The following is a 142,797-nucleotide window of genomic DNA, read 5'->3' on the forward strand; positions in this document are numbered from 1 at the left end:
TTTCCCTAGTGTATACAGAAACAGCACTCTGAGGGAGAGGAGCTGCTGGCGTTTGGTAGAAACATCTGCTATGCTGAAGAGAAACATTTCGTTGTAAGCGGGTAGATTCAGCCTTGCCTCATTTTCTCAGCTGGCTATAAAGGAGGGCACTCTGTTGGCACACTTACTTGAGGCCCTGCTTCCCAGGCTGAAAACTCTGCTTTTTCTCCTTAGGTGGCACATTGGCTCAGAACTGCCCTACCCCTAGGATTCAGGGATGTGCAGCCCGATTAGTTAAGGTCAGCACCTCTGGCTCTTTCATGGGGGAAACCAACAGTGAAAAGAGCCTTTCTAACCTGGGAACCATGGTGTCTTTCCCTAGTCTACACAGAAACAGCACTTTGAGGGAAAGGGGCTGCTGGCGTTTGGTAGCAAAATCTCCTATTCTGAAGTGAAACATTTCGTTGTAAGCGGGTAGATCAGCCTGGCCACATTTTCTCAGCTGGCTCTAAAGGAGGGCACACTGTTGGCAGACTTACTTGAGGCCCTGCTTCCAAGGCTGAAAATTTTGCTTTCATTCCTCAGGTGGCACATTGGCTCAGAACTCCCCTACCCCAAGGATTCAGGGATGTGCAGGCCGATTTTTTGAGATCAGCCTTTCTGACTCTTTCATGGAGGAAACAAACTGGGTAAAGACCCGTTCTACGCTGGGGACCATAGTGTCTTTCCCTAGTGTATACAGAAACAGCACTCTGAGGGAGAGGAGCTGCTGGTGTTTGGTAGAAACATCTGCTATTCTGAAGAGAAACATTTCGTTGTAAGCGGGTAGATTCAGCCTTGCCTCATTTTCTCAGCTGGCTATAAAGGAGGGCACTCTGTTGGCACACTTACTTGAGGCCCTGCTTCCCAGGCTGAAAACTCTGCTTTTTCTCCTTAGGTGGCACATTGGCTCAGAACTGCCCTACCCCTAGGATTCAGGGATGTGCAGCCCGATTAGTTAAGGTCAGCACCTCTGGCTCTTTCATGGGGGAAACCAACAGTGAAAAGAGCCGTTCTAAGCTGGGAACCATGGTGTCTTTCCCTAGTCTACACAGAAACAGCACGTTGAGGGAAAGGGGCTGCTGGCGTTTCGTAGCAAAATCTCCTATTCTGAAGTGAAACATTTCGTTGTAAGCGGGTAGATCAGCCTGGCCACATTTTCTCAGCTGGCTCTAAAGGAGGGCACACTGTTGGCAGACTTACTTGAGGCCCTGCTTCCCAGGCTGAAAATTTTGCTTTCATTCCTTAGGTGGCACATTGGCTCAGAACTCCCCTACCCCAAGGATTCAGGGATGTGCAGGCCGATTTTTTGAGATCAGCCTTTCTGACTCTTTCATGGAGGAAACCAACTGGGTAAAGACCCGTTCTAAGCTGGGGACCATAGTGTCTTTCCCTAGTGTATACAGAAACAGCACTCTGAGGGAGAGGAGCTGCTGGCGTTTGGTAGAAACATCTGCTATTCTGAAGAGAAACAGTTCGTTGTAAGCGGGTAGATTCAGCATTGCCTGCTTTTCTCAGCTGGCTATAAAGGAGGGCACTCTGTTGGCACACTTACTTGAGGCCCTGCTTCCCAGGCTGAAAACTCTGCTTTTTCTCCTTAGGTGGCACATTGGCTCAGAACTGCCCTACCCCTAGGATTCAGGGATGTGCAGCCCGATTAGTTGAGATCAGCACTTCTGGCTCTTTCATGGGGGAAACCAACAGTGAAAAGAGCCGTTCTAAGCTGGGAACCATGGTGTCTCTCCCTAGTCTACACAGAAACAGCACTTTGAGGGAAAGGGGCTGCTGGCGTTTGGTAGCAAAATCTCCTATTCTGAAGTGAAACATTTCGTTGTACGCGGGTAGATCAGCCTGGCCACATTTTCTCAGCTGGCTCTAAAGGAGGGCACACTGTTGGCAGACTCATTGAGGCCCTGCTTCCCAGGCTGAAAATTTTGCTTTCATTCCTTAGGTGGCACATTGGCTCAGAACTCCCCTACCCCAAGGATTCAGGGATGTGCAGGCCGATTTTTTGAGATCAGCCTTTCTGACTCTTTCATGGAGGAAACCACCTGGGAAAAGACCCGTTCTAAGCTGGGGACCATAGTGTCTTTCCCTAGTGTACACAGAAACAGCACTCTGAGGGAGAGGAGCTGCTGGCGTTTGGTAGAAACATCTGCTATTGTGAAGAGAAACATTTCGTTGTAAGCGGGTAGATTCAGCCTTCCCTCAGTTTCTCAGCTGGCTCTAAAGGAGGGCACTCTGTTGGCACACTTACTTGAGGCCCTGCTTCCCAGGCTGAAAACTCTGCTTTCTTTCCTTAGGTGGCTCATTGGATCAGAACTGCCCTACCCCTAGGATTCAGGGATGTGCAGCCCGATTAGTTGAGATCAGCACTTCTGGCTCTTTCATGGGGGAAACCAACAGTGAAAAGAGCCGTTCTAAGCTGGGAACCATGGTGTCTCTCCCTAGTCTACACAGAAACAGCACTTTGAGGGAAAGGGGCTGCTGGCGTTTGGTAGCAAAATCTCCTATTCTGAAGTGAAACATTTCGTTGTAAGCGGGTAGATCAGCCTGGCCACATTTTCTCAGCTGGCTCTAAAGGAGGGCACACTGTTGGCAGACTTACTTGAGGCCCTGCTTCCAAGGCTGAAAATTTTGCTTTCATTCCTCAGGTGGCACATTGGCTCAGAACTCCCCTACCCCAAGGATTCAGGGATGTGCAGGCCGATTTTTTGAGATCAGCCTTTCTGACTCTTTCATGGAGGAAACAAACTGGGTAAAGACCCGTTCTACGCTGGGGACCATAGTGTCTTTCCCTAGTGTATACAGAAACAGCACTCTGAGGGAGAGGAGCTGCTGGTGTTTGGTAGAAACATCTGCTATTCTGAAGAGAAACATTTCGTTGTAAGCGGGTAGATTCAGCCTTGCCTCAGTTTCTCAGCTGGCTATAAAGGAGGGCACTCTGTTGGCACACTTACTTGAGGCCCTGCTTCCCAGGCTGAAAACTCTGCTTTTTCTCCTTAGGTGGCACATTGGCTCAGAACTGCCCTACCCCTAGGATTCAGGGATGTGCAGCCCGATTAGTTAAGGTCAGCACCTCTGGCTCTTTCATGGGGGAAACCAACAGTGAAAAGAGCCGTTCTAAGCTGGGAACCATGGTGTCTTTCCCTAGTCTACACAGAAACAGCACGTTGAGGGAAAGGGGTTGCTGGCGTTTGGTAGCAAAATCTCCTATTCTGAAGTGAAACATTTCGTTGTAAGCGGGTAGATTCAGCCTGGCCACATTTTCTCAGCTGGCTCTAAAGGAGGGCACACTGTTGGCAGACTTACTTGAGGCCCTGCTTCCCAGGCTGAAAATTTTGCTTTCATTCCTTAGGTGGCACATTGGCTCAGAACTCCCCTACCCCAAGGATTCAGGGATGTGCAGGCCGATTTTTTGAGATCAGCCTTTCTGACTCTTTCATGGAGGAAACCAACTGGGAAAAGACCCGTTCTAAGCTGGGGACCATAGTGTCTTTCCCTAGTGTATACAGAAACAGCACTCTGAGGGAGAGGAGCTGCTGGCGTTTGGTAGAAACATCTGCTATTCTGAAGAGAAACAGTTCGTTGTAAGCGGGTAGATTCAGCATTGCCTGCTTTTCTCAGCTGGCTATAAAGGAGGGCACTCTGTTGGCACACTTACTTGAGGCCCTGCTTCCCAGGCTGAAAACTCTGCTTTTTCTCCTTAGGTGGCACATTGGCTCAGAACTGCCCTACCCCTAGGATTCAGGGATGTGCAGCCCGATTAGTTAAGGTCAGCACCTCTGGCTCTTTCATGGGGGAAACCAACAGTGAAAAGAGCCGTTCTAAGCTGGGAACCATGGTGTCTTTCCCTAGTCTACACAGAAACAGCACGTTGAGGGAAAGGGGCTGCTGGCGTTTGGTAGCAAAATCTCCTATTCTGAAGTGAAACATTTCATTGTAAGCGGGTAGATCAGCCTGGCCACATTTTCTCAGCTGCTTCTAAAGGAGGGCACACTGTTGGCAGACTTACTTGAGGCCCTGCTTCCCAGGCTGAAAACTCTGCTTTCTCTCCTTAGGTGGCACATTGGCTCAGAACTGCCCTACCCCTAGGATGCAGGGATGTGCAGGCCGATTTTTTGAGATCAGCCTTTCTGACTCTTTCATGGAGGAAACCAACTGGGAAAAGACCCGTTCTAAGCTGGGGACCATAGTGTATTTCCCTAGTGTACACAGAAACAGCACTCTGAGGGAGAGGAGCTGCTGGCGTTTGGTAGAAACATCTGCTATTGTGAAGAGAAACATTTCGTTGTAAGCGGGTAGATTCAGCCTTCCCTCAGTTTCTCAGCTGGCTATAAAGGAGGGCACTCTGTTGGCACACTTACTTGAGGCCCTGCTTCCCAGGCTGAAAACTCTGCTTTCTTTCCTTAGGTGGCACATTGGCTCAGAACTGCCCTACCCCTAGGATTCAGGGATGTGCAGCCCGATTAGTTGAGATCAGCACTTCTGGCTCTTTCATGGGGGAAACCAACAGTGAAAAGAGCCGTTCTAAGCTGGGAACCATGGTGTCTCTCCCTAGTCTACACAGAAACAGCACTTTGAGGGAAAGGGGCTGCTGGCGTTTGGTAGCAAAATCTCCTATTCTGAAGTGAAACATTTCGTTGTAAGCGGGTAGATCAGCCTGGCCACATTTTCTCAGCTGGCTCTAAAGGAGGGCACACTGTTGGCAGACTTACTTGAGGCCCTGCTTCCAAGGCTGAAAATTTTGCTTTCATTCCTCAGGTGGCACATTGGCTCAGAACTCCCCTACCCCAAGGATTCAGGGATGTGCAGGCCGATTTTTTGAGATCAGCCTTTCTGACTCTTTCATGGAGGAAACCAACTGGGTAAAGACCCGTTCTAAGCTGGGGACCATAGTGTCTTTCCCTAGTGTATACAGAAACAGCACTCTGAGGGAGAGGAGCTGCTGGCGTTTGGTAGAAACATCTGCTATGCTGAAGAGAAACATTTCGTTGTAAGCGGGTAGATTCAGCCTTGCCTGCTTTTCTCAGCTGGCTATAAAGGAGGGCACTCTGTTGGCACACTTACTTGAGGCCCTGCTTCCCAGGCTGAAAACTCTGCTTTTTCTCCTTAGGTGGCACATTGGCTCAGAACTGCCCTACCCCTAGGATTCAGGGATGTGCAGCCCGATTAGTTAAGGTCAGCACCTCTGGCTCTTTCATGGGGGAAACCAACAGTGAAAAGAGCCGTTCTAAGCTGGGAACCATGGTGTCTTTCCCTAGTCTACACAGAAACAGCACGTTGAGGGAAAGGGGCTGCTGGCGTTTGGTAGCAAAATCTCCTATTCTGAAGTGAAACATTTCGTTGTAAGCGGGTAGATCAGCCTGGCCACATTTTCTCAGCTGCTTCTAAAGGAGGGCACACTGTTGGCAGACTTACTTGAGGCCCTGCTTCCCAGGCTGAAAACTCTGCTTTCTCTCCTTAGGTGGCACATTGGCTCAGAACTGCCCTACCCCTAGGATTCAGGGATGTGCAGGCCGATTTTTTGAGATCAGCCTTTCTGACTCTTTCATGGAGGAAACCAACTGGGTAAAGACCCGTTCTAAGCTGGGGACCATAGTGTATTTCCCTAGTGTACACAGAAACAGCACTCTGAGGGAGAGGAGCTGCTGGCGTTTGGTAGAAACATCTGCTATTGTGAAGAGAAACATTTCGTTGTAAGCGGGTAGATTCAGCCTTCCCTCAGTTTCTCAGCTGGCTATAAAGGAGGGCACTCTGTTGGCACACTTACTTGAGGCCCTGCTTCCCAGGCTGAAAACTCTGCTTTCTTTCCTTAGGTGGCACATTGGCTCAGAACTGCCCTACCCCTAGGATTCAGGGATGTGCAGCCCGATTAGTTGAGATCAGCACTTCTGGCTCTTTCATGGGGGAAACCAACAGTGAAAAGAGCCGTTCTAAGCTGGGAACCATGGTGTCTCTCCCTAGTCTACACAGAAACAGCACTTTGAGGGAAAGGGGCTGCTGGCGTTTGGTAGCAAAATCTCCTATTCTGAAGTGAAACATTTCGTTGTAAGCGGGTAGATCAGCCTGGCCACATTTTCTCAGCTGGCTCTAAAGGAGGGCACACTGTTGGCAGACTTACTTGAGGCCCTGCTTCCAAGGCTGAAAATTTTGCTTTCATTCCTTAGGTGGCACATTGGCTCAGAACTCCCCTACCCCAAGGATTCAGGGATGTGCAGGCCGATTTTTTGAGATCAGCCTTTCTGACTCTTTCATGGAGGAAACCAACTGGGTAAAGACCCGTTCTAAGCTGGGGACCATAGTGTCTTTCCCTAGTGTATACAGAAACAGCACTCTGAGGGAGAGGAGCTGCTGGCGTTTGGTAGAAACATCTGCTATGCTGAAGAGAAACATTTCGTTGTAAGCGGGTAGATTCAGCCTTGCCTCATTTTCTCAGCTGGCTATAAAGGAGGGCACTCTGTTGGCACACTTACTTGAGGCCCTGCTTCCCAGGCTGAAAACTCTGCTTTTTCTCCTTAGGTGGCACATTGGCTCAGAACTGCCCTACCCCTAGGATTCAGGGATGTGCAGCCCGATTAGTTAAGGTCAGCACCTCTGGCTCTTTCATGGGGGAAACCAACAGTGAAAAGAGCCTTTCTAACCTGGGAACCATGGTGTCTTTCCCTAGTCTACACAGAAACAGCACTTTGAGGGAAAGGGGCTGCTGGCGTTTGGTAGCAAAATCTCCTATTCTGAAGTGAAACATTTCGTTGTAAGCGGGTAGATCAGCCTGGCCACATTTTCTCAGCTGGCTCTAAAGGAGGGCACACTGTTGGCAGACTTACTTGAGGCCCTGCTTCCAAGGCTGAAAATTTTGCTTTCATTCCTCAGGTGGCACATTGGCTCAGAACTCCCCTACCCCAAGGATTCAGGGATGTGCAGGCCGATTTTTTGAGATCAGCCTTTCTGACTCTTTCATGGAGGAAACAAACTGGGTAAAGACCCGTTCTACGCTGGGGACCATAGTGTCTTTCCCTAGTGTATACAGAAACAGCACTCTGAGGGAGAGGAGCTGCTGGTGTTTGGTAGAAACATCTGCTATTCTGAAGAGAAACATTTCGTTGTAAGCGGGTAGATTCAGCCTTGCCTCATTTTCTCAGCTGGCTATAAAGGAGGGCACTCTGTTGGCACACTTACTTGAGGCCCTGCTTCCCAGGCTGAAAACTCTGCTTTTTCTCCTTAGGTGGCACATTGGCTCAGAACTGCCCTACCCCTAGGATTCAGGGATGTGCAGCCCGATTAGTTAAGGTCAGCACCTCTGGCTCTTTCATGGGGGAAACCAACAGTGAAAAGAGCCGTTCTAAGCTGGGAACCATGGTGTCTTTCCCTAGTCTACACAGAAACAGCACGTTGAGGGAAAGGGGCTGCTGGCGTTTCGTAGCAAAATCTCCTATTCTGAAGTGAAACATTTCGTTGTAAGCGGGTAGATCAGCCTGGCCACATTTTCTCAGCTGGCTCTAAAGGAGGGCACACTGTTGGCAGACTTACTTGAGGCCCTGCTTCCCAGGCTGAAAATTTTGCTTTCATTCCTTAGGTGGCACATTGGCTCAGAACTCCCCTACCCCAAGGATTCAGGGATGTGCAGGCCGATTTTTTGAGATCAGCCTTTCTGACTCTTTCATGGAGGAAACCAACTGGGTAAAGACCCGTTCTAAGCTGGGGACCATAGTGTCTTTCCCTAGTGTATACAGAAACAGCACTCTGAGGGAGAGGAGCTGCTGGCGTTTGGTAGAAACATCTGCTATTCTGAAGAGAAACAGTTCGTTGTAAGCGGGTAGATTCAGCATTGCCTGCTTTTCTCAGCTGGCTATAAAGGAGGGCACTCTGTTGGCACACTTACTTGAGGCCCTGCTTCCCAGGCTGAAAACTCTGCTTTTTCTCCTTAGGTGGCACATTGGCTCAGAACTGCCCTACCCCTAGGATTCAGGGATGTGCAGCCCGATTAGTTGAGATCAGCACTTCTGGCTCTTTCATGGGGGAAACCAACAGTGAAAAGAGCCGTTCTAAGCTGGGAACCATGGTGTCTCTCCCTAGTCTACACAGAAACAGCACTTTGAGGGAAAGGGGCTGCTGGCGTTTGGTAGCAAAATCTCCTATTCTGAAGTGAAACATTTCGTTGTACGCGGGTAGATCAGCCTGGCCACATTTTCTCAGCTGGCTCTAAAGGAGGGCACACTGTTGGCAGACTCATTGAGGCCCTGCTTCCCAGGCTGAAAATTTTGCTTTCATTCCTTAGGTGGCACATTGGCTCAGAACTCCCCTACCCCAAGGATTCAGGGATGTGCAGGCCGATTTTTTGAGATCAGCCTTTCTGACTCTTTCATGGAGGAAACCACCTGGGAAAAGACCCGTTCTAAGCTGGGGACCATAGTGTCTTTCCCTAGTGTACACAGAAACAGCACTCTGAGGGAGAGGAGCTGCTGGCGTTTGGTAGAAACATCTGCTATTCTGAAGAGAAACATTTCGTTGTAAGCGGGTAGATTCAGCCTTGCCTCAGTTTCTCAGCTGGCTCTAAAGGAGGGCACTCTGTTGGCACACTTACTTGAGGCCCTGCTTCCCAGGCTGAAAACTCTGCTTTCTCTCCTTAGGTGGCACATTGGCTCAGAACTGCCCTACCCGTAGGATTCAGGGATGTGCAGGCCGATTTTTTGATATCAGCCTTTCTGACTCTTTCATGGAGGAAACCAACTGGGTAAAGACCCGTTCTAAGCTGGGGACCATAGTGTATTTCCCTAGTGTACACAGAAACAGCACTCTGAGGGAGAGGAGCTGCTGGCGTTTGGTAGAAACATCTGCTATTGTGAAGAGAAACATTTCGTTGTAAGCGGGTAGATTCAGCCTTGCCTCAGTTTCTCAGCTGGCTATAAAGGAGGGCACTCTGTTGGCACACTTACTTGAGGCCCTGCTTCCCAGGCTGAAAACTCTGCTTTTTCTCCATAGGTGGCACATTGGCTCAGAACTGCCCTACCCCTAGGATTCAGGGATGTGCAGCCCGATTAGTTAAGGTCAGCACCTCTGGCTCTTTCATGGGGGAAACCAACAGTGAAAAGAGCCGTTCTAAGCTGGGAACCATGGTGTCTTTCCCTAGTCTACACAGAAACAGCACGTTGAGGGAAAGGGGCTGCTGGCGTTTGGTAGCAAAATCTCCTATTCTGAAGTGAAACATTTCGTTGTAAGCGGGTAGATCAGCCTGGCCACATTTTCTCAGCTGGCTCTAAAGGAGGGCACACTGTTGGCAGACTTACTTGAGGCCCTGCTTCCCAGGCTGAAAATTTTGCTTTCATTCCTTAGGTGGCACATTGGCTCAGAACTGCCCTACCCCAAGGATTCAGGGATGTGCAGGCCGATTTTTTGAGATCAGCCTTTCTGACTCTTTCATGGAGGAAACCAACTGGGTAAAGACCCGTTCTAAGCTGGGGACCATAGTGTATTTCCCTAGTGTACACAGAAACAGCACTCTGAGGGAGAGGAGCTGCTGGCGTTTGGTAGAAACATCTGCTATTGTGAAGAGAAACATTTCGTTGTAAGCGGGTAGATTCAGCCTTCCCTCAGTTTCTCAGCTGGCTCTAAAGGAGGGCACTCTGTTGGCACACTTACTTGAGGCCCTGCTTCCCAGGCTGAAAACTCTGCTTTCTTTCCTTAGGTGGCACATTGGCTCAGAACTGCCCTACCCCTAGGATTCAGGGATGTGCAGCCCGATTAGTTGAGATCAGCACTTCTGGCTCTCTCATGGGGGAAACCAACAGTGAAATGAGCCGTTCTAAGCTGGGAACCATGGTGTCTTTCCCTAGTCTACACAGAAACAGCACTTTGAGGGAAAGGGGCTGGTGGCGTTTGGTAGCAAAATCTCCTATTCTGAAGTGAAACATTTCGTTGTACGCGGGTAGATCAGCCTGGCCACATTTTCTCAGCTGGCTCTAAAGGAGGGCACACTGTTGGCAGACACATTGAGGCCCTGCTTCCCAGGCTGAAAATTTTGCTTTCATTCCTTAGGTGGCACAATGGCTCAGAACTCCCCTACCCCAAGGATTCAGGGATGTGCAGGCCGATTTTTTGAGATCAGCCTTTCTGACTCTTTCATTGAGGAAACCAACTGGGTAAAGACCCGTTCTAAGCTGGGGACCATAGTGTCTTTCCCTAGTGTATACAGAAACAGCACTCTGAGGGAGAGGAGCTGCTGGCGTTTGGTAGAAACATCTGCTATTCTGAAGAGAAACATTTCGTTGTAAGCGGGTAGATCAGCCTGGCCACATTTTCTCAGCTGGCTCTAAAGGAGGGCACACTGTTGGCAGACTTACTTGAGGCCCTGCTTCCAAGGCTGAAAATTTTGCTTTCATTCCTCAGGTGGCACATTGGCTCAGAACTCCCCTACCCCAAGGATTCAGGGATGTGCAGGCCGATTTTTTGAGATCAGCCTTTCTGACTCTTTCATGGAGGAAACCAACTGGGTAAAGACCCGTTCTAAGCTGGGGACCATAGTGTCTTTCCCTAGTGTATACAGAAACAGCACTCTGAGGGAGAGGAGCTGCTGGCGTTTGGTAGAAACATCTGCTATGCTGAAGAGAAACATTTCGTTGTAAGCGGGTAGATTCAGCCTTGCCTCATTTTCTCAGCTGGCTATAAAGGAGGGCACTCTGTTGGCACACTTACTTGAGGCCCTGCTTCCCAGGCTGAAAACTCTGCTTTTTCTCCTTAGGTGGCACATTGGCTCAGAACTGCCCTACCCCTAGGATTCAGGGATGTGCAGCCCGATTAGTTAAGGTCAGCACCTCTGGCTCTTTCATGGGGGAAACCAACAGTGAAAAGAGCCTTTCTAACCTGGGAACCATGGTGTCTTTCCCTAGTCTACACAGAAACAGCACTTTGAGGGAAAGGGGCTGCTGGCGTTTGGTAGCAAAATCTCCTATTCTGAAGTGAAACATTTCGTTGTAAGCGGGTAGATCAGCCTGGCCACATTTTCTCAGCTGGCTCTAAAGGAGGGCACACTGTTGGCAGACTTACTTGAGGCCCTGCTTCCAAGGCTGAAAATTTTGCTTTCATTCCTCAGGTGGCACATTGGCTCAGAACTCCCCTACCCCAAGGATTCAGGGATGTGCAGGCCGATTTTTTGAGATCAGCCTTTCTGACTCTTTCATGGAGGAAACAAACTGGGTAAAGACCCGTTCTACGCTGGGGACCATAGTGTCTTTCCCTAGTGTATACAGAAACAGCACTCTGAGGGAGAGGAGCTGCTGGTGTTTGGTAGAAACATCTGCTATTCTGAAGAGAAACATTTCGTTGTAAGCGGGTAGATTCAGCCTTGCCTCATTTTCTCAGCTGGCTATAAAGGAGGGCACTCTGTTGGCACACTTACTTGAGGCCCTGCTTCCCAGGCTGAAAACTCTGCTTTTTCTCCTTAGGTGGCACATTGGCTCAGAACTGCCCTACCCCTAGGATTCAGGGATGTGCAGCCCGATTAGTTAAGGTCAGCACCTCTGGCTCTTTCATGGGGGAAACCAACAGTGAAAAGAGCCGTTCTAAGCTGGGAACCATGGTGTCTTTCCCTAGTCTACACAGAAACAGCACGTTGAGGGAAAGGGGCTGCTGGCGTTTCGTAGCAAAATCTCCTATTCTGAAGTGAAACATTTCGTTGTAAGCGGGTAGATCAGCCTGGCCACATTTTCTCAGCTGGCTCTAAAGGAGGGCACACTGTTGGCAGACTTACTTGAGGCCCTGATTCCCAGGCTGAAAATTTTGCTTTCATTCCTTAGGTGGCACATTGGCTCAGAACTCCCCTACCCCAAGGATTCAGGGATGTGCAGGCCGATTTTTTGAGATCAGCCTTTCTGACTCTTTCATGGAGGAAACCAACTGGGTAAAGACCCGTTCTAAGCTGGGGACCATAGTGTCTTTCCCTAGTGTATACAGAAACAGCACTCTGAGGGAGAGGAGCTGCTGGCGTTTGGTAGAAACATCTGCTATTCTGAAGAGAAACAGTTCGTTGTAAGCGGGTAGATTCAGCATTGCCTGCTTTTCTCAGCTGGCTATAAAGGAGGGCACTCTGTTGGCACACTTACTTGAGGCCCTGCTTCCCAGGCTGAAAACTCTGCTTTTTCTCCTTAGGTGGCACATTGGCTCAGAACTGCCCTACCCCTAGGATTCAGGGATGTGCAGCCCGATTAGTTGAGATCAGCACTTCTGGCTCTTTCATGGGGGAAACCAACAGTGAAAAGAGCCGTTCTAAGCTGGGAACCATGGTGTCTCTCCCTAGTCTACACAGAAACAGCACTTTGAGGGAAAGGGGCTGCTGGCGTTTGGTAGCAAAATCTCCTATTCTGAAGTGAAACATTTCGTTGTACGCGGGTAGATCAGCCTGGCCACATTTTCTCAGCTGGCTCTAAAGGAGGGCACACTGTTGGCAGACTCATTGAGGCCCTGCTTCCCAGGCTGAAAATTTTGCTTTCATTCCTTAGGTGGCACATTGGCTCAGAACTCCCCTACCCCAAGGATTCAGGGATGTGCAGGCCGATTTTTTGAGATCAGCCTTTCTGACTCTTTCATGGAGGAAACCACCTGGGAAAAGACCCGTTCTAAGCTGGGGACCATAGTGTCTTTCCCTAGTGTACACAGAAACAGCACTCTGAGGGAGAGGAGCTGCTGGCGTTTGGTAGAAACATCTGCTATTCTGAAGAGAAACATTTCGTTGTAAGCGGGTAGATTCAGCCTTGCCTCAGTTTCTCAGCTGGCTCTAAAGGAGGGCACTCTGTTGGCACACTTACTTGAGGCCCTGCTTCCCAGGCTGAAAACTCTGCTTTCTCTCCTTAGGTGGCACATTGGCTCAGAACTGCCCTACCCGTAGGATTCAGGGATGTGCAGGCCGATTTTTTGATATCAGCCTTTCTGACTCTTTCATGGAGGAAACCAACTGGGTAAAGACCCGTTCTAAGCTGGGGACCATAGTGTATTTCCCTAGTGTACACAGAAACAGCACTCTGAGGGAGAGGAGCTGCTGGCGTTTGGTAGAAACATCTGCTATTGTGAAGAGAAACATTTCGTTGTAAGCGGGTAGATTCAGCCTTCCCTCAGTTTCTCAGCTGGCTATAAAGGAGGGCACTCTGTTGGCACACTTACTTGAGGCCCTGCTTCCCAGGCTGAAAACTCTGCTTTCTTTCCTTAGGTGGCACATTGGCTCAGAACTGCCCTACCCCTAGGATTCAGGGATGTGCAGCCCGATTAGTTGAGATCAGCACTTCTGGCTCTTTCATGGGGGAAACCAACAGTGAAAAGAGCCGTTCTAAGCTGGGAACCATGGTGTCTCTCCCTAGTCTACACAGAAACAGCACTTTGAGGGAAAGGGGCTGCTGGCGTTTGGTAGCAAAATCTCCTATTCTGAAGTGAAACATTTCGTTGTAAGCGGGTAGATCAGCCTGGCCACATTTTCTCAGCTGGCTCTAAAGGAGGGCACACTGTTGGCAGACTTACTTGAGGCCCTGCTTCCAAGGCTGAAAATTTTGCTTTCATTCCTCAGGTGGCACATTGGCTCAGAACTCCCCTACCCCAAGGATTCAGGGATGTGCAGGCCGATTTTTTGAGATCAGCCTTTCTGACTCTTTCATGGAGGAAACCAACTGGGTAAAGACCCGTTCTAAGCTGGGGACCATAGTGTCTTTCCCTAGTGTATACAGAAACAGCACTCTGAGGGAGAGGAGCTGCTGGCGTTTGGTAGAAACATCTGCTATGCTGAAGAGAAACATTTCGTTGTAAGCGGGTAGATTCAGCCTTGCCTCATTTTCTCAGCTGGCTATAAAGGAGGGCACTCTGTTGGCACACTTACTTGAGGCCCTGCTTCCCAGGCTGAAAACTCTGCTTTTTCTCCTTAGGTGGCACATTGGCTCAGAACTGCCCTACCCCTAGGATTCAGGGATGTGCAGCCCGATTAGTTAAGGTCAGCACCTCTGGCTCTTTCATGGGGGAAACCAACAGTGAAAAGAGCCTTTCTAACCTGGGAACCATGGTGTCTTTCCCTAGTCTACACAGAAACAGCACTTTGAGGGAAAGGGGCTGCTGGCGTTTGGTAGCAAAATCTCCTATTCTGAAGTGAAACATTTCGTTGTAAGCGGGTAGATCAGCCTGGCCACATTTTCTCAGCTGGCTCTAAAGGAGGGCACACTGTTGGCAGACTTACTTGAGGCCCTGCTTCCAAGGCTGAAAATTTTGCTTTCATTCCTCAGGTGGCACATTGGCTCAGAACTCCCCTACCCCAAGGATTCAGGGATGTGCAGGCCGATTTTTTGAGATCAGCCTTTCTGACTCTTTCATGGAGGAAACAAACTGGGTAAAGACCCGTTCTACGCTGGGGACCATAGTGTCTTTCCCTAGTGTATACAGAAACAGCACTCTGAGGGAGAGGAGCTGCTGGTGTTTGGTAGAAACATCTGCTATTCTGAAGAGAAACATTTCGTTGTAAGCGGGTAGATTCAGCCTTGCCTCAGTTTCTCAGCTGGCTATAAAGGAGGGCACTCTGTTGGCACACTTACTTGAGGCCCTGCTTCCCAGGCTGAAAACTCTGCTTTTTCTCCTTAGGTGGCACATTGGCTCAGAACTGCCCTACCCCTAGGATTCAGGGATGTGCAGGCCAATTTTTTGATATCAGCCTTTCTGACTCTTTCATGGAGGAAACCACCTGGGAAAAGACCCGTTCTAAGCTGGGGACCATAGTGTCTTTCCCTAGTGTACACAGAAACAGCACTCTGAGGGAGAGGAGCTGCTGGCGTTTGGTAGAAACATCTGCTATTCTGAAGTGAAACATTTCGTTGTAAGCGGGTAGATTCAGCCTTGCCTCAGTTTCTCAGCTGGCTCTAAAGGAGCGCATTCTGTTGGCACACTTACTTGAGGCCCTGCTTCCCAGGCTGAAAACTCTGCCTTCTCTCCTTAGGTGGCACATTGGCTCAGAACTGCCCTACCCCTAGGATTCAGGGATGTGCAGGCCAATTTTTTGATATCAGCCTTTCTGACTCTTTCATGGAGGAAACCAACTGGGTAAAGACCCGTTCTAAGCTGGGGACCATAGTGTATTTCCCTAGTGTACACAGAAACAGCACTCTGAGGGAGAGGAGCTGCTGGCGTTTGGTAGAAACATCTGCTATTGTGAAGAGAAACATTTCGTTGTAAGCGGGTAGATTCAGCCTTCCCTCAGTTTCTCAGCTGGCTCTAAAGGAGGGCACTCTGTTGGCACACTTACTTGAGGCCCTGCTTCCCAGGCTGAAAACTCTGCTTTCTTTCCTTAGGTGGCTAATTGGATCAGAACTGCCCTACCCCTAGGATTCAGGGATGTGCAGCCCGATTAGTTGAGATCAGCACTTCTGGCTCTTTCATGGGGGAAACCAACAGTGAAAAGAGCCGTTCTAAGCTGGGAACCATGGTGTCTCTCCCTAGTCTACACAGAAACAGCACTTTGAGGGAAAGGGGCTGCTGGCGTTTGGTAGCAAAATCTCCTATTCTGAAGTGAAACATTTCGTTGTAAGCGGGTAGATCAGCCTGGCCACATTTTCTCAGCTGGCTCTAAAGGAGGGCACACTGTTGGCAGACTTACTTGAGGCCCTGCTTCCAAGGCTGAAAATTTTGCTTTCATTCCTCAGGTGGCACATTGGCTCAGAACTCCCCTACCCCAAGGATTCAGGGATGTGCAGGCCGATTTTTTGAGATCAGCCTTTCTGACTCTTTCATGGAGGAAACAAACTGGGTAAAGACCCGTTCTACGCTGGGGACCATAGTGTCTTTCCCTAGTGTATACAGAAACAGCACTCTGAGGGAGAGGAGCTGCTGGTGTTTGGTAGAAACATCTGCTATTCTGAAGAGAAACATTTCGTTGTAAGCGGGTAGATTCAGCCTTGCCTCAGTTTCTCAGCTGGCTATAAAGAAGGGCACTCTGTTGGCACACTTACTTGAGGCCCTGCTTCCCAGGCTGAAAACTCTGCTTTTTCTCCTTAGGTGGCACATTGGCTCAGAACTGCCCTACCCCTAGGATTCAGGGATGTGCAGCCCGATTAGTTAAGGTCAGCACCTCTGGCTCTTTCATGGGGGAAACCAACAGTGAAAAGAGCCGTTCTAAGCTGGGAACCATGGTGTCTTTCCCTAGTCTACACAGAAACAGCACGTTGAGGGAAAGGGGTTGCTGGCGTTTGGTAGCAAAATCTCCTATTCTGAAGTGAAACATTTCGTTGTAAGCGGGTAGATTCAGCCTGGCCACATTTTCTCAGCTGGCTCTAAAGGAGGGCACACTGTTGGCAGACTTACTTGAGGCCCTGCTTCCCAGGCTGAAAATTTTGCTTTCATTCCTTAGGTGGCACATTGGCTCAGAACTCCCCTACCCCAAGGATTCAGGGATGTGCAGGCCGATTTTTTGAGATCAGCCTTTCTGACTCTTTCATGGAGGAAACCAACTGGGAAAAGACCCGTTCTAAGCTGGGGACCATAGTGTCTTTCCCTAGTGTATACAGAAACAGCACTCTGAGGGAGAGGAGCTGCTGGCGTTTGGTAGAAACATCTGCTATTCTGAAGAGAAACAGTTCGTTGTAAGCGGGTAGATTCAGCATTGCCTGCTTTTCTCAGCTGGCTATAAAGGAGGGCACTCTGTTGGCACACTTACTTGAGGCCCTGCTTCCCAGGCTGAAAACTCTGCTTTTTCTCCTTAGGTGGCACATTGGCTCAGAACTGCCCTACCCCTAGGATTCAGGGATGTGCAGCCCGATTAGTTAAGGTCAGCACCTCTGGCTCTTTCATGGGGGAAACCAACAGTGAAAAGAGCCGTTCTAAGCTGGGAACCATGGTGTCTTTCCCTAGTCTACACAGAAACAGCACGTTGAGGGAAAGGGGCTGCTGGCGTTTGGTAGCAAAATCTCCTATTCTGAAGTGAAACATTTCGTTGTAAGCGGGTAGATCAGCCTGGCCACATTTTCTCAGCTGCTTCTAAAGGAGGGCACACTGTTGGCAGACTTACTTGAGGCCCTGCTTCCCAGGCTGAAAACTCTGCTTTCTCTCCTTAGGTGGCACATTGGCTCAGAACTGCCCTACCCCTAGGATGCAGGGATGTGCAGGCCGATTTTTTGAGATCAGCCTTTCTGACTCTTTCATGGAGGAAACCAACTGGGAAAAGACCCGTTCTAAGCTGGGGACCATAGTGTATTTCCCTAGTGTACACAGAAACAGCACTCTGAGGGAGAGGAGCTGCTGGCGTTTGGTAGAAACATCTGCTATTGTGAAGAGAAACATTTCGTTGTAAGCGGGTAGATTCAGCCTTCCCTCAGTTTCTCAGCTGGCTATAAAGGAGGGCACTCTGTTGGCACACTTACTTGAGGCCCTGCTTCCCAGGCTGAAAACTCTGCTTTCTTTCCTTAGGTGGCACATTGGCTCAGAACTGCCCTACCCCTAGGATTCAGGGATGTGCAGCCCGATTAGTTGAGATCAGCACTTCTGGCTCTTTCATGGGGGAAACCAACAGTGAAAAGAGCCGTTCTAAGCTGGGAACCATGGTGTCTCTCCCTAGTCTACACAGAAACAGCACTTTGAGGGAAAGGGGCTGCTGGCGTTTGGTAGCAAAATCTCCTATTCTGAAGTGAAACATTTCGTTGTAAGCGGGTAGATCAGCCTGGCCACATTTTCTCAGCTGGCTCTAAAGGAGGGCACACTGTTGGCAGACTTACTTGAGGCCCTGCTTCCAAGGCTGAAAATTTTGCTTTCATTCCTCAGGTGGCACATTGGCTCAGAACTCCCCTACCCCAAGGATTCAGGGATGTGCAGGCCGATTTTTTGAGATCAGCCTTTCTGACTCTTTCATGGAGGAAACCAACTGGGTAAAGACCCGTTCTAAGCTGGGGACCATAGTGTCTTTCCCTAGTGTATACAGAAACAGCACTCTGAGGGAGAGGAGCTGCTGGCGTTTGGTAGAAACATCTGCTATGCTGAAGAGAAACATTTCGTTGTAAGCGGGTAGATTCAGCCTTGCCTGCTTTTCTCAGCTGGCTATAAAGGAGGGCACTCTGTTGGCACACTTACTTGAGGCCCTGCTTCCGAGGCTGAAAACTCTGCTTTTTCTCCTTAGGTGGCACATTGGCTCAGAACTGCCCTACCCCTAGGATTCAGGGATGTGCAGCCCGATTAGTTAAGGTCAGCACCTCTGGCTCTTTCATGGGGGAAACCAACAGTGAAAAGAGCCGTTCTAAGCTGGGAACCATGGTGTCTTTCCCTAGTCTACACAGAAACAGCACGTTGAGGGAAAGGGGCTGCTGGCGTTTGGTAGCAAAATCTCCTATTCTGAAGTGAAACATTTCGTTGTAAGCGGGTAGATCAGCCTGGCCACATTTTCTCAGCTGCTTCTAAAGGAGGGCACACTGTTGGCAGACTTACTTGAGGCCCTGCTTCCCAGGCTGAAAACTCTGCTTTCTCTCCTTAGGTGGCACATTGGCTCAGAACTGCCCTACCCCTAGGATTCAGGGATGTGCAGGCCGATTTTTTGAGATCAGCCTTTCTGACTCTTTCATGGAGGAAACCAACTGGGTAAAGACCCGTTCTAAGCTGGGGACCATAGTGTATTTCCCTAGTGTACACAGAAACAGCACTCTGAGGGAGAGGAGCTGCTGGCGTTTGGTAGAAACATCTGCTATTGTGAAGAGAAACATTTCGTTGTAAGCGGGTAGATTCAGCCTTCCCTCAGTTTCTCAGCTGGCTATAAAGGAGGGCACTCTGTTGGCACACTTACTTGAGGCCCTGCTTCCCAGGCTGAAAACTCTGCTTTCTTTCCTTAGGTGGCACATTGGCTCAGAACTGCCCTACCCCTAGGATTCAGGGATGTGCAGCCCGATTAGTTGAGATCAGCACTTCTGGCTCTTTCATGGGGGAAACCAACAGTGAAAAGAGCCGTTCTAAGCTGGGAACCATGGTGTCTCTCCCTAGTCTACACAGAAACAGCACTTTGAGGGAAAGGGGCTGCTGGCGTTTGGTAGCAAAATCTCCTATTCTGAAGTGAAACATTTCGTTGTAAGCGGGTAGATCAGCCTGGCCACATTTTCTCAGCTGGCTCTAAAGGAGGGCACACTGTTGGCAGACTTACTTGAGGCCCTGCTTCCAAGGCTGAAAATTTTGCTTTCATTCCTTAGGTGGCACATTGGCTCAGAACTCCCCTACCCCAAGGATTCAGGGATGTGCAGGCCGATTTTTTGAGATCAGCCTTTCTGACTCTTTCATGGAGGAAACCAACTGGGTAAAGACCCGTTCTAAGCTGGGGACCATAGTGTCTTTCCCTAGTGTATACAGAAACAGCACTCTGAGGGAGAGGAGCTGCTGGCGTTTGGTAGAAACATCTGCTATGCTGAAGAGAAACATTTCGTTGTAAGCGGGTAGATTCAGCCTTGCCTCATTTTCTCAGCTGGCTATAAAGGAGGGCACTCTGTTGGCACACTTACTTGAGGCCCTGCTTCCCAGGCTGAAAACTCTGCTTTTTCTCCTTAGGTGGCACATTGGCTCAGAACTGCCCTACCCCTAGGATTCAGGGATGTGCAGCCCGATTAGTTAAGGTCAGCACCTCTGGCTCTTTCATGGGGGAAACCAACAGTGAAAAGAGCCTTTCTAACCTGGGAACCATGGTGTCTTTCCCTAGTCTACACAGAAACAGCACTTTGAGGGAAAGGGGCTGCTGGCGTTTGGTAGCAAAATCTCCTATTCTGAAGTGAAACATTTCGTTGTAAGCGGGTAGATCAGCCTGGCCACATTTTCTCAGCTGGCTCTAAAGGAGGGCACACTGTTGGCAGACTTACTTGAGGCCCTGCTTCCAAGGCTGAAAATTTTGCTTTCATTCCTCAGGTGGCACATTGGCTCAGAACTCCCCTACCCCAAGGATTCAGGGATGTGCAGGCCGATTTTTTGAGATCAGCCTTTCTGACTCTTTCATGGAGGAAACAAACTGGGTAAAGACCCGTTCTACGCTGGGGACCATAGTGTCTTTCCCTAGTGTATACAGAAACAGCACTCTGAGGGAGAGGAGCTGCTGGTGTTTGGTAGAAACATCTGCTATTCTGAAGAGAAACATTTCGTTGTAAGCGGGTAGATTCAGCCTTGCCTCATTTTCTCAGCTGGCTATAAAGGAGGGCACTCTGTTGGCACACTTACTTGAGGCCCTGCTTCCCAGGCTGAAAACTCTGCTTTTTCTCCTTAGGTGGCACATTGGCTCAGAACTGCCCTACCCCTAGGATTCAGGGATGTGCAGCCCGATTAGTTAAGGTCAGCACCTCTGGCTCTTTCATGGGGGAAACCAACAGTGAAAAGAGCCGTTCTAAGCTGGGAACCATGGTGTCTTTCCCTAGTCTACACAGAAACAGCACGTTGAGGGAAAGGGGCTGCTGGCGTTTCGTAGCAAAATCTCCTATTCTGAAGTGAAACATTTCGTTGTAAGCGGGTAGATCAGCCTGGCCACATTTTCTCAGCTGGCTCTAAAGGAGGGCACACTGTTGGCAGACTTACTTGAGGCCCTGCTTCCCAGGCTGAAAATTTTGCTTTCATTCCTTAGGTGGCACATTGGCTCAGAACTCCCCTACCCCAAGGATTCAGGGATGTGCAGGCCGATTTTTTGAGATCAGCCTTTCTGACTCTTTCATGGAGGAAACCAACTGGGTAAAGACCCGTTCTAAGCTGGGGACCATAGTGTCTTTCCCTAGTGTATACAGAAACAGCACTCTGAGGGAGAGGAGCTGCTGGCGTTTGGTAGAAACATCTGCTATTCTGAAGAGAAACAGTTCGTTGTAAGCGGGTAGATTCAGCATTGCCTGCTTTTCTCAGCTGGCTATAAAGGAGGGCACTCTGTTGGCACACTTACTTGAGGCCCTGCTTCCCAGGCTGAAAACTCTGCTTTTTCTCCTTAGGTGGCACATTGGCTCAGAACTGCCCTACCCCTAGGATTCAGGGATGTGCAGCCCGATTAGTTGAGATCAGCACTTCTGGCTCTTTCATGGGGGAAACCAACAGTGAAAAGAGCCGTTCTAAGCTGGGAACCATGGTGTCTCTCCCTAGTCTACACAGAAACAGCACTTTGAGGGAAAGGGGCTGCTGGCGTTTGGTAGCAAAATCTCCTATTCTGAAGTGAAACATTTCGTTGTACGCGGGTAGATCAGCCTGGCCACATTTTCTCAGCTGGCTCTAAAGGAGGGCACACTGTTGGCAGACTCATTGAGGCCCTGCTTCCCAGGCTGAAAATTTTGCTTTCATTCCTTAGGTGGCACATTGGCTCAGAACTCCCCTACCCCAAGGATTCAGGGATGTGCAGGCCGATTTTTTGAGATCAGCCTTTCTGACTCTTTCATGGAGGAAACCACCTGGGAAAAGACCCGTTCTAAGCTGGGGACCATAGTGTCTTTCCCTAGTGTACACAGAAACAGCACTCTGAGGGAGAGGAGCTGCTGGCGTTTGGTAGAAACATCTGCTATTCTGAAGAGAAACATTTCGTTGTAAGCGGGTAGATTCAGCCTTGCCTCAGTTTCTCAGCTGGCTCTAAAGGAGGGCACTCTGTTGGCACACTTACCTGAGGCCCTGCTTCCCAGGCTGAAAACTCTGCTTTCTCTCCTTAGGTGGCACATTGGCTCAGAACTGCCCTACCCGTAGGATTCAGGGATGTGCAGGCCGATTTTTTGATATCAGCCTTTCTGACTCTTTCATGGAGGAAACCAACTGGGTAAAGACCCGTTCTAAGCCTGGGACCATAGTGTATTTCCCTAGTGTACACAGAAACAGCACTCTGAGGGAGAGGAGCTGCTGGCGTTTGGTAGAAACATCTGCTATTGTGAAGAGAAACATTTCGTTGTAAGCGGGTAGATTCAGCCTTCCCTCAGTTTCTCAGCTGGCTATAAAGGAGGGCACTCTGTTGGCACACTTACTTGAGGCCCTGCTTCCCAGGCTGAAAACTCTGCTTTCTTTCCTTAGGTGGCACATTGGCTCAGAACTGCCCTACCCCTAGGATTCAGGGATGTGCAGCCCGATTAGTTGAGATCAGCACTTCTGGCTCTTTCATGGGGGAAACCAACAGTGAAAAGAGCCGTTCTAAGCTGGGAACCATGGTGTCTCTCCCTAGTCTACACAGAAACAGCACTTTGAGGGAAAGGGGCTGCTGGCGTTTGGTAGCAAAATCTCCTATTCTGAAGTGAAACATTTCGTTGTAAGCGGGTAGATCAGCCTGGCCACATTTTCTCAGCTGGCTCTAAAGGAGGGCACACTGTTGGCAGACTTACTTGAGGCCCTGCTTCCAAGGCTGAAAATTTTGCTTTCATTCCTCAGGTGGCACATTGGCTCAGAACTCCCCTACCCCAAGGATTCAGGGATGTGCAGGCCGATTTTTTGAGATCAGCCTTTCTGACTCTTTCATGGAGGAAACCAACTGGGTAAAGACCCGTTCTAAGCTGGGGACCATAGTGTCTTTCCCTAGTGTATACAGAAACAGCACTCTGAGGGAGAGGAGCTGCTGGCGTTTGGTAGAAACATCTGCTATGCTGAAGAGAAACATTTCGTTGTAAGCGGGTAGATTCAGCCTTGCCTCATTTTCTCAGCTGGCTATAAAGGAGGGCACTCTGTTGGCACACTTACTTGAGGCCCTGCTTCCCAGGCTGAAAACTCTGCTTTTTCTCCTTAGGTGGCACATTGGCTCAGAACTGCCCTACCCCTAGGATTCAGGGATGTGCAGCCCGATTAGTTAAGGTCAGCACCTCTGGCTCTTTCATGGGGGAAACCAACAGTGAAAAGAGCCGTTCTAAGCTGGGAACCATGGTGTCTTTCCCTAGTCTACACAGAAACAGCACGTTGAGGGAAAGGGGCTGCTGGCGTTTGGTAGCAAAATCTCCTATTCTGAAGTGAAACATTTCGTTGTAAGCGGGTAGATCAGCCTGGCCACATTTTCTCAGCTGCTTCTAAAGGAGGGCACACTGTTGGCAGACTTACTTGAGGCCCTGCTTCCCAGGCTGAAAACTCTGCTTTCTCTCCTTAGGTGGCACATTGGCTCAGAACTGCCCTACCCCTAGGATTCAGGGATGTGCAGGCCGATTTTTTGAGATCAGCCTTTCTGACTCTTTCATGGAGGAAACCAACTGGGTAAAGACCCGTTCTAAGCTGGGGACCATAGTGTATTTCCCTAGTGTACACAGAAACAGCACTCTGAGGGAGAGGAGCTGCTGGCGTTTGGTAGAAACATCTGCTATGCTGAAGAGAAACATTTCGTTGTAAGCGGGTAGATTCAGCCTTCCCTCAGTTTCTCAGCTGGCTATAAAGGAGGGCACTCTGTTGGCACACTTACTTGAGGCCCTGCTTCCCAGGCTGAAAACTCTGCTTTCTTTCCTTAGGTGGCACATTGGCTCAGAACTGCCCTACCCCTAGGATTCAGGGATGTGCAGCCCGATTAGTTGAGATCAGCACTTCTGGCTCTTTCATGGGGGAAACCAACAGTGAAAAGAGCCGTTCTAAGCTGGGAACCATGGTGTCTTTCCCTAGTCTACACAGAAACAGCACTTTGAGGGAAAGGGGCTGCTGGCGTTTGGTAGCAAAATCTCCTATTCTGAAGTGAAACATTTCGTTGTAAGCGGGTAGATTCAGCCTGGCCACATATTCTCAGCTGGCTCTAAAACAGGGCACTCTGTTGGCAGACTTACTTGAGGCCCTGATTCCCAGGCTGAAAATTTTGCTTTCATTCCTTAGGTGGCACATTGGCTCAGAACTCCCCTACCCCAAGGATTCAGGGATGTGCAGGCCGATTTTGTGAGATCAGCCTTTCTGACTCTTTCATGGAGGAAACCAACTGGGAAAAGACCCGTTCTAAGCTGGGGACCATAGTGTCTTTCCCTAGTGTACACAGAAACAGCACTCTGAGGGAGAGGAGCTGCTGGCGTTTGGTAGAAACATCTGCTATTTTGAAGAGAAACATTTCGTTGTAAGCGGGTAGATTCAGCCTTGCCTCAGTTTCTCAGCTGGCTCTAAAGGAGGGCACTCTATTGGCACACTTACTTGAGGCCCTGCTTCCCAGGCTGAAAACTCTGCTTTCTTTCCTTAGGTGGCACATTGGCTCAGAACTGCCCTACCCCTAGGATTCAGGGATGTGCAGCCCGATTAGTTGAGATCAGCACTTCTGGCTCTTTCATGGGGGAAACCAACAGTGAAAAGAGCCGTTCTAAGCTGGGAACCATGGTGTCTCTCCCTAGTCTACACAGAAACAGCACTTTGAGGGAAAGGGGCTGCTGGCGTTTGGTAGCAAAATCTCCTATTCTGAAGTGAAACATTTCGTTGTAAGCGGGTAGATCAGCCTGGCCACATTTTCTCAGCTGGCTCTAAAGGAGGGCACACTGTTGGCAGACTTACTTGAGGCCCTGCTTCCAAGGCTGAAAATTTTGCTTTCATTCCTCAGGTGGCACATTGGCTCAGAACTCCCCTACCCCAAGGATTCAGGGATGTGCAGGCCGATTTTTTGAGATCAGCCTTTCTGACTCTTTCATGGAGGAAACCAACTGGGTAAAGACCCGTTCTAAGCTGGGGACCATAGTGTCTTTCCCTAGTGTATACAGAAACAGCACTCTGAGGGAGAGGAGCTGCTGGCGTTTGGTAGAAACATCTGCTATGCTGAAGAGAAACATTTCGTTGTAAGCGGGTAGATTCAGCCTTGCCTCATTTTCTCAGCTGGCTATAAAGGAGGGCACTCTGTTGGCACACTTACTTGAGGCCCTGCTTCCCAGGCTGAAAACTCTGCTTTTCCTCCTTAGGTGGCACATTGGCTCAGAACTGCCCTACCCCTAGGATTCAGGGATGTGCAGCCCGATTAGTTAAGGTCAGCACCTCTGGCTCTTTCATGGGGGAAACCAACAGTGAAAAGAGCCTTTCTAACCTGGGAACCATGGTGTCTTTCCCTAGTCTACACAGAAACAGCACTTTGAGGGAAAGGGGCTGCTGGCGTTTGGTAGCAAAATCTCCTATTCTGAAGTGAAACATTTCGTTGTAAGCGGGTAGATTCAGCCTGGCCACATATTCTCAGCTGGCTCTAAAACAGGGCACTCTGTTGGCAGACTTACTTGAGGCCCTGATTCCCAGGCTGAAAATTTTGCTTTCATTCCTTAGGTGGCACATTGGCTCAGAACTCCCCTACCCCAAGGATTCAGGGATGTGCAGGCCGATTTTGTGAGATCAGCCTTTCTGACTCTTTCATGGAGGAAACCAACTGGGAAAAGACCCGTTCTAAGCTGGGGACCATAGTGTCTTTCCCTAGTGTATACAGAAACAGCACTCTGAGGGAGAGGAGCTGCTGGCGTTTGGTAGAAACATCTGCTATTCTGAAGATAAACAGTTCGTTGTAAGCGGGTAGATTCAGCATTGCCTGCTTTTCTCAGCTGGCTATAAAGGAGGGCACTCTGTTGGCACACTTACTTGAGGCCCTGCTTCCCAGGCTGAAAACTCTGCTTTTTCTCCTTAGGTGGCACATTGGCTCAGAACTGCCCTACCCCTAGGATTCAGGGATGTGCAGCCCGATTAGTTAAGGTCAGCACCTCTGGCTCTTTCATGGGGGAAACCAACAGTGAAAAGAGCCGTTCTAAGCTGGGAACCATGGTGTCTTTCCCTAGTCTACACAGAAACAGCACGTTGAGGGAAAGGGGCTGCTGGCGTTTGGTAGCAAAATCTCCTATTCTGAAGTGAAACATTTCGTTGTAAGCGGGTAGATCAGCCTGGCCACATTTTCTCAGCTGCTTCTAAAGGAGGGCACACTGTTGGCAGACTTACTTGAGGCCCTGCTTCCCAGGCTGAAAACTCTGCTTTCTCTCCTTAGGTGGCACATTGGCTCAGAACTGCCCTACCCCTAGGATGCAGGGATGTGCAGGCCGATTTTTTGAGATCAGCCTTTCTGACTCTTTCATGGAGGAAACCAACTGGGAAAAGACCCGTTCTAAGCTGGGGACCATAGTGTCTTTCCCTAGTGTACACAGAAACAGCACTCTGAGGGAGAGGAGGTGCTGGCGTTTGATAGAAACATCTGCTATTCTGAAGAGAAACATTTCGTTGTAAGCGGGTAGATTCAGCCTTGCCTCAGTTTCTCAGCTGGCTCTAAAGGAGGGCACTCTGTTGGCACACTTACTTGAGGCCCTGCTTCCCAGGCTGAAAACTCTGCTTTTTCTCCTTAGGTGGCACATTGGCTCAGAACTGCCCTACCCCTAGGATTCAGGGATGTGCAGCCCGATTAGTTAAGGTCAGCACCTCTGGCTCTTTCATGGGGGAAACCAACAGTGAAAAGAGCCGTTCTAAGCTGGGAACCATGGTGTCTTTCCCTAGTCTACACAGAAACAGCACGTTGAGGGAAAGGGGCTGCTGGCGTTTGGTAGCAAAATCTCCTATTCTGAAGTGAAACATTTCGTTGTAAGCGGGTAGATCAGCCTGGCCACATTTTCTCAGCTGGCTCTAAAGGAGGGCACACTGCTGGCATACTTACTTGAGGCCCTGCTTCCCAGGCTGAAAATTTTGCTTTCATTCCTTAGGTGGCACATTGGCTCAGAACTCCCCTACCCCAAGGATTCAGGGATGTGCAGGCCGATTTTTTGAGATCAGCCTTTCTGACTCTTTCATGGAGGAAACCAACTGGGAAAAGACCCGTTCTAAGCTGGGGACCATAGTGTCTTTCCCTAGTGTACACAGAAACAGCACTCTGAGGGAGAGGAGCTGCTGGCGTTTGGTAGAAACATCTGCTATTCTGAAGAGAAACATTTCGTTGTAAGCGGGTAGATTCAGCCTTGCCTCATTTTCTCAGCTGGCTATAAAGGAGGGCACTCTATTGGCACACTTACTTGAGGCCCTGCTTCCCAGGCTGAAAACTCTGCTTTCTTTCCTTAGGTGGCACATTGGCTCAGAACTGCCCTACCCCTAGGATTCAGGGATGTGCAGCCCGATTAGTTGAGATCAGCACTTCTGGCTCTTTCATGGGGGAAACCAACAGTGAAAAGAGCCGTTCTAAGCTGGGAACCATGGTGTCTCTCCCTAGTCTACACAGAAACAGCACTTTGAGGGAAAGGGGCTGCTGGCGTTTGGTAGCAAAATCTCCTATTCTGAAGTGAAACATTTCGTTGTAAGCGGGTAGATCAGCCTGGCCACATTTTCTCAGCTGGCTCTAAAGGAGGGCACACTGTTGGCAGACTTACTTGAGGCCCTGCTTCCAAGGCTGAAAATTTTGCTTTCATTCCTCAGGTGGCACATTGGCTCAGAACTCCCCTACCCCAAGGATTCAGGGATGTGCAGGCCGATTTTTTGAGATCAGCCTTTCTGACTCTTTCATGGAGGAAACCAACTGGGTAAAGACCCGTTCTAAGCTGGGGACCATAGTGTCTTTCCCTAGTGTATACAGAAACAGCACTCTGAGGGAGAGGAGCTGCTGGCGTTTGGTAGAAACATCTGCTATGCTGAAGAGAAACATTTCGTTGTAAGCGGGTAGATTCAGCCTTGCCTCATTTTCTCAGCTGGCTATAAAGGAGGGCACTCTGTTGGCACACTTACTTGAGGCCCTGCTTCCCAGGCTGAAAACTCTGCTTTTTCTCCTTAGGTGGCACATTGGCTCAGAACTGCCCTACCCCTAGGATTCAGGGATGTGCAGCCCGATTAGTTAAGGTCAGCACCTCTGGCTCTTTCATGGGGGAAACCAACAGTGAAAAGAGCCTTTCTAACCTGGGAACCATGGTGTCTTTCCCTAGTCTACACAGAAACAGCACTTTGAGGGAAAGGGGCTGCTGGCGTTTGGTAGCAAAATCTCCTATTCTGAAGTGAAACATTTCGTTGTAAGCGGGTAGATTCAGCCTGGCCACATATTCTCAGCTGGCTCTAAAACAGGGCACTCTGTTGGCAGACTTACTTGAGGCCCTGATTCCCAGGCTGAAAATTTTGCTTTCATTCCTTAGGTGGCACATTGGCTCAGAACTCCCCTACCCCAAGGATTCAGGGATGTGCAGGCCGATTTTGTGAGATCAGCCTTTCTGACTCTTTCATGGAGGAAACCAACTGGGAAAAGACCCGTTCTAAGCTGGGGACCATAGTGTCTTTCCCTAGTGTATACAGAAACAGCACTCTGAGGGAGAGGAGCTGCTGGCGTTTGGTAGAAACATCTGCTATTCTGAAGATAAACAGTTCGTTGTAAGCGGGTAGATTCAGCATTGCCTGCTTTTCTCAGCTGGCTATAAAGGAGGGCACTCTGTTGGCACACTTACTTGAGGCCCTGCTTCCCAGGCTGAAAACTCTGCTTTTTCTCCTTAGGTGGCACATTGGCTCAGAACTGCCCTACCCCTAGGATTCAGGGATGTGCAGCCCGATTAGTTAAGGTCAGCACCTCTGGCTCTTTCATGGGGGAAACCAACAGTGAAAAGAGCCGTTCTAAGCTGGGAACCATGGTGTCTTTCCCTAGTCTACACAGAAACAGCACGTTGAGGGAAAGGGGCTGCTGGCGTTTGGTAGCAAAATCTCCTATTCTGAAGTGAAACATTTCGTTGTAAGCGGGTAGATCAGCCTGGCCACATTTTCTCAGCTGGCTCTAAAGGAGGGCACACTGTTGGCAGACTTACTTGAGGCCCTGCTTCCCAGGCTGAAAATTTTGCTTTCATTCCTTAGGTGGCACATTGGCTCAGAACTCCCCTACCCCAAGGATTCAGGGATGTGCAGGCCGATTTTTTGAGATCAGCCTTTCTGACTCTTTCATGGAGGAAACCAACTGGGAAAAGACCCGTTCTAAGCTGGGGACCATAGTGTCTTTCCCTAGTGTACACAGAAACAGCACTCTGAGGGAGAGGAGCTGCTGGCGTTTGGTAGAAACATCTGCTATTTTGAAGAGAAACATTTCGTTGTAAGCGGGTAGATTCAGCCTTGCCTCAGTTTCTCAGCTGGCTCTAAAGGAGGGCACTCTGTTGGCACACTTACTTGAGGCCCTGCTTCCCAGGCTGAAAACTCTGCTTTCTTTCCTTAGGTGGCACATTGGCTCAGAACTGCCCTACCCCTAGGATTCAGGGATGTGCAGCCCGATTAGTTGAGATCAGCACTTCTGGCTCTTTCATGGGGGAAACCAACAGTGAAATGAGCCGTTCTAAGCTGGGAACCATGGTGTCTTTCCCTAGTCTACACAGAAACAGCACTTTGAGGGAAAGGGGCTGCTGGCGTTTGGTAGCAAAATCTCCTATTCTGAAGTGAAACATTTCGTTGTAAGCGGGTAGATCAGCCTGGCCACATTTTCTCAGCTGGCTCTAAAGGAGGGCACACTGTTGGCAGACTTACTTGAGGCCCTGCTTCCCAGGCTGAAAATTTTGCTTTCATTCCTTAGGTGGCACATTGGCTCAGAACTCCCCTACCCCAAGGATTAAGGGATGTGCAGGCCGATTTTTGAGATCAGCCTTTCTGATTCTTTCATGGAGGAAACCACCTGGGAAAAGACCCGTTCTAAGCTGGGGACCATAGTGTCTTTCCCTAGTGTACACAGAAACAGCACTCTGAGGGAGAGGAGCTGCTGGCGTTTGGTAGAAACATCTGCTATTCTGAAGAAAAACATTTCGTTGTAAGCGGGTAGATTCAGGCTTGCCTCAGTTTCTCAGCTGGCTCTAAAGGAGGGCATTCTGTTGGCACACTTACTTGAGGCCCTGCTTCCCAGGCTGAAAACTCTGCTTTCTCTCCTTAGGTGGCACATTGGCTCAGAACTGCCCTACCCCTAGGATTCAGGGATGTGCAGGCCGATTTTTTGAGATCAGCCTTTCTGACTCTTTCATGGAGGAAACCAACTGGGTAAAGACCCGTTCTAAGCTGGGGACCATAGTGTCTTTCCCGAGTGTATACAGAAATAGCACTCTGAGGGAGAGGAGCTGCTGGCGTTTGGTAGAAACATCTGCTATTCTGAAGACAAACATTTCGTTGTAAGCGGGTGGATTCAGCCTTGCCTGCTTTTCTCAGCTGGCTATAAAGGAGGGCACTCTGTTGGCACACTTACTTGAGGCCCTGCTTCCCAGGCTGAAAACTCTGCTTTTTCTCCTTAGGTGGCACATTGGCTCAGAACTGCCCTACCCCTAGGATTCAGGGATGTGCAGGCCGATTTTTTGAGATCAGCCTTTCTGACTCTTTCATGGAGGAAACCAACTGGGAAAAGACCCTTTCTAAGCTGGGGACCATAGTGTCTTTCCCTAGTGTACACAGAAACAGCACTCTGAGGGAGAGGAGCTGCTGGCGTTTGGTAGAAACATCTGCTATGCTGAAGAGAAACATTTCGTTGTAAGCGGGTAGATTCAGCCTTGCCTCATTTTCTCAGCTGGCTCTAAAGGAGGGCACTCTGTTGGCACACTTACTTGAGGCCCTGCTTCCCAGGCTGAACACTCTGCTTTCTTTCCTTAGGTGGCACATTGGCTCAGAACTGCCCTACCCCTAGGATTCAGGGATGTGCAGCCCGATTAGTTAAGGTCAGCACCTCTGGCTCTTTCATGGGGGAAACCAACAGTGAAAAGAGCCGTTCTAAGCTGGGAACCATGGTGTCTTTCCCTAGTCTACACAGAAACAGCACGTTGAGGGAAAGGGGCTGCTGGCGTTTGGTAGCAAAATCTCCTATTCTGAAGTGAAACATTTCGTTGTAAGCGGGTAGATCAGCCTGGCCACATTTTCTCAGCTGGCTCTAAAGGAGGGCACACTGTTGGCAGACTTACTTGAGGCCCTGCTTCCCAGGCTGAAAATTTTGCTTTCATTCCTTAGGTGGCACATTGGCTCAGAACTCCCCTACCCCAAGGATTCAGGGATGTGCAGGCCGATTTTTTGAGATCAGCCTTTCTGACTCTTTCATGGAGGAAACCAACTGGGTAAAGACCCGTTCTAAGCTGGGGACCATAGTGTATTTCCCTAGTGTACACAGAAACAGCACTCTGAGGGAGAGGAGCTGCTGGCGTTTGGTAGAAACATCTGCTATTGTGAAGAGAAACATTTCGTTGTAAGCGGGTAGATTCAGCCTTCCCTCAGTTTCTCAGCTGGCTCTAAAGGAGGGCACTCTGTTGGCACACTTACTTGAGGCCCTGCTTCCCAGGCTGAAAACTCTGCTTTCTTTCCTTAGGTGGCACATTGGCTCAGAACTGCCCTACCCCTAGGATTCAGGGATGTGCAGCCCGATTAGTTGAGATCAGCACTTCTGGCTCTCTCATGGGGGAAACCAACAGTGAAATGAGCCGTTCTAAGCTGGGAACCATGGTGTCTTTCCCTAGTCTACACAGAAACAGCACTTTGAGGGAAAGGGGCTGGTGGCGTTTGGTAGCAAAATCTCCTATTCTGAAGTGAAACATTTCGTTGTACGCGGGTAGATCAGCCTGGCCACATTTTCTCAGCTGGCTCTAAAGGAGGGCACACTGTTGGCAGACACATTGAGGCCCTGCTTCCCAGGCTGAAAATTTTGCTTTCATTCCTTAGGTGGCACAATGGCTCAGAACTCCCCTACCCCAAGGATTCAGGGATGTGCAGGCCGATTTTTTGAGATCAGCCTTTCTGACTCTTTCATTGAGGAAACCAACTGGGTAAAGACCCGTTCTAAGCTGGGGACCATAGTGTCTTTCCCTAGTGTATACAGAAACAGCACTCTGAGGGAGAGGAGCTGCTGGCGTTTGGTAGAAACATCTGCTATTCTGAAGAGAAACATTTCGTTGTAAGCGGGTAGATTCAGCCTTCCCTCAGTTTCTCAGCTGGCTATAAAGGAGGGCACTCTGTTGGCACACTTACTTGAGGCCCTGCTTCCCAGGCTGAAAACTCTGCTTTCTTTCCTTAGGTGGCACATTGGCTCAGAACTGCCCTACCCCTAGGATTCAGGGATGTGCAGCCCGATTAGTTGAGATCAGCACTTCTGGCTCTTTCATGGGGGAAACCAACAGTGAAAAGAGCCGTTCTAAGCTGGGAACCATGGTGTCTCTCCCTAGTCTACACAGAAACAGCACTTTGAGGGAAAGGGGCTGCTGGCGTTTGGTAGCAAAATCTCCTATTCTGAAGTGAAACATTTCGTTGTAAGCGGGTAGATCAGCCTGGCCACATTTTCTCAGCTGGCTCTAAAGGAGGGCACACTGTTGGCAGACTTACTTGAGGCCCTGCTTCCAAGGCTGAAAATTTTGCTTTCATTCCTCAGGTGGCACATTGGCTCAGAACTTCCCTACCCCAAGGATTCAGGGATGTGCAGGCCGATTTTTTGAGATCAGCCTTTCTGACTCTTTCATGGAGGAAACCAACTGGGTAAAGACCCGTTCTAAGCTGGGGACCATAGTGTCTTTCCCTAGTGTATACAGAAACAGCACTCTGAGGGAGAGGAGCTGCTGGCGTTTGGTAGAAACATCTGCTATGCTGAAGAGAAACATTTCGTTGTAAGCGGGTAGATTCAGCCTTGCCTCAGTTTCTCAGCTGGCTCTAAAGGAGGGCACTCTGTTGGCACACTTACTTGAGGCCCTGCTTCCCAGGTTGAAAACTCTGCTTTCTTTCCTTAGGTGGCACATTGGCTCAGAACTGCCCTACCCCTAGGATTCAGGGATGTGCAGCCCGATTAGTTGAGATCAGCACTTCTGGCTCTTTCATGGGGGAAACCAACAGTGAAAAGAGCCGTTCTAAGCTGGGAACCATGGTGTCTTTCCCTAGTCTCCACAGAAACAGCACTTTGAGGGAAAGGGGCTGCTGGCGTTTGGTAGCAAAATCTCCTATTCTGAAGTGAAACATTTCGTTGTAAGCGGGTAGATCAGCCTGGCCACATTTTCTCAGCTGGCTCTAAAGGAGGGCACACTGCTGGCATACTTACTTGAGGCCCTGCTTCCCAGGCTGAAAATTTTGCTTTCATTCCTTAGGTGGCACATTGGCTCAGAACTCCCCTACCCCAAGGATTCAGGGATGTGCAGGCCGATTTTTTGAGATCAGCCTTTCTGACTCTTTCATGGAGGAAACCAACTGGGAAAAGACCCGTTCTAAGCTGGGGACCATAGTGTCTTTCCCTAGTGTACACAGAAACAGCACTCTGAGGGAGAGGAGCTGCTGGCGTTTGGTAGAAACATCTGCTATTCTGAAGAGAAACATTTCGTTGTAAGCGGGTAGATTCAGCCTTGCCTCATTTTCTCAGCTGGCTATAAAGGAGGGCACTCTATTGGCACACTTACTTGAGGCCCTGCTTCCCAGGCTGAAAACTCTGCTTTCTTTCCTTAGGTGGCACATTGGCTCAGAACTGCCGTACCCCTAGGATTCAGGGATGTGCAGCCCGATTAGTTGAGATCAGCACTTCTGACTCTTTCATGCGGGAAACCAACAGTGAAAAGAGCCGTTCTAAGCTGGGAACCATGGTGTCTTTCCCTAGTCTACACAGAAACAGCACTTTGAGGGAAAGGGGCTGCTGGCGTTTGGTAGCAAAATCTCCTATTCTGAAGTGAAACATTTCGTTGTACGCGGGTAGATCAGCCTGGCCACATTTTCTCAGCTGGCTCTAAAGGAGGGCACACTGTTGGCAGACTCATTGAGGCCCTGCTTCCCAGGCTGAAAATTTTGCTTTCATTCCTTAGGTGGCACAATGGCTCAGAACTCCCCTACCCCAAGGATTCAGGGATGTGCAGGCCGATTTTTTGAGATCAGCCTTTCTGACTCTTTCATGGAGGAAACCAACTGGGTAAAGACCCGTTCTAAGCTGGGGACCATAGTGTCTTTCCCTAGTGTATACAGAAACAGCACTCTGAGGGAGAGGAGCTGCTGGCGTTTGGTAGAAACATCTGCTATTCTGAAGAGAAACATTTCGTTGTAAGCGGGTAGATTCAGCCTTGCCTCATTTTCTCAGCTGGCTATAAAGGAGGGCACTCTGTTGGCACACTTACTTGAGGCCCTGCTTCCCAGGCTGAAAACTCTGCTTTCTTTCCTTAGGTGGCACATTGGCTCAGAACTGCCCTACCTCTAGGATTCAGGGATGTGAAGCCCGATTAGTTGAGATCAGCACTTCTGGCAATTTCATTGGGGAAACCAACAGTGAAAAGAGCCGTTCTAAGCTGGGAACCATGGTGTCTTTCCCTAGTCTACACAGAAACAGCACTTTGAGGGAAAGGGGCTGCTGGCGTTTGGTAGCAAAATCTCCTATTCTGAAGTGAAACATTTCGTTGTAAGCGGGTAGATCAGCCTGGCCACATTTTCTCAGCTGGCTCTAAAGGAGGGCACACTGTTGGCAGACTTACTTGAGGCCCTGTTTCCCAAGCTGAAAATTTTGCTTTCATTCCTCAGGTGGCACATTGGCTCAGAACTCCCCTACCCCAAGGATTCAGGGATGTGCAGGCCGATTTTGTGAGATCAGCCTTTCTGAGTCTTTCATGGAGGAAACAAACTGGGTAAAGACCCGTTCTACGCTGGAGACCATAGTGTCTTTCCCTAGTGTATACAGAAACAGCACTCTGAGGGAGAGGAGCTGCTGGTGTTTGGTAGAAACATCTGCTATTCTGAAGAGAAACATTTCGTTGTAAGCGGGTAGATTCAGCCTTGCCTGCTTTTCTCAGCTGGCTATAAAGGAGGGCACTCTGTTGGCACACTTACTTGAGGCCCTGCTTCCCAGGCTGAAAACTCTGCTTTTTCTCCTTAGGTGGCACATTGGCTCAGAACTGCCCTACCCCTAGGATTCAGGGATGTGCAGCCCGATTAGTTAAGGTCAGCACCTCTGGCTCTTTCATGGGGGAAACCAACAGTGAACAGAGCCATTCTAAGCTGGGAACCATGGTGTCTTTCCCTAGTCTACACAGAAACAGCACGTTGAGGGAAAGGGGCTGCTGGCGTTTGGTAGCGAAATCTCCTATTCTGAAGTGAAACATTTCGTTATAAGGGGGTAGATCAGCCTGGCCACATTTTCTCAGCTGCTTCTAAAGGAGGGCACACTGTTGGCAGACTTACTTGAGGCCCTGCTTCCCAGGCTGAAAACTCTGCTTTCTCTCCTTAGGTGGCACATTGGCTCAGAACTGCCCTACCCCTAGGATTCAGGGATGTGCAGGCCGATTTTTTGATATCAGACTTTCTGACTCTTTCATGGAGGAAACCAACTGGGAAAAGACCCGTTCTAAGCTGGGGACCATAGTGTCTTTCCCTAGTGTACACAGAAACAGCACTCTGAGGGAGAGGAGCTGCTGGCGTTTGGTAGAAACATCTGCTATTCTGAAGAGAAACATTTCGTTGTAAGCGGGTAGATTCAGCCTTGCCTCATTTTCTCAGCTGGCTATAAAGGAGGGCACTCTATTGGCACACTTACTTGAGGCCCTGCTTCCCAGGCTGAAAACTCTGCTTTCTTTCCTTAGGTGGCACATTGGCTCAGAACTGCCCTACCCCTAGGATTCAGGGATGTGCAGCCCGATTAGTTGAGATCAGCACTTCTGACTCTTTCATGCGGGAAACCAACAGTGAAAAGAGCCGTTCTAAGCTGGGAACCATGGTGTCTTTCCCTAGTCTACACAGAAACAGCACTTTGAGGGAAAGGGGCTGCTGGCGTTTGGTAGCAAAATCTCCTATTCTGAAGTGAAACATTTCGTTGTACGCGGGTAGATCAGCCTGGCCACATTTTCTCAGCTGGCTCTAAAGGAGGGCACACTGTTGGCAGACTCATTGAGGCCCTGCTTCCCAGGCTGAAAATTTTGCTTTCATTCCTTAGGTGGCACAATGGCTCAGAACTCCCCTACCCCAAGGATTCAGGGATGTGCAGGCCGATTTTTTGAGATCAGCCTTTCTGACTCTTTCATGGAGGAAACCAACTGGGTAAAGACCCGTTCTAAGCTGGGGACCATAGTGTCTTTCCCTAGTGTATACAGAAACAGCACTCTGAGGGAGAGGAGCTGCTGGCGTTTGGTAGAAACATCTGCTATTCTGAAGAGAAACATTTCGTTGTAAGCGGGTAGATTCAGCCTTGCCTCATTTTCTCAGCTGGCTATAAAGGAGGACACTCTGTTGGCACACTTACTTGAGGCCCTGCTTCCCAGGCTGAAAACTCTGCTTTCTTTCCTTAGGTGGCACATTGGCTCAGAACTGCCCTACCTCTAGGATTCAGGGATGTGAAGCCCGATTAGTTGAGATCAGCACTTCTGGCAATTTCATGGGGGAAACCAACAGTGAAAAGAGCCGTTCTAAGCTGGGAACCATGGTGTCTTTCCCTAGTCTACACAGAAACAGCACTTTGAGGGAAAGGGGCTGCTGGCGTTTGGTAGCAAATTCTCCTATTCTGAAGTGAAACATTTCGTTGTAAGCGGGTAGATCAGCCTGGCCACATTTTCTCAGCTGGCTCTAAAGGAGGGCACACTGTTGGCAGACTTACTTGAGGCCCTGCTTCCCAGGCTGAAAATTTTGCTTTCATTCCTCAGGTGGCACATTGGCTCAGAACTCCCCTACCCCAAGGATTCAGGGATGTGCAGGCCGATTTTGTGAGATCAGCCTTTCTGAGTCTTTCATGGAGGAAACAAACTGGGTAAAGACCCGTTCTACGCTGGAGACCATAGTGTCTTTCCCCAGTGTATACAGAAACAGCACTCTGAGGGAGAGGAGCTGCTGGCGTTTGGTAGAAACATCTGCTATTGTGAAGAGAAACATTTCGTTGTAAGCGGGTAGATTCAGCCTTCCCTCAGTTTCTCAGCTGGCTATAAAGGAGGGCACTCTGTTGGCACACTTACTTGAGGCCCTGCTTCCCAGGCTGAAAACTCTGCTTTCTTTCCTTAGGTGGCACATTGGCTCAGAACTGCCCTACCTCTAGGATTCAGGGATGTGAAGCCCGATTAGTTGAGATCAGCACTTCTGGCAATTTCATTGGGGAAACCAACAGTGAAAAGAGCCGTTCTAAGCTGGGAACCATGGTGTCTTTCCCTAGTCTACACAGAAACAGCACTTTGAGGGAAAGGGGCTGCTGGCGTTTGGTAGCGAAATCTCCTATTCTGAAGTGAAACATTTCGTTATAAGGGGGTAGATCAGCCTGGCCACATTTTCTCAGCTGCTTCTAAAGGAGGGCACACTGTTGGCAGACTTACTTGAGGCCCTGCTTCCCAGGCTGAAAACTCTGCTTTCTCTCCTTAGGTGGCACATTGGCTCAGAACTGCCCTACCCCAAGGATTCAGGGATGTGCAGGCCGATTTTTTGATATCAGCCTTTCTGACTCTTTCATGGAGGAAACCAACTGGGAAAAGACCCGTTCTAAGCTGGGGACCATAGTGTCTTTCCCTAGTGTACACAGAAACAGCACTCTGAGGGAGAGGAGCTGCTGGCGTTTGGTAGAAACATCTGCTATTCTGAAGAGAAACATTTCGTTGTAAGCGGGTAGATTCAGCCTTGCCTCATTTTCTCAGCTGGCTATAAAGGAGGGCACTCTATTGGCACACTTACTTGAGGCCCTGCTTCCCAGGCTGAAAACTCTGCTTTCTTTCCTTAGGTGGCACATTGGCTCAGAACTGCCCTACCCCTAGGATTCAGGGATGTGCAGCCCGATTAGTTGAGATCAGCACTTCTGACTCTTTCATGCGGGAAACCAACAGTGAAAAGAGCCGTTCTAAGCTGGGAACCATGGTGTCTTTCCCTAGTCTACACAGAAACAGCACTTTGAGGGAAAGGGGCTGCTGGCGTTTGGTAGCAAAATCTCCTATTCTGAAGTGAAACATTTCGTTGTACGCGGGTAGATCAGCCTGGCCACATTTTCTCAGCTGGCTCTAAAGGAGGGCACACTGTTGGCAGACTCATTGAGGCGCTGCTTCCCAGGCTGAAAATTTTGCTTTCATTCCTTAGGTGGCACAATGGCTCAGAACTCCCCTACCCCAAGGATTCAGGGATGTGCAGGCCGATTTTTTGAGATCAGCCTTTCTGACTCTTTCATGGAGGAAACCAACTGGGTAAAGACCCGTTCTAAGCTGGGGACCATAGTGTCTTTCCCTAGTGTATACAGAAACAGCACTCTGAGGGAGAGGAGCTGCTGGCGTTTGGTAGAAACATCTGCTATTCTGAAGAGAAACATTTCGTTGTAAGCGGGTAGATTCAGCCTTGCCTCATTTTCTCAGCTGGCTATAAAGGAGGGCACTCTGTTGGCACACTTACTTGAGGCCCTGCTTCCCAGGCTGAAAACTCTGCTTTCTTTCCTTAGGTGGCACATTGGCTCAGAACTGCCCTACCTCTAGGATTCAGGGATGTGAAGCCCGATTAGTTGAGATCAGCACTTCTGGCAATTTCATTGGGGAAACCAACAGTGAAAAGAGCCGTTCTAAGCTGGGAACCATGGTGTCTTTTCCTAGTCTACACAGAAACAGCACTTTGAGGGAAAGGGGCTGCTGGCGTTTGGTAGCAAAATCTCCTATTCTGAAGTGAAACATTTCGTTGTAAGCGGGTAGATCAGCCTGGCCACATTTTCTCAGCTGGCTCTAAAGGAGGGCACACTGTTGGCAGACTTACTTGAGGCCCTGCTTCCCAGGCTGAAAATTTTGCTTTCATTCCTCAGGTGGCACATTGGCTCAGAACTCCCCTACCCCAAGGATTCAGGGATGTGCAGGCCGATTTTGTGAGATCAGCCTTTCTGAGTCTTTCATGGAGGTAACAAACTGGGTAAAGACCCGTTCTACGCTGGAGACCATAGTGTCTTTCCCCAGTGTATACAGAAACAGCACTCTGAGGGAGAGGAGCTGCTGGTGTTTGGTAGAAACATCTGCTATTCTGAAGAGAAACATTTCGTTGTAAGCGGGTAGATTCAGCCTTGCCTGCTTTTCTCAGCTGGCTATAAAGGAGGGCACTCTGTTGGCACACTTACTTGAGGCCCTGCTTCCCAGGCTGAAAACTCTGCTTTTTCTCCTTAGGTGGCACATTGGCTCAGAACTGCCCTACCCCTAGGATTCAGGGATGTGCAGCCCGATTAGTTAAGGTCAGCACCTCTGGCACTTTCATGGGGGAAACCAACAGTGAACAGAGCCATTCTAAGCTGGGAACCATGGTGTCTTTCCCTAGTCTACACAGAAACAGCACATTGAGGGAAAGGGGCTGCTGGCGTTTGGTAGCGAAATCTCCTATTCTGAAGTGAAACATTTCGTTATAAGGGGGTAGATCAGCCTGGCCACATTTTCTCAGCTGCTTCTAAAGGAGGGCACACTGTTGGCAGACTTACTTGAGGCCCTGCTTCCCAGGCTGAAAACTCTGCTTTCTCTCCTTAGGTGGCACATTGGCTCAGAACTGCCCTACCCCTAGGATTCAGGGATGTGCAGGCCGATTTTTTGATATCAGCCTTTCTGACTCTTTCATGGAGGAAACCAACTGGGTAAAGACCCGTTCTAAGCTGGGGACCATAGTGTATTTCCCTAGTGTACACAGAAACAGCACTCTGAGGGAGAGGAGCTGCTGGCGTTTGGTAGAAACATCTGCTATTGTGAAGAGAAACATTTCGTTGTAAGCGGGTAGATTCAGCCTTCCCTCAGTTTCTCAGCTGGCTATAAAGGAGGGCACTCTGTTGGCACACTTACTTGAGGCCCTGCTTCCCAGGCTGAAAACTCTGCTTTTTCTCCTTAGGTGGCACATTGGCTCAGAACTGCCCTACCCCTAGGATTCAGGGATGTGCAGCCCGATTAGTTAAGGTCAGCACCTCTGGCTCTTTCATGGGGGAAACCAACAGTGAAAAGAGCCTTTCTAACCTGGGAACCATGGTGTCTTTCCCTAGTCTACACAGAAACTGCACTTTGAGGGAAAGGGGCTGCTGGCGTTTGGTAGCGAAATCTCCTATTCTGAAGTGAAACATTTCGTTGTAAGCGGGTAGATTCAGCCTGGCCACATATTCTCAGCTGGCTCTAAAACAGGGCACTCTGTTGGCAGACTTACTCGAGGCCCTGATTCCCAGGCTGAAAATTTTGCTTTCATTCCTTAGGTGGCACATTGGCTCAGAACTCCCCTACCCCAAGGATTCAGGGATGTGCAGGCCGATTTTTTGAGATCAGCCTTTCTGACTCTTTCATGGAGGAAACCAACTGGGAAAAGACCCGTTCTAAGCTGGGGACCATAGTGTCTTTCCCTAGTGTACACAGAAACAGCACTCTGAGGGAGAGGAGCTGCTGGCGTTTGGTAGAAACATCTGCTATTTTGAAGAGAAACATTTCGTTGTAAGCGGGTAGATTCAGCCTTGCCTCAGTTTCTCAGCTGGCTCTAAAGGAGGGCACTCTGTTGGCACACTTACTTGAGGCCCTGCTTCCCAGGTTGAAAACTCTGCTTTCTTTCCTTAGGTGGCACATTGGCTCAGAACTGCCCTACCCCTAGGATTCAGGGATGTGCAGCCCGATTAGTTGAGATCAGCACTTCTGGCTCTTTCATGGGGGAAACCAACAGTGAAAAGAGCCGTTCTAAGCTGGGAACCATGGTGTCTTTCCCTAGTCTACACAGAAAGAGCACTTTGAGGGAAAGGGGCTGCTGGCGTTTGGTAGCAAAATCTCCTATTCTGAAGTGAAACATTTCGTTGTAAGCGGGTAGATCAGCCTGGCCACATTTTCTCAGCTGGCTCTAAAGGAGGGCACACTGCTGGCATACTTATTTGAGGCCCTGCTTCCCAGGCTGAAAATTTTGCTTTCATTCCTTAGGTGGCACATTGGCTCAGAACTCCCCTACCCCAAGGATTCAGGGATGTGCAGGCCGATTTTTTGAGATCAGCCTTTCTGACTCTTTCATGGAGGAAACCAACTGGGAAAAGACCCGTTCTAAGCTGGGGACCATAGTGTCTTTCCCTAGTGTACACAGAAACAGCACTCTGAGGGAGAGGAGCTGCTGGCGTTTGGTAGAAACATCTGCTATTCTGAAGAGAAACATTTCGTTGTAAGCGGGTAGATTCAGCCTTGCCTCATTTTCTCAGCTGGCTATAAAGGAGGGCACTCTATTGGCACACTTACTTGAGGCCCTGCTTCCCAGGCTGAAAACTCTGCTTTCTTTCCTTAGGTGGCACATTGGCTCAGAACTGCCCTACCCCTAGGATTCATGGATGTGCAGCCCGATTAGTTGAGATCAGCACTTCTGACTCTTTCATGCGGGAAACCAACAGTGAAAAGAGCCGTTCTAAGCTGGGAACCATGGTGTCTTTCCCTAGTCTACACAGAAACAGCACTTTGAGGGAAAGGGGCTGCTGGCGTTTGGTAGCAAAATCTCCTATTCTGAAGTGAAACATTTCGTTGTACGCGGGTAGATCAGCCTGGCCACATTTTCTCAGCTGGCTCTAAAGGAGGGCACACTGTTGGCAGACTCATTGAGGCCCTGCTTCCCAGGCTGAAAATTTTGCTTTCATTCCTTAGGTGGCACAATGGCTCAGAACTCCCCTACCCCAAGGATTCAGGGATGTGCAGGCCTATTTTTTGAGATCAGCCTTTCTGACTCTTTCATGGAGGAAACCAACTGGGTAAAGACCCGTTCTAAGCTGGGGACCATAGTGTCTTTCCCTAGTGTATACAGAAACAGCACTCTGAGGGAGAGGAGCTGCTGGCGTTTGGTAGAAACATCTGCTATTCTGAAGAGAAACATTTCGTTGTAAGCGGGTAGATTCAGCCTTGCCTCATTTTCTCAGCTGGCTCTAAAGGAGGGCACTCTGTTGGCACACTTACTTGAGGCCCTGCTTCCCAGGCTGAAAACTCTGCTTTCTTTCCTTAGGTGGCACGTTGGCTCAGAACTGCCCTACCTCTAGGATTCAGGGATGTGAAGCCCGATTAGTTGAGATCAGCACTTCTGGCAATTTCATTGGGGAAACCAACAGTGAAAAGAGCCGTTCTAAGCTGGGAACCATGGTGTCTTTCCCTAGTCTACACAGAAACAGCACTTTGAGGGAAAGGGGCTGCTGGCGTTTGGTAGCGAAATCTCCTATTCTGAAGTGAAACATTTCGTTATAAGGGGGTAGATCAGCCTGGCCACATTTTCTCAGCTGCTTCTAAAGGAGGGCACACTGTTGGCAGACTTACTTGAGGCCCTGCTTCCCAGGCTGAAAACTCTGCTTTCTCTCCTTAGGTGGCACATTGGCTCAGAACTGCCCTACCCCTAGGATTCAGGGATGTGCAGGCCGATTTTTTGATATCAGCCTTTCTGACTCTTTCATGGAGGAAACCAACTGGGAAAAGACCCGTTCTAAGCTGGGGACCATAGTGTCTTTCCCTAGTGTACACAGAAACAGCACTCTGAGGGAGAGGAGCTGCTGGCGTTTGGTAGAAACATCTGCTATTCTGAAGAGAAACATTTCGTTGTAAGCGGGTAGATTCAGCCTTGCCTCATTTTCTCAGCTGGCTATAAAGGAGGGCACTCTATTGGCACACTTACTTGAGGCCCTGCTTCCCAGGCTGAAAACTCTGCTTTCTTTCCTTAGGTGGCACATTGGCTCAGAACTGCCCTACCCCTAGGATTCAGGGATGTGCAGCCCGATTAGTTGAGATCAGCACTTCTGACTCTTTCATGCGGGAAACCAACAGTGAAAAGAGCCGTTCTAAGCTGGGAACCATGGTGTCTTTCCCTAGTCTACACAGAAACAGCACTTTGAGGGAAAGGGGCTGCTGGCGTTTGGTAGCAAAATCTCCTATTCTGAAGTGAAACATTTCGTTGTACGCGGGTAGATCAGCCTGGCCACATTTTCTCAGCTGGCTCTAAAGGAGGGCACACTGTTGGCAGACTCATTGAGGCCCTGCTTCCCAGGCTGAAAATTTTGCTTTCATTCCTTAGGTGGCACAATGGCTCAGAACTCCCCTACCCCAAGGATTCAGGGATGTGCAGGCCGATTTTTTGAGATCAGCCTTTCTGACTCTTTCATGGAGGAAACCAACTGGGTAAAGACCCGTTCTAAGCTGGGGACCATAGTGTCTTTCCCTAGTGTATACAGAAACAGCACTCTGAGGGAGAGGAGCTGCTGGCGTTTGGTAGAAACATCTGCTATTCTGAAGAGAAACATTTCGTTGTAAGCGGGTAGATTCAGCCTTGCCTCATTTTCTCAGCTGGCTATAAAGGAGGGCACTCTGTTGGCACACTTACTTGAGGCCCTGCTTCCCAGGCTGAAAACTCTGCTTTCTTTCCTTAGGTGGCACATTGGCTCAGAACTGCCCTACCCCTAGGATTCAGGGATGTGCAGCCCGATTAGTTAAGGTCAGCACCTCTGGCTCTTTCATGGGGGAAACCAACAGTGAAAAGAGCCGTTCTAAGCTGGGAACCATGGTGTCTTTCCCTAGTCTACACAGAAACAGCACGTTGAGGGAAAGGGGCTGCTGGCGTTTGGTAGCAAAATCTCCTATTCTGAAGTGAAACATTTCGTTATAAGGGGGTAGATCAGCCTGGCCACATTTTCTCAGCTGGCTCTAAAGGAGGGCACACTGTTGGCAGACTTACTTGAGGCCCTGCTTCCCAGGCTGAAAATTTTGCTTTCATTCCTTAGGTGGCACATTGGCTCAGAACTCCCCTACCCCAAGGATTCAGGGATGTGCAGGCCGATTTTTTGAGATCAGCCTTTCTGACTCTTTCATGGAGGAAACCAACTGGGTAAAGACCCGTTCTAAGCTGGGGACCATAGTGTATTTCCCTAGTGTACACAGAAACAGCACTCTGAGGGAGAGGAGCTGCTGGCGTTTGGTAGAAACATCTGCTATTGTGAAGAGAAACATTTCGTTGTAAGCGGGTAGATTCAGCCTTCCCTCAGTTTCTCAGCTGGCTCTAAAGGAGGGCACTCTGTTGGCACACTTACTTGAGGCCCTGCTTCCCAGGCTGAAAACTCTGCTTTCTTTCCTTAGGTGGCACATTGGCTCAGAACTGCCCTACCCCTAGGATTCAGGGATGTGCAGCCCGATTAGTTGAGATCAGCACTTCTGGCTCTCTCATGGGGGAAACCAACAGTGAAATGAGCCGTTCTAAGCTGGGAACCATGGTGTCTTTCCCTAGTCTACACAGAAACAGCACTTTGAGGGAAAGGGGCTGGTGGCGTTTGGTAGCAAAATCTCCTATTCTGAAGTGAAACATTTCGTTGTACGCGGGTAGATCAGCCTGGCCACATTTTCTCAGCTGGCTCTAAAGGAGGGCACACTGTTGGCAGACACATTGAGGCCCTGCTTCCCAGGCTGAAAATTTTGCTTTCATTCCTTAGGTGGCACAATGGCTCAGAACTCCCCTACCCCAAGGATTCAGGGATGTGCAGGCCGATTTTTTGAGATCAGCCTTTCTGACTCTTTCATTGAGGAAACCAACTGGGTAAAGACCCGTTCTAAGCTGGGGACCATAGTGTCTTTCCCTAGTGTATACAGAAACAGCACTCTGAGGGAGAGGAGCTGCTGGCGTTTGGTAGAAACATCTGCTATTCTGAAGAGAAACATTTCGTTGTAAGCGGGTAGATCAGCCTGGCCACATTTTCTCAGCTGGCTCTAAAGGAGGGCACACTGTTGGCAGACTTACTTGAGGCCCTGCTTCCAAGGCTGAAAATTTTGCTTTCATTCCTCAGGTGGCACATTGGCTCAGAACTCCCCTACCCCAAGGATTCAGGGATGTGCAGGCCGATTTTGTGAGATCAGCCTTTCTGACTCTTTCATGGAGGAAACCAACTGGGTAAAGACCCGTTCTAAGCTGGGGACCATAGTGTCTTTCCCTAGTGTATACAGAAACAGCACTCTGAGGGAGAGGAGCTGCTGGCGTTTGGTAGAAACATCTGCTATGCTGAAGAGAAACATTTCGTTGTAAGCGGGTAGATTCAGCCTTGCCTCATTTTCTCAGCTGGCTATAAAGGAGGGCACTCTGTTGGCACACTTACTTGAGGCCCTGCTTCCCAGGCTGAAAACTCTGCTTTTTCTCCATAGGTGGCACATTGGCTCAGAACTGCCCTACCCCTAGGATTCAGGGATGTGCAGCCCGATTAGTTAAGGTCAGCACCTCTGGCTCTTTCATGGGGGAAACCAACAGTGAAAAGAGCCGTTCTAAGCTGGGAACCATGGTGTCTTTCCCTAGTCTACACAGAAACAGCACGTTGAGGGAAAGGGGCTGCTGGCGTTTGGTAGCAAAATCTCCTATTCTGAAGTGAAACATTTCGTTGTAAGCGGGTAGATCAGCCTGGCCACATTTTCTCAGCTGGCTCTAAAGGAGGGCACACTGTTGGCAGACTTACTTGAGGCCCTGCTTCCCAGGCTGAAAATTTTGCTTTCATTCCTTAGGTGGCACATTGGCTCAGAACTCCCCTACCCCAAGGATTCAGGGATGTGCAGGCCGATTTTTTGAGATCAGCCTTTCTGACTCTTTCATGGAGGAAACCAACTGGGTAAAGACCCGTTCTAAGCTGGGGACCATAGTGTATTTCCCTAGTGTACACAGAAACAGCACTCTGAGGGAGAGGAGCTGCTGGCGTTTGGTAGAAACATCTGCTATTGTGAAGAGAAACATTTCGTTGTAAGCGGGTAGATTCAGCCTTCCCTCAGTTTCTCAGCTGGCTCTAAAGGAGGGCACTCTGTTGGCACACTTACTTGAGGCCCTGCTTCCCAGGCTGAAAACTCTGCTTTCTTTCCTTAGGTGGCACATTGGCTCAGAACTGCCCTACCCCTAGGATTCAGGGATGTGCAGCCCGATTAGTTGAGATCAGCACTTCTGGCTCTCTCATGGGGGAAACCAACAGTGAAATGAGCCGTTCTAAGCTGGGAACCATGGTGTCTTTCCCTAGTCTACACAGAAACAGCACTTTGAGGGAAAGGGGCTGGTGGCGTTTGGTAGCAAAATCTCCTATTCTGAAGTGAAACATTTCGTTGTACGCGGGTAGATCAGCCTGGCCACATTTTCTCAGCTGGCTCTAAAGGAGGGCACACTGTTGGCAGACACATTGAGGCCCTGCTTCCCAGGCTGAAAATTTTGCTTTCATTCCTTAGGTGGCACAATGGCTCAGAACTCCCCTACCCCAAGGATTCAGGGATGTGCAGGCCGATTTTTTGAGATCAGCCTTTCTGACTCTTTCATTGAGGAAACCAACTGGGTAAAGACCCGTTCTAAGCTGGGGACCATAGTGTCTTTCCCTAGTGTATACAGAAACAGCACTCTGAGGGAGAGGAGCTGCTGGCGTTTGGTAGAAACATCTGCTATTCTGAAGAGAAACATTTCGTTGTAAGCGGGTAGATTCAGCCTTCCCTCAGTTTCTCAGCTGGCTATAAAGGAGGGCACTCTGTTGGCACACTTACTTGAGGCCCTGCTTCCCAGGCTGAAAACTCTGCTTTCTTTCCTTAGGTGGCACATTGGCTCAGAACTGCCCTACCCCTAGGATTCAGGGATGTGCAGCCCGATTAGTTGAGATCAGCACTTCTGGCTCTTTCATGGGGGAAACCAACAGTGAAAAGAGCCGTTCTAAGCTGGGAACCATGGTGTCTCTCCCTAGTCTACACAGAAACAGCACTTTGAGGGAAAGGGGCTGCTGGCGTTTGGTAGCAAAATCTCCTATTCTGAAGTGAAACATTTCGTTGTAAGCGGGTAGATCAGCCTGGCCACATTTTCTCAGCTGGCTCTAAAGGAGGGCACACTGTTGGCAGACTTACTTGAGGCCCTGCTTCCAAGGCTGAAAATTTTGCTTTCATTCCTCAAGTGGCACATTGGCTCAGAACTTCCCTACCCCAAGGATTCAGGGATGTGCAGGCCGATTTTTTGAGATCAGCCTTTCTGACTCTTTCATGGAGGAAACCAACTGGGTAAAGACCCGTTCTAAGCTGGGGACCATAGTGTCTTTCCCTAGTGTATACAGAAACAGCACTCTGAGGGAGAGGAGCTGCTGGCGTTTGGTAGAAACATCTGCTATGCTGAAGAGAAACATTTCGTTGTAAGCGGGTAGATTCAGCCTTGCCTCATTTTCTCAGCTGGCTATAAAGGAGGGCACTCTGTTGGCACACTTACTTGAGGCCCTGCTTCCCAGGCTGAAAACTCTGCTTTTTCTCCTTAGGTGGCACATTGGCTCAGAACTGCCCTACCCCTAGGATTCAGGGATGTGCAGCCCGATTAGTTAAGGTCAGCACCTCTGGCTCTTTCATGGGGGAAACCAACAGTGAAAAGAGCCTTTCTAACCTGGGAACCATGGTGTCTTTCCCTAGTCTACACAGAAACAGCACTTTGAGGGAAAGGGGCTGCTGGCGTTTGGTAGCAAAATCTCCTATTCTGAAGTGAAACATTTCGTTGTAAGCGGGTAGATTCAGCCTGGCCACATATTCTCAGCTGGCTCTAAAACAGGGCACTCTGTTGGCAGACTTACTTGAGGCCCTGATTCCCAGGCTGAAAATTTTGCTTTCATTCCTTAGGTGGCACATTGGCTCAGAACTCCCCTACCCCAAGGATTCAGGGATGTGCAGGCCGATTTTTTGATATCAGCCTTTCTGACTCTTTCATGGAGGAAACCAACTGGGAAAAGACCCGTTCTAAGCTGGGGACCATAGTGTCTTTCCCTAGTGTACACAGAAACAGCACTCTGAGGGAGAGGAGCTGCTGGCGTTTGGTAGAAACATCTGCTATTTTGAAGAGAAACATTTCGTTGTAAGCGGGTAGATTCAGCCTTGCCTCAGTTTCTCAGCTGGCTCTAAAGGAGGGCACTCTGTTGGCACACTTACTTGAGGCCCTGCTTCCCAGGTTGAAAACTCTGCTTTCTTTCCTTAGGTGGCACATTGGCTCAGAACTGCCCTACCCCTAGGATTCAGGGATGTGCAGCCCGATTAGTTGAGATCAGCACTTCTGACTCTTTCATGCGGGAAACCAACAGTGAAAAGAGCCGTTCTAAGCTGGGAACCATGGTGTCTTTCCCTAGTCTACACAGAAACAGCACTTTGAGGGAAAGGGGCTGCTGGCGTTTGGTAGCAAAATCTCCTATTCTGAAGTGAAACATTTCGTTGTACGCGGGTAGATCAGCCTGGCCACATTTTCTCAGCTGGCTCTAAAGGAGGGCACACTGTTGGCAGACTCATTGAGGCCCTGCTTCCCAGGCTGAAAATTTTGCTTTCATTCCTTAGGTGGCACAATGGCTCAGAACTCCCCTACCCCAAGGATTCAGGGATGTGCAGGCCGATTTTTTGAGATCAGCCTTTCTGACTCTTTCATGGAGGAAACCAACTGGGTAAAGACCCGTTCTAAGCTGGGGACCATAGTGTCTTTCCCTAGTGTATACAGAAACAGCACTCTGAGGGAGAGGAGCTGCTGGCGTTTGGTAGAAACATCTGCTATTCTGAAGAGAAACATTTCGTTGTAAGCGGGTAGATTCAGCCTTGCCTCATTTTCTCAGCTGGCTATAAAGGAGGGCACTCTGTTGGCACACTTACTTGAGGCCCTGCTTCCCAGGCTGAAAACTCTGCTTTCTTTCCTTAGGTGGCACATTGGCTCAGAACTGCCCTACCTCTAGGATTCAGGGATGTGAAGCCCGATTAGTTGAGATCAGCACTTCTGGCAATTTCATTGGGGAAACCAACAGTGAAAAGAGCCGTTCTAAGCTGGGAACCATGGTGTCTTTCCCTAGTCTACACAGAAACAGCACTTTGAGGGAAAGGGGCTGCTGGCGTTTGGTAGCAAAATCTCCTATTCTGAAGTGAAACATTTCGTTGTAAGCGGGTAGATCAGCCTGGCCACATTTTCTCAGCTGGCTCTAAAGGAGGGCACACTGTTGGCAGACTTACTTGAGGCCCTGTTTCCCAGGCTGAAAATTTTGCTTTCATTCCTCAGGTGGCACATTGGCTCAGAACTCCCCTACCCCAAGGATTCAGGGATGTGCAGGCCGATTTTGTGAGATCAGCCTTTCTGAGTCTTTCATGGAGGAAACAAACTGGGTAAAGACCCGTTCTACGCTGGAGACCATAGTGTCTTTCCCTAGTGTATACAGAAACAGCACTCTGAGGGAGAGGAGCTGCTGGTGTTTGGTAGAAACATCTGCTATTCTGAAGAGAAACTTTTCGTTGTAAGCGGGTAGATTCAGCCTTGCCTGCTTTTCTCAGCTGGCTATAAAGGAGGGCACTCTGTTGGCACACTTACTTGAGGCCCTGCTTCCCAGGCTGAAAACTCTGCTTTTTCTCCTTAGGTGGCACATTGGCTCAGAACTGCCCTACCCCTAGGATTCAGGGATGTGCAGCCCGATTAGTTAAGGTCAGCACCTCTGGGTCTTTCATGGGGGAAACCAACAGTGAACAGAGCCATTCTAAGCTGGGAACCATGGTGTCTTTCCCTAGTCTACACAGAAACAGCACGTTGAGGGAAAGGGGCTGCTGGCGTTTGGTAGCGAAATCTCCTATTCTGAAGTGAAACATTTCGTTATAAGGGGGTAGATCAGCCTGGCCACATTTTCTCAGCTGCTTCTAAAGGAGGGCACACTGTTGGCAGACTTACTTGAGGCCCTGCTTCCCAGGCTGAAAACTCTGCTTTCTCTCCTTAGGTGGCACATTGGCTCAGAACTGCCCTACCCCTAGGATTCAGGGATGTGCAGGCCGATTTTTTGATATCAGCCTTTCTGACTCTTTCATGGAGGAAACCAACTGGGAAAAGACCCGTTCTAAGCTGGGGACCATAGTGTCTTTCCCTAGTGTACACAGAAACAGCACTCTGAGGGAAAGGAGCTGCTGGCGTTTGGTAGAAACATCTGCTATTCTGAAGAGAAACATTTCGTTGTAAGCGGGTAGATTCAGCCTTGCCTCATTTTCTCAGCTGGCTATAAAGGAGGGCACTCTATTGGCACACTTACTTGAGGCCCTGCTTCCCAGGCTGAAAACTCTGCTTTCTTTCCTTAGGTGGCACATTGGCTCAGAACTGCCCTACCCTAGGATTCAGGGATGTGCAGCCCGATTAGTTGAGATCAGCACTTCTGACTCTTTCATGCGGGAAACCAACAGTGAAAAGAGCCGTTCTAAGCTGGGAACCATGGTGTCTTTCCCTAGTCTACACAGAAACAGCACTTTGAGGGAAAGGGGCTGCTGGCGTTTGGTAGCAAAATCTCCTATTCTGAAGTGAAACATTTCGTTGTACGCGGGTAGATCAGCCTGGCCACATTTTCTCAGCTGGCTCTAAAGGAGGGCACACTGTTGGCAGACTCATTGAGGCCCTGCTTCCCAGGCTGAAAATTTTGCTTTCATTCCTTAGGTGGCACAATGGCTCAGAACTCCCCTACCCCAAGGATTCAGGGATGTGCAGGCCGATTTTTTGAGATCAGCCTTTCTGACTCTTTCATGGAGGAAACCAACTGGGTAAAGACCCGTTCTAAGCTGGGGACCATAGTGTCTTTCCCTAGTGTATACAGAAACAGCACTCTGAGGGAGAGGAGCTGCTGGCGTTTGGTAGAAACATCTGCTATTCTGAAGAGAAACATTTCGTTGTAAGCGGGTAGATTCAGCCTTGCCTCATTTTCTCAGCTGGCTATAAAGGAGGGCACTCTGTTGGCACACTTACTTGAGGCCCTGCTTCCCAGGCTGAAAACTCTGCTTTCTTTCCTTAGGTGGCACATTGGCTCAGAACTGCCCTACCTCTAGGATTCAGGGATGTGAAGCCCGATTAGTTGAGATCAGCACTTCTGGCAATTTCATTGGGGAAACCAACAGTGAAAAGAGCCGTTCTAAGCTGGGAACCATGGTGTCTTTCCCTAGTCTACACAGAAACAGCACTTTGAGGGAAAGGGGCTGCTGGCGTTTGGTAGCAAAATCTCCTATTCTGAAGTGAAACATTTCGTTGTAAGCGGGTAGATCAGCCTGGCCACATTTTCTCAGCTGGCTCTAAAGGAGGGCACACTGTTGGCAGACTTACTTGAGGCCCTGCTTCCCAGGCTGAAAATTTTGCTTTCATTCCTCAGGTGGCACATTGGCTCAGAACTCCCCTACCCCAAGGATTCAGGGATGTGCAGGCCGATTTTGTGAGATCAGCCTTTCTGAGTCTTTCATGGAGGAAACAAACTGGGTAAAGACCCGTTCTACGCTGGAGACCATAGTGTCTTTCCCCAGTGTATACAGAAACAGCACTCTGAGGGAGAGGAGCTGCTGGCGTTTGGTAGAAACATCTGCTATTGTGAAGAGAAACATTTCGTTGTAAGCGGGTAGATTCAGCCTTCCCTCAGTTTCTCAGCTGGCTATAAAGGAGGGCACTCTGTTGGCACACTTACTTGAGGCCCTGCTTCCCAGGCTGAAAACTCTGCTTTCTTTCCTTAGGTGGCACATTGGCTCAGAACTGCCCTACCTCTAGGATTCAGGGATGTGAAGCCCGATTAGTTGAGATCAGCACTTCTGGCAATTTCATTGGGGAAACCAACAGTGAAAAGAGCCGTTCTAAGCTGGGAACCATGGTGTCTTTCCCTAGTCTACACAGAAACAGCACTTTGAGGGAAAGGGGCTGCTGGCGTTTGGTAGCGAAATCTCCTATTCTGAAGTGAAACATTTCGTTATAAGGGGGTAGATCAGCCTGGCCACATTTTCTCAGCTGCTTCTAAAGGAGGGCACACTGTTGGCAGACTTACTTGAGGCCCTGCTTCCCAGGCTGAAAACTCTGCTTTCTCTCCTTAGGTGGCACATTGGCTCAGAACTGCCCTACCCCTAGGATTCAGGGATGTGCAGGCCGATTTTTTGATATCAGCCTTTCTGACTCTTTCATGGAGGAAACCAACTGGGAAAAGACCCGTTCTAAGCTGGGGACCATAGTGTCTTTCCCTAGTGTACACAGAAACAGCACTCTGAGGGAGAGGAGCTGCTGGCGTTTGGTAGAAACATCTGCTATTCTGAAGAGAAACATTTCGTTGTAAGCGGGTAGATTCAGCCTTGCCTCATTTTCTCAGCTGGCTATAAAGGAGGGCACTCTATTGGCACACTTACTTGAGGCCCTGCTTCCCAGGCTGAAAACTCTGCTTTCTTTCCTTAGGTGGCACATTGGCTCAGAACTGCCCTACCCCTAGGATTCAGGGATGTGCAGCCCGATTAGTTGAGATCAGCACTTCTGACTCTTTCATGCGGGAAACCAACAGTGGAAAGAGCCGTTCTAAGCTGGGAACCATGGTGTCTTTCCCTAGTCTACACAGAAACAGCACTTTGAGGGAAAGGGGCTGCTGGCGTTTGGTAGCAAAATCTCCTATTCTGAAGTGAAACATTTCGTTGTACGCGGGTAGATCAGCCTGGCCACATTTTCTCAGCTGGCTCTAAAGGAGGGCACACTGTTGGCAGACTCATTGAGGCCCTGCTTCCCAGGCTGAAAATTTTGCTTTCATTCCTTAGGTGGCACAATGGCTCAGAACTCCCCTACCCCAAGGATTCAGGGATGTGCAGGCCGATTTTTTGAGATCAGCCTTTCTGACTCTTTCATGGAGGAAACCAACTGGGTAAAGACCCGTTCTAAGCTGGGGACCATAGTGTCTTTCCCTAGTGTATACAGAAACAGCACTCTGAGGGAGAGGAGCTGCTGGTGTTTGGTAGAAACATCTGCTATTCTGAAGAGAAACATTTCGTTGTAAGCGGGTAGATTCAGCCTTGCCTGCTTTTCTCAGCTGGCTATAAAGGAGGGCACTCTGTTGGCACACTTACTTGAGGCCCTGCTTCCCAGGCTGAAAACTCTGCTTTTTCTCCTTAGGTGGCACATTGGCTCAGAACTGCCCTACCCCTAGGATTCAGGGATGTGCAGCCCGATTAGTTAAGGTCAGCACCTCTGGCTCTTTCATGGGGGAAACCAACAGTGAACAGAGCCATTCTAAGCTGGGAACCATGGTGTCTTTCCCTAGTCTACACAGAAACAGCACATTGAGGGAAAGGGGCTGCTGGCGTTTGGTAGCGAAATCTCCTATTCTGAAGTGAAACATTTCGTTATAAGGGGGTAGATCAGCCTGGCCACATTTTCTCAGCTGCTTCTAAAGGAGGGCACACTGTTGGCAGACTTACTTGAGGCCCTGCTTCCCAGGCTGAAAACTCTGCTTTCTCTCCTTAGGTGGCACATTGGCTCAGAACTGCCCTACCCCTAGGATTCAGGGATGTGCAGGCCGATTTTTTGATATCAGCCTTTCTGACTCTTTCATGGAGGAAACCAACTGGGTAAAGACCCGTTCTAAGCTGGGGACCATAGTGTATTTCCCTAGTGTACACAGAAACAGCACTCTGAGGGAGAGGAGCTGCTGGCGTTTGGTAGAAACATCTGCTATTGTGAAGAGAAACATTTCGTTGTAAGCGGGTAGATTCAGCCTTCCCTCAGTTTCTCAGCTGGCTATAAAGGAGGGCACTCTGTTGGCACACTTACTTGAGGCCCTGCTTCCCAGGCTGAAAACTCTGCTTTCTTTCCTTAGGTGGCACATTGGCTCAGAACTGCCCTACCCCTAGGATTCAGGGATGTGCAGCCCGATTAGTTGAGATCAGCACTTCTGGCTCTTTCATGGGGGAAACCAACAGTGAAAAGAGCCGTTCTAAGCTGGGAACCATGGTGTCTCTCCCTAGTCTACACAGAAACAGCACTTTGAGGGAAAGGGGCTGCTGGCGTTTGGTAGCAAAATCTCCTATTCTGAAGTGAAACATTTCGTTGTAAGCGGGTAGATCAGCCTGGCCACATTTTCTCAGCTGGCTCTAAAGGAGGGCACACTGTTGGCAGACTTACTTGAGGCCCTGCTTCCAAGGCTGAAAATTTTGCTTTCATTCCTCAGGTGGCACATTGGCTCAGAACTCCCCTACCCCAAGGATTCAGGGATGTGCAGGCCGATTTTTTGAGATCAGCCTTTCTGACTCTTTCATGGAGGAAACCAACTGGGTAAAGACCCGTTCTAAGCTGGGGACCATAGTGTCTTTCCCTAGTGTATACAGAAACAGCACTCTGAGGGAGAGGAGCTGCTGGCGTTTGGTAGAAACATCTGCTATGCTGAAGAGAAACATTTCGTTGTAAGCGGGTAGATTCAGCGTTGCCTCATTTTCTCAGCTGGCTATAAAGGAGGGCACTCTGTTGGCACACTTACTTGAGGCCCTGCTTCCCAGGCTGAAAACTCTGCTTTTTCTCCATAGGTGGCACATTGGCTCAGAACTGCCCTACCCCTAGGATTCAGGGATGTGCAGCCCGATTAGTTAAGGTCAGCACCTCTGGCTCTTTCATGGGGGAAACCAACAGTGAAAAGAGCCGTTCTAAGCTGGGAACCATGGTGTCTTTCCCTAGTCTACACAGAAACAGCACGTTGAGGGAAAGGGGCTGCTGGCGTTTGGTAGCAAAATCTCCTATTCTGAAGTGAAACATTTCGTTGTAAGCGGGTAGATCAGCCTGGCCACATTTTCTCAGCTGGCTCTAAAGGAGGGCACACTGTTGGCAGACTTACTTGAGGCCCTGCTTCCCAGGCTGAAAATTTTGCTTTCATTCCTTAGGTGGCACATTGGCTCAGAACTCCCCTACCCCAAGGATTCAGGGATGTGCAGGCCGATTTTTTGAGATCAGCCTTTCTGACTCTTTCATGGAGGAAACCAACTGGGTAAAGACCCGTTCTAAGCTGGGGACCATAGTGTATTTCCCTAGTGTACACAGAAACAGCACTCTGAGGGAGAGGAGCTGCTGGCGTTTGGTAGAAACATCTGCTATTCTGAAGAGAAACATTTCGTTGTAAGCGGGTAGATTCAGCCTTCCCTCAGTTTCTCAGCTGGCTCTAAAGGAGGGCACTCTGTTGGCACACTTACTTGAGGCCCTGCTTCCCAGGCTGAAAACTCTGCTTTCTTTCCTTAGGTGGCACATTGGCTCAGAACTGCCCTACCCCTAGGATTCAGGGATGTGCAGCCCGATTAGTTGAGATCAGCACTTCTGGCTCTCTCATGGGGGAAACCAACAGTGAAATGAGCCGTTCTAAGCTGGGAACCATGGTGTCTTTCCCTAGTCTACACAGAAACAGCACTTTGAGGGAAAGGGGCTGGTGGCGTTTGGTAGCAAAATCTCCTATTCTGAAGTGAAACATTTCGTTGTACGCGGGTAGATCAGCCTGGCCACATTTTCTCAGCTGGCTCTAAAGGAGGGCACACTGTTGGCAGACACATTGAGGCCCTGCTTCCCAGGCTGAAAATTTTGCTTTCATTCCTTAGGTGGCACAATGGCTCAGAACTCCCCTACCCCAAGGATTCAGGGATGTGCAGGCCGATTTTTTGAGATCAGCCTTTCTGACTCTTTCATTGAGGAAACCAACTGGGTAAAGACCCGTTCTAAGCTGGGGACCATAGTGTCTTTCCCTAGTGTATACAGAAACAGCACTCTGAGGGAGAGGAGCTGCTGGCGTTTGGTAGAAACATCTGCTATTCTGAAGAGAAACATTTCGTTGTAAGCGGGTAGATCAGCCTGGCCACATTTTCTCAGCTGGCTCTAAAGGAGGGCACACTGTTGGCAGACTTACTTGAGGCCCTGCTTCCAAGGCTGAAAATTTTGCTTTCATTCCTCAGGTGGCACATTGGCTCAGAACTCCCCTACCCCAAGGATTCAGGGATGTGCAGGCCGATTTTTTGAGATCAGCCTTTCTGACTCTTTCATGGAGGAAACCAACTGGGTAAAGACCCGTTCTAAGCTGGGGACCATAGTGTCTTTCCCTAGTGTATACAGAAACAGCACTCTGAGGGAGAGGAGCTGCTGGCGTTTGGTAGAAACATCTGCTATGCTGAAGAGAAACATTTCGTTGTAAGCGGGTAGATTCAGCCTTGCCTCATTTTCTCAGCTGGCTATAAAGGAGGGCACTCTGTTGGCACACTTACTTGAGGCCCTGCTTCCCAGGCTGAAAACTCTGCTTTTTCTCCATAGGTGGCACATTGGCTCAGAACTGCCCTACCCCTAGGATTCAGGGATGTGCAGCCCGATTAGTTAAGGTCAGCACCTCTGGCTCTTTCATGGGGGAAACCAACAGTGAAAAGAGCCGTTCTAAGCTGGGAACCATGGTGTCTTTCCCTAGTCTACACAGAAACAGCACGTTGAGGGAAAGGGGCTGCTGGCGTTTGGTAGCAAAATCTCCTATTCTGAAGTGAAACATTTCGTTGTAAGCGGGTAGATCAGCCTGGCCACATTTTCTCAGCTGGCTCTAAAGGAGGGCACACTGTTGGCAGACTTACTTGAGGCCCTGCTTCCCAGGCTGAAAATTTTGCTTTCATTCCTCAGGTGGCACATTGGCTCAGAACTCCCCTACCCCAAGGATTCAGGGATGTGCAGGCCGATTTTGTGAGATCAGCCTTTCTGAGTCTTTCATGGAGGAAACAAACTGGGTTAAGACCCGTTCTACGCTGGAGACCATAGTGTCTTTCCCCAGTGTATACAGAAACAGCACTCTGAGGGAGAGGAGCTGCTGGCGTTTGGTAGAAACATCTGCTATTGTGAAGAGAAACATTTCGTTGTAAGCGGGTAGATTCAGCCTTCCCTCAGTTTCTCAGCTGGCTATAAAGGAGGGCACTCTGTTGGCACACTTACTTGAGGCCCTGCTTCCCAGGCTGAAAACTCTGCTTTCTTTCCTTAGGTGGCACATTGGCTCAGAACTGCCCTACCTCTAGGATTCAGGGATGTGAAGCCCGATTAGTTGAGATCAGCACTTCTGGCAATTTCATTGGGGAAACCAACAGTGAAAAGAGCCGTTCTAAGCTGGGAACCATGGTGTCTTTCCCTAGTCTACACAGAAACAGCACTTTGAGGGAAAGGGGCTGCTGGCGTTTGGTAGCGAAATCTCCTATTCTGAAGTGAAACATTTCGTTATAAGGGGGTAGATCAGCCTGGCCACATTTTCTCAGCTGCTTCTAAAGGAGGGCACACTGTTGGCAGACTTACTTGAGGCCCTGCTTCCCAGGCTGAAAACTCTGCTTTCTCTCCTTAGGTGGCACATTGGCTCAGAACTGCCTTACCCCTAGGATTCAGGGATGTGCAGGCCGATTTTTTGATATCAGCCTTTCTGACTCTTTCATGGAGGAAACCAACTGGGAAAAGACCCGTTCTAAGCTGGGGACCATAGTGTCTTTCCCTAGTGTACACAGAAACAGCACTCTCAGGGAGAGGAGCTGCTGGCGTTTGGTAGAAACATCTGCTATTCTGAAGAGAAACATTTCGTTGTAAGCGGGTAGATTCAGCCTTGCCTCATTTTCTCAGCTGGCTATAAAGGAGGGCACTCTATTGGCACACTTACTTGAGGCCCTGCTTCCCAGGCTGAAAACTCTGCTTTCTTTCCTTAGGTGGCACATTGGCTCAGAACTGCCCTACCCCTAGGATTCAGGGATGTGCAGCCCGATTAGTTGAGATCAGCACTTCTGACTCTTTCATGCGGGAAACCAACAGTGAAAAGAGCCGTTCTAAGCTGGGAACCATGGTGTCTTTCCCTAGTCTACACAGAAACAGCACTTTGAGGGAAAGTGGCTGCTGGCGTTTGGTAGCAAAATCTCCTATTCTGAAGTGAAACATTTCGTTGTACGCGGGTAGATCAGCCTGGCCACATTTTCTCAGCTGGCTCTAAAGGAGGGCACACTGTTGGCAGACTCATTGAGGCCCTGCTTCCCAGGCTGAAAATTTTGCTTTCATTCCTTAGGTGGCACAATGGCTCAGAACTCCCCTACCCCAAGGATTCAGGGATGTGCAGGCCGATTTTTTGAGATCAGCCTTTCTGACTCTTTCATGGAGGAAACCAACTGGGTAAAGACCCGTTCTAAGCTGGGGACCATAGTGTCTTTCCCTAGTGTATACAGAAACAGCACTCTGAGGGAGAGGAGCTGCTGGTGTTTGGTAGAAACATCTGCTATTCTGAAGAGAAACATTTCGTTGTAAGCGGGTAGATTCAGCCTTGCCTGCTTTTCTCAGCTGGCTATAAAGGAGGGCACTCTGTTGGCACACTTACTTGAGGCCCTGCTTCCCAGGCTGAAAACTCTGCTTTTTCTCCTTAGGTGGCACATTGGCTCAGAACTGCCCTACCCCTAGGATTCAGGGATGTGCAGCCCGATTAGTTAAGGTCAGCACCTCTGGCTCTTTCATGGGGGAAACCAACAGTGAAAAGAGCCGTTCTAAGCTGGGAACCATGGTGTCTTTCCCTAGTCTACACAGAAACAGCACGTTGAGGGAAAGGGGCTGCTGGCGTTTGGTAGCAAAATCTCCTATTCTGAAGTGAAACATTTCGTTGTAAGCGGGTAGATCAGCCTGGCCACATTTTCTCAGCTGGCTCTAAAGGAGGGCACACTGTTGGCAGACTTACTTGAGGCCCTGCTTCCCAGGCTGAAAATTTTGCTTTCATTCCTTAGGTGGCACATTGGCTCAGAACTCCCCTACCCCAAGGATTCAGGGATGTGCAGGCCGATTTTTTGAGATCAGCCTTTCTGACTCTTTCATGGAGGAAACCAACTGGGTAAAGACCCGTTCTAAGCTGGGGACCATAGTGTATTTCCCTAGTGTACACAGAAACAGCACTCTGAGGGAGAGGAGCTGCTGGCGTTTGGTAGAAACATCTGCTATTGTGAAGAGAAACATTTCGTTGTAAGCGGGTAGATTCAGCCTTCCCTCAGTTTCTCAGCTGGCTCTAAAGGAGGGCACTCTGTTGGCACACTTACTTGAGGCCCTGCTTCCCAGGCTGAAAACTCTGCTTTCTTTCCTTAGGTGGCACATTGGCTCAGAACTGCCCTACCCCTAGGATTCAGGGATGTGCAGCCCGATTAGTTGAGATCAGCACTTCTGGCTCTCTCATGGGGGAAACCAACAGTGAAATGAGCCGTTCTAAGCTGGGAACCATGGTGTCTTTCCCTAGTCTACACAGAAACAGCACTTTGAGGGAAAGGGGCTGGTGGCGTTTGGTAGCAAAATCTCCTATTCTGAAGTGAAACATTTCGTTGTACGCGGGTAGATCAGCCTGGCCACATTTTCTCAGCTGGCTCTAAAGGAGGGCACACTGTTGGCAGACACATTGAGGCCCTGCTTCCCAGGCTGAAAATTTTGCTTTCATTCCTTAGGTGGCACAATGGCTCAGAACTCCCCTACCCCAAGGATTCAGGGATGTGCAGGCCGATTTTTTGAGATCAGCCTTTCTGACTCTTTCATTGAGGAAACCAACTGGGTAAAGACCCGTTCTAAGCTGGGGACCATAGTGTCTTTCCCTAGTGTATACAGAAACAGCACTCTGAGGGAGAGGAGCTGCTGGCGTTTGGTAGAAACATCTGCTATTCTGAAGAGAAACATTTCGTTGTAAGCGGGTAGATCAGCCTGGCCACATTTTCTCAGCTGGCTCTAAAGGAGGGCACACTGTTGGCAGACTTACTTGAGGCCCTGCTTCCAAGGCTGAAAATTTTGCTTTCATTCCTCAGGTGGCACATTGGCTCAGAACTCCCCTACCCCAAGGATTCAGGGATGTGCAGGCCGATTTTTTGAGATCAGCCTTTCTGACTCTTTCATGGAGGAAACCAACTGGGTAAAGACCCGTTCTAAGCTGGGGACCATAGTGTCTTTCCCTAGTGTATACAGAAACAGCACTCTGAGGGAGAGGAGCTGCTGGCGTTTGGTAGAAACATCTGCTATGCTGAAGAGAAACATTTCGTTGTAAGCGGGTAGATTCAGCCTTGCCTCATTTTCTCAGCTGGCTATAAAGGAGGGCACTCTGTTGGCACACTTACTTGAGGCCCTGCTTCCCAGGCTGAAAACTCTGCTTTTTCTCCATAGGTGGCACATTGGCTCAGAACTGCCCTACCCCTAGGATTCAGGGATGTGCAGCCCGATTAGTTAAGGTCAGCACCTCTGGCTCTTTCATGGGGGAAACCAACAGTGAACAGAGCCATTCTAAGCTGGGAACCATGGTGTCTTTCCCTAGTCTACACAGAAACAGCACGTTGAGGGAAAGGGGCTGCTGGCGTTTGGTAGCAAAATCTCCTATTCTGAAGTGAAACATTTCGTTGTAAGCGGGTAGATCAGCCTGGCCACATTTTCTCAGCTGGCTCTAAAGGAGGGCACACTGTTGGCAGACTTACTTGAGGCCCTGCTTCCCAGGCTGAAAATTTTGCTTTCATTCCTCAGGTGGCACATTGGCTCAGAACTCCCCTACCCCAAGGATTCAGGGATGTGCAGGCCGATTTTGTGAGATCAGCCTTTCTGAGTCTTTCATGGAGGAAACAAACTGGGTAAAGACCTGTTCTACGCTGGAGACCATAGTGTCTTTCCCCAGTGTATACAGAAACAGCACTCTGAGGGAGAGGAGCTGCTGGCGTTTGGTAGAAACATCTGCTATTGTGAAGAGAAACATTTCGTTGTAAGCGGGTAGATTCAGCCTTCCCTCAGTTTCTCAGCTGGCTATAAAGGAGGGCACTCTGTTGGCACACTTACTTGAGGCCCTGCTTCCCAGGCTGAAAACTCTGCTTTCTTTCCTTAGGTGGCACATTGGCTCAGAACTGCCCTACCTCTAGGATTCAGGGATGTGAAGCCCGATTAGTTGAGATCAGCACTTCTGGCAATTTCATTGGGGAAACCAACAGTGAAAAGAGCCGTTCTAAGCTGGGAACCATGGTGTCTTTCCCTAGTCTACACAGAAACAGCACTTTGAGGGAAAGGGGCTGCTGGCGTTTGGTAGCGAAATCTCCTATTCTGAAGTGAAACATTTCGTTATAAGGGGGTAGATCAGCCTGGCCACATTTTCTCAGCTGCTTCTAAAGGAGGGCACACTGTTGGCAGACTTACTTGAGGCCCTGCTTCCCAGGCTGAAAACTCTGCTTTCTCTCCTTAGGTGGCACATTGGCTCAGAACTGCCTTACCCCTAGGATTCAGGGATGTGCAGGCCGATTTTTTGATATCAGCCTTTCTGACTCTTTCATGGAGGAAACCAACTGGGAAAAGACCCGTTCTAAGCTGGGGACCATAGTGTCTTTCCCTAGTGTACACAGAAACAGCACTCTCAGGGAGAGGAGCTGCTGGCGTTTGGTAGAAACATCTGCTATTCTGAAGAGAAACATTTCGTTGTAAGCGGGTAGATTCAGCCTTGCCTCATTTTCTCAGCTGGCTATAAAGGAGGGCACTCTATTGGCACACTTACTTGAGGCCCTGCTTCCCAGGCTGAAAACTCTGCTTTCTTTCCTTAGGTGGCACATTGGCTCAGAACTGCCCTACCCCTAGGATTCAGGGATGTGCAGCCCGATTAGTTGAGATCAGCACTTCTGACTCTTTCATGCGGGAAACCAACAGTGAAAAGAGCCGTTCTAAGCTGGGAACCATGGTGTCTTTCCCTAGTCTACACAGAAACAGCACTTTGAGGGAAAGTGGCTGCTGGCGTTTGGTAGCAAAATCTCCTATTCTGAAGTGAAACATTTCGTTGTACGCGGGTAGATCAGCCTGGCCACATTTTCTCAGCTGGCTCTAAAGGAGGGCACACTGTTGGCAGACTCATTGAGGCCCTGCTTCCCAGGCTGAAAATTTTGCTTTCATTCCTTAGGTGGCACAATGGCTCAGAACTCCCCTACCCCAAGGATTCAGGGATGTGCAGGCCGATTTTTTGAGATCAGCCTTTCTGACTCTTTCATGGAGGAAACCAACTGGGTAAAGACCCGTTCTAAGCTGGGGACCATAGTGTCTTTCCCTAGTGTATACAGAAACAGCACTCTGAGGGAGAGGAGCTGCTGGTGTTTGGTAGAAACATCTGCTATTCTGAAGAGAAACATTTCGTTGTAAGCGGGTAGATTCAGCCTTGCCTGCTTTTCTCAGCTGGCTATAAAGGAGGGCACTCTGTTGGCACACTTACTTGAGGCCCTGCTTCCCAGGCTGAAAACTCTGCTTTTTCTCCTTAGGTGGCACATTGGCTCAGAACTGCCCTACCCCTAGGATTCAGGGATGTGCAGCCCGATTAGTTAAGGTCAGCACCTCTGGCTCTTTCATGGGGGAAACCAACAGTGAAAAGAGCCGTTCTAAGCTGGGAACCATGGTGTCTTTCCCTAGTCTACACAGAAACAGCACGTTGAGGGAAAGGGGCTGCTGGCGTTTGGTAGCAAAATCTCCTATTCTGAAGTGAAACATTTCGTTGTAAGCGGGTAGATCAGCCTGGCCACATTTTCTCTGCTGGCTCTAAAGGAGGGCACACTGTTGGCAGACTTACTTGAGGCCCTGCTTCCCAGGCTGAAAATTTTGCTTTCATTCCTTAGGTGGCACATTGGCTCAGAACTCCCCTACCCCAAGGATTCAGGGATGTGCAGGCCGATTTTTTGAGATCAGCCTTTCTGACTCTTTCATGGAGGAAACCAACTGGGTAAAGACCCGTTCTAAGCTGGGGACCATAGTGTATTTCCCTAGTGTACACAGAAACAGCACTCTGAGGGAGAGGAGCTGCTGGCGTTTGGTAGAAACATCTGCTATTGTGAAGAGAAACATTTCGTTGTAAGCGGGTAGATTCAGCCTTCCCTCAGTTTCTCAGCTGGCTCTAAAGGAGGGCACTCTGTTGGCACACTTACTTGAGGCCCTGCTTCCCAGGCTGAAAACTCTGCTTTCTTTCCTTAGGTGGCACATTGGCTCAGAACTGCCCTACCCCTAGGATTCAGGGATGTGCAGCCCGATTAGTTGAGATCAGCACTTCTGGCTCTCTCATGGGGGAAACCAACAGTGAAATGAGCCGTTCTAAGCTGGGAACCATGGTGTCTTTCCCTAGTCTACACAGAAACAGCACTTTGAGGGAAAGGGGCTGGTGGCGTTTGGTAGCAAAATCTCCTATTCTGAAGTGAAACATTTCGTTGTACGCGGGTAGATCAGCCTGGCCACATTTTCTCAGCTGGCTCTAAAGGAGGGCACACTGTTGGCAGACACATTGAGGCCCTGCTTCCCAGGCTGAAAATTTTGCTTTCATTCCTTAGGTGGCACAATGGCTCAGAACTCCCCTACCCCAAGGATTCAGGGATGTGCAGGCCGATTTTTTGAGATCAGCCTTTCTGACTCTTTCATTGAGGAAACCAACTGGGTAAAGACCCGTTCTAAGCTGGGGACCATAGTGTCTTTCCCTAGTGTATACAGAAACAGCACTCTGAGGGAGAGGAGCTGCTGGCGTTTGGTAGAAACATCTGCTATTCTGAAGAGAAACATTTCGTTGTAAGCGGGTAGATCAGCCTGGCCACATTTTCTCAGCTGGCTCTAAAGGAGGGCACACTGTTGGCAGACTTACTTGAGGCCCTGCTTCCAAGGCTGAAAATTTTGCTTTCATTCCTCAGGTGGCACATTGGCTCAGAACTCCCCTACCCCAAGGATTCAGGGATGTGCAGGCCGATTTTTTGAGATCAGCCTTTCTGACTCTTTCATGGAGGAAACCAACTGGGTAAAGACCCGTTCTAAGCTGGGGACCATAGTGTCTTTCCCTAGTGTATACAGAAACAGCACTCTGAGGGAGAGGAGCTGCTGGCGTTTGGTAGAAACATCTGCTATGCTGAAGAGAAACATTTCGTTGTAAGCGGGTAGATTCAGCCTTGCCTCATTTTCTCAGCTGGCTATAAAGGAGGGCACTCTGTTGGCACACTTACTTGAGGCCCTGCTTCCCAGGCTGAAAACTCTGCTTTTTCTCCATAGGTGGCACATTGGCTCAGAACTGCCCTACCCCTAGGATTCAGGGATGTGCAGCCCGATTAGTTAAGGTCAGCACCTCTGGCTCTTTCATGGGGGAAACCAACAGTGAACAGAGCCATTCTAAGCTGGGAACCATGGTGTCTTTCCCTAGTCTACACAGAAACAGCACGTTGAGGGAAAGGGGCTGCTGGCGTTTGGTAGCAAAATCTCCTATTCTGAAGTGAAACATTTCGTTGTAAGCGGGTAGATCAGCCTGGCCACATTTTCTCAGCTGGCTCTAAAGGAGGGCACACTGTTGGCAGACTTACTTGAGGCCCTGCTTCCCAGGCTGAAAATTTTGCTTTCATTCCTCAGGTGGCACATTGGCTCAGAACTCCCCTACCCCAAGGATTCAGGGATGTGCAGGCCGATTTTGTGAGATCAGCCTTTCTGAGTCTTTCATGGAGGAAACAAACTGGGTAAAGACCTGTTCTACGCTGGAGACCATAGTGTCTTTCCCCAGTGTATACAGAAACAGCACTCTGAGGGAGAGGAGCTGCTGGCGTTTGGTAGAAACATCTGCTATTGTGAAGAGAAACATTTCGTTGTAAGCGGGTAGATTCAGCCTTCCCTCAGTTTCTCAGCTGGCTATAAAGGAGGGCACTCTGTTGGCACACTTACTTGAGGCCCTGCTTCCCAGGCTGAAAACTCTGCTTTCTTTCCTTAGGTGGCACATTGGCTCAGAACTGCCCTACCTCTAGGATTCAGGGATGTGAAGCCCGATTAGTTGAGATCAGCACTTCTGGCAATTTCATTGGGGAAACCAACAGTGAAAAGAGCCGTTCTAAGCTGGGAACCATGGTGTCTTTCCCTAGTCTACACAGAAACAGCACTTTGAGGGAAAGGGGCTGCTGGCGTTTGGTAGCGAAATCTCCTATTCTGAAGTGAAACATTTCGTTATAAGGGGGTAGATCAGCCTGGCCACATTTTCTCAGCTGCTTCTAAAGGAGGGCACACTGTTGGCAGACTTACTTGAGGCCCTGCTTCCCAGGCTGAAAACTCTGCTTTCTCTCCTTAGGTGGCACATTGGCTCAGAACTGCCCTACCCCTAGGATTCAGGGATGTGCAGGCCGATTTTTTGATATCAGCCTTTCTGACTCTTTCATGGAGGAAACCAACTGGGAAAAGACCCGTTCTAAGCTGGGGACCATAGTGTCTTTCCCTAGTGTACACAGAAACAGCACTCTGAGGGAGAGGAGCTGCTGGCGTTTGGTAGAAACATCTGCTATTCTGAAGAGAAACATTTCGTTGTAAGCGGGTAGATTCAGCCTTGCCTCATTTTCTCAGCTGGCTATAAAGGAGGGCACTCTATTGGCACACTTACTTGAGGCCCTGCTTCCCAGGCTGAAAACTCTGCTTTCTTTCCTTAGGTGGCACATTGGCTCAGAACTGCCCTACCCTAGGATTCAGGGATGTGCAGCCCGATTAGTTGAGATCAGCACTTCTGACTCTTTCATGCGGGAAACCAACAGTGAAAAGAGCCGTTCTAAGCTGGGAACCATGGTGTCTTTCCCTAGTCTACACAGAAACAGCACTTTGAGGGAAAGGGGCTGCTGGCGTTTGGTAGCAAAATCTCCTATTCTGAAGTGAAACATTTCGTTGTACGCGGGTAGATCAGCCTGGCCACATTTTCTCAGCTGGCTCTAAAGGAGGGCACACTGTTGGCAGACTCATTGAGGCCCTGCTTCCCAGGCTGAAAATTTTGCTTTCATTCCTTAGGTGGCACAATGGCTCAGAACTCCCCTACCCCAAGGATTCAGGGATGTGCAGGCCGATTTTTTGAGATCAGCCTTTCTGACTCTTTCATGGAGGAAACCAACTGGGTAAAGACCCGTTCTAAGCTGGGGACCATAGTGTCTTTCCCTAGTGTATACAGAAACAGCACTCTGAGGGAGAGGAGCTGCTGGTGTTTGGTAGAAACATCTGCTATTCTGAAGAGAAACATTTCGTTGTAAGCGGGTAGATTCAGCCTTGCCTGCTTTTCTCAGCTGGCTATAAAGGAGGGCACTCTGTTGGCACACTTACTTGAGGCCCTGCTTCCCAGGCTGAAAACTCTGCTTTTTCTCCTTAGGTGGCACATTGGCTCAGAACTGCCCTACCCCTAGGATTCAGGGATGTGCAGCCCGATTAGTTAAGGTCAGCACCTCTGGCTCTTTCATGGGGGAAACCAACAGTGAACAGAGCCATTCTAAGCTGGGAACCATGGTGTCTTTCCCTAGTCTACACAGAAACAGCACATTGAGGGAAAGGGGCTGCTGGCGTTTGGTAGCGAAATCTCCTATTCTGAAGTGAAACATTTCGTTATAAGGGGGTAGATCAGCCTGGCCACATTTTCTCAGCTGCTTCTAAAGGAGGGCACACTGTTGGCAGACTTACTTGAGGCCCTGCTTCCCAGGCTGAAAACTCTGCTTTCTCTCCTTAGGTGGCACATTGGCTCAGAACTGCCCTACCCCTAGGATTCAGGGATGTGCAGGCCGATTTTTTGATATCAGCCTTTCTGACTCTTTCATGGAGGAAACCAACTGGGTAAAGACCCGTTCTAAGCTGGGGACCATAGTGTATTTCCCTAGTGTACACAGAAACAGCACTCTGAGGGAGAGGAGCTGCTGGCGTTTGGTAGAAACATCTGCTATTGTGAAGAGAAACATTTCGTTGTAAGCGGGTAGATTCAGCCTTCCCTCAGTTTCTCAGCTGGCTATAAAGGAGGGCACTCTGTTGGCACACTTACTTGAGGCCCTGCTTCCCAGGCTGAAAACTCTGCTTTCTTTCCTTAGGTGGCACATTGGCTCAGAACTGCCCTACCCCTAGGATTCAGGGATGTGCAGCCCGATTAGTTGAGATCAGCACTTCTGGCTCTTTCATGGGGGAAACCAACAGTGAAAAGAGCCGTTCTAAGCTGGGAACCATGGTGTCTCTCCCTAGTCTACACAGAAACAGCACTTTGAGGGAAAGGGGCTGCTGGCGTTTGGTAGCAAAATCTCCTATTCTGAAGTGAAACATTTCGTTGTAAGCGGGTAGATCAGCCTGGCCACATTTTCTCAGCTGGCTCTAAAGGAGGGCACACTGTTGGCAGACTTACTTGAGGCCCTGCTTCCAAGGCTGAAAATTTTGCTTTCATTCCTCAGGTGGCACATTGGCTCAGAACTCCCCTACCCCAAGGATTCAGGGATGTGCAGGCCGATTTTTTGAGATCAGCCTTTCTGACTCTTTCATGGAGGAAACCAACTGGGTAAAGACCCGTTCTAAGCTGGGGACCATAGTGTCTTTCCCTAGTGTATACAGAAACAGCACTCTGAGGGAGAGGAGCTGCTGGCGTTTGGTAGAAACATCTGCTATGCTGAAGAGAAACATTTCGTTGTAAGCGGGTAGATTCAGCGTTGCCTCATTTTCTCAGCTGGCTATAAAGGAGGGCACTCTGTTGGCACACTTACTTGAGGCCCTGCTTCCCAGGCTGAAAACTCTGCTTTTTCTCCATAGGTGGCACATTGGCTCAGAACTGCCCTACCCCTAGGATTCAGGGATGTGCAGCCCGATTAGTTAAGGTCAGCACCTCTGGCTCTTTCATGGGGGAAACCAACAGTGAAAAGAGCCGTTCTAAGCTGGGAACCATGGTGTCTTTCCCTAGTCTACACAGAAACAGCACGTTGAGGGAAAGGGGCTGCTGGCGTTTGGTAGCAAAATCTCCTATTCTGAAGTGAAACATTTCGTTGTAAGCGGGTAGATCAGCCTGGCCACATTTTCTCAGCTGGCTCTAAAGGAGGGCACACTGTTGGCAGACTTACTTGAGGCCCTGCTTCCCAGGCTGAAAATTTTGCTTTCATTCCTTAGGTGGCACATTGGCTCAGAACTCCCCTACCCCAAGGATTCAGGGATGTGCAGGCCGATTTTTTGAGATCAGCCTTTCTGACTCTTTCATGGAGGAAACCAACTGGGTAAAGACCCGTTCTAAGCTGGGGACCATAGTGTATTTCCCTAGTGTACACAGAAACAGCACTCTGAGGGAGAGGAGCTGCTGGCGTTTGGTAGAAACATCTGCTATTGTGAAGAGAAACATTTCGTTGTAAGCGGGTAGATTCAGCCTTCCCTCAGTTTCTCAGCTGGCTCTAAAGGAGGGCACTCTGTTGGCACACTTACTTGAGGCCCTGCTTCCCAGGCTGAAAACTCTGCTTTCTTTCCTTAGGTGGCACATTGGCTCAGAACTGCCCTACCCCTAGGATTCAGGGATGTGCAGCCCGATTAGTTGAGATCAGCACTTCTGGCTCTCTCATGGGGGAAACCAACAGTGAAATGAGCCGTTCTAAGCTGGGAACCATGGTGTCTTTCCCTAGTCTACACAGAAACAGCACTTTGAGGGAAAGGGGCTGGTGGCGTTTGGTAGCAAAATCTCCTATTCTGAAGTGAAACATTTCGTTGTACGCGGGTAGATCAGCCTGGCCACATTTTCTCAGCTGGCTCTAAAGGAGGGCACACTGTTGGCAGACACATTGAGGCCCTGCTTCCCAGGCTGAAAATTTTGCTTTCATTCCTTAGGTGGCACAATGGCTCAGAACTCCCCTACCCCAAGGATTCAGGGATGTGCAGGCCGATTTTTTGAGATCAGCCTTTCTGACTCTTTCATGGAGGAAACCAACTGGGAAAAGACCCGTTCTAAGCTGGGGACCATAGTGTCTTTCCCTAGTGTACACAGAAACAGCACTCTGAGGGAGAGGAGCTGCTGGCGTTTGGTAGAAACATCTGCTATTCTGAAGAGAAACATTTCGTTGTAAGCGGGTAGATTCAGCCTTGCCTCATTTTCTCAGCTGGCTATAAAGGAGGGCACTCTATTGGCACACTTACTTGAGGCCCTGCTTCCCAGGCTGAAAACTCTGCTTTCTTTCCTTAGGTGGCACATTGGCTCAGAACTGCCCTACCCCTAGGATTCAGGGATGTGCAGCCCGATTAGTTGAGATCAGCACTTCTGACTCTTTCATGCGGGAAACCAACAGTGAAAAGAGCCGTTCTAAGCTGGGAACCATGGTGTCTTTCCCTAGTCTACACAGAAACAGCACTTTGAGGGAAAGGGGCTGCTGGCGTTTGGTAGCAAAATCTCCTATTCTGAAGTGAAACATTTCGTTGTACGCGGGTAGATCAGCCTGGCCACATTTTCTCAGCTGGCTCTAAAGGAGGGCACACTGTTGGCAGACTCATTGAGGCCCTGCTTCCCAGGCTGAAAATTTTGCTTTCATTCCTTAGGTGGCACAATGGCTCAGAACTCCCCTACCCCAAGGATTCAGGGATGTGCAGGCCGATTTTTTGAGATCAGCCTTTCTGACTCTTTCATGGAGGAAACCAACTGGGTAAAGACCCGTTCTAAGCTGGGGACCATAGTGTCTTTCCCTAGTGTATACAGAAACAGCACTCTGAGGGAGAGGAGCTGCTGGCGTTTGGTAGAAACATCTGCTATTCTGAAGAGAAACATTTCGTTGTAAGCGGGTAGATTCAGCCTTGCCTCATTTTCTCAGCTGGCTATAAAGGAGGGCACTCTGTTGGCACACTTACTTGAGGCCCTGCTTCCCAGGCTGAAAACTCTGCTTTCTTTCCTTAGGTGGCACATTGGCTCAGAACTGCCCTACCTCTAGGATTCAGGGATGTGAAGCCCGATTAGTTGAGATCAGCACTTCTGGCAATTTCATTGGGGAAACCAACAGTGAAAAGAGCCGTTCTAAGCTGGGAACCATGGTGTCTTTCCCTAGTCTACAAAGAAACAGCACTTTGAGGGAAAGGGGCTGCTGGCGTTTGGTAGCAAAATCTCCTATTCTGAAGTGAAACATTTCGTTATAAGGGGGTAGATCAGCCTGGCCACATTTTCTCAGCTGCTTCTAAAGGAGGGCACACTGTTGGCAGACTTACTTGAGGCCCTGCTTCCCAGGCTGAAAACTCTGCTTTCTCTCCTTAGGTGGCACATTGGCTCAGAACTGCCCTACCCCTAGGATTCAGGGATGTGCAGGCCGATTTTTTGATATCAGCCTTTCTGACTCTTTCATGGAGGAACCCAACTGGGAAAAGACCCGTTCTAAGCTGGGGACCATAGTGTCTTTCCCTAGTGTACACAGAAACAGCACTCTGAGGGAGAGGAGCTGCTAGCGTTTGGTAGAAACATCTGCTATTCTGAAGAGAAACATTTCGTTGTAAGCGGGTAGATTCAGCCTTGCCTCATTTTCTCAGCTGGCTATAAAGGAGGGCACTCTATTGGCACACTTACTTGAGGCCCTGCTTCCCAGGCTGAAAACTCTGCTTTCTTTCCTTAGGTGGCACATTGGCTCAGAACTGCCCTACCCCTAGGATTCAGGGATGTGCAGCCCGATTAGTTGAGATCAGCACTTCTGACTCTTTCATGCGGGAAACCAACAGTGGAAAGAGCCGTTCTAAGCTGGGAACCATGGTGTCTTTCCCTAGTCTACACAGAAACAGCACTTTGAGGGAAAGGGGCTGCTGGCGTTTGGTAGCAAAATCTCCTATTCTGAAGTGAAACATTTCGTTGTACGCGGGTAGATCAGCCTGGCCACATTTTCTCAGCTGGCTCTAAAGGAGGGCACACTGTTGGCAGACTCATTGAGGCCCTGCTTCCCAGGCTGAAAATTTTGCTTTCATTCCTTAGGTGGCACAATGGCTCAGAACTCCCCTACCCCAAGGATTCAGGGATGTGCAGGCCGATTTTTTGAGATCAGCCTTTCTGACTCTTTCATGGAGGAAACCAACTGGGTAAAGACCCGTTCTAAGCTGGGGACCATAGTGTCTTTCCCTAGTGTATACAGAAACAGCACTCTGAGGGAGAGGAGCTGCTGGTGTTTGGTAGAAACATCTGCTATTCTGAAGAGAAACATTTCGTTGTAAGCGGGTAGATTCAGCCTTGCCTGCTTTTCTCAGCTGGCTATAAAGGAGGGCACTCTGTTGGCACACTTACTTGAGGCCCTGCTTCCCAGGCTGAAAACTCTGCTTTTTCTCCTTAGGTGGCACATTGGCTCAGAACTGCCCTACCCCTAGGATTCAGGGATGTGCAGCCCGATTAGTTAAGGTCAGCACCTCTGGCTCTTTCATGGGGGAAACCAACAGTGAACAGAGCCATTCTAAGCTGGGAACCATGGTGTCTTTCCCTAGTCTACACAGAAACAGCACATTGAGGGAAAGGGGCTGCTGGCGTTTGGTAGCGAAATCTCCTATTCTGAAGTGAAACATTTCGTTATAAGGGGGTAGATCAGCCTGGCCACATTTTCTCAGCTGCTTCTAAAGGAGGGCACACTGTTGGCAGACTTACTTGAGGCCCTGCTTCCCAGGCTGAAAACTCTGCTTTCTCTCCTTAGGTGGCACATTGGCTCAGAACTGCCCTACCCCTAGGATTCAGGGATGTGCAGGCCGATTTTTTGATATCAGCCTTTCTGACTCTTTCATGGAGGAAACCAACTGGGTAAAGACCCGTTCTAAGCTGGGGACCATAGTGTATTTCCCTAGTGTACACAGAAACAGCACTCTGAGGGAGAGGAGCTGCTGGCGTTTGGTAGAAACATCTGCTATTGTGAAGAGAAACATTTCGTTGTAAGCGGGTAGATTCAGCCTTCCCTCAGTTTCTCAGCTGGCTATAAAGGAGGGCACTCTGTTGGCACACTTACTTGAGGCCCTGCTTCCCAGGCTGAAAACTCTGCTTTCTTTCCTTAGGTGGCACATTGGCTCAGAACTGCCCTACCCCTAGGATTCAGGGATGTGCAGCCCGATTAGTTGAGATCAGCACTTCTGGCTCTTTCATGGGGGAAACCAACAGTGAAAAGAGCCGTTCTAAGCTGGGAACCATGGTGTCTCTCCCTAGTCTACACAGAAACAGCACTTTGAGGGAAAGGGGCTGCTGGCGTTTGGTAGCAAAATCTCCTATTCTGAAGTGAAACATTTCGTTGTAAGCGGGTAGATCAGCCTGGCCACATTTTCTCAGCTGGCTCTAAAGGAGGGCACACTGTTGGCAGACTTACTTGAGGCCCTGCTTCCAAGGCTGAAAATTTTGCTTTCATTCCTCAGGTGGCACATTGGCTCAGAACTCCCCTACCCCAAGGATTCAGGGATGTGCAGGCCGATTTTTTGAGATCAGCCTTTCTGACTCTTTCATGGAGGAAACCAACTGGGTAAAGACCCGTTCTAAGCTGGGGACCATAGTGTCTTTCCCTAGTGTATACAGAAACAGCACTCTGAGGGAGAGGAGCTGCTGGCGTTTGGTAGAAACATCTGCTATGCTGAAGAGAAACATTTCGTTGTAAGCGGGTAGATTCAGCGTTGCCTCATTTTCTCAGCTGGCTATAAAGGAGGGCACTCTGTTGGCACACTTACTTGAGGCCCTGCTTCCCAGGCTGAAAACTCTGCTTTTTCTCCATAGGTGGCACATTGGCTCAGAACTGCCCTACCCCTAGGATTCAGGGATGTGCAGCCCGATTAGTTAAGGTCAGCACCTCTGGCTCTTTCATGGGGGAAACCAACAGTGAAAAGAGCCGTTCTAAGCTGGGAACCATGGTGTCTTTCCCTAGTCTACACAGAAACAGCACGTTGAGGGAAAGGGGCTGCTGGCGTTTGGTAGCAAAATCTCCTATTCTGAAGTGAAACATTTCGTTGTAAGCGGGTAGATCAGCCTGGCCACATTTTCTCAGCTGGCTCTAAAGGAGGGCACACTGTTGGCAGACTTACTTGAGGCCCTGCTTCCCAGGCTGAAAATTTTGCTTTCATTCCTTAGGTGGCACATTGGCTCAGAACTCCCCTACCCCAAGGATTCAGGGATGTGCAGGCCGATTTTTTGAGATCAGCCTTTCTGACTCTTTCATGGAGGAAACCAACTGGGTAAAGACCCGTTCTAAGCTGGGGACCATAGTGTATTTCCCTAGTGTACACAGAAACAGCACTCTGAGGGAGAGGAGCTGCTGGCGTTTGGTAGAAACATCTGCTATTGTGAAGAGAAACATTTCGTTGTAAGCGGGTAGATTCAGCCTTCCCTCAGTTTCTCAGCTGGCTCTAAAGGAGGGCACTCTGTTGGCACACTTACTTGAGGCCCTGCTTCCCAGGCTGAAAACTCTGCTTTCTTTCCTTAGGTGGCACATTGGCTCAGAACTGCCCTACCCCTAGGATTCAGGGATGTGCAGCCCGATTAGTTGAGATCAGCACTTCTGGCTCTCTCATGGGGGAAACCAACAGTGAAATGAGCCGTTCTAAGCTGGGAACCATGGTGTCTTTCCCTAGTCTACACAGAAACAGCACTTTGAGGGAAAGGGGCTGGTGGCGTTTGGTAGCAAAATCTCCTATTCTGAAGTGAAACATTTCGTTGTACGCGGGTAGATCAGCCTGGCCACATTTTCTCAGCTGGCTCTAAAGGAGGGCACACTGTTGGCAGACACATTGAGGCCCTGCTTCCCAGGCTGAAAATTTTGCTTTCATTCCTTAGGTGGCACAATGGCTCAGAACTCCCCTACCCCAAGGATTCAGGGATGTGCAGGCCGATTTTTTGAGATCAGCCTTTCTGACTCTTTCATTGAGGAAACCAACTGGGTAAAGACCCGTTCTAAGCTGGGGACCATAGTGTCTTTCCCTAGTGTATACAGAAACAGCACTCTGAGGGAGAGGAGCTGCTGGCGTTTGGTAGAAACATCTGCTATTCTGAAGAGAAACATTTCGTTGTAAGCGGGTAGATCAGCCTGGCCACATTTTCTCAGCTGGCTCTAAAGGAGGGCACACTGTTGGCAGACTTACTTGAGGCCCTGCTTCCAAGGCTGAAAATTTTGCTTTCATTCCTCAGGTGGCACATTGGCTCAGAACTCCCCTACCCCAAGGATTCAGGGATGTGCAGGCCGATTTTTTGAGATCAGCCTTTCTGACTCTTTCATGGAGGAAACCAACTGGGTAAAGACCCGTTCTAAGCTGGGGACCATAGTGTCTTTCCCTAGTGTATACAGAAACAGCACTCTGAGGGAGAGGAGCTGCTGGCGTTTGGTAGAAACATCTGCTATGCTGAAGAGAAACATTTCGTTGTAAGCGGGTAGATTCAGCCTTGCCTCATTTTCTCAGCTGGCTATAAAGGAGGGCACTCTGTTGGCACACTTACTTGAGGCCCTGCTTCCCAGGCTGAAAACTCTGCTTTTTCTCCATAGGTGGCACATTGGCTCAGAACTGCCCTACCCCTAGGATTCAGGGATGTGCAGCCCGATTAGTTAAGGTCAGCACCTCTGGCTCTTTCATGGGGGAAACCAACAGTGAAAAGAGCCGTTCTAAGCTGGGAACCATGGTGTCTTTCCCTAGTCTACACAGAAACAGCACGTTGAGGGAAAGGGGCTGCTGGCGTTTGGTAGCAAAATCTCCTATTCTGAAGTGAAACATTTCGTTGTAAGCGGGTAGATCAGCCTGGCGACATTTTCTCAGCTGGCTCTAAAGGAGGGCACACTGTTGGCAGACTTACTTGAGGCCCTGCTTCCCAGGCTGAAAATTTTGCTTTCATTCCTCAGGTGGCACATTGGCTCAGAACTCCCCTACCCCAAGGATTCAGGGATGTGCAGGCCGATTTTGTGAGATCAGCCTTTCTGAGTCTTTCATGGAGGAAACAAACTGGGTAAAGACCCGTTCTACGCTGGAGACCATAGTGTCTTTCCCCAGTGTATACAGAAACAGCACTCTGAGGGAGAGGAGCTGCTGGCGTTTGGTAGAAACATCTGCTATTGTGAAGAGAAACATTTCGTTGTAAGCGGGTAGATTCAGCCTTCCCTCAGTTTCTCAGCTGGCTATAAAGGAGGGCACTCTGTTGGCACACTTACTTGAGGCCCTGCTTCCCAGGCTGAAAACTCTGCTTTCTTTCCTTAGGTGGCACATTGGCTCAGAACTGCCCTACCTCTAGGATTCAGGGATGTGAAGCCCGATTAGTTGAGATCAGCACTTCTGGCAATTTCATTGGGGAAACCAACAGTGAAAAGAGCCGTTCTAAGCTGGGAACCATGGTGTCTTTCCCTAGTCTACACAGAAACAGCACTTTGAGGGAAAGGGGCTGCTGGCGTTTGGTAGCGAAATCTCCTATTCTGAAGTGAAACATTTCGTTATAAGGGGGTAGATCAGCCTGGCCACATTTTCTCAGCTGCTTCTAAAGGAGGGCACACTGTTGGCAGACTTACTTGAGGCCCTGCTTCCCAGGCTGAAAACTCTGCTTTCTCTCCTTAGGTGGCACATTGGCTCAGAACTGCCTTACCCCTAGGATTCAGGGATGTGCAGGCCGATTTTTTGATATCAGCCTTTCTGACTCTTTCATGGAGGAAACCAACTGGGAAAAGACCCGTTCTAAGCTGGGGACCATAGTGTCTTTCCCTAGTGTACACAGAAACAGCACTCTCAGGGAGAGGAGCTGCTGGCGTTTGGTAGAAACATCTGCTATTCTGAAGAGAAACATTTCGTTGTAAGCGGGTAGATTCAGCCTTGCCTCATTTTCTCAGCTGGCTATAAAGGAGGGCACTCTATTGGCACACTTACTTGAGGCCCTGCTTCCCAGGCTGAAAACTCTGCTTTCTTTCCTTAGGTGGCACATTGGCTCAGAACTGCCCTACCCCTAGGATTCAGGGATGTGCAGCCCGATTAGTTGAGATCAGCACTTCTGACTCTTTCATGCGGGAAACCAACAGTGAAAAGAGCCGTTCTAAGCTGGGAACCATGGTGTCTTTCCCTAGTCTACACAGAAACAGCACTTTGAGGGAAAGGGGCTGCTGGCGTTTGGTAGCAAAATCTCCTATTCTGAAGTGAAACATTTCGTTGTACGCGGGTAGATCAGCCTGGCCACATTTTCTCAGCTGGCTCTAAAGGAGGGCACACTGTTGGCAGACTCATTGAGGCCCTGCTTCCCAGGCTGAAAATTTTGCTTTCATTCCTTAGGTGGCACAATGGCTCAGAACTCCCCTACCCCAAGGATTCAGGGATGTGCAGGCCGATTTTTTGAGATCAGCCTTTCTGACTCTTTCATGGAGGAAACCAACTGGGTAAAGACCCGTTCTAAGCTGGGGACCATAGTGTCTTTCCCTAGTGTATACAGAAACAGCACTCTGAGGGAGAGGAGCTGCTGGTGTTTGGTAGAAACATCTGCTATTCTGAAGAGAAACATTTCGTTGTAAGCGGGTAGATTCAGCCTTGCCTGCTTTTCTCAGCTGGCTATAAAGGAGGGCACTCTGTTGGCACACTTACTTGAGGCCCTGCTTCCCAGGCTGAAAACTCTGCTTTTTCTCCTTAGGTGGCACATTGGCTCAGAACTGCCCTACCCCTAGGATTCAGGGATGTGCAGCCCGATTAGTTAAGGTCAGCACCTCTGGCTCTTTCATGGGGGAAACCAACAGTGAAAAGAGCCGTTCTAAGCTGGGAACCATGGTGTCTTTCCCTAGTCTACACAGAAACCGCACGTTGAGGGAAAGGGGCTGCTGGCGTTTGGTAGCAAAATCTCCTATTCTGAAGTGAAACATTTCGTTGTAAGCGGGTAGATCAGCCTGGCCACATTTTCTCAGCTGGCTCTAAAGGAGGGCACACTGTTGGCAGACTTACTTGAGGCCCTGCTTCCCAGGCTGAAAATTTTGCTTTCATTCCTTAGGTGGCACATTGGCTCAGAACTCCCCTACCCCAAGGATTCAGGGATGTGCAGGCCGATTTATTGAGATCAGCCTTTCTGACTCTTTCATGGAGGAAACCAACTGGGTAAAGACCCGTTCTAAGCTGGGGACCATAGTGTCTTTCCCTAGTGTACACAGAAACAGCACTCTGAGGGAGAGGAGCTGCTGGCGTTTGGTAGAAACATCTGCTATTGTGAAGAGAAACATTTCGTTGTAAGCGGGTAGATTCAGCCTTCCCTCAGTTTCTCAGCTGGCTCTAAAGGAGGGCACTCTGTTGGCACACTTACTTGAGGCCCTGCTTCCCAGGCTGAAAACTCTGCTTTCTTTCCTTAGGTGGCACATTGGCTCAGAACTGCCCTACCCCTAGGATTCAGGGATGTGCAGCCCGATTAGTTGAGATCAGCACTTCTGGCTCTCTCATGGGGGAAACCAACAGTGAAATGAGCCGTTCTAAGCTGGGAACCATGGTGTCTTTCCCTAGTCTACACAGAAACAGCACTTTGAGGGAAAGGGGCTGCTGGCGTTTGGTAGCAAAATCTCCTATTCTGAAGTGAAACATTTCGTTGTACGCGGGTAGATCAGCCTGGCCACATTTTCTCAGCTGGCTCTAAAGGAGGGCACACTGTTGGCAGACACATTGAGGCCCTGCTTCCCAGGCTGAAAATTTTGCTTTCATTCCTTAGGTGGCACAATGGCTCAGAACTCCCCTACACCAAGGATTCAGGGATGTGCAGGCCGATTTTTTGAGATCAGCCTTTCTGACTCTTTCATTGAGGAAACCAACTGGGTAAAGACCCGTTCTAAGCTGGGGACCATAGTGTCTTTCCCTAGTGTATACAGAAACAGCACTCTGAGGGAGAGGAGCTGCTGGCGTTTGGTAGAAACATCTGCTATTCTGAAGAGAAACATTTCGTTGTAAGCGGGTAGATCAGCCTGGCCACATTTTCTCAGCTGGCTCTAAAGGAGGGCACACTGTTGGCAGACTTACTTGAGGCCCTGCTTCCAAGGCTGAAAATTTTGCTTTCATTCCTCAGGTGGCACATTGGCTCAGAACTCCCCTACCCCAAGGATTCAGGGATGTGCAGGCCGATTTTTTGAGATCAGCCTTTCTGACTCTTTCATGGAGGAAACCAACTGGGTAAAGACCCGTTCTAAGCTGGGGACCATAGTGTCTTTCCCTAGTGTATACAGAAACAGCACTCTGAGGGAGAGGAGCTGCTGGCGTTTGGTAGAAACATCTGCTATGCTGAAGAGAAACATTTCGTTGTAAGCGGGTAGATTCAGCCTTGCCTCATTTTCTCAGCTGGCTATAAAGGAGGGCACTCTGTTGGCACACTTACTTGAGGCCCTGCTTCCCAGGCTGAAAACTCTGCTTTTTCTCCATAGGTGGCACATTGGCTCAGAACTGCCCTACCCCTAGGATTCAGGGATGTGCAGCCCGATTAGTTAAGGTCAGCACCTCTGGCTCTTTCATGGGGGAAACCAACAGTGAAAAGAGCCGTTCTAAGCTGGGAACCATGGTGTCTTTCCCTAGTCTACACAGAAACAGCACGTTGAGGGAAAGGGGCTGCTGGCGTTTGGTAGCAAAATCTCCTATTCTGAAGTGAAACATTTCGTTGTAAGCGGGTAGATCAGCCTGGCCACATTTTCTCAGCTGGCTCTAAAGGAGGGCACACTGTTGGCAGACTTACTTGAGGCCCTGCTTCCCAGGCTGAAAATTTTGCTTTCATTCCTCAGGTGGCACATTGGCTCAGAACTCCCCTACCCCAAGGATTCAGGGATGTGCAGGCCGATTTTGTGAGATCAGCCTTTCTGAGTCTTTCATGGAGGAAACAAACTGGGTAAAGACCCGTTCTACGCTGGAGACCATAGTGTCTTTCCCCAGTGTATACAGAAACAGCACTCTGAGGGAGAGGAGCTGCTGGCGTTTGGTAGAAACATCTGCTATTGTGAAGAGAAACATTTCGTTGTAAGCGGGTAGATTCAGCCTTCCCTCAGTTTCTCAGCTGGCTATAAAGGAGGGCACTCTGTTGGCACACTTACTTGAGGCCCTGCTTCCCAGGCTGAAAACTCTGCTTTCTTTCCTTAGGTGGCACATTGGCTCAGAACTGCCCTACCTCTAGGATTCAGGGATGTGAAGCCCGATTAGTTGAGATCAGCACTTCTGGCAATTTCATTGGGGAAACCAACAGTGAAAAGAGCCGTTCTAAGCTGGGAACCATGGTGTCTTTCCCTAGTCTACACAGAAACAGCACTTTGAGGGAAAGGGGCTGCTGGCGTTTGGTAGCGAAATCTCCTATTCTGAAGTGAAACATTTCGTTATAAGGGGGTAGATCAGCCTGGCCACATTTTCTCAGCTGCTTCTAAAGGAGGGCACACTGTTGGCAGACTTACTTGAGGCCCTGCTTCCCAGGCTGAAAACTCTGCTTTCTCTCCTTAGGTGGCACATTGGCTCAGAACTGCCCTACCCCTAGGATTCAGGGATGTGCAGGCCGATTTTTTGATATCAGCCTTTCTGACTCTTTCATGGAGGAAACCAACTGGGAAAAGACCCGTTCTAAGCTGGGGACCATAGTGTCTTTCCCTAGTGTACACAGAAACAGCACTCTGAGGGAGAGGAGCTGCTGGCGTTTGGTAGAAACATCTGCTATTCTGAAGAGAAACATTTCGTTGTAAGCGGGTAGATTCAGCCTTGCCTCATTTTCTCAGCTGGCTATAAAGGAGGGCACTCTATTGGCACACTTACTTGAGGCCCTGCTTCCCAGGCTGAAAACTCTGCTTTCTTTCCTTAGGTGGCACATTGGCTCAGAACTGCCCTACCCCTAGGATTCAGGGATGTGCAGCCCGATTAGTTGAGATCAGCACTTCTGACTCTTTCATGCGGGAAACCAACAGTGAAAAGAGCCGTTCTAAGCTGGGAACCATGGTGTCTTTCCCTAGTCTACACAGAAACAGCACTTTGAGGGAAAGGGGCTGCTGGCGTTTGGTAGCAAAATCTCCTATTCTGAAGTGAAACATTTCGTTGTACGCGGGTAGATCAGCCTGGCCACATTTTCTCAGCTGGCTCTAAAGGAGGGCACACTGTTGGCAGACTCATTGAGGCCCTGCTTCCCAGGCTGAAAATTTTGCTTTCATTCCTTAGGTGGCACAATGGCTCAGAACTCCCCTACCCCAAGGATTCAGGGATGTGCAGGCCGATTTTTTGAGATCAGCCTTTCTGACTCTTTCATGGAGGAAACCAACTGGGTAAAGACCCGTTCTAAGCTGGGGACCATAGTGTCTTTCCCTAGTGTATACAGAAACAGCACTCTGAGGGAGAGGAGCTGCTGGTGTTTGGTAGAAACATCTGCTATTCTGAAGAGAAACATTTCGTTGTAAGCGGGTAGATTCAGCCTTGCCTGCTTTTCTCAGCTGGCTATAAAGGAGGGCACTCTGTTGGCACACTTACTTGAGGCCCTGCTTCCCAGGCTGAAAACTCTGCTTTTTCTCCTTAGGTGGCACATTGGCTCAGAACTGCCCTACCCCTAGGATTCAGGGATGTGCAGCCCGATTAGTTAAGGTCAGCACCTCTGGCTCTTTCATGGGGGAAACCAACAGTGAACAGAGCCATTCTAAGCTGGGAACCATGGTGTCTTTCCCTAGTCTACACAGAAACAGCACATTGAGGGAAAGGGGCTGCTGGCGTTTGGTAGCGAAATCTCCTATTCTGAAGTGAAACATTTCGTTATAAGGGGGTAGATCAGCCTGGCCACATTTTCTCAGCTGCTTCTAAAGGAGGGCACACTGTTGGCAGACTTACTTGAGGCCCTGCTTCCCAGGCTGAAAACTCTGCTTTCTCTCCTTAGGTGGCACATTGGCTCAGAACTGCCCTACCCCTAGGATTCAGGGATGTGCAGGCCGATTTTTTGATATCAGCCTTTCTGACTCTTTCATGGAGGAAACCAACTGGGTAAAGACCCGTTCTAAGCTGGGGACCATAGTGTATTTCCCTAGTGTACACAGAAACAGCACTCTGAGGGAGAGGAGCTGCTGGCGTTTGGTAGAAACATCTGCTATTGTGAAGAGAAACATTTCGTTGTAAGCGGGTAGATTCAGCCTTCCCTCAGTTTCTCAGCTGGCTATAAAGGAGGGCACTCTGTTGGCACACTTACTTGAGGCCCTGCTTCCCAGGCTGAAAACTCTGCTTTCTTTCCTTAGGTGGCACATTGGCTCAGAACTGCCCTACCCCTAGGATTCAGGGATGTGCAGCCCGATTAGTTGAGATCAGCACTTCTGGCTCTTTCATGGGGGAAACCAACAGTGAAAAGAGCCGTTCTAAGCTGGGAACCATGGTGTCTCTCCCTAGTCTACACAGAAACAGCACTTTGAGGGAAAGGGGCTGCTGGCGTTTGGTAGCAAAATCTCCTATTCTGAAGTGAAACATTTCGTTGTAAGCGGGTAGATCAGCCTGGCCACATTTTCTCAGCTGGCTCTAAAGGAGGGCACACTGTTGGCAGACTTACTTGAGGCCCTGCTTCCAAGGCTGAAAATTTTGCTTTCATTCCTCAGGTGGCACATTGGCTCAGAACTCCCCTACCCCAAGGATTCAGGGATGTGCAGGCCGATTTTTTGAGATCAGCCTTTCTGACTCTTTCATGGAGGAAACCAACTGGGTAAAGACCCGTTCTAAGCTGGGGACCATAGTGTCTTTCCCTAGTGTATACAGAAACAGCACTCTGAGGGAGAGGAGCTGCTGGCGTTTGGTAGAAACATCTGCTATGCTGAAGAGAAACATTTCGTTGTAAGCGGGTAGATTCAGCGTTGCCTCATTTTCTCAGCTGGCTATAAAGGAGGGCACTCTGTTGGCACACTTACTTGAGGCCCTGCTTCCCAGGCTGAAAACTCTGCTTTTTCTCCATAGGTGGCACATTGGCTCAGAACTGCCCTACCCCTAGGATTCAGGGATGTGCAGCCCGATTAGTTAAGGTCAGCACCTCTGGCTCTTTCATGGGGGAAACCAACAGTGAAAAGAGCCGTTCTAAGCTGGGAACCATGGTGTCTTTCCCTAGTCTACACAGAAACAGCACGTTGAGGGAAAGGGGCTGCTGGCGTTTGGTAGCAAAATCTCCTATTCTGAAGTGAAACATTTCGTTGTAAGCGGGTAGATCAGCCTGGCCACATTTTCTCAGCTGGCTCTAAAGGAGGGCACACTGTTGGCAGACTTACTTGAGGCCCTGCTTCCCAGGCTGAAAATTTTGCTTTCATTCCTTAGGTGGCACATTGGCTCAGAACTCCCCTACCCCAAGGATTCAGGGATGTGCAGGCCGATTTTTTGAGATCAGCCTTTCTGACTCTTTCATGGAGGAAACCAACTGGGTAAAGACCCGTTCTAAGCTGGGAACCATAGTGTATTTCCCTAGTGTACACAGAAACAGCACTCTGAGGGAGAGGAGCTGCTGGCGTTTGGTAGAAACATCTGCTATTGTGAAGAGAAACATTTCGTTGTAAGCGGGTAGATTCAGCCTTCCCTCAGTTTCTCAGCTGGCTCTAAAGGAGGGCACTCTGTTGGCACACTTACTTGAGGCCCTGCTTCCCAGGCTGAAAACTCTGCTTTCTTTCCTTAGGTGGCACATTGGCTCAGAACTGCCCTACCCCTAGGATTCAGGGATGTGCAGCCCGATTAGTTGAGATCAGCACTTCTGGCTCTCTCATGGGGGAAACCAACAGTGAAATGAGCCGTTCTAAGCTGGGAACCATGGTGTCTTTCCCTAGTCTACACAGAAACAGCACTTTGAGGGAAAGGGGCTGGTGGCGTTTGGTAGCAAAATCTCCTATTCTGAAGTGAAACATTTCGTTGTAAGCGGGTAGATCAGCCTGGCCACATTTTCTCAGCTGGCTCTAAAGGAGGGCACACTGTTGGCAGACACATTGAGGCCCTGCTTCCCAGGCTGAAAATTTTGCTTTCATTCCTTAGGTGGCACAATGGCTCAGAACTCCCCTACCCCAAGGATTCAGGGATGTGCAGGCCGATTTTTTGAGATCAGCCTTTCTGACTCTTTCATTGAGGAAACCAACTGGGTAAAGACCCGTTCTAAGCTGGGGACCATAGTGTCTTTCCCTAGTGTATACAGAAACAGCACTCTGAGGGAGAGGAGCTGCTGGCGTTTGGTAGAAACATCTGCTATTCTGAAGAGAAACATTTCGTTGTAAGCGGGTAGATCAGCCTGGCCACATTTTCTCAGCTGGCTCTAAAGGAGGGCACACTGTTGGCAGACTTACTTGAGGCCCTGCTTCCAAGGCTGAAAATTTTGCTTTCATTCCTCAGGTGGCACATTGGCTCAGAACTCCCCTACCCCAAGGATTCAGGGATGTGCAGGCCGATTTTTTGAGATCAGCCTTTCTGACTCTTTCATGGAGGAAACCAACTGGGTAAAGACCCGTTCTAAGCTGGGGACCATAGTGTCTTTCCCTAGTGTATACAGAAACAGCACTCTGAGGGAGAGGAGCTGCTGGCGTTTGGTAGAAACATCTGCTATGCTGAAGAGAAACATTTCGTTGTAAGCGGGTAGATTCAGCCTTGCCTCATTTTCTCAGCTGGCTATAAAGGAGGGCACTCTTTTGGCACACTTACTTGAGGCCCTGCTTCCCAGGCTGAAAACTCTGCTTTTTCTCCATAGGTGGCACATTGGCTCAGAACTGCCCTACCCCTAGGATTCAGGGATGTGCAGCCCGATTAGTTAAGGTCAGCACCTCTGGCTCTTTCATGGGGGAAACCAACAGTGAAAAGAGCCGTTCTAAGCTGGGAACCATGGTGTCTTTCCCTAGTCTACACAGAAACAGCACGTTGAGGGAAAGGGGCTGCTGGCGTTTGGTAGCAAAATCTCCTATTCTGAAGTGAAACATTTCGTTGTAAGCGGGTAGATCAGCCTGGCCACATTTTCTCAGCTGGCTCTAAAGGAGGGCACACTGTTGGCAGACTTACTTGAGGCCCTGCTTCCCAGGCTGAAAATTTTGCTTTCATTCCTTAGGTGGCACATTGGCTCAGAACTCCCCTACCCCAAGGATTCAGGGATGTGCAGGCCGATTTTTTGAGATCAGCCTTTCTGACTCTTTCATGGAGGAAACCAACTGGGTAAAGACCCGTTCTAAGCTGGGGACCATAGTGTATTTCCCTAGTGTACACAGAAACAGCACTCTGAGGGAGAGGAGCTGCTGGCGTTTGGTAGAAACATCTGCTATTGTGAAGAGAAACATTTCGTTGTAAGCGGGTAGATTCAGCCTTCCCTCAGTTTCTCAGCTGGCTCTAAAGGAGGGCACTCTGTTGGCACACTTACTTGAGGCCCTGCTTCCCAGGCTGAAAACTCTGCTTTCTTTCCTTAGGTGGCACATTGGCTCAGAACTGCCCTACCCCTAGGATTCAGGGATGTGCAGCCCGATTAGTTGAGATCAGCACTTCTGGCTCTCTCATGGGGGAAACCAACAGTGAAATGAGCCGTTCTAAGCTGGGAACCATGGTGTCTTTCCCTAGTCTACACAGAAACAGCACTTTGAGGGAAAGGGGCTGGTGGCGTTTGGTAGCAAAATCTCCTATTCTGAAGTGAAACATTTCGTTGTACGCGGGTAGATCAGCCTGGCCACATTTTCTCAGCTGGCTCTAAAGGAGGGCACACTGTTGGCAGACACATTGAGGCCCTGCTTCCCAGGCTGAAAATTTTGCTTTCATTCCTTAGGTGGCACAATGGCTCAGAACTCCCCTACCCCAAGGATTCAGGGATGTGCAGGCCGATTTTTTGAGATCAGCCTTTCTGACTCTTTCATTGAGGAAACCAACTGGGTAAAGACCCGTTCTAAGCTGGGGACCATAGTGTCTTTCCCTAGTGTATACAGAAACAGCACTCTGAGGGAGAGGAGCTGCTGGTGTTTGGTAGAAACATCTGCTATTCTGAAGAGAAACATTTCGTTGTAAGCGGGTAGATTCAGCCTTCCCTCAGTTTCTCAGCTGGCTATAAAGGAGGGCACTCTGTTGGCACACTTACTTGAGGCCCTGCTTCCCAGGCTGAAAACTCTGCTTTCTTTCCTTAGGTGGCACATTGGCTCAGAACTGCCCTACCCCTAGGATTCAGGGATGTGCAGCCCGATTAGTTGAGATCAGCACTTCTGGCTCTTTCATGGGGGAAACCAACAGTGAAAAGAGCCGTTCTAAGCTGGGAACCATGGTGTCTCTCCCTAGTCTACACAGAAACAGCACTTTGAGGGAAAGGGGCTGCTGGCGTTTGGTAGCAAAATCTCCTATTCTGAAGTGAAACATTTCGTTGTAAGCGGGTAGATCAGCCTGGCCACATTTTCTCAGCTGGCTCTAAAGGAGGGCACACTGTTGGCAGACTTACTTGAGGCCCTGCTTCCAAGGCTGAAAATTTTGCTTTCATTCCTCAGGTGGCACATTGGCTCAGAACTTCCCTACCCCAAGGATTCAGGGATGTGCAGGCCGATTTTTTGAGATCAGCCTTTCTGACTCTTTCATGGAGGAAACCAACTGGGTAAAGACCCGTTCTAAGCTGGGGACCATAGTGTCTTTCCCTAGTGTATACAGAAACAGCACTCTGAGGGAGAGGAGCTGCTGGCGTTTGGTAGAAACATCTGCTATGCTGAAGAGAAACATTTCGTTGTAAGCGGGTAGATTCAGCCTTGCCTCATTTTCTCAGCTGGCTATAAAGGAGGGCACTCTGTTGGCACACTTACTTGAGGCCCTGCTTCCCAGGCTGAAAACTCTGCTTTTTCTCCTTAGGTGGCACATTGGCTCAGAACTGCCCTACCCCTAGGATTCAGGGATGTGCAGCCCGATTAGTTAAGGTCAGCACCTCTGGCTCTTTCATGGGGGAAACCAACAGTGAAAAGAGCCTTTCTAACCTGGGAACCATGGTGTCTTTCCCTAGTCTACACAGAAACAGCACTTTGAGGGAAAGGGGCTGCTGGCGTTTGGTAGCAAAATCTCCTATTCTGAAGTGAAACATTTCGTTGTAAGCGGGTAGATTCAGCCTGGCCACATATTCTCAGCTGGCTCTAAAACAGGGCACTCTGTTGGCAGACTTACTTGAGGCCCTGATTCCCAGGCTGAAAATTTTGCTTTCATTCCTTAGGTGGCACATTGGCTCAGAACTCCCCTACCCCAAGGATTCAGGGATGTGCAGGCCGATTTTTTGAGATCAGCCTTTCTGACTCTTTCATGGAGGAAACCAACTGGGAAAAGACCCGTTCTAAGCTGGGGACCATAGTGTCTTTCCCTAGTGTACACAGAAACAGCACTCTGAGGGAGAGGAGCTGCTGGCGTTTGGTAGAAACATCTGCTATTCTGAAGAGAAACATTTCGTTGTAAGCGGGTAGATCAGCCTGGCCACATTTTCTCAGCTGGCTCTAAAGGAGGGCACACTGTTGGCAGACTTACTTGAGGCCCTGCTTCCAAGGCTGAAAATTTTGCTTTCATTCCTCAGGTGGCACATTGGCTCAGAACTCCCCTACCCCAAGGATTCAGGGATGTGCAGGCCGATTTTTTGAGATCAGCCTTTCTGACTCTTTCATGGAGGAAACCAACTGGGTAAAGACCCGTTCTAAGCTGGGGACCATAGTGTCTTTCCCTAGTGTATACAGAAACAGCACTCTGAGGGAGAGGAGCTGCTGGCGTTTGGTAGAAACATCTGCTATGCTGAAGAGAAACATTTCGTTGTAAGCGGGTAGATTCAGCCTTGCCTCATTTTCTCAGCTGGCTATAAAGGAGGGCACTCTGTTGGCACACTTACTTGAGGCCCTGCTTCCCAGGCTGAAAACTCTGCTTTTTCTCCATAGGTGGCACATTGGCTCAGAACTGCCCTACCCCTAGGATTCAGGGATGTGCAGCCCGATTAGTTAAGGTCAGCATCTCTGGCTCTTTCATGGGGGAAACCAACAGTGAAAAGAGCCGTTCTAAGCTGGGAACCATGGTGTCTTTCCCTAGTCTACACAGAAACAGCACGTTGAGGGAAAGGGGCTGCTGGCGTTTGGTAGCAAAATCTCCTATTCTGAAGTGAAACATTTCGTTGTAAGCGGGTAGATCAGCCTGGCCACATTTTCTCAGCTGGCTCTAAAGGAGGGCACACTGTTGGCAGACTTACTTGAGGCCCTGCTTCCCAGGCTGAAAATTTTGCTTTCATTCCTCAGGTGGCACATTGGCTCAGAACTCCCCTACCCCAAGGATTCAGGGATGTGCAGGCCGATTTTGTGAGATCAGCCTTTCTGAGTCTTTCATGGAGGAAACAAACTGGGTAAAGACCCGTTCTACGCTGGAGACCATAGTGTCTTTCCCCAGTGTATACAGAAACAGCACTCTGAGGGAGAGGAGCTGCTGGCGTTTGGTAGAAACATCTGCTATTGTGAAGAGAAACATTTCGTTGTAAGCGGGTAGATTCAGCCTTCCCTCAGTTTCTCAGCTGGCTATAAAGGAGGGCACTCTGTTGGCACACTTACTTGAGGCCCTGCTTCCCAGGCTGAAAACTCTGCTTTCTTTCCTTAGGTGGCACATTGGCTCAGAACTGCCCTACCTCTAGGATTCAGGGATGTGAAGCCCGATTAGTTGAGATCAGCACTTCTGGCAATTTCATTGGGGAAACCAACAGTGAAAAGAGCCGTTCTAAGCTGGGAACCATGGTGTCTTTCCCTAGTCTACACAGAAACAGCACTTTGAGGGAAAGGGGCTGCTGGCGTTTGGTAGCGAAATCTCCTATTCTGAAGTGAAACATTTCGTTATAAGGGGGTAGATCAGCCTGGCCACATTTTCTCAGCTGCTTCTAAAGGAGGGCACACTGTTGGCAGACTTACTTGAGGCCCTGCTTCCCAGGCTGAAAACTCTGCTTTCTCTCCTTAGGTGGCACATTGGCTCAGAACTGCCTTACCCCTAGGATTCAGGGATGTGCAGGCCGATTTTTTGATATCAGCCTTTCTGACTCTTTCATGGAGGAAACCAACTGGGAAAAGACCCGTTCTAAGCTGGCGACCATAGTGTCTTTCCCTAGTGTACACAGAAACAGCACTCTCAGGGAGAGGAGCTGCTGGCGTTTGGTAGAAACATCTGCTATTCTGAAGAGAAACATTTCGTTGTAAGCGGGTAGATTCAGCCTTGCCTCATTTTCTCAGCTGGCTATAAAGGAGGGCACTCTATTGGCACACTTACTTGAGGCCCTGCTTCCCAGGCTGAAAACTCTGCTTTCTTTCCTTAGGTGGCACATTGGCTCAGAACTGCCCTTCCCCTAGGATTCAGGGATGTGCAGCCCGATTAGTTGAGATCAGCACTTCTGACTCTTTCATGCGGGAAACCAACAGTGAAAAGAGCCGTTCTAAGCTGGGAACCATGGTGTCTTTCCCTAGTCTACACAGAAACAGCACTTTGAGGGAAAGGGGCTGCTGGCGTTTGGTAGCAAAATCTCCTATTCTGAAGTGAAACATTTCGTTGTACGCGGGTAGATCAGCCTGGCCACATTTTCTCAGCTGGCTCTAAAGGAGGGCACACTGTTGGCAGACTCATTGAGGCCCTGCTTCCCAGGCTGAAAATTTTGCTTTCATTCCTTAGGTGGCACAATGGCTCAGAACTCCCCTACCCCAAGGATTCAGGGATGTGCAGGCCGATTTTTTGAGATCAGCCTTTCTGACTCTTTCATTGAGGAAACCAACTGGGTAAAGACCCGTTCTAAGCTGGGGACCATAGTGTCTTTCCCTAGTGTATACAGAAACAGCACTCTGAGGGAGAGGAGCTGCTGGCGTTTGGTAGAAACATCTGCTATTCTGAAGAGAAACATTTCGTTGTAAGCGGGTAGATCAGCCTGGCCACATTTTCTCAGCTGGCTCTAAAGGAGGGCACACTGTTGGCAGACTTACTTGAGGCCCTGCTTCCAAGGCTGAAAATTTTGCTTTCATTCCTCAGGTGGCACATTGGCTCAGAACTCCCCTACCCCAAGGATTCAGGGATGTGCAGGCCGATTTTTTGAGATCAGCCTTTCTGACTCTTTCATGGAGGAAACCAACTGGGTAAAGACCCGTTCTAAGCTGGGGACCATAGTGTCTTTCCCTAGTGTATACAGAAACAGCACTCTGAGGGAGAGGAGCTGCTGGCGTTTGGTAGAAACATCTGCTATGCTGAAGAGAAACATTTCGTTGTAAGCGGGTAGATTCAGCCTTGCCTCATTTTCTCAGCTGGCTATAAAGGAGGGCACTCTGTTGGCACACTTACTTGAGGCCCTGCTTCCCAGGCTGAAAACTCTGCTTTTTCTCCATAGGTGGCACATTGGCTCAGAACTGCCCTACCCCTAGGATTCAGGGATGTGCAGCCCGATTAGTTAAGGTCAGCACCTCTGGCTCTTTCATGGGGGAAACCAACAGTGAAAAGAGCCGTTCTAAGCTGGGAACCATGGTGTCTTTCCCTAGTCTACACAGAAACAGCACGTTGAGGGAAAGGGGCTGCTGGCGTTTGGTAGCAAAATCTCCTATTCTGAAGTGAAACATTTCGTTGTAAGCGGGTAGATCAGCCTGGCCACATTTTCTCAGCTGGCTCTAAAGGAGGGCACACTGTTGGCAGACTTACTTGAGGCCCTGCTTCCCAGGCTGAAAATTTTGCTTTCATTCCTCAGGTGGCACATTGGCTCAGAACTCCCCTACCCCAAGGATTCAGGGATGTGCAGGCCGATTTTGTGAGATCAGCCTTTCTGAGTCTTTCATGGAGGAAACAAACTGGGTAAAGACCCGTTCTACGCTGGAGACCATAGTGTCTTTCCCCAGTGTATACAGAAACAGCACTCTGAGGGAGAGGAGCTGCTGGCGTTTGGTAGAAACATCTGCTATTGTGAAGAGAAACATTTCGTTGTAAGCGGGTAGATTCAGCCTTCCCTCAGTTTCTCAGCTGGCTATAAAGGAGGGCACTCTGTTGGCACACTTACTTGAGGCCCTGCTTCCCAGGCTGAAAACTCTGCTTTCTTTCCTTAGGTGGCACATTGGCTCAGAACTGCCCTACCTCTAGGATTCAGGGATGTGAAGCCCGATTAGTTGAGATCAGCACTTCTGGCAATTTCATTGGGGAAACCAACAGTGAAAAGAGCCGTTCTAAGCTGGGAACCATGGTGTCTTTCCCTAGTCTACACAGAAACAGCACTTTGAGGGAAAGGGGCTGCTGGCGTTTGGTAGCGAAATCTCCTATTCTGAAGTGAAACATTTCGTTATAAGGGGGTAGATCAGCCTGGCCACATTTTCTCAGCTGCTTCTAAAGGAGGGCACACTGTTGGCAGACTTACTTGAGGCCCTGCTTCCCAGGCTGAAAACTCTGCTTTCTCTCCTTAGGTGGCACATTGGCTCAGAACTGCCCTACCCCTAGGATTCAGGGATGTGCAGGCCGATTTTTTGATATCAGCCTTTCTGACTCTTTCATGGAGGAAACCAACTGGGAAAAGACCCGTTCTAAGCTGGGGACCATAGTGTCTTTCCCTAGTGTACACAGAAACAGCACTCTGAGGGAGAGGAGCTGCTGGCGTTTGGTAGAAACATCTGCTATTCTGAAGAGAAACATTTCGTTGTAAGCGGGTAGATTCAGCCTTGCCTCATTTTCTCAGCTGGCTATAAAGGAGGGCACTCTATTGGCACACTTACTTGAGGCCCTGCTTCCCAGGCTGAAAACTCTGCTTTCTTTCCTTAGGTGGCACATTGGCTCAGAACTGCCCTACCCCTAGGATTCAGGGATGTGCAGCCCGATTAGTTGAGATCAGCACTTCTGACTCTTTCATGCGGGAAACCAACAGTGAAAAGAGCCGTTCTAAGCTGGGAACCATGGTGTCTTTCCCTAGTCTACACAGAAACAGCACTTTGAGGGAAAGGGGCTGCTGGCGTTTGGTAGCAAAATCTCCTATTCTGAAGTGAAACATTTCGTTGTACGCGGGTAGATCAGCCTGGCCACATTTTCTCAGCTGGCTCTAAAGGAGGGCACACTGTTGGCAGACTCATTGAGGCCCTGCTTCCCAGGCTGAAAATTTTGCTTTCATTCCTTAGGTGGCACAATGGCTCAGAACTCCCCTACCCCAAGGATTCAGGGATGTGCAGGCCGATTTTTTGAGATCAGCCTTTCTGACTCTTTCATGGAGGAAACCAACTGGGTAAAGACCCGTTCTAAGCTGGGGACCATAGTGTCTTTCCCTAGTGTATACAGAAACAGCACTCTGAGGGAGAGGAGCTGCTGGTGTTTGGTAGAAACATCTGCTATTCTGAAGAGAAACATTTCGTTGTAAGCGGGTAGATTCAGCCTTGCCTGCTTTTCTCAGTTGGCTATAAAGGAGGGCACTCTGTTGGCACACTTACTTGAGGCCCTGCTTCCCATGCTGAAAACTCTGCTTTTTCTCCTTAGGTGGCACATTGGCTCAGAACTGCCCTACCCCTAGGATTCAGGGATGTGCAGCCCGATTAGTTAAGGTCAGCACCTCTGGCTCTTTCATGGGGGAAACCAACAGTGAACAGAGCCATTCTAAGCTGGGAACCATGGTGTCTTTCCCTAGTCTACACAGAAACAGCACATTGAGGGAAAGGGGCTGCTGGCGTTTGGTAGCGAAATCTCCTATTCTGAAGTGAAACATTTCGTTATAAGGGGGTAGATCAGCCTGGCCACATTTTCTCAGCTGCTTCTAAAGGAGGGCACACTGTTGGCAGACTTACTTGAGGCCCTGCTTCCCAGGCTGAAAACTCTGCTTTCTCTCCTTAGGTGGCACATTGGCTCAGAACTCCCCTACCCCAAGGATTCAGGAATGTGCAGGCCAATTTTTTGATATCAGCCTTTCTGACTCTTTCATGGAGGAAACCAACTGGGTAAAGACCGGTTCTAAGCTGGGGACCATAGTGTATTTCCCTAGTGTACACAGAAACAGCACTCTGAGGGAGAGAAGCTGCTGGCGTTTGGTAGAAACATCTGCTATTGTGAAGAGAAACATTTCGTTGTAAGCGGGTAGATTCAGCCTTCCCTCAGTTTCTCAGCTGGCTCTAAAGGAGGGCACTGTGTTGGCACACTTACTTGCGGCCCTGCTTCCCAGGCTGAAAACTCTGCTTTCTTTCCTTAGGTGGCTCATTGGCTCAGAACTGCCCTACCCCTAGGATTCAGGGATGTGCAGCCCGATTAGTTGAGATCAGCACTTCTGGCTCTTTCATGGGGGAAACCAACAGTGAAAAGAGCCGTTCTAAGCTGGGAACCATGGTGTCTCTCCCTAGTCTACACAGAAACAGCACTTTGAGGGAAAGGGGCTGCTGGCGTTTGGTAGCAAAATCTCCTATTCTGAAGTGAAACATTTCGTTGTAAGCGGGTAGATCAGCCTGGCCACATTTTCTCAGCTGGCTCTAAAGGAGGGCACACTGTTGGCAGACTTACTTGAGGCCCTGCTTCCCAGGCTGAAAATTTTGCTTTCATTCCTTAGGTGGCACATTGACTCAGAACTCCCCTACCCCAAGGATTCAGGGATGTGCAGGCCGATTTTTTGAGATCAGCCTTTCTGACTCTTTCATGGAGGAAACGAACTGGGAAAAGACCCGTTCTAAGCTGGGGACCATAGTGTCTTTCCCTAGTGTACACAGAAACAGCACTTTGAGGGAGAGGAGCTGCTGGCGTTTGGTAGAAACATCTGCTATTCTGAAGAGAAACATTTCGTTGTAAGCGGGTAGATTCAGCCTTGCCTCAGTTTCTCAGCTGGCTATAAAGGAGGGCACTATGTTGGCACACTTACTTGAGGCCCTGCTTCCCAGGCTGAAAACTCTGCTTTCTTTCCTTAGGTGGCACATTGGCTCAGAACTGCCCTATCCCTAGGATTCAAGGATGTGCAGCCCGATTAGTTGAGATCAGCACTTCTGGCTCTTTCATGGGGGAAACCAACAGTGAAAAGAGCCGTTCTAAGCTGGGAACCATGGTGTCTTTCCCTAGTCTACACAGAAACAGCACTTTGAGGGAAAGGGGCTGCTGGCGTTTGGTAGCAAAATCTCCTATTCTGAAGTGAAACATTTCGTTGTAAGCGGGTAGATCAGCCTGGCCACATTTTCTCAGCTGGCTCTAAAGGAGGGCACACTGTTGGCAGACTTACTTGAGGCCCTGCTTCCCAGGCTGAAAATTTTGCTTTCATTCCTTAGGTGGCACATTGGCTCAGAACTCCCCTACCCCAAGGATTCAGGGATGTGCAGGCCGATTTTTTGAGATCAGCCTTTCTGACTCTTTCATGGAGGAAACCACCTGGGAAAAGACCCGTTCTAAGCTGGGGACCATAGTGTCTTTCCCTAGTGTACACAGAAACAGCACTCTGAGGGAGAGGAGCAGCTGGCGTTTGGTAGAAACATCTGCTATTCTGAAGAGAAACATTTCGTTGTAAGCGGGTAGATTCAGCCTTGCCTCAGTTTCTCAGCTGGCTCTAAAGGAGGGCATTCTGTTGGCACACTTACTTGAGGCCCTGCTTCCCAGGCTGAAAACTCTGCTTTCTCTCCTTAGGTGGCACATTGGCTCAGAACTGCCCTACCCCTAGGATTCAGGAATGTGCAGGCCAATTTTTTGATATCAGCCTTTCTGACTCTTTCATGGAGGAAACCAACTGGGTAAAGACCCGTTCTAAGCTGGGGACCATAGTGTATTTCCCTAGTGTACACAGAAACAGCACTCTGAGGGAGAGAAGCTGCTGGCGTTTGGTAGAAACATCTGCTATTGTGAAGAGAAACATTTCGTTGTAAGCGGGTAGATTCAGCCTTCCCTCAGTTTCTCAGCTGGCTCTAAAGGAGGGCACTGTGTTGGCACACTTACTTGCGGCCCTGCTTCCCAGGCTGAAAACTCTGCTTTCTTTCCTTAGGTGGCTCATTGGCTCAGAACTGCCCTACCCCTAGGATTCAGGGATGTGCAGCCCGATTAGTTGAGATCAGCACTTCTGGCTCTTTCATGGGGGAAACCAACAGTGAAAAGAGCCGTTCTAAGCTGGGAACCATGGTGTCTCTCCCTAGTCTACACAGAAACAGCACTTTGAGGGAAAGGGGCTGCTGGCGTTTGGTAGCAAAATCTCCTATTCTGAAGTGAAACATTTCGTTGTAAGCGGGTAGATCAGCCTGGCCACATTTTCTCAGCTGGCTCTAAAGGAGGGCACACTGTTGGCAGACTTACTTGAGGCCCTGCTTCCCAGGCTGAAAATTTTGCTTTCATTCCTTAGGTGGCACATTGACTCAGAACTCCCCTACCCCAAGGATTCAGGGATGTGCAGGCCGATTTTTTGAGATCAGCCTTTCTGACTCTTTCATGGAGGAAACGAACTGGGAAAAGACCCGTTCTAAGCTGGGGACCATAGTGTCTTTCCCTAGTGTACACAGAAACAGCACTTTGAGGGAGAGGAGCTGCTGGCGTTTGGTAGAAACATCTGCTATTCTGAAGAGAAACATTTCGTTGTAAGCGGGTAGATTCAGCCTTCCCTCATTTTCTCAGCTGGCTATAAAGGAGGGCACTCTGTTGGCACACTTACTTGAGGCCCTGCTTCCCAGGCTGAAAACTCTGCTTTTTCTCCTTTGGTGGCACATTGGCTCAGAACTGCCCTACCCCTAGGTTTCAGGGATGTGCAGCCCGATTAGTTAAGGTCAGCACCTCTGGCTCTTTCATGGGGGAAACCAACAGTGAAAAGAGCCGTTCTAAGCTGGGAACCATGGTGTCTTTCCCTAGTCTACACAGAAACAGCACGTTGAGGGAAAGGGGCTGCTGGCGTTTGGTAGCAAAATCTCCTATTCTGAAGTGATATATTTCGTTGTAAGCGGGTAGATTCAGCCTGGCCACATATTCTCAGCTGGCTCTGAAAGAGGGCACTCTGTTGGCAGACTTACTTGAGGCCCTGCTTCCCAGGCTGAAAATTTTGCTTTCATTCCTTAGGTGGCACATTGACTCAGAACTCCCCTACCCCAAGGATTCAGGGATGTGCAGGCCGATTTTTTGAGATCAGCCTTTCTGACTCTTTCATGGAGGAAACCAACTGGGAAAAGACCCGTTCTAAGCTGGGGACCATAGTGTCTTTCCCTAGTGTACACAGAAACAGCACTCTGAGGGAGAGGAGCTGCTGGCGTTTGGTAGAAACATCTGCTATTCTGAAGAGAAACATTTCGTTGTAAGCGGGTAGATTCAGCCTTGCCTCAGTTTCTCAGCTGGCTCTAAAGGAGGGCACTCTGTTGGCACACTTACTTGAGGCCCTGCTTCCCAGGCTGAAAACTCTGCTTTCTTTCCTTAGCTGGCACATTGGCTCAGAACTGCCCTACCCCTAGGATTCAGGGATGTGCAGCCCGATTAGTTGAGATCAGCACTTCTGGCTCTTTCATGGGGGAAACCAACAGTGAAAAGAGCCGTTCTAAGCTGGGAACCATGGTGTCTTTCCCTAGTCTACACAGAAACAGCACTTTGAGGGAAAGGGGCTGCTGGCGTTTGGTAGCAAAATCTCCTATTCTGAAGTGAAACATTTCGTTGTAAGCGGGTAGATCAGCCTGGCCACATTTTCTCAGCTGGCTCTAAAGGAGGGCACACTGTTGGCAGACTTACTTGAGGCCCTGCTTCCCAGGCTGAAAATTTTGCTTTCATTCCTTAGGTGGCACATTGGCTCAGAACTCCCCTACCCCAAGGATTCAGGGATGTGCAGGCCGATTTTTTGAGATCAGCCTTTCTGACTCTTTCATGGAGGAAACCACCTGGGAAAAGACCCGTTCTAAGCTGGGGACCATAGTGTCTTTCCCTAGTGTACACAGAAACAGCACTCTGAGTGAGAGGAGCAGCTGGCGTTTGGTAGAAACATCTGCTATTCTGAAGAGAAACATTTCGTTGTAAGCGGGTAGATTCAGCCTTGCCTCAGTTTCTCAGCTGGCTCTAAAGGAGGGCATTCTGTTGGCACACTTACTTGAGGCCCTGCTTCCCAGGCTGAAAACTCTGCTTTCTCTCCTTAGGTGGCACATTGGCTCAGAACTGCCCTACCCCTAGGATTCAGGAATGTGCAGGCCAATTTTTTGATATCAGCCTTTCTGACTCTTTCATGGAGGAAACCAACTGGGTAAAGACCGGTTCTAAGCTGGGGACCATAGTGTATTTCCCTAGTGTACACAGAAACAGCACTCTGAGGGAGAGAAGCTGCTGGCGTTTGGTAGAAACATCTGCTATTGTGAAGAGAAACATTTCGTTGTAAGCGGGTAGATTCAGCCTTCCCTCAGTTTCTCAGCTGGCTCTAAAGGAGGGCACTGTGTTGGCACACTTACTTGCGGCCCTGCTTCCCAGGCTGAAAACTCTGCTTTCTTTCCTTAGGTGGCTCATTGGCTCAGAACTGCCCTACCCCTAGGATTCAGGGATGTGCAGCCCGATTAGTTGAGATCAGCACTTCTGGCTCTTTCATGGGGGAAACCAACAGTGAAAAGAGCCGTTCTAAGCTGGGAACCATGGTGTCTCTCCCTAGTCTACACAGAAACAGCACTTTGAGGGAAAGGGGCTGCTGGCGTTTGGTAGCAAAATCTCCTATTCTGAAGTGAAACATTTCGTTGTAAGCGGGTAGATCAGCCTGGCCACATTTTCTCAGCTGGCTCTAAAGGAGGGCACACTGTTGGCAGACTTACTTGAGGCCCTGCTTCCCAGGCTGAAAATTTTGCTTTCATTCCTTAGGTGGCACATTGACTCAGAACTCCCCTACCCCAAGGATTCAGGGATGTGCAGGCCGATTTTTTGAGATCAGCCTTTCTGACTCTTTCATGGAGGAAACGAACTGGGAAAAGACCCGTTCTAAGCTGGGGACCATAGTGTCTTTCCCTAGTGTACACAGAAACAGCACTTTGAGGGAGAGGAGCTGCTGGCGTTTGGTAGAAACATCTGCTATTCTGAAGAGAAACATTTCGTTGTAAGCGGGTAGATTCAGCCTTGCCTCAGTTTCTCAGCTGGCTATAAAGGAGGGCACTATGTTGGCACACTTACTTGAGGCCCTGCTTCCCAGGCTGAAAACTCTGCTTTCTTTCCTTAGGTGGCACATTGGCTCAGAACTGCCCTATCCCTAGGATTCAAGGATGTGCAGCCCGATTAGTTGAGATCAGCACTTCTGGCTCTTTCATGGGGGAAACCAACAGTGAAAAGAGCCGTTCTAAGCTGGGAACCATGGTGTCTTTCCCTAGTCTACACAGAAACAGCACTTTGAGGGAAAGGGGCTGCTGGCGTTTGGTAGCAAAATCTCCTATTCTGAAGTGAAACATTTCGTTGTAAGCGGGTAGATCAGCCTGGCCACATTTTCTCAGCTGGCTCTAAAGGAGGGCACACTGTTGGCAGACTTACTTGAGGCCCTGCTTCCCAGGCTGAAAATTTTGCTTTCATTCCTTAGGTGGCACATTGGCTCAGAACTCCCCTACCCCAAGGATTCAGGGATGTGCAGGCCGATTTTTTGAGATCAGCCTTTCTGACTCTTTCATGGAGGAAACCAACTGGGAAAAGACCCGTTCTAAGCTGGGGACCATAGTGTCTTTCCCTAGTGTATACAGAAACAGCACTGTGAGGGAGAGGAGCTGCTGGCGTTTGGTAGAAACATCTGCTATTCTGAAGAGAAACATTTCGTTGTAAGCGGGTAGATTCAGCCTTGCCTCAGTTTCTCAGCTGGCTATAAAGGAGGGCACTATGTTGGCACACTTACTTGAGGCCCTGCTTCCCAGGCTGAAAACTCTGCTTTTTCTCCTTAGGTGGCACATTGGCTCAAAACTGCCCTACCCCTAGGATTCAGGGATGTGCAGACCGATTAGTTAAGGTCAGCACCTCTGGCTCTTTCATGGGGGAAACCAACAGTGAAAAGAGCCGTTCTAAGCTGGGAACCATGGTGTCTTTCCCTAGTCTACACAGAAACAGCACGTTGAGGGAAAGGGGCTGCTGGCGTTTGGTAGCAAAATCTCCTATTCTGAAGTGAATTATTTCGTTGTAAGCGGGTAGATTCAGCCTGGCCACATATTCTCAGCTGGCTCTGAAAGAGGGCACTCTGTTGGCAGACTTACTTGAGGCCCTGCTTCCCTGGCTGAAAATTTTGCTTTCATTCCTTAGGTGGCACATTGGCTCAGAACTCCCCTACCCCAAGGATTCAGGGATGTGCAGGCCGATTTTTTGAGATCAGCCTTTCTGACTCTTTCATGGAGGAAACCAACTGGGAAAAGACCCGTTCTAAGCTGGGGACCATAGTGTCTTTCCCTAGTGTACAAAGAAACAGCATTCTGAGGGAGAGGAGCTGCTGGCGTTTGGTAGAAACATCTGCTATTCTGAAGAGAAACATTTCGTTGTAAGCGGGTAGATTCAGCCTTGCCTCATTTTCTCAGCTGGCTATAAAGGAGGGCACTCTATTGGCACACTTACTTGAGGCCCTGCTTCCCAGTCTGAAAACTCTGCTTTCTTTCCTTAGGTGGTACATTGGCTCAGAACTGCCCTACCCCTAGGATTCAGGGATGTGCAGCCCGATTAGTTGAGATCAGCACTTCTGACTCTTTCATGCGGGAAACCAACAGTGAAAAGAGCCGTTCTAAGCTGGGAACCATGGTGTCTTTCCCTAGTCTACACAGAAACAGCACTTTGAGGGAAAGGGGCTGCTGGCGTTTGGTAGCAAAATCTCCTATTCTGAAGTGAAACATTTCGTTGTACGCGGGTAGATCAGCCTGGCCACATTTTCTCAGCTCGCTCTAAAGGAGGGCACACTGTTGGCAGACTTATTGAGGCCCTGCTTCCCAGGCTGAAAATTTTGCTTTCATTCCTTAGGTGGCACATTGGCTCAGAACTCCCCTACCCCAAGGATTCAGGGATGTGCAGGCCGATTTTTTGAGATCAGCCTTTCTGACTCTTTCATGGAGGAAACCAACTGGGTAAAGACCCGTTCTAAGCTGGGGACCATAGTGTATTTCCCTAGTGTACACAGAAACAGCACTCTGAGGGAGAGGAGCTGCTGGCGTTTGGTAGAAACATCTGCTATTCTGAAGAGAAACATTTCGTTGTAAGCGGGTAGATTCAGCCTTGCCTCAGTTTCTCAGCTGGCTCTAAACGAGGGCACTCTCTTGGCACACTTACTTGAGGCCCTGATTCCCAGGCTGAAAACTCTGCTTTCTTTCTTTAGGTGGCTCATTGGCTCAGACCTGCCCTACCCCTAGGATTCCGGGTTGTTCAGCCCGATTAGTTGAGATCAGCACTTCTGGCTCTCTCATGGGGGAAACAAACAGTGAAAAGAGCCGTTCTAAGCTGGGAACCATGGTGTCTTTCCCTAGTCTACACAGAAACAGCACGTTGAGGGAAAGGGGCTGCTGGCGTTTGGTAGCAAAATCTTCTATTCTGAAGTGAAATATTTCGTTGTAAGCGGGTAGATTCAGCCTGGCCACATATTCTCAGCTGGCTCTGAAAGAGGGCACTCTGTTGGCAGACTTACTTGAGGCCCTGCTTCCCAGGCTGAAAATTTTGCTTTCATTCCTTAGGTGGCACATTGGCTCAGAACTACCCTACCCCAAGGATTCAGGGATGTGCAGGCCGATTTTTTGAGATCAGCCTTTCTGACTCTTTCATGGAGGAAACCAACTGGGAAAAGACCCGTTCTAAGCTGGGGACCATAGTGTCTTTCCCTAGTGTACACAGAAACAGCACTCTGAGGGAGAGGAGCTGCTGGCGTTTGGTAGAAACATCTGCTATTCTGAAGAGAAACATTTCGTTGTAAGCGGGTAGATTCAGCCTTCCCTCATTTTCTCAGCTGGCTATAAAGGAGGGCACTCTGTTGGCACACTTACTTGAGGCCCTGCTTCCCAGGCTGAAAACTCTGCTTTTTCTCCTTTGGTGGCACATTGGCTCAGAACTGCCCTACCCCTAGGTTTCAGGGATGTGCAGCCCGATTAGTTAAGGTCAGCACCTCTGGCTCTTTCATGGGGGAAACCAACAGTGAAAAGAGCCGTTCTAAGCTGGGAACCATGGTGTCTTTCCCTAGTCTACACAGAAACAGCACGTTGAGGGAAAGGGGCTGCTGGCGTTTGGTAGCAAAATCTCCTATTCTGAAGTGAAATATTTCGTTGTAAGCGGGTAGATTCAGCCTGGCCACATATTCTCAGCTGGCTCTGAAAGAGGGCACTCTGTTGGCAGACTTACTTGAGGCCCTGCTTCCCAGGCTGAAAATTTTGCTTTCATTCCTTAGGTGGCACATTGACTCAGAACTCCCCTACCCCAAGGATTCAGGGATGTGCAGGCCGATTTTTTGAGATCAGCCTTTCTGACTCTTTCATGGAGGAAACCAACTGGGAAAAGACCCGTTCTAAGCTGGGGACCATAGTGTCTTTCCCTAGTGTACACAGAAACAGCACTCTGAGGGAGAGGAGCTGCTGGCGTTTGGTAGAAACATCTGCTATTCTGAAGAGAAACATTTCGTTGTAAGCGGGTAGATTCAGCCTTGCCTCAGTTTCTCAGCTGGCTCTAAAGGAGGGCACTCTGTTGGCACACTTACTTGAGGCCCTGCTTCCCAGGCTGAAAACTCTGCTTTCTTTCCTTAGGTGGCACATTGGCTCAGAACTGCCCTACCCCTAGGATTCAGGGATGTGCAGCCCGATTAGTTGAGATCAGCACTTCTGGCTCTTTCATGGGGGAAACCAACAGTGAAAAGAGCCGTTCTAAGCTGGGAACCATGGTGTCTTTCCCTAGTCTACACAGAAACAGCACTTTGAGGGAAAGGGGCTGCTGGCGTTTGGTAGCAAAATCTCCTATTCTGAAGTGAAACATTTCGTTGTAAGCGGGTAGATCAGCCTGGCCACATTTTCTCAGCTGGCTCTAAAGGAGGGCACACTGTTGGCAGACTTACTTGAGGCCCTGCTTCCCAGGCTGAAAATTTTGCTTTCATTCCTTAGGTGGCACATTGGCTCAGAACTCCCCTACCCCAAGGATTCAGGGATGTGCAGGCCGATTTTTTGAGATCAGCCTTTCTGACTCTTTCATGGAGGAAACCACCTGGGAAAAGACCCGTTCTAAGCTGGGGACCATAGTGTCTTTCCCTAGTGTACACAGAAACAGCACTCTGAGGGAGAGGAGCAGCTGGCGTTTGGTAGAAACATCTGCTATTCTGAAGAGAAACATTTCGTTGTAAGCGGGTAGATTCAGCCTTGCCTCAGTTTCTCAGCTGGCTCTAAAGGAGGGCATTCTGTTGGCACACTTACTTGAGGCCCTGCTTCCCAGGCTGAAAACTCTGCTTTCTCTCCTTAGGTGGCACATTGGCTCAGAACTGCCCTACCCCTAGGATTCAGGAATGTGCAGGCCAATTTTTTGATATCAGCCTTTCTGACTCTTTCATGGAGGAAACCAACTGGGTAAAGACCCGTTCTAAGCTGGGGACCATAGTGTATTTCCCTAGTGTACACAGAAACAGCACTCTGAGGGAGAGAAGCTGCTGGCGTTTGGTAGAAACATCTGCTATTGTGAAGAGAAACATTTCGTTGTAAGCGGGTAGATTCAGCCTTCCCTCAGTTTCTCAGCTGGCTCTAAAGGAGGGCACTGTGTTGGCACACTTACTTGCGGCCCTGCTTCCCAGGCTGAAAACTCTGCTTTCTTTCCTTAGGTGGCTCATTGGCTCAGAACTGCCCTACCCCTAGGTTTCAGGGATGTGCAGCCCGATTAGTTAAGGTCAGCACCTCTGGCTCTTTCATGGGGGAAACCAACAGTGAAAAGAGCCGTTCTAAGCTGGGAACCATGGTGTCTTTCCCTAGTCTACACAGAAACAGCACGTTGAGGGAAAGGGGCTGCTGGCGTTTGGTAGCAAAATCTCCTATTCTGAAGTGATATATTTCGTTGTAAGCGGGTAGATTCAGCCTGGCCACATATTCTCAGCTGGCTCTGAAAGAGGGCACTCTGTTGGCAGACTTACTTGAGGCCCTGCTTCCCAGGCTGAAAATTTTGCTTTCATTCCTTAGGTGGCACATTGACTCAGAACTCCCCTACCCCAAGGATTCAGGGATGTGCAGGCCGATTTTTTGAGATCAGCCTTTCTGACTCTTTCATGGAGGAAACCAACTGGGAAAAGACCCGTTCTAAGCTGGGGACCATAGTGTCTTTCCCTAGTGTACACAGAAACAGCACTCTGAGGGAGAGGAGCTGCTGGCGTTTGGTAGAAACATCTGCTATTCTGAAGAGAAACATTTCGTTGTAAGCGGGTAGATTCAGCCTTGCCTCAGTTTCTCAGCTGGCTCTAAAGGAGGGCACTCTGTTGGCACACTTACTTGAGGCCCTGCTTCCCAGGCTGAAAACTCTGCTTTCTTTCCTTAGCTGGCACATTGGCTCAGAACTGCCCTACCCCTAGGATTCAGGGATGTGCAGCCCGATTAGTTGAGATCAGCACTTCTGGCTCTTTCATGGGGGAAACCAACAGTGAAAAGAGCCGTTCTAAGCTGGGAACCATGGTGTCTTTCCCTAGTCTACACAGAAACAGCACTTTGAGGGAAAGGGGCTGCTGGCGTTTGGTAGCAAAATCTCCTATTCTGAAGTGAAACATTTCGTTGTAAGCGGGTAGATCAGCCTGGCCACATTTTCTCAGCTGGCTCTAAAGGAGGGCACACTGTTGGCAGACTTACTTGAGGCCCTGCTTCCCAGGCTGAAAATTTTGCTTTCATTCCTTAGGTGGCACATTGGCTCAGAACTCCCCTACCCCAAGGATTCAGGGATGTGCAGGCCGATTTTTTGAGATCAGCCTTTCTGACTCTTTCATGGAGGAAACCACCTGGGAAAAGACCCGTTCTAAGCTGGGGACCATAGTGTCTTTCCCTAGTGTACACAGAAACAGCACTCTGAGTGAGAGGAGCAGCTGGCGTTTGGTAGAAACATCTGCTATTCTGAAGAGAAACATTTCGTTGTAAGCGGGTAGATTCAGCCTTGCCTCAGTTTCTCAGCTGGCTCTAAAGGAGGGCATTCTGTTGGCACACTTACTTGAGGCCCTGCTTCCCAGGCTGAAAACTCTGCTTTCTCTCCTTAGGTGGCACATTGGCTCAGAACTGCCCTACCCCTAGGATTCAGGAATGTGCAGGCCAATTTTTTGATATCAGCCTTTCTGACTCTTTCATGGAGGAAACCAACTGGGTAAAGACCGGTTCTAAGCTGGGGACCATAGTGTATTTCCCTAGTGTACACAGAAACAGCACTCTGAGGGAGAGAAGCTGCTGGCGTTTGGTAGAAACATCTGCTATTGTGAAGAGAAACATTTCGTTGTAAGCGGGTAGATTCAGCCTTCCCTCAGTTTCTCAGCTGGCTCTAAAGGAGGGCACTGTGTTGGCACACTTACTTGCGGCCCTGCTTCCCAGGCTGAAAACTCTGCTTTCTTTCCTTAGGTGGCTCATTGGCTCAGAACTGCCCTACCCCTAGGATTCAGGGATGTGCAGCCCGATTAGTTGAGATCAGCACTTCTGGCTCTTTCATGGGGGAAACCAACAGTGAAAAGAGCCGTTCTAAGCTGGGAACCATGGTGTCTCTCCCTAGTCTACACAGAAACAGCACTTTGAGGGAAAGGGGCTGCTGGCGTTTGGTAGCAAAATCTCCTATTCTGAAGTGAAACATTTCGTTGTAAGCGGGTAGATCAGCCTGGCCACATTTTCTCAGCTGGCTCTAAAGGAGGGCACACTGTTGGCAGACTTACTTGAGGCCCTGCTTCCCAGGCTGAAAATTTTGCTTTCATTCCTTAGGTGGCACATTGACTCAGAACTCCCCTACCCCAAGGATTCAGGGATGTGCAGGCCGATTTTTTGAGATCAGCCTTTCTGACTCTTTCATGGAGGAAACGAACTGGGAAAAGACCCGTTCTAAGCTGGGGACCATAGTGTCTTTCCCTAGTGTACACAGAAACAGCACTTTGAGGGAGAGGAGCTGCTGGCGTTTGGTAGAAACATCTGCTATTCTGAAGAGAAACATTTCGTTGTAAGCGGGTAGATTCAGCCTTGCCTCAGTTTCTCAGCTGGCTATAAAGGAGGGCACTATGTTGGCACACTTACTTGCGGCCCTGCTTCCCAGGCTGAAAACTCTGCTTTCTTTCCTTAGGTGGCACATTGGCTCAGAACTGCCCTATCCCTAGGATTCAAGGATGTGCAGCCCGATTAGTTGAGATCAGCACTTCTGGCTCTTTCATGGGGGAAACCAACAGTGAAAAGAGCCGTTCTAAGCTGGGAACCATGGTGTCTTTCCCTAGTCTACACAGAAACAGCACTTTGAGGGAAAGGGGCTGCTGGCGTTTGGTAGCAAAATCTCCTATTCTGAAGTGAAACATTTCGTTGTAAGCGGGTAGATCAGCCTGGCCACATTTTCTCAGCTGGCTCTAAAGGAGGGCACACTGTTGGCAGACTTACTTGAGGCCCTGCTTCCCAGGCTGAAAATTTTGCTTTCATTCCTTAGGTGGCACATTGGCTCAGAACTCCCCTACCCCAAGGATTCAGGGATGTGCAGGCCGATTTTTTGAGATCAGCCTTTCTGACTCTTTCATGGAGGAAACCAACTGGGAAAAGACCCGTTCTAAGCTGGGGACCATAGTGTCTTTCCCTAGTGTATACAGAAACAGCACTGTGAGGGAGAGGAGCTGCTGGCGTTTGGTAGAAACATCTGCTATTCTGAATAGAAACATTTCGTTGTAAGCGGGTAGATTCAGCCTTGCCTCAGTTTCTCAGCTGGCTATAAAGGAGGGCACTATGTTGGCACACTTACTTGAGGCCCTGCTTCCCAGGCTGAAAACTCTGCTTTTTCTCCTTAGGTGGCACATTGGCTCAAAACTGCCCTACCCCTAGGATTCAGGGATGTGCAGACCGATTAGTTAAGGTCAGCACCTCTGGCTCTTTCATGGGGGAAACCAACAGTGAAAAGAGCCGTTCTAAGCTGGGAACCATGGTGTCTTTCCCTAGTCTACACAGAAACAGCACGTTGAGGGAAAGGGGCTGCTGGCGTTTGGTAGCAAAATCTCCTATTCTGAAGTGAATTATTTCGTTGTAAGCGGGTAGATTCAGCCTGGCCACATATTCTCAGCTGGCTCTGAAAGAGGGCACTCTGTTGGCAGACTTACTTGAGGCCCTGCTTCCCTGGCTGAAAATTTTGCTTTCATTCCTTAGGTGGCACATTGGCTCAGAACTCCCCTACCCCAAGGATTCAGGGATGTGCAGGCCGATTTTTTGAGATCAGCCTTTCTGACACTTTCATGGAGGAAACCACCTGGGAAAAGACTCGTTCTAAGCTGGGGACCATAGTGTCTTTCCCTAGTGTACACAGAAACAGCACTCTGAGGGAGAGGAGCAGCTGGCGTTTGGTAGAAACATCTGCTATTCTGAAGAGAAACATTTCGTTGTAAGCGGGTAGATTCAGCCTTGCCTCAGTTTCTCAGCTGGCTCTAAAGGAGGGCATTCTGTTGGCACACTTACTTGAGGCCCTGCTTCCCAGGCTGAAAAATCTGCTTTCTCTCCTTAGGTGGCACATTGGCTCAGAACTGCCCTACCCCTAGGATTCAGGAATGTGCAGGCCAATTTTTTGATATCAGCCTTTCTGACTCTTTCATGGAGGAAACCAACTGGGTAAAGACCCGTTCTAAGCTGGGGACCATAGTGTATTTCCCTAGTGTACACAGAAACAGCACTCTGAGGGAGAGAAGCTGCTGGCGTTTGGTAGAAACATCTGCTATTGTGAAGAGAAACATTTCGTTGTAAGCGGGTAGATTCAGCCTTCCCTCAGTTTCTCAGCTGGCTCTAAAGGAGGGCACTGTGTTGGCACACTTACTTGCGGCCCTGCTTCCCAGGCTGAAAACTCTGCTTTCTTTCCTTAGGTGGCTCATTGGCTCAGAACTGCCCTACCCCTAGGATTCAGGGATGTGCAGCCCGATTAGTTGAGATCAGCACTTCTGGCTCTTTCATGGGGGAAACCAACAGTGAAAAGAGCCGTTCTAAGCTGGGAACCATGGTGTCTCTCCCTAGTCTACACAGAAACAGCACTTTGAGGGAAAGGGGCTGCTGGCGTTTGGTAGCAAAATCTCCTATTCTGAAGTGAAACATTTCGTTGTAAGCGGGTAGATCAGCCTGGCCACATTTTCTCAGCTGGCTCTAAAGGAGGGCACACTGTTGGCAGATTTACTTGAGGCCCTGCTTCCCAGGCTGAAAATTTTGCTTTCATTCCTCAGGTGGCACATTGGCTCAGAACTCCCCTACCCCAAGGATTCAGGGATGTTCAGGCCGATTTTTTGAGATCAGCCTTTCTGACTCTTTCATGGAGGAAACAAACTGGGTAAAGACCCGTTCTACGCTGGGGACCATAGTGTCTTTCCCTAGTGTATACAGAAACAGCACTCTGAGGGAGAGGAGCTGCTGGTGTTTGGTAGAAACATCTGCTATTCTGAAGAGAAACATTTCGTTGTAAGCGGGTAGATTCAGCCTTGCCTCATTTTCTCAGCTGGCTATAAAGGAGGGCACTCTGTTGGCACACTTACTTGAGGCCCTGCTTCCCAGGCTGAAAACTCTGCTTTTTCTCCTTAGGTGGCACATTGGCTCAGAACTGCCCTACCCCTAGGATTCAGGGATGTGCAGCCCGATTAGTTAAGGTCAGCACCTCTGGCTCTTTCATGGGGGAAACCAACAGTGAAAAGAGCCGTTCTAAGCTGGGAACCATGGTGTCTTTCCCTAGTCTACACAGAAACAGCACGTTGAGGGAAAGGGGCTGCTGGCGTTTGGTAGCAAAATCTCCTATTCTGAAGTGAAACGTTTCGTTGTAAGCGGGTAGATCAGCCTAGCCACATTTTCTCAGCTGGCTCTAAAGGAGGGCACACTGTTGGCAGACTTACTTGAGGCCCTGCTTCCCAGGCTGAAAATTTTGCTTTCATTCCTTAGGTGGCACATTGGCTCAGAACTCCCCTACCCCAAGGATTCAGGGATGTGCAGGCCGATTTTTTGAGATCAGCCTTTCTGACTCTTTCATGGAGGAAACCAACTGGGAAAAGACCCGTTCTAAGCTGGGGACCATAGTGTCTTTCCCTAGTGTACACAGAAACAGCACTCTGAGGGAGAGGAGCTGCTGGCGTTTGGTAGAAACATCTGCTATTCTGAAGAGAAACATTTCGTTGTAAGCGGGTAGATTCAGCCTTGCCTCAGTTTCTCAGCTGGCTCTAAAGGAGGGCACTCTGTTGGCACACTTACTTGAGGCCCAGCTTCCCAGGCTGAAAACTCTGCTTTCTTTCCTTAGGTGGCACATTGGCTCAGAACTGCCCTACCCCTAGGATTCAGGGATGTGCAGCCTGATTAGTTGAGATCAGCACTTCTGGCTCTTTCATGGGGGAAACCAACAGTGAAATGAGCCGTTCTAAGCTGGGAACCATGGTGTCTCTCCGTAGTCTACACAGAAACAGCACTTTGAGGGAAAGGGGCTGCTGGCGTTTGGTAGCAAAATCTCCTATTCTGAAGTGAAACATTTCGTTGTAAGCGGGTAGATCAGCCTGGCCACATTTTCTCAGCTGGCTCTAAAGGAGGGCACACTGTTGGCAGACTTACTTGAGGCCCTGCTTCCCAGGCTGAAAATTTTGCTTTCATTCCTCAGGTGGCACATTGGCTCAGAACTCCCCTACCCCAAGGATTCAGGGATGTTCAGGCCGATTTTTTGAGATCAGCCTTTCTGACTCTTTCATGGAGGAAACAAACTGGGTAAAGACCCGTTCTACGCTGGGGACCATAGTGTCTTTCCCTAGTGTATACAGAAACAGCACTCTGAGGGAGAGGAGCTGCTGGTGTTTGGTAGAAACATCTGCTATTCTGAAGAGAAACATTTCGTTGTAAGCGGGTAGATTCAGCCTTGCCTCATTTTCTCAGCTGGCTATAAAGGAGGGCACTCTGTTGGCACACTTACTTGAGGCCCTGCTTCCCAGGCTGAAAACACTGCTTTTTCTCCTTAGGTGGCACATTCGCTCAGAACTGCCCTACCCCTACGATTCAGGGATGTGCAGCCCGATTAGTTAAGGTCAGCACCTCTGGCTCTTTCATGGGGGAAACCAACAGTGAAAAGAGCCGTTCTAAGCTGGGAACCATGGTGTCTTTCCCTAGTCTACACAGAAACAGCACGTTGAGGGAAAGGGGCTGCTGGCGTTTGGTAGCAAAATCTCCTATTCTGAAGTGAAACATTTCGTTGTAAGCGGGTAGATCAGCCTGGCCACATTTTCTCAGCTGGCTCTAAAGGAGGGCACACTGTTGGCAGACTTACTTGAGGCCCTGCTTCCCAGGCTGAAAATTTTGCTTTTATTCCTTAGGTGGCACATTGGCTCAGAACTCCCCTACCCCAAGGATTCAGGGATGTGCAGGCCGATTTTTTGAGATCAGCCTTTCTGACTCTTTCATGGAGGAAACCAACTGGGAAAAGACCCTTTCTAAGCTGGGGACCATAGTGTCTTTCCCTAGTGTACACAGAAACAGCACTCTGAGGGAGAGGAGCTGCTGGCGTTTGGTAGAAACATCTGCTATTCTGAAGAGAAACATTTCGTTGTAAGCGGTTAGATTCAGCCTTGCCTCATTTTCTCAGCTGGGTATAAAGGAGGGCACTCTGTTGGCTGACTTACTTGAGGCCCTGCTTCCCAGGCTGAAAACTCTGCTTTCTTTCCTTAGGTGGCACATTGGCTCAGAACTGCCCTACCCCTAGGATTCAGGGATGTGCAGCCCGATTAGTTGAGATCAGCACTTCTGGCTCTTTCATGGGGGAAACCAACAGTGAAAAGAGCCGTTCTAAACTGGGAACCATGGTGTCTCTCCGTAGTCTACACAGAAACAGCACGTTGAGGGAAAGGGGATGATGGCGTTTGGTAGCAAAATCTCCTATTCTGAAGTGAATTATTTCGTTGTAAGCGGGTAGATTCAGCCTGGCCACATATTCTCAGCTGACTCTGAAAGAGGGCACTCTGTTGGCAGACTTACTTGAGGCCCTGCTTCCCTGGCTGAAAATTTTGCTTTCATTCCTTAGGTGGCACATTGGCTCAGAACTCCCCTACCCCAAGGATTCAGGGATGTGCAGGCCGATTTTTTGAGATCAGCCTTTCTGACTCTTTCATGGAGGAAACCAACTGGGAAAAGACCCGTTCTAAGCTGGGGACCATAGTGTCTTTCCCTAGTGTATACAGAAACAGCACTCTGAGGGAGAGGAGCTGCTGGCGTTTGGTAGAAACATCTGCTATTCTGAAGAGAAACATTTCATTGTAAGTGGGTAGATTCAGCCTTGCCTCATTTTCTCAGCTGGCTATAAAGGAGGGCACTCTGTTGGCACACTTACTTGAGGCCCTGCTTCCCAGGCTGAAAACTCTGCTTTTTCTCCTTAGGTGGCACATTGGCTCAGAACTGCCCTACCCCTAGGATTCAGGGATGTGCAGCCCGAATAGTTAAGGTCAGCACCTCTGGCTCTTTCTTGGGGGAAACCAACAGTGAAAAGAGCCGTTCTAAGCTGGGAACCATGGTGTCTTTCCCTAGTCTACACAGAAACAGCACGTTGAGGCAAAGGGGATGATGGCGTTTGGTAGCAAAATCTCCTATTCTGAAGTGAAATATTTCGTTGTAAGCGGGTAGATTCAGCCTGGCCACATATTCTCAGCTGGCTCTGAAAGAGGGCACTCTGTTGGCAGACTTACTTGAGGCCCTGCTTCCCAGGCTGAAAATTTTGCTTTCATTCCTTAGGTGGCACATTGGCTCAGAACTCCCCTACCCCAAGGATTCAGGGATGTGCAGGCCGATTTTTTGAGATCAGCCTTTCTGACTCTTTCATGGAGGAAACCAACTGGGAAAAGACCCGTTCTAAGCTGGGGACCATAGTGTCTTTCCCTAGTGTACACAGAAACAGCACTCTGAGGGAGAGGAGCTGCTGGCGTTTGGTAGAAACATCTGCTATTCTGAAGAGAAACATTTCGTTGTAAGCGGGTAGATTCAGCCTTGCCTCAGTTTCTCAGCTGGCTCTAAAGGAGGGCACTCTGTTGGCACACTTACTTGAGGCCCTGCTTCCCAGGCTGAAAACTCTGCTTTTTCTCCTTAGGTGGCACATTGGCTCAGAACTGCCCTACCCCTAGGATTCAGGGATGTGCAGCCCGATTAGTTGAGATCAGCACTTCTGGCTCTTTCATGGGGGAAACCAACAGTGAAAAGAGCCGTTCTAAGCTGGGAACCATGGTGTCTCTCCGTAGTCTACACAGAAACAGCACTTTGAGGGAAAGGGGCTGCTGGCGTTTGGTAGCAAAATCTCCTATTCTGAAGTGAAACATTTCGTTGTAAGCGGGTAGATTCAGCCTGGCCACATATTCTCAGCTGGCTCTGAAAGAGGGCACTCTGTTGGCAGACTTACTTGAGGCCCTGCTTCCCTGGCTGAAAATTTTGCTTTCATTCCTTAGGTGGCACATTGGCTCAGAACTCCCCTACCCCAAGGATTCAGGGATGTGCAGGCCGATTTTTTGAGATCAGCCTTTCTGACTCTTTCATGGAGGAAACCACCTGGGAAAAGACCCGTTCTAAGCTGGGGACCATAGTGTCTTTCCCTAGTGTACACAGAAACAGCACTCTGAGGGAGAGGAGCTGCTGGCGTTTGGTAGAAACATCTGCTATTCTGAAGAGAAACATTTCGTTGTAAGTGGGTAGATTCAGCCTTGCCTCATTTTCTCAGCTGGCTATAAAGGAGGGCACTCTGTTGGCACACTTACTTGAGGCCCTGCTTCCCAGGCTGAAAACTCTGCTTTTTCTCCTTAGGTGGCACATTGGCTCAGAACTGCCCTACCCCTAGGATTCAGGGATGTGCAGCCCGAGTAGTTAAGGTCAGCACCTCTGGCTCTTTCTTGGGGGAAACCAACAGTGAAAAGAGCCGTTCTAAGCTGGGAACCATGGTGTCTTTCCCTAGTCTACACAGAAACAGCACGTTGAGGCAAAGGGGATGATGGCGTTTGGTAGCAAAATCTCCTATTCTGAAGTGAAACGTTTCGTTGTAAGCGGGTAGATCAGCCTAGCCACATTTTCTCAGCTGGCTCTAAAGGAGGGCACACTGTTGGCAGACTTACTTGAGGCCCTGCTTCCCAGGCTGAAAATTTTGCTTTCATTCCTTAGGTGGCACATTGGCTCAGAACTCCCCTACCCCAAGGATTCAGGGATGTGCAGGCCGATTTTTTGAGATCAGCCTTTCTGACTCTTTCATGGAGGAAACCAACTGGGAAAAGACCCGTTCTAAGCTGGGGACCATAGTGTCTTTCCCTAGTGTACACAGAAACAGCACTCTGAGGGAGAGGAGCTGCTGGCGTTTGGTAGAAACATCTGCTATTCTGAAGAGAAACATTTCGTTGTAAGCGGGTAGATTCAGCCTTGCCTCAGTTTCTCAGCTGGCTCTAAAGGAGGGCACTCTGTTGGCACACTTACTTGAGGCCCTGCTTCCCAGGCTGAAAACTCTGCTTTCTCTCCTTAGGTGGCACATTGGCTCAGAACTGCCCTACCCCTAGGATTCAGGGATGTGCAGCCTGATTAGTTGAGATCAGCACGTCTGGCTCTTTCATGGGGGAAACCAACAGTGAAATGAGCCGTTCTAAGCTGGGAACCATGGTGTCTTTCCCTAGTCTACACAGAAACAGCACTTTGAGGGAAAGGGGCTGGTGGCGTTTGGTAGCAAAATCTCCTATTCTGAAGTGAAACATTTCGTTGTAAGCGGGTAGATCAGCCTGGCCACATTTTCTCAGCTGGCTCTAAAGGAGGGCACACTGCTGGCATACTTACTTGAGGCCCTGCTTCCCAGGCTGAAAATTTTGCTTTCATTCCTTAGGTGGCACATTGGCTCAGAACTCCCCTACCCCAAGGATTCAGGGATGTGCAGGCCGATTTTTTGAGATCAGCCTTTCTGACTCTTTCATGGAGGAAACCAACTGGGTAAAGACCCGTTCTAAGCTGGGGACCATAGTGTCTTTCCCTAGTGTATACAGAAACAGCACTCTGAGGGAGAGGAGCTCCTGGCGTTTGGTAGAATCATCTGCTATTCTGAAGAGAAACATTTCGTTGTAAGCGGGTAGATTCAGCCTTGCCTGCTTTTCTCAGCTGGCTATAAAGGAGGGCACTCTGTTGGCACACTTACTTGAGGCCCTGCTTCCCAGGCTGAAAACTCTACTTTCTTTCCTTAGGTGGCACATTGGCTCAGAATTGCCCTACCCCTAGGATTCAGGGATGTGCAGCCCGATTAGTTAAGGTCAGCACCTCTGGCTCTTTCATGGGGGAAACCAACAGTGAAAAGAGCCGTTCTAAGCTGGGAACCATGGTGTCTTTCCCTAGTCTACACAGAAACAGCACTTTGAGGGAAAGGGGCTGCTGGCGTTTGGTAGCAAAATCTCCTATTCTGAAGTGAAACATTTCGTTGTAAGCGGGTAGATCAGCCTGGCCACATTTTCTCAGCTGGCTCTAAAGGAGGGCACACTGTTGGCAGACTTACTTGAGGCCCTGCTTCCCAGGCTGAAAATTTTGCTTTCATTCCTTAGGTGGCACATTGGCTCAGAACTCCCCTACCCCAAGGATTCAGGGATGTGCAGGCCGATTTTTTGAGATCAGCCTTTCTGACTCTTTCATGGAGGAAACCAACTGGGTAAAGACCCGTTCTAAGCTGGGGACCATAGTGTCTTTCCCTAGTGTATACAGAAACAGCACTCTGAGGGAGAGGAGCTGCTGGCGTTTGGTAGAAACATCTGCTATGCTGAAGAGAAACATTTCGTTGTAAGCGGGTAGATTCAGCCTTGCCTCATTTTCTCAGCTGGCTATAAAGGAGGGCACTCTGTTGGCACACTTACTTGAGGCCCTGCTTCCCAGGCTGAAAACTCTGCTTTCTTTCCTTAGGTGGTACATTGGCTCAGAACTGCCCTACCCCTAGGATTCAGGGATGTGCAGCCCGATTAGTTGAGATCAGCACTTCTGACTCTTTCATGCGGGAAACCAACAGTGAAAAGAGCCGTTCTAAGCTGGGAACCATGGTGTCTTTCCCTAGTCTACACAGAAACAGCACTTTGAGGGAAAGGGGCTGCTGGCGTTTGGTAGCAAAATCTCCTATTCTGAAGTGAAACATTTCGTTGTACGCGGGTAGATTAGCCTGGCCACATTTTCTCAGCTGGCTCTAAAGGAGGGCACACTGTTGGCAGACTTATTGAGGCCCTGCTTCCCAGGCTGAAAATTTTGCTTTCATTCCTTAGGTGGCACATTGGCTCAGAACTCCCCTACCCCAAGGATTCAGGGATGTGCAGGCCGATTTTTTGAGATCAGCCTTTCTGACTCTTTCATGGAGGAAACCAACTGGGTAAAGACCCGTTCTAAGCTGGGGACCATAGTGTATTTCCCTAGTGTACACAGAAACAGCACTCTGAGGGAGAGGAGCTGCTGGCGTTTGGTAGAAACATCTGCTATTCTGAAGAGAAACATTTCGTTGTAAGCGGGTAGATTCAGCCTTGCCTCAGTTTCTCAGCTGGCTCTAAAGGAGGGCACTCTGTTGGCACACTTACTTGAGGCCCTGATTCCCAGGCTGAAAACTCTGCTTTCTTTCTTTAGGTGGCTCATTGGCTCAGACCTGCCCTACCCCTAGGATTCCGGGTTGTTCAGCCCGATTAGTTGAGATCAGCACTTCTGGCTCTCTCATGGGGGAAACCAACAGTGAAAAGAGCCGTTCTAAGCTGGGAACCATGGTGTCTTTCCCTAGTCTACACAGAAACAGCACGTTGAGGGAAAGGGGCTGCTGGCGTTTGGTAGCAAAATCTTCTATTCTGAAGTGAAATATTTCGTTGTAAGCGGGTAGATTCAGCCTGGCCACATATTCTCAGCTGGCTCTGAAAGAGGGCACTCTGTTGGCAGACTTACTTGAGGCCCTGCTTCCCAGGCTGAAAATTTTGCTTTCATTCCTTAGGTGGCACATTGGCTCAGAACTACCCTACCCCAAGGATTCAGGGATGTGCAGGCCGATTTTTTGAGATCAGCCTTTCTGACTCTTTCATGGAGGAAACCAACTGGGAAAAGACCCGTTCTAAGCTGGGGACCATAGTGTCTTTCCCTAGTGTACACAGAAACAGCACTCTGAGGGAGAGGAGCTGCTGGCGTTTGGTAGAAACATCTGCTATTCTGAAGAGAAACATTTCGTTGTAAGCGGGTAGATTCAGCCTTCCCTCATTTTCTCAGCTGGCTATAAAGGAGGGCACTCTGTTGGCACACTTACTTGAGGCCCTGCTTCCCAGGCTGAAAACTCTGCTTTTTCTCCTTTGGTGGCACATTGGCTCAGAACTGCCCTACCCCTAGGTTTCAGGGATGTGCAGCCCGATTAGTTAAGGTCAGCACCTCTGGCTCTTTCATGGGGGAAACCAACAGTGAAAAGAGCCGTTCTAAGCTGGGAACCATGGTGTCTTTCCCTAGTCTACACAGAAACAGCACGTTGAGGGAAAGGGGATGATGGCGTTTGGTAGCAAAATCTCCTATTCTGAAGTGAAATATTTCGTTGTAAGCGGGTAGATTCAGCCTGGCCACATATTCTCAGCAGGCTCTGAAAGAGGGCACTCTGTTGGCAGACTTACTTGAGGCCCTGCTTCCCAGGCTGAAAATTTTGCTTTCATTCCTTAGGTGGCACATTGACTCAGAACTCCCCTACCCCAAGGATTCAGGGATGTGCAGGCCGATTTTTTGAGATCAGCCTTTCTGACTCTTTCATGGAGGAAACCAACTGGGAAAAGACCCGTTCTAAGCTGGGGACCATAGTGTCTTTCCCTAGTGTACACAGAAACAGCACTTTGAGGGAGAGGAGCTGCTGGCGTTTGGTAGAAACATCTGCTATTCTGAAGAGAAACATTTCGTTGTAAGCGGGTAGATTCAGCCTTGCCTCAGTTTCTCAGCTGGCTCTAAAGGAGGGCACTCTGTTGGCACACTTACTTGAGGCCCTGCTTCCCAGGCTGAAAACTCTGCTTTCTTTCCTTAGGTGGCACATTGGCTCAGAACTGCCCTACCCCTAGGATTCAAGGATGTGCAGCCCGATTAGTTGAGATCAGCACTTCTGGCTCTTTCATGGGGGAAACCAACAGTGAAAAGAGCCGTTCTAAGCTGGGAACCATGGTGTCTTTCCCTAGTCTACACAGAAACAGCACTTTGAGGGAAAGGGGCTGCTGGCGTTTGGTAGCAAAATCTCCTATTCTGAAGTGAAACATTTCGTTGTAAGCGGGTAGATCAGCCTGGCCACATTTTCTCAGCTGGGTCTAAAGGAGGGCACACTGTTGGCAGACTTACTTGAGGCCCTGCTTCCCAGGCTGAAAATTTTGCTTTCATTCCTTAGGTGGCACATTGGCTCAGAACTCCCCTACCCCAAGGATTCAGGGATGTGCAGGCCGATTTTTTGAGATCAGCCTTTCTGACTCTTTCATGGAGGAAACCAACTGGGAAAAGACCCGTTATAAGCTGGGGACCATAGTGTCTTTCCCTAGTGTATACAGAAACAGCACTGTGAGGGAGAGGAGCTGCTGGCGTTTGGTAGAAACATCTGCTATTCTGAAGAGAAACATTTCGTTTTAAGCGGGTAGATTCAGCCTTGCCTCAGTTTCTCAGCTGGCTATAAAGGAGGGCACTATGTTGGCACACTTACTTGAGGCCCTGCTTCCCAGGCTGAAAACTCTGCTTTTTCTCCTTAGGTGGCACATTGGCTCAGAACTGCCCTACCCCTAGGATTCAGGGATGTGCAGACCGATTAGTTAAGGTCAGCACCTCTGGCTCTTTCATGGGGGAAACCAACAGTGAAAAGAGCCGTTCTAAGCTGGGAACCATGGTGTCTTTCCCTAGTCTACACAGAAACAGCACGTTGAGGGAAAGGGGCTGCTGGCGTTTGGTAGCAAAATCTCCTATTCTGAAGTGAAACATTTCGTTGTAAGCGGGTAGATCACCCTGGCCACATTTTCTCAGCTGGCTCTAAAGGAGGGCACACTGTTGGCAGACTTACTTGAGGCCCTGCTTCCCAGGCTGAAAATTTTGCTTTCATTCCTTAGGTGGCACATTGGCTCAGAACTCCCCTACCCCAAGGATTCAGGGAGGTGCAGGCCGATTTTTTGAGATCAGCCTTTCTGACTCTTTCATGGAGGAAACCAACTGGGTAAAGACCCGTTCTAAGCTGGGGACCATAGTGTCTTTCCCTAGTGTATACAGAAACAGCACTCTGAGGGAGAGGAGCTGCTGGCGTTTGGTAGAAACATCTGCTATTCTGAAGAGAAACATTTCGTTGTAAGCGGGTAGATTCAGCCTTGCCTCATTTTCTCAGCTGGCTATAAAGGAGACACTCTGTTGGCACACTTACTTGAGGCCCTGCTTCCCAGGCTGAAAACTCTGCTTTTTCTCCTTAGGTGGCACATTGGCTCAGAACTGCCCTACCCCTAGGATTCAGGGATGTGCAGCCCGATTAGTTAAGGTCAGCACCTCTGGCTCTTTCATGGGGGAAACCAACAGTGAAAAGAGCCGTTCTAAGCTGGGAACCATGGTGTCTTTCCCTAGTCTACACAGAAACAGCACGTTGAGGGAAAGGGGCTGCTGGCGTTTGGTAGCAAAATCTCCTATTCTGAAGTGAAATATTTCGTTGTAAGCGGGTAGATTCAGCCTGGCCACATATTCTCAGCTGGCTCTGAAAGAGGGTACTCTGTTGGCAGACTTACTTGAGGCCCTGCATCCCAGGCTGAAAATTTTGCTTTCATTCCTTAGGTGGCACATTGGCTCAGAACTCCCCTACCCCAAGGATTCAGGGATGTGCAGGCCGATTTTTTGAGATCAGCCTTTCTGACTCTTTCATGGAGGAAACCAACTGGGAAAAGACCCGTTCTAAGCTGGGGACCATAGTGTCTTTCCCTAGTGTACACAGAAACAGCACTCTGAGGGAGAGGAGCTGCTGGCGTTTGGTAGAAACATCTGCTATTCTGAAGAGAAACATTTCGTTGTAAGCGGGTAGATTCAGCCTTGCCTCATTTTCTCAGCTGGCTCTAAAGGAGGGCACTCTGTTGGCACACTTACTTGAGGCCCTGCTTCCCAGGCTGAAAACTCTGCTTTCTTTCCTTAGGTGGCACATTGGCTCAGAACTGCCCTACCCCTAGGATTCAGGGATGTGCAGCCCGATTAGTTGAGATCAGCACTTCTGGCTCTTTCATGGGGGAAACCAACAGTGAAAAGAGCCGTTCTAAGCTGGGAACCATGGTGTCTTTCCCTAGTCTACACAGAAACAGCACTTTGAGGGAAATGGGCTGCTGGCGTTTGGTAGCAAAATCTCCTATTCTGAAGTGAAACATTTCGTTGTAAGCGGGTAGATCAGCCTGGCCACATTTTCTCAGCTGGCTCTAAAGGAGGGCACACTGTTGGCAGACTTACTTGAGGCCCTGCTTCCCAGGCTGAAAATTTTGCTTTCATTCCTTAGGTGGCATATTGGCTCCGAACTCCCTTACCCCAAGGATTCAGGGATGTGCAGGCCGATTTTTTGAGATCAGCCTTTCTGACTCTTTCATGGAGGAAACCAAATGGGAAAATACCCTTTCTAAGCTGGGGAACATAGTGTCTTTCCCTAGTGTACACAGAAACAGCACTCTGAGGGAGAGGAGCTGCTGGCCTTTGGTAGAAACATCTGCTATTCTGAAGAGAAACATTTCGTTGTAAGTGGGGAGATTCAGCCTTGCCTCATTTTCACAGCTGGCTATAAAGGAGGGCACTCTGTTGGCACACTTACTTGAGGCCCTGCTTCCCAGGCTGAAAACTCTGCTTTCTTTCCTTAGGTGGCACATTGGCTCAGAACTGCCCTACCCCTAGGATTCAGGGATGTGCAGCCCGATTAGTTGAGATCAGCACTTCTGGCTCTTTCATGGGGGAAACCAACAGTGAAATGAGCCGTTCTAAGCTGGGAACCATGGTGTCTTTCCCTCGTCTACACAGAAACAGCACTTTGAGGGAAAGGGGCTGCTGGCGTTTGGTAGCAAAATCTCCTATTCTGAAGTGAAACATTTCGTTGTAAGCGGGTAGATCAGCCTGGCCACATTTTCTCAGCTGGCTCTAAAGGAGGGCACACTGTTGGCAGACTTACTTGAGGCCCTGCTTCCCAGGCTGAAAATTTTGCTTTCATTCCTTAGGTGGCACATTGGCTCAGAACTCCCCTACCCCAAGGATTCAGGGATGTGCAGGCCGATTTTTTGAGATCAGCCTTTCTGACTCTTTCATGGAGGAAACCAACTGGGTAAAGACCCGTTCTAAGCTGGGGACCATAGTGTCTTTCCCTAGTGTATACAGAAACAGCACTCTGAGGGAGAGGAGCTGCTGGCGTTTGGTAGAAACATCTGCTATTCTGAAGAGAAACATTTCGTTGTAAGCGGGTAGATTCAGCCTTGCCTGCTTTTCTCAGCTGGCTATAAAGGAGGGCACTCTGTTGGCACACATACTTGAGGCCCTGCTTCCCAGGCTGAAAACTCTGCTTTTTCTCCTTAGGTGGCACATTGGCTCAGAACTGCCCTACCCCTAGGATTCAGGGATGTGCAGCCCGATTAGTTAAGGTCAGCACCTCTGGCTCTTTCATGGGGGAAACCAACAGTGAAAAGAGCCGTTCTAAGCTGGGAACCATGGTGTCTTTCCCTAGTCTACACAGAAACAGCACGTTGAGGGAAAGGGGCTGCTGGCGTTTGGTAGCAAAATCTCCTATTCTGAAGTGAAACATTTCGTTGTAAGCGGGTAGATCAGCCTGGCCACATTTTCTCAGCTGGCTCTAAAGGAGGGCACACTGTTGGCAGACTTACTTGAGGCCCTGCTTCCCAGGCTGAAAATTTTGCTTTTATTCCTTAGGTGGCACATTGGCTCAGAACTCCCCTACCCCAAGGATTCAGGGATGTGCAGGCCGATTTTTTGAGATCAGCCTTTCTGACTCTTTCATGGAGGAAACCAACTGGGAAAAGACCCGTTCTAAGCTGGGGACCATAGTGTCTTTCCCTAGTGTACACAGAAACCGCACTCTGAGGGAGAGGAGCTGCTGGCGTTTGGTAGGAACATCTGCTATTCTGAAGAGAAACATTTCGTTGTAAGCGGGTAGATTCAGCCTTGCCTCATTTTCTCAGCTGGCTATAAAGGAGGGCACTCTGTTGGCACACTTACTTGAGGCCCTGCTTCCCAGGCTGAAAACTCTGCTTTCTTTCCTTAGGTGGCACATTGGCTCAGAACTGCCCTACCCCTAGGATTCAGGGATGTGCAGCCCGATTAGTTGAGATCAGCACTTCTGATTCTTTCATGGGGGAAACCAACAGTGAAAAGAGCCGTTCTAAGCTGGGAACCATGGTGTCTTTCCCTAGTCTACAGAGAAACAGCACTTTGAGGGAAAGGGGCTGCTGGCGTTTGGTAGCAAAATCTCCTATTCTGATGTGAAGCATTTCGTTTTAAGTGGGTGGATTCAGCCTTGCCACATTTTCCCAGCTGGCTATAAGGGGAGGCACTGTGTTGGCCGACTTACTTGAGTCCCAGCTTCCCAGGCTGAAAACTGTGCTTTCATTCCTTAGGTCGCACATTGGCTCAGGACTGCCCTACCCCAAGGATTCAGGGATGTGCAGCCCGATTAGTTGAGATCAGCCCTTCTGGCTCTTTCATGGATGAAACCAAGTGGGAAAAGAGCCGTTCTAAGCTGGGGACCAGTGATTCTCTCCCTAGTCTACACAAAACAGCACTCTGAAGGATAGGAGCTGCTGGCGTTTGTTAGCAACATCTGCTATTCTGAAGAGAAACATTTCGTTGTAAACGGGTAGTCTCAGCCTTGCCTCATTTTCTCAGCTGGCTATAAAGGAGGAAACTCTTTTGGCAGACTTACTTGAGGCCCTGCTTCCAGGCTGAAAACTTTGCTTTCTTTCCTTAGGTGACACATTGGTTCAGAACTGCCCCACCCCAAGGATTCAGGGATGTGCAGCCCGATCAGTTGAGATCAGCCCTTCTGGCTCTTTCCTGGATGAAACCAACTAGGAAAAGAGCCGCTCTAAGCTTGGGACCAGTGATTCTTTCCCTAGTCTGCACAGAAAGAGCACTCTGAGGGAGAGGTGCTACTGGCGTTTGGTAGCAAAATCTGCTATTCTGAAGAGAAATATTTCGTTGTAAGCGGATAGATTCAGCCTGCCACATTTTTCAGCTAGCTATAAAGGAGGGCGCTCTCTTGGCCGACTTACTTGAGGTCCTGCTTCCCAGGCTGAAAACTTGCTTTCTGTTCTTAGGTGGTACATTGATTCAGAACTGCCCTTCCCCAAGGATTCAGGGATGTGCAACCCGATCATTTGACATCAGCCCTTCTGGCTCTTTATGGATGAAACCAACTGGGAAAAGAGCCGTTCTAAGCTAGGGACCAGGGATTGTTTCCCTAGTCTACACCGAAACAGCACTCTGAGGGAGAGGACCTGCTGGCATCTGGTAGCAACATCTGCTATTCTGAAGAGAAACATGTCGTTGTAAGCGGGTAGATTGAGCCTTGCCACATTTTCTCAGCTGGCTCTAAAGGAGGGCACTCTGTTGGCAGACTTACTTGAGGCCCTGCTTCCCAGGCTGAAAACTTGCTTTCTTTCCTTAGGTGTCACATTGAATCAGAACTGCCCTACCCCTAGGATTAGGGATGTGTAGCCCGATCATTTGAGATCAGCCCTTCTGGCTCTTTCATGGATGAAACCAACTGGGAAAGGGGCCATTCTAAGCTGGGGACCATGCTGTCTTTCCCTAGTCTACACAGAAACAGTACTCTGAGGTAAAGGAGCTGCTCGCGTTTGGTAGCAACATCTGCTATTTTGAAGAGAAACGTTTCGTTGTAAGCGGGTAGATTTAGCCGTGCCTCATTTTCTCAGCTGGCTCTAAAGGAGGACTCTCTGTTGGCAGACTTACTTGAGGCCCTGCTTCCCATTCTTAAAACTGTGCTTTCTTTCCTTAGGTGGCACATTGGCTCAGAACTGCCCTACCCCAAGTATTCATGAATGTGCAGCCCGACCAGTTGAGATCAGGCCTTCTGGCTCTTTCACGGATGAACCCAACTGGGAAAAGAGCCATTCTAAGCTGGGGACCAGTGATTCTTTCCCTAGTCTACACAGAAACAGCACTGTGAGGGAGAGGAGCTGCTGGCATTTGGTAGCAAAATCTCTTATTCTGAAGAGAAACATTTCATTGTAAGCCGGTTCCATCAGCCTTGCCACATTTTTTCAGCTGGCTATAATGGAGGGCAGTCATTTGGCAGACTTACCTGAGGCCCTTCTTCCCAGGCTGTGATAGAGACCCGCCGCCTGCTTCAGCCCAAAGGGACAGCTTATGGTATGGTAAAAACCCTGGTATGGAAAGTTCCTACGTAACCCTCGCAGAAGCACAAGCATATTGGTCATTGGTCAAAGAGTTTCCCCTCAAGCTTAATACGTTTGGCACCATCTAGCCTCTGAAGGCCGAGTTTACCTAGCTATGAGTCAAACTTCAGGAAAGGTACTCAGGTTGCTGGCGACTGCAAGTTGTTTCACTCTGCACTTGCATCTTGCCTGTGGCCAATCCATACATACTCTGATGATGAAGGGACAAGCGATGCAGGTTCTCTAATGGATTTCCCACTTATCTGTAGATGACAACACAGAAGCTTGCCCTGGAACTTGAGACAGGCTAATGTTCAAGTCTACACAAAATGGAACAGCCGTTTCCTCCTGCCCCCAGGGACACGTTCCATACTTTGCCTGTGCGGAGGCTATGAGGCTTTGTTGATCCAGCTCGTGGGAAACAGATACGTAAATCCTGTGAGGAACGAGGATTTCCTTCTCTGCAGCACCGTCTGTGCTTCCACTTCGCCTTTGGCACACCTTGCTTCGAGCGGCACTCTCAAGGAACTGGAAAGAGCCAAATGACGGGAGTGTTAATCACGACGCTTTATGCACCACCCTCACCTTTCAGATACATCTTCCCCTCAGGGAAATATCCCTGAAGGGTAGTAGAGGCTTACGGTGAGAAACAAGTGCCTGCAAACTTAGGGTGAAAGGCAGGTTTCACTCTGCCGTCTGAAAAATCTTGCCCTGCACGTCGACTGAGATCACGGTGTGTTCGATCCGTACCCAATAGCACGTACAATTCCGCCGGTTGGGCATAAAGAGCTATAGCAGAGCTCGAATGTCCCAGAGCACGTGCAATACTCCTGGTGCCTGCAACAAGCAATATCGTACAAAGCACACTTCGAGTATGACTTCCTGTCGAGGAAAGGCCGCAGGGCAAGGTCATTGAATCTTAGAGAGGGAAACACTTGGCTGCATTCCTCAGGTGAGCCACAGGTAAAACTGTGCCGTCTGAAAAGCATTTGACCTCCAGTTTGCTTGAGCACACTTTGGGTCGCTCACCATCAAGCCGGACTGAATATGCCAGGTTGTAAAAACTTTACGGACGACATCTTTGCACAGATCGTAGGCCAGAGTTGCCTATCCTCTCCTAGTAAAACAAGGAGATAGAAAGTTTGTGCCGGTAACGGGGCACAAAGGACTTCAGGTTTCCTTTTGGAAGCTCTTCGTTTTATGCGGGAAGAGAAGGCCTTTGTTTGCAGTCTGTGGCCATGGCCGGGCTACAACGGAGGAAGAATCGCCTTTCCAACTACGGTTTTTAACACGCATGGGAGAGAACTCACGGCCTGTTTCAGTCACCTGCCAGCCATACATACACGTCAAGGACAGTGTTCCCAGAAATACCTTCCTGTAAATGGGAGAGAGGAAGTTTGACTGGGACAAACTGAGTCTTTGCAGGCCGTCTGAACAGCTTGCTCCCTTGATGGCCTTTGAGCCAGAGCATCACGCACCGTTCGGTGAAGCTCATGGTAGGGCTGATTTTAGGGCTTTCGCCGACACTCCTCGGGCTCTAGCCCTCACAACCTCTTCCGGCCCTTCCTGGCCTTCTCTGACACACCGCGGCGAGTAGAGAGCTTAGGGCGACACATTCAGTTTACGATGGGAAGCAGGATTTCACAGCAGTGTGTCAAGCCCTCTGGCCTTCTCTCCTTTGGCATGCAGAGTTTTTGCACTTCTTGCAACACCTCAGCAGAGAGCCCACAGTATTCTGATCTCATCAACAATATAGTGCTGCACTACACTTCCAATATGTCTTCGCTGCGAGATACATTAGAACGTGTAGTTATTGTTTTGGAGGTGAGGTACGCTTTCTTAATGGGTTTTCAGGGTGTAATATGTTGCGAGGGGCCGTCTGCAAGCCATTGCGATCACATCCCTCAGCGGCTGTGGTGGCAGTCAAGTTCTAACAGCAAATGGAAATATCAGCTACCCCAGTTTACGAACCACACCCCTCCGTGTGTCAAAGGGAAAAGTCTACCATTCCTTTAGAATCCTAATGCCTGTGAGAAAAACATGGTGTGGGAAGCTCCATTCCAAGTATTTAAGGATACAGAGGGACACTTCCCATTCTAAGAGGGATGAATAGGATCTGTTTCTTTATTGTCCGTTCAAGTCCATTTCCAGGAACACATCAGAGTCTTTGGTAAAGCTCGTTGTGTGAATGGCCTGAGGAAGAAGGCACTCAGTGCTGCAGTAGGTTGGCTGGCTGATATTCCACGCACGCTACACAGCACCCTGTACATGCACCTTGCCTGTGGGAAATGCATACCTACTCTGATGAGGAAGAGACTAGCTATTCAAGTCTTCTAATAGATTTTCCACTTATTTGTAGTTGACAACAAAGTAGCTTTCCCATGAAACTTGAGGCAGGCTTGTTTGCAAGTCTACACAAAATGGAACAGCCGTTTCCTCCTGGCCCCAGGGACACGTTCCATACTTTGCCTGTGCGGAGGCTATGAGGATTTGTTGATCCAGCTCGTGGGAAACGGATATGTAAATCCTGTGAGGAACGAGGATTTCCTTCCCTGCAGCACCGCCTGTGCTTCCACTTCGCCTTTGGCACACAGTGCTTCCAGCTGCACTCTCAAGGAACTGGAAAGAGCCAAATGACAGGAAAGTTAATCACGACGCTTCATGCACCACCCTCACCCTTCAGATACATCTTCCCCTCAGGGAAATATCCCTGAAGGGTAGTAGAGGCTTACAGTGAGAAACAAGTGCCTGCAAACCTAGGGTGAAAGGCAGGTTTCACTGTGCCGTCTGAAAAATCTTGCCCTGCACGTTGACTGAGATCACGGATGTTAGATCCGTACCCAATAGCACTTACAATCCCGCCTGTTGGGCATAAGGAGCTACAGCAGAGCTCGAATGTCCCAGAGCACGTGCAATACTCCTGGTGCCTTCAACAAGCAATGTCGTACAAAGCACACTTCGAATATGACTTCCTTTTAAGGAAAGGTCGCAGGGCAGGGTCATTGAATCTGAGAGAGAGAAACACTTGGCTGCATTCCTCAGGTGAGACACAGGTAAAACTGTGCCGTCTGAATAGCATTTGACCTCCAGTTTGCTTGAGCACACTTTGGGTTGCTCACCATCAGGTCGGACTGAATGTGCCAGGTTGTGAAAAATATACAGACGACATCTTTGCACGGATCGTAGGCCAGAGTTGCCTATCCTCTCCTAGTAAAACAAGGAGATGATAGAAAATTTGTGCCGGTAACGGGGCACAAAGGACTTCAAGTTCCCTTTTGGAAGCTCTTCGTTGTATGCGGGAAGAGAAGTCCTTTGTTTGCAGTCTGTGGCCATTGCCGGGCTAGGACAGAGGAAGAATCTCCTTTGCAACCACGGTTTTTAACACACATGGGAGAGACACACGGCCTGCTTCAGTCACCTGCCAGCCACACATACACGTCAAGGACAGTGTTCCCAGAGATATCTTCCTGTAAATGGGAGAGAGGAAGTTTGACTGGGAAAAACTCAGTCTTTGAAGGCCGTCTGAACTGCTTGCTCCCTTGATGGCCTTTGAGCACAGAGCATCACGCAGCGTTTGGTGAAGCTCATGGTAGGGCTGATTTTAGGACTATCACCCACATTCCTCAGGCTCTAGCTCTCACAACCTCCTCCGGGCCTTACTGGCCTTCTCTGACACACCTTGAGGAGTAGAGAGCTTAGGGCAACACATTCATTTTACGATGGGAAGCAGGATTTCACAGCAGTGTGTCAAGCCCTCTGGCCTTCTCTCCTTTTGGGCGCAGAGCTTTTGCACTTCTTGCCACACCTCAGCAGAGAGCCCACAGTATTCCTGATCTCTTCAACAATATAGTGCTGCACTACACTTCCAATATGTCTTTGCTGCGAGATACATTAGAGAGTGTAGTTGTTGTTTCTGAAGGTGAGGTACGCTTCCCTAATGGGCTTTCAGTGTGAAACACGTTGCGAGGGGCCGTTTGCAAGCCCTTGTGATCGCATCCATCAGCGGCTGTGGTGGCAGTCAAGTTCTAACAGCAAATGGAAATATCAGCTCTCCAAATTTCCGAACCACACCCATCCGTGTGTCAAAATGAAAAGTCTACCTTTCCTTTAGAGTCCTAAACCATTTGAGACAAACATGGTGTGGGATCCTCCGTTCCAAGTATTTAAGGATACAGGGGGAAACTTCCCATTCTAAGAGGGAAGAATAGGATCTGTTTCTTTATTGTCCGTTCAAGTCCATTTCCAGGAACACATCAGAGTCCTTGGTAAAGCTCGTTGTGTGAATGGCCTGAGGAAGAAGACACTCAGTGCTGCAGTAGATTGGCTGGCTGATATTCCACGCATGCTACACAGCACCCTGTCCTTGCACCTTGCCTGTGGGAAATGCATACCTACTCTGATGAGGAAGAGACAAACGATGCACGTCTTCTTTTGGATTTCCCACTTATTTGTAGATGACAACAACGAAGCTTTCCCATGAAACTTGAGGCAGGCTTATGTGCAAGTCTACACAAAATGGAACAGCCGTTTCCTCCTGGCCCCAGGGACACGTTCCATACTTTGCCTGTGCGGAGGCTATGAGGCTTTGTTGATCCAGCTCGTGGGAAACGGATACGTAAATCCTGTGAGGAACGAGGATTTCCTTCTCTGCAGCACCGTCTGTGCTTCCACTTCGCCTTTGGCACACGGTGCTTCGAGCAGTGCTCTCAAGGAACTGGAAAGAGCCAAATGACAGGAATGTTAATCACGACGCATCATACACCACCCTTCAGATACATCTTCCCCTCAGGGAAATATCCCTGAAGTGTAGTAGAGTCTTACGGTGAGAAACAAGTGCCTGCAAACCTAGGGTGAAATGCACGTTTCACTCTGCCATCTGAAAAATCTTGCCCTGCACGTTGACTGAGATCACTGCGTGTTAGATCCGTACCCAATAGCACTTACAGTTCCGCCAGTTGGGCACAAAGAGCTCCAGCAGAGCTCGGAGATCCCAGAGTACGTGCAATACTCCTGGTGCCTGCAACAAGCAATGTTGTACACAGCACACTTCGAATATGACTTCCTTTCAAGGAAAGGCCGCAGGGCAGGGTCATTGAATCTGAGAGAGAGAAACACTTGGCTGCATTCCTCAGGTGAGACACAGGTAAAACTGTGCCTTTTGAAAAGCATTTGACCTGCAGTTTGCTTGAGCACACTTTGTGTCGCTCACCATCAAATCGGACTGAATGTGCCAGGTTGTGAAAAATTTACGGACGACATCTTTTCACGGATCGTAAGCCAGTGTTGCCTATCCTCTCCTAGTAAAAATTGGAGAGAGAAAGTTTGTGCTGGTAACGTGGCAGAAAGGACTTCAGTAATGTTAATCACGACACTTCATACACAACCCTCAGATAGATCTTCCCCTCAAGGAAAAATCACTGATTGGTAGTAGACTTTTACGGTGAGGAACAAGTGGCCGAAAACGTAGGGTTAAATGCATGTTTCACTCTGCAGTCTGAAACATCTTGCTCTGTACTTTGACTGAGATCAGTGCGTTTTAGACCCGCGCCCAATAGCACTTACAATTCCTTGGTCTCCTAACTTACAGACCGCGTCTCTACACGCCTCCTAAGGCAGGTATGTCTTGCAGCACCATAAGAGCCCTGATCAGGGAACCCTGGCAGGTATGATAGTCGGGTAAATTTCTGCTTCTTTTCCCAGCTCCTCCTTCTTTGCGCGATGAGAAGGCCTCTTGCTTGTTTAATCCACTCGTCTTCGGTGTTCAGCAGGCACATGAATACGCCCATACGTCCTCACTGTTACACGCCTATGAAATAAAGTTTCCCCACCTAGATACCTAAGGTGAGTTCCATACCCCAGGAACACCGTGCCTAACCGATCTTTCCCATAAATTGCCGAAACCCACCCATGGATCTTATTGCGACAAAGCTCCCTTTCAGGCTCTGGGAAAGGCTCTTAGCCTTCGTGGACCTTGAATCCACAACTCCTAGCCCTTGTTGATGCAACTTGAGAAAGGCTTATTTGCCGGGCTATGAAATGTTTAACAACTACCTACTCCTCGTGGATACATACAGTTCCACCTCTGCAATGGAGCACATGTGTGACACTTCTTGCACCTGGCTTTTCAGTATCCCATACATGTCCTCGAGGTGAACAAGCATTTCCTGCTAGAGAGGGAAGCCATACTCCTCGCCGCGTTGGTCACAAAGAGCTCCAGCATAGCTCGAAAATCCCCGAGCAAGTGCAATATTCCTGGTGCTTACATGATGGAATTTCATACACACCACACTTCGAAGATGACTTCCTTTCAAGGAAAGAATGCAGGGCAGCGTCATTGAATCTGAGAGAAACACTTGGCTGCATTCTTCAGGTGAGACACAGGTATAACTGTGCCGTGAAAAGCATTTGACTTCCAATTTGCTTGAGCCCACTTTCTTTCGTTCACCATAAAGTCAGTCTTAACATGCTAGGTTTTGAAAAATTTACGGAGCCCATCTTTGCACAGATCGGAAGCCAGGGCTGCCTACCTCTTCTAGTGAAAACACAGAGAAAAATTATTTGTGTTGGTAACGTGGAACAAAGGATTTCAGGTCCCATTTGGAACCCATTCCTATTTCAGGAATATGAATCACGATGCTTCATACACCACACTTCTGATAGATCTTCCCCTCAAGGAAAGAACACTTTGAAGTGTAGTAGAGTCTCAAGGAGAGAAACAAGTGGCTGCACACCTAGTTTGAAATGCACGTTTCACTCTGCCCTCTGAAAAATCTATTCCTGCACGTTGACTGAGTTCACTGCGTGTTTGTTCCACTGCCAATAGCATTTACAATTCCTGGGTGTCCTAACTTACAGACTGCGTCTCTACACATATCCTAAGCCAGGTATACCTTTCATGCACCATAAGAGCCCTGCTAACGGAGCCATGGTAGGTATGACGGTTGGGTAAATTACTGGGTTTTTTGGCAGCACTTTCTTCTTTGCGTGATGAGAGGGACCATCGCTTGGTTATCCACTCGTTTTCGTTGCTCAGCAGAGACATGAAAATGCCCATACGTCCTCACTGTTACACGCCTATGATATAAAGCCTTCCCCACCTCAGACACCCGAGGTGAGTTCCATACCCCAGGAATACCGTGCAGAACCAAAGTTTCCCATAAGCTGTAGAAACACCCATGGACCTCACAGGGACAAGTCACTCTTTCAGGGTCGTGGGAAAGGCTTTCAGTATTCGTTTACTTGAATCCCCATATTCTTGCCTTGTCGATGCAACATGAGAAAGGCTTATTTGCAGGTCTATGAAATGCTTAACTACCTACTCCTCATGGATACATACAGTTCCACCCCTGGAATGGACCACATGTTTGACACTTCTTACACCTGGCTTTTCAGTCTCCCATACATGTCCTCCAGGGGAACAAGTCTTTCCCTCCAGAAAAAGAAGCCATTTTTCCTCACCACGTTGGGCACACAGAGCTCCAGCATAGCTCGAAAATCCCCGAGGAAGTGCAATATTCCTGGTGCCACAACAAGGAATTCCGTACACACCATGCTTTGAAGATGACTTCTGTTCAGTGAAAGAACGCAGGTCAGGGTCATTCAATCTGAGAGAGAGAAACACTTGGCTGCATTCCTCAGGTGAGACACAGGTATAACGGTGTAGTGTGAAAAGCATTTGACCTCTAGTTTGCTTGAGAACACTTTGTGTCCTTCACCATCAAGTCCGTCTAAATATGCTAGGTTGCGAAAAATTTACGGAGGAAACCTTTGCACGGATCATAAGCCAGAGTTGCCTATCCTCTCCTAGTAAAAATACGGAGAGAGGAAGTTTGTGCTGGTAACGTGGCACAAAGGACTTCAGGTTCCCATTTGGAAGCTCTTCGTTTTATGCGGGAAGAGAAGGCCTTTGCTAGTAGTCTGTGCCATTTGCAGGCTTTGGCACCGCAGAAGAAACGCCTTTCCACCCACGGTTGTTAACATGCATGCGAGAGAACACACTCCCTTTTTCAGTCATCTGCCAGATATCCATACACGTCAAGTACACTGTTTCCAGAGATACCTTCATGTAGATGGGAGAGAGGAAGATTAACTGGGAAGGTTTCAGTCTTGGCAGGCCGTCAGATCGGCTTGCTCTTTTGTTGGCTTTTGAATACAGAGCGTCACGCACCGTTCGCTGAAGCTTATTGTAGTGACTTTTTTGCGGGTCTCGCCCAGTCTCTTTGGGCTACTGCCCTCCGAACCACTCCTGGCCCTTGCTGGCCTTCTCTGAAACACCTCGGGTAGTAAAGAGCTTAGGGCGACACATTCATTTTCTGATGGGAAGCAAGTCTTTAAAAACAGTGTGTAAAGCCCTCTGGCCTACTCTCCTTTGGCACGTAGAGCTTTGGTGCATCTTGCAAATACCTCAGGAGAGAGCACTATGTATTCCTGATCTCTTCAACAGTATAGGCCTGCACTACACTTCAAATATATCTTCCCCTCGAGACACACCAGAGCTTTTAGTTGTCCCTTCTGTTGGTGAGATATGCTGCCTACTAGGCCTTACGGGAGAAACACGTTGCAAGGGCCGTATGCAAGCCCTTCAGTCGCATCGTGTGGTGGCTGTGTTTGCACTCAAGATCAAACAGCAAATAGAAATATCATCTATCCAAGTTTACAAAACACACCCCTCCACGTGTCAAAGGGAAAAGTATGCCTTTTCTTTAGAGTCGAAAACTCTGTTAGAGAAACATGGTGTGGGTAGCTCTTTACCAAGTATTTCAGGGTACATGAAGAAGCTCCCCATTTTACGTGGGATGAAGAGGATGTGTTTCTGTATTGTTTGTTCAAGTCCATTTCCAGGAACACATCAGAATCTCCTGTTAACCCCGCAGTGTTACAGCCCTGAGAAAAAAGGCACTCGATGATTCAGTGTCTTGTCTGACATCCTTGCACCATAATCAACCCTGTGCCCACATCTACTTGCACCTGTCTTGTGAGAAACGCACACCCTGACACAGAAGATACAAGTGATGCGGTCAGTCTAAATGGCTTTTAGCCTTATTTGATGTTGAAATTACAGAAAGCTTCACCATGAACCTTGAGACAGGCTTATGTGGAGGTCTCCCAAAGAGGTTACTACACCCTCCTCCTGCCCCCAGGAACACTTTCAATACCTTTCATCAACCATGGCTATGAAGCTTTGTTGATCTAGCTCTTCAGAAACGCATTAATTTCTTCTGTTGGAAAGAGCCCTTTATTCCTGGGTGTACCATTCGCCCTTCCGATTCGCCTTTGGCACACAGTGCTTCGGCACCGATCTAAAGGAACCTCAAAAAGCCGAATTACAGGACTCTTAATCAGGATGCTTCATATACCAACCTTTAGATAGGTCTTCCACTCAAGGAAAAAACATATGGACAGTGACACTTTCTTACGTTGAGAAAAACGTGGCTGCAATCCTCGGGTGGAGATTCACGTTTCACTCTGCGGTCGGAAACATCTTCACTTGCACGTTGGTTGAGCACACTGCGGTTTTCTCCCCGGCCAATAGCTCCTACAGTACCTGAGTTTTCTAACTTACAGATTGCGTCTCTACACGCATCCTCAGCCAAGTAACACCCCTGATACAGAAGCTCTGTGCGGGTAGCATGGTACAAATACTTCTGGTTCCTCTGGAAGCTCTTGTTTCTTTGCGGGATGGGTGTCCCCTCGCTTGTGCTCTCCGCTCATGCCTGGTGTTCAGCAGAGACATGAGAAAGAAGATACATCCTCAAGGTTACATGCCTGTGAAATAAAGCCCTCCCTGACTCAGTCACCCGAGGGGAGTTCCATACACTTTAGGAACACCTTGCCTAACCGTACTTTCCTGTATATTGGACAAACTCTCTCATGGACTTTGGAGGGACAAGGCTGTCCTTTCAGGAAGTCTGAAAGTTTTTCTGCCTTCATGGACTTTGAATCCACAACTTCTCGCAATTGTTGATACAATTTGAGAAAGGCTTTTGTGCAGGTCTCTCCAAAGCTTCACTAGCTACTCCTCGACGTTACCTAGAGATCCACAACTGGCTTCGACCTTATGTGTGAGACTTCTTGGATCTAGCTTTTGCATACCCCATACATATTTTCCAGGAGAAACAAGCCTTTCCATCCAGAGTTTGAAGCCTTCTTTCCTCATCGTGTTCGGCATGCAGAGCTCCAGCACAGCTAGGTGATCTTCGAGGAAGAGCAGAATTACAATGGTCTCAAACAAAGAATTTCATACACACCACGCTTCAACGATGACTTCTGCTCAATGAAAGAACACAGGGCAGAGTCGTTGTATCTGAGAGGGAGAAACACTTGGCCTTATTCCTCAGGTGAGACCCAGGTTTCACTGTGATTTTGGAAAAGAATCTTGACCTCCAATTTGCTTGAACACACACTTCGTGCTGCTCACCTTCAAGTCGCACTTAATGATGCTAGCTTCCCCAAAATGTGCAGAACACATCTTTACACATATCTTAAGCCTGGGTTGCCTACCTCTCATAGTAAAAACACGGATAGAGAAAGTTTTCTGCTGGCAGCTTGGAACAAAGGACTTCAGGTTACCATGGTGAAGCTCTTCATTGTGTATAGGAAGAGGAGGTCTCTGTAGTCTATGGCTTTTTCCAGGCTTTTGGAACTGGTAAAAATAGCCTTTCCATACACGGTTTTTAACACGCATTGGAGATCACACACTCCCTGTTGCAGTTACTTGCCTTAAGCTCCATACACGCCAAGGACACTGTACCTATAGGTACCTTCATGTAGATGGTGAGAGAGGCAGATATTGACTGGGAAGGCCTCAGCCTTTTTGTAGGTCGTCTGAACTGCTTGTTCACTTATTTGATTTTGAACACAGAGTGTCATGCACCGTTCACTGAAGATTTGGAAAGGGCTGAGTTTTGGGGTCTCACCGAAATTCCTTGGGATACTGCCCTCACACTCTCTCCCGGACCTAACTTGCCTACTCTGAAACACCTCGGGTAGGAAACAGCTTGTGAGCAACACATACATTTTCCGATGGGAAGCAAGACATTAACTACAGTGTGAAAAGCTTTCTTGCCTTCTCTCCATTGGCACGCAGAGCTTTAGTGTATGTTTGAAACACTTCAGGAAAGAGCACTAAGTATTCCTGATCTCCTCAACAATATAGTCCTAAAGTCCTACACTTCAAATATATCGTCCCTTCAAGACAACCACTGTGCATCGTTTCTTCTGATAGCGAGAAACACTTGTGTAGTGGCCACATGGGAGAAACACGTGGCAAGGGGCCATCTGCAAGCCCTTCCAATGGCATCGGGCACCTGTGGTTTCGCTCAAGATCAAAGAGCAAATCAAAATATCTGCTTTCCAAGTTTACAAAACAAACCTCTCCACGTGTCAAAGGCAAAACTATAACATTCATTATGAGTCGAAAACTCAGGTAGAGGAACATTGTGCTGTTAGCCTGGTAACAAGGACTTATGGCTATGTAGGGAAGTTCCCCATTCTACATGGGATGAAGAGTATCTGTTTGTGTAATGTCCATTCGAGTCCACTTCCAGTACCACGTCAGAGTGGCTTGTAAACGGTGCAGTGTTACAGGTCTGAGGAAGAAGACACTAGATGCTTCAGTCTCTTGGCTGACATCCTTGTACGGTAATCAACCCTGTGTCACATGTAATTGCACCTGGCATGTGAGAAACGCACACCCTGACACAGAAGAGACAAAGGACGCGGACACTCCAAAAGGCTTTCCATCATATTTGATGTTGAGAACACAGAACGCTTCCCCATGAACCTTGAGACAGGTTTATGTTCAGGCCTCCCAAACAAGTGACTATGCCTTCCTCCTCCCCCGGGAACATGTTGGGTACATTGCATCAACCATGGCTATGAAGCTTTGTTGATCTAGCTGGTCAGAAACACATACATTTCTTTTGTGGGAAACAAGCCTTTCCTTACCATGTGTGCCGCCTGCCCTTCTGATTTGCCTTTGGCACAAGGCACTTCGGCGTCTCTCTAAAGGAACTCCAAAAAGCTGAATTATAGTACTCTTAATCAAGATGCTTCATACACCACCCTTCATATATGTCTTCCACTCAAGGAATAAACACCTTGGACAGTGGTACATTCTTACGGTGAGAAACACGTGGCTGCAATCCTCAGGTAAAGATACACGTTTCAATCTGCTGTCTGAAACATCTTCACCTTCACGTTGACTGAGCACACTGCGGTTTTGCTCCCCAGCCAATAACACCTACAATTCCTTGGTTTCCTAATTTACAGAACACATCTCTACACACATCCTAAGCCAGGTACGTCTTCCATGCATCGTAAAACCCTTGCTACAAAAGCTCTGTGCAGGTAGCATGGTACAGAAAATTTCTGTTTCCTTTGGAAGCTCTTCTATATTTGCAGGATGGGAGGGACCCTCGCTTGTGCTCTCTGCTCATCCCTGTTGTTCAGCAGAGATATGAAAACACCGATACATCCTCATTGTTGCACGCCTGTGAAATGAAACCCTCCCTGCCTCAGTCACTCGAGGTGAGTTCCATACACTTTAGGAACATAGTGCCTAACTGTATTTTCCTGTAAGTTGGAGAAACACACTGATGGACTTAGGAGAGACAAGGCTCTCTTTCCAGGCAGTCTGAAAGTCTTTCCGCCTTCATGGAATTTGAATCCACAACTTCTCACACTTGTCAAAGCAACTTGAGAAAGGCTTTTGTGCACGCCTCTCCAATGCTTCACTAGCTACTCCTCGTTGATAAATGGAGTTCCACACCTGGAATCGACCACATTTGTGATACTTCTTGGATCTAGCTTTTCAGTACCCCATAAATATTCTCTAGAGGAAAGAAGCCTTTCCCTCCAGAGTGTGAAGCCTTCTTTCCTAACCGTTTTGGGCATGCAGAGCTCCAGCACAGCTCAAAGAACCTCAAGGAAGAACAGAATTACAAGCTATCAGATAAAGACCGAGAAGGGATAAGATGTTTATAGCTACTTGTGTCCACATCTCGGTATTCTTAATTCCTGTGTTCAGTGGTGCCTGTGCAGTTATTCCAATCAGGATGCAGCAGCTTTGCCCTCTTGTAGAGCCAAAGCAGTGGTCCTTTATGGCCAGCGTATTTACCTGGCAATTCTGCCTGATTTGGAAACACAGCCAATGGGCTATACCAGCCATGGAGCACATATTAAATCTCTTCCGAGCAGAAGAGCAAATTTTCACTCCTACCCAACTGCTATGCAAAATCTCCAGTGTTACCCTGTGGAACATGTCCTACATCCCTGCTGAGGCAGGCAGCCAATTCAGCAGCCCTGCCCAAATGTGGAGCAAATCCTCTGACCCCTCATAACCAGAGGGCTTGAACAATGACCCTACCCAGCAGCAGAAACTAGCATATAGTCCCGTCTGATTGCTGAACACAGCCTGTGGAAGCAGGGAGCCCAGCCTTAGAACCTGCCCTATTGGGGAGCATAATTTGTAACCTTACCCAACTAGGGAGTCTGGACAGTAGATCCCACTGAATCGCAAGCATTGTCTCTAGATTTACCAAACTTTGGGGTACAGTGGAGGCTCTGCCCAACCAGAGAACCCAGCCACCAACATTATCCAACAGCTGAGCACAGCCAAAGATCTACCCAATTGTCCCCATCCAACTTGAGGTACAGCCTGTGGTTCCATGTCGTGCCATTTGCAACAACTTGGATGATTCTTGGGGAATCATGCTAACTGAAATGTGAGAAAGAGAAATACTAGGTAATCTCACTTATATGCGGAATTTTAAACTGAACTCATAGAAACAGAGAGAGAAGATTGGTGGTTGCCAAGGATGAGGGGGTGGGGAAAATGGGTAAAAGTGGTCATAGTGTACAACTTCCAGTTATAAGTTGAATATGTTACTAGGATCTAATTATAGCATGGTTACTAGAGCTAACCTTACTGTATCATATTCTGTACTAAATGCAATGTTATATGTCATTCATATTTCAATAAACTAGGAAGAATTAAGGTAAGAATCCAAATTAACTTTTCCTCAGAGATATCCAACAGATCCAGTACTATTTATTGTAAATACCATTCTTCTCCCCACCCCGTATGAATTGCAACCTTATAAGAATAGTTTTGTGTCTAGACACACTATTATCTTCCATTGGCTTATTTATCATTGCACCTATATTTATCTGATTATTTTAAATTGCCCTCTTTTATACTAGATTGGTTTATTTCTGGGATTTATATTTTGTTCCATTGATTTCATTTTTTTCTGCTGGCTCCCTGATTTGATAATAGAGTTAGAGCTGTAAACCAAGGTGAAAGTGAAAAGGCAGATTCTATGTACTTTTTCTTCTATCACATGTTTCAATTCATGAAAGAGGACAGACTCTCCTGAAATGGAATCTGGGAAACAGTATCTATGTTTCTCAAAATAAGCTATGTAGAAAGTAATTGCAAACTTCCTCTTTGCCCACCCATCTCCACAACTCAGAATACCTGACACAGTTAGCATCATTCATTTGTGTCAATAAAGTCTGGTAAGTCCTGCCACAGAATTCTTCCAGCTGATAGGAATCAAGCTCCTTGACTTCAGACTATATTACAAAGCTACAGTAATCAAAAGAGTATGGTACTGGCACAAAAACAGAAACATAGATCAATGGAACAAGATAGAAAACCCAGAGATAATCCCACTCAATATGGTCACCTTATCTTTGATAAAGGAGGCAAGCATATACAGTGGAGAAAAGACAGCCTCTTCAATAAGTGGTGCTGGGAAAATTGGACAGCTACTTGTAAAGAATGAAATTAGAACACTCCCTAGCACCATACACAAAAATAAACTCAAAATGGATTAAAGACCTAAATGTAAGGCCAGACACTATAAAACTCTTAGAGGAAAACATAGGCAGAACACTCTATGACATAAGTCACAGCAAGATCCTTTTTGATCCACCTCCTAGAAAAATGGAAATAAAAACAAAAATAAACAAATGAGCGTTAATGAACCTTAAAAGCTTTTGCACAGCAAAGGAAACCATAACAAAACCAAGAGACAACCCACATAATTGGCCAGAATATTTGCAAAAAAACCCACCAACATGGGATTTGCAAAATATTCAAACAGCACATGCAGCTCAATATCAAAAACAAACAAACAAACAATCCATCAAAAAATGGGCAGAAATTCTAAATAGACATTTCTCCAAAGGAGACATACAGATAGCCAAAAACCACATGAAAAAATGCTCAACATCACTAATTACTAGAGAAATGCAAATCAAAATTACAATGTCAGAATGGCCATCATCAAAAAGTCTACAAACAATAAATGCTGGAGAGTGTGTGGAGAAAAGGGAACCCTCCTACACTGTTGTTCAGACTGTAAATTGGTACAACCATTATGGAGAACAATATGGAAGTTCCTTAAAAAACTATAGATCTACCATATGATCCAGCAGTCCCACTCCTGGGCATATATCCATAGAAAACCATAATTCAAAAAGATACATGCACCCTGATGTTCATTGCAGCACTATTTACAATAACCAAGACATGGAAGCAACCTAAATGTCCATCAACAGAGGAATGGATAAAGAACAGGTGGTACATATATGCAATGGAATATTAACCATAAAAAAGAATGAAGTAACGCCATTTGCAGCAACATGGATGGACCTGGAGATTATCATACTAAGTGAAGTAAGTCAGAGAAAGAAAAATATCATATGATATCACTTATATGTGAAATCTAAAAAATGATAGAAATGACTGTATTTACAAAACAGAAACAGACTCACAGACTTCAAAAACAAACTTATGGTTACCAAAGGGGAAAGGTGTGGGGGGAGGGGGGGAGGCATAAACTAGGAGATTGGGATTAACATATACACACTACTATATGTAAAATAAATAATCAACAAGGACCTACTTTATAGCACAGGGAACTCTACTCAATATTTTATAATAACCTATGTGGGAAAAGAATCTGAAAAAGAAGGGACATATGTATACGTATAACTGAATCACTTTGCTGTACACCTGAAACTAACACAACATTGTAAATCAACTCTACTCCAATATAAAATCAAAATTAAAAAAATTTAAAAAAATTTCCAGCTGTCATAAAGGGACTCAGATACATTATGCTGGCATAAGTCTAGCCTGATACAAGCCTATGGTTCCCTCATTCCTTGTGAGTCTTTCCTCAGCAACACAGAGAACTCTTCAAAACTACCATTTCACTGTCACACATGTCAACAGATGAAAGCTAAGAAATAAATTATGGAATCACCAAAACCAACATTGTCCAATATGTTCCCTACCAACTCTTTCTCTTAAATGCAGATCTTCTGCTGTGTTAAGATAGTAAAGTCAAAGGCAACACTGCCAGTGAAACATCCCTAGCAGACCTATTCTCTTTTTCAAGATTCCCATCTACTTGGCTTGCAAGATCAATGATCCTAGTCTTGAAGATAGAGAGTGAAAGGAAAGATTTTGGAAAGATCAACCAGTCAGTGCCCCAGCATTTAGTAAAGGGAAGCTCACTCTCCTAGGCAACCCCTTAGTTGTGGAAGAGCTTTAAAATGGCCTAAGATAGGTATACTGTCCTTGTAGGTATTAATTCATCAAGAAAAATTAGCTTGGTGTTTCCTCTGGTCATGACCTGAATTTTATCCAAGCTGCGATGCTTTGTGATGCTTTGACTAACAAAAACCTTTCTCCATTGCTTTAAGCTCATGATCTGCCCATAAATCCTCTGACCTCATCTCCTACCACTCACTTTACTCCAGGAACTGGATATCTTTGTTAATCTCCACCAACCTGCCCTGGCTCCAGGTACTTCACTACTGTTATTTTCTTAGATATTTGCAAAAATTGTTCTGTCCTTGGCTTGTTGGTGTATCAGAAACACCATCCTCTTTTCCACTTCTCTGTTCCTATTTTACTTTTCTCCAGAGCAGTCATCACACTGCTTACTTACTATATGTATTTATAATTTATTTGTTCATCACCTGTTTGTCACTGTATCTCCATTTAGAATGTAAGCTTCATGAGAACAAAGGTTGTGTCTACTTTTGCACTGCTACTATGGAGAAACAATTCAATATTCGAGTTGAATATTAAAGGCAATGCAACCCCTTCCTTAAGTCCCAATTAAAATACCCTTTACTCCATTAAGCCATCTCTGATAGTCAACCTCTACCTTAGGTTTTCTTCTCTCTTCCTCTGTTTTTATAACACTTTATAAAACATTTAATGATTTTTATTTGATCATTTCATTGTTTTAGCATAAAAGATATTATCATTTCATCTTATTTATTAGACTATAAGCCCCTCAAGATGTGGGATGAGTCAAAATTGAACCCCCTATAGTACACTGACTTGTGTTAATTAAGTATCTGGGGAGTAAATGAATGGGTGTAACATAAATTCATTCATTCACTCATTTACTCATTTGTTTAACAAAGAACTGTCAGAACTCTAGGTGCTGGGGAACAAAACAGGAAAAACATTAATAAATCCTATATTGAGTACTTAAGTTTTATGGCATAGTTTACATAAGTTGCATGCATGTAATCCTTATGATAATTCTATATAACACAGGTTATTATGTCTATTAAAGGATGAGTATACACAAAAATATTGAAAGTTTTATTTTTCTGCATTTAATTTCTATCTCTTCAACCTCAACATACATGCTTTAAGGAATATGCCATGTATTCTAGATTTGTATGAAATCTTGAGTTTAAGAATAATTATTTTGGGACATTTGATGATTATGTTTGTATGACACTGACACAAACCTGTTGTGAGCAGGAGATGTTTGTTGATTTGGGATTGTTGTCTCAAGATACTCTCTCCCAAAGTCCCTGTGAACAGGTTAAGCTCTCTTGTCAAAGGCAGTGGTATTCTGAATGAACATTCTTCATAATTTTCTCAAATCAGATCTCTTCTGTTTCCAGCCCTTCTTTAGGTGTTTGTGGCCTTTTACTTTCCATAGCTCATGCCTGTGGCTCCTCTTTGGAGTCCACGTTTAGACCACTGGAGCTACTTATACCACAAGTACAAAAAGTGGGAAGTATCTGCCAGAGAGTTACTCTCCTCCCCACCTCCACTTTCTAGGAGTGGGCAGGGTGAGAATAAGCTCTGGAAGCTTGACTGAAATTGTATGTTTGCTTGACCTCTTCCTCCCCCCCTTTTTTTTTCCTTTCCTTACTTCCTGGGTTTTCTTCAAATTTACTTAATTAGTCACTTGCACACAAATCCTTATTTCAGGATCTGATTTGGGATATCTAAATGAAGATAGTCTTCTAATCAGAAACATTAAAGAAAAGGTTTTTCCTGAGAAAGTTAAAGTGTTTGTCCCCTTTTAGAGCTTGTTGCTGAGTCAGAACCGGTCCTTGAGGGTGTCTCATGGTTTTCTAATCTAACCCAGATTAGCAGGAATAATAAATTGCACTTATTTGTTTGGATTGTACCTTGTCTATCGTTGCCCCCAATACATGTATTCATGGTTAAATCAAATAAGCATTGAAAGCTTATTTTTAACTTCATTCATTCATTCTATCTAGCATTTATTGAATATTCATCAACTTCCAGGTAGTCTACTAAAGACTTGGGATACAAAAATAATAAAAACTTTCCTACCCTTGAAGAATTTGCAGTCTGTGGGAAAAGACATGCATGTGATTAATAGAAACACAGTACAGGTGGATAAGTGCTACATGGAAGGTATGTATAAAGCACAGGGAGACCAGAAGAAGGAGCTATAAATCCTAGTAGAAAAAAAAACTAGAAAGATTTTATTAAGGAGATGACATTTAAGATGGTCTTAGATGGAGGGAGAGAAAGTAACAGAAGGAGAAGGGAATATTGCCTAGGTAGAGAGAACACTAGGAGTAAAAGAAGCATAATTTGTTGTGGGATTAATTTTGTTGTGGGATTAATTTGTGGGGTTTTTGTTTGCTTCCCAACCCCTACAACTTTCTTTCCATTTCTGAGAAATCAGTCAATCAGAGGATCTTCGCATTTTGGGCCTGAGAGATTTTACCTGAAAGCAACCTTCTTCCAGCAAGAGTGATGTTGGTGGGAGGTGTAAGAAGCAAGGATGCAGAGCTAGGTTGTGTGTGTGGGATGAGAAATGGAGGAAGCTGAGGTCTGCAGTCCTCCTGGATTTAGATAGTAGTCATGTCACCAGTGATCATTGTGGACAACACCAGAGGAGACTCTGAATATTCTGCTCAGTATAAAATTTTAGAGTCCCAAAGAGAGTGATGGATGGGGAGACAGAACCATAATGACTAAGATTGAATTTATTTTCAACTTGGTAAATGGCTGAGATGTTATATTTAATTTGATTTATAGAAAACAGTGAAATAAGAAATTTCTTATATGTGAATTTTCAAAATAAAATTTAATATTTATTTCTGGCTTGATGAACATGGAGAACTATGAGTGTTTTGCATACCTCTCACGTAGGATATAAGGAGAGGTTGGGAATTTGGGTTGGAAGCAGGTCGTAAACGTGCTGTGATTTTTTAATGCTCTGATAGGAACCATTACATATTTTAAATAGAAAAAAATATAACAGGCTCATGGTAGGATTTGGGAGTGGGTAAAAATTGGGTGGAAATTCTCTACATGTAAGTCACAGTGACAGGCCCTGATGATGGAGATAAGCAGAAAGTCTGTCATTACCTCAAGTGATTCCCATTTTTCTGGGGAAATGAGGCTTACTCTAAAGAGGGGGGTGTAACTAATGCTACAAGAATTACAGAGGCTACTTTCAGTTTCTTATTTGTTTTGTATTCTTTTCATTGCATTCTGAGAGTTAGCCACTGTGTAGTAGATTCAACCCTTTCTTGGTCGTTTCATCAGACTGAGTTGTTTGTTTAGGTCTTGGATGAAGTTACATTGCCTACTCCTTGGATGTGATGGTAGAGCTATGACTTCTGTGTCCCCACATGCCTTTCCAAATCCTTATGTTTTACCTGAATTTACTGTTGACAACCTTACTCAGACTCCACTGTTGGATAGTCATGGTTAGACATGTGACCCCCACACTCCTTACCTCTTGAGTCAGCTCAGTTCTACAGACTACAGACTACATCTTTACTCCATCCACATCTGTAGACTACTCTCTTTTCTAGAGTACATTTTTCAGTTTTTGTCTAGAACTGAGGATACCACTAAGTACCAAGTACTTGGTTAGAGTTCTAATACCTAACTTAACTGCCACTGACTTCTAAATTCTGTATTCCACATTCATAACATATTTTCTGGTGTTAACACATGTGGGCTAATCATAAGACCCAAAATCAAGATGCTTGACTCCTAAATTTGTAATGCTGTCTTGATGTTTAGGTGTCAACTTGATACCATGTTCCAGCACTGGCTTCCTTTAGGATTCTAAGGCTGTCATACTGTCATACTCACTTTATTTAGATCATGTCCGTAAGCCTCCTTTATAACCAAGTAGACTTCTTGGATCCTAATTGTTGAGAATCTTATTGCCCCTTCACACAAGCTAAGAATATGGAAAGGATAAGGTACAGGGCTGTGGAGGAGAAACCAAAAGGAAAAAGAATGGAAATAAAAGATATCCTAGACCTCACTATACATCTGAGATTCCCAATTCACTGATTTTTATTTTTCATTTGATCTTAACACATACAACAACAAGACTTCAGTCTCCCAGGAGAAAGAGGTTCTGAAGGCTTTGAAAAGGCTCTTTTTATGTGATGAGAGATGACCCTGCTGTGGGACCACCACATTTCATGGTGACAGAATGAAAATCAGTACTTGCAGGGCAAGATGCTGAGCAAGAGATAATTTAGAGCATCTCTGTAGTGATGTTTTGCCATTTTAAAGGGGTTTGATGTGGTTCTTTGGAGCAGAAAAAATTTAATCCCTTCAAAATTCAGCATTGAAACCCTTTGGTCTAAGAAAACATTATGTAGAAAACAAATATGGAAAATATAGAAAACAGAACTGTCCATGTTGAAACAATTGTGTGGTGCCTGAGTCCTGGCTGCCAACATTCCTATTCCACCCTACAGCTATGGTGGTATCCAAGGCTCTCAGTGTGATGTCCACAGAGCAGCAGAGGCTACACACTGGCATCCTGAAGGGTGGAGCCAGCACAGAGATGTGTCTGGTTTTGATATTACAATGTTTTACAAAAACTGAGTCAGTACTTTGAGGCAATTCACATAAAAAGTTTTAGTTTCCTATCTTCTGAATAATTTGAAGTCATTCAACATGGACTATTTATTTCTCACACAATAGCAATGATTTAGAAAAAGAGCAGTGTATTAGAGTTTTCCAGAGAAACAGAAGCAATAAGGTTGAGATATACCCACATATAGCTATGGTTATCTACCTATGTGTCTAGATAGATAGATAGATAGATAGACAGATATAGATATACATAAGATATGCATGTGTTATTTATGTACCATATACCTACCACCTATTTATCTACATATAGAGAGATTTATTTTAATGAATTGGCTCACATGATTGTGGCTCATACAATTGTGAAGCCCAAAATCTGCAAGGCAGGCAGTCAGGCTGGAGACCCAGAGAATTGCTGTTGGAGTCTAAAGATATCAGATGAGGGTAATCTCATCCACATTATGGAGGATAGTCTGCTTTACTCAAAGTCTTCTGATTTAAATATAATCTCATCTAAAAATCTTATCTAAAAAGAATTTCACAGAGAATCTAGCCAAATTGACACATAAAATTACAAGCAGCCTGTGACACATCAAAAGCAGTTATCTCTTTTATTTATTAAAAAGTTATTGACTTTAGATATATTTTCTTTTGTTTCTTTAAATTTTGAAATAATTATAAATGTACAGAAAACCTGTAAGTACAGTACAAAGAACTTTATTTTCCCCAAATGAGTATAGAGTAGGTGGTCAACCTAATGTCCTATTATTATTGAATATATTGGCATGTATTTTGTGCAAACAAGATTATTCACCTACATACGCTCAATGCAACTCCTAAAATCAGGAAATTAACATTACATTACCATACCAATGCTTGATCCTACTCAAGAGTAACCCCATAATGGGCAAAAGGATCCTACTCACAATCAGGAATTTGCATTTAGTTGTCATAATCTCTTTACTATCTAGTCTGAAACAGTTTCTCACTCTTTCTTTGATTATTATAACCATGATGCTTTTGAAAATTATAGGTCAATTGTTTTGTGGAATATCCCTTAATTTGGGTTTGTTCAATATTTTATAATAATTAGGTTCATTTTATAAATCTTTGGCAGGAACATTACAGAAATGATGCATATTCCTCTCATTGCATTTTATTAGATAAAAAGATTATCTGAAAT

The 142,797-nt window shown here is 48.3% G+C and overlaps 1 long non-coding RNA gene across 2 annotated transcripts; it reads right to left on the bottom strand.

The window, feature by feature from the left end:
- Nucleotides 1–15,890: 15,890 nt before the first annotated feature.
- LOC309649908 lies at nucleotides 15,891–114,214 on the bottom strand. Of its 2 annotated transcripts, none has more exons than XR_014257357.1 (3): nucleotides 114,102–114,214; nucleotides 90,457–90,538; nucleotides 15,891–15,965 (listed from the first exon to the last, which is right to left on the bottom strand). It is a non-coding gene; the product is annotated as an uncharacterized lncRNA (long non-coding RNA). The 2 variants fall into 2 exon arrangements; XR_014257358.1 differs by lacking the exon at nucleotides 114,102–114,214 and adding an exon at nucleotides 91,946–92,053.
- Between the last annotated feature and the right edge of the window lie 28,583 nt (nucleotides 114,215–142,797).

The sequence above is a fragment of the Balaenoptera physalus genome (assembly GCF_965194825.1).
Source record: "Balaenoptera physalus genome assembly, chromosome: 20".
NCBI classification, from domain to species: Eukaryota; Metazoa; Chordata; class Mammalia; order Artiodactyla; family Balaenopteridae; genus Balaenoptera; species Balaenoptera physalus.